Genomic DNA, 118,709 nt, shown 5'->3' with positions numbered 1-118,709 from the left:
TCATCTAATTTCACCTTTCTTTGGAAAATTAATACAAATCACAACCATTTTTATTGCCCAGTTGTTTATAAAGTTTTATTCAAAGAGCAAAGATTTGATGGTGCATAGAAGAGACAACTGTTTATGGGCCACTTGCTGGGCCAGCACCAAAGGATTGAGAACATGTTTTGACCACTAGAAGTTGTACTGGCTCTTGTCAAATTGCACCGCTCCATCAGAGGGTCAGACAGCTCAGCGTGGACTGACAGCGAGGTCAGCATTGTGAATGGCCATTCCCAGTTCCCTTTAATCTGCTGAGCATCCATGCAATGGGGAAGCAGTGCACCATGAGGCAAGACTAGAGGTTCAGTAGATCTTGCACTTCAAAGAATAATCTAGAAACCATCACAAATGACCAAGTTGATGCTACAGTCATTGAAGTTGAGATGTATGATGGGGTGAGGCTCAGTTATTCACAGAAAAATCCTGGCAAGGCTTAATTCCAATTCACGATTAGTATCATTACCCATATTTTGCTTAAACTTCAAAAAGCCCCTTGAGGTAGCTGTTATGCCCTCTGTAATCTTCTTCATGTCCTGGACCTAGGAAGTCAAAATATTTGATCCAAGTGTGCCAAGGTCTGCTATAGTCCATTCCTAGTAGTTTTGTTTTCTTTGGTTTTTTAAAATTGGCTTTCCTGGTTATTTTGAGCTTTGTTTTATTCCTCTACCTATTGAGGTTACATGTGTATTTTGGAATTATATCATTTACATAGAAACACTTTTCAGGTGAAGGTGACCAGTGTCCTAGGAAAATGAAACCACTTTAAAAGTAGACCATGGAAATCACAAAGTCTGATATTCCACAATGCGGATTGCAGCCTTATGGACACTAGAAATACCATGGGTAGGTCATCAGTAACAATATTTCCCTATGGGCACTTTCTGATAACATTGGCTTGTTTTATCTTAATGTCACAATGAAACAGTATGAAATGTTAATGCAAGAATTTGTTTTAGCTATGTATGTAAATCATATTACAAGCAAGTTATTTGGTTGGCTTTTTAGTTCATTCCTTCAATCAGATGCTTCAAAAGAAATGTGTTTCAAATGTCCACTTTATGATCAGTTTAAGGATCAGTTTAGAAAGAAAAATACTTGGTAAACCATTCCTGGTGGGCTGAGCTCTGCTTCTGCTGGACTTCTTTGGGCTGGGCTGTTTCATCATCTTGTGTCCTAAAAACAAACAAAACGTTTTCTTAGATGGTTTTGAAAATTATTCAATAAACAACTTAATACGCTACTATCTTTTTAGGGAAAGATAACTGCTTCTTTACTCTTAAAAAGATACTAGGGCTTCCCTGGTGGCGCAGTGGTTGAGAGTCCGCCTGCCGATGCAGGGGACACGGGTTCGTGCCCCGGTCTGGGAGGATCCCACATGCCACATATTTTGCAACATGTACTATTTATTTCAGGCACAAATTAAACAACCCCCTCCAAAAACAGGTAAAAGAAGAAATGGTTAATCAATACAGTATTACACTTTATGGCTTCTTCAAAAGTTATCTGATGTGCTCTGGCATTTCAGTGAGGTTGTGAAATTAGCCTAATAAATTGAAAAGGGGAGACGGTAAGTAAGAAAGTACAGTGTATATCTGTCTGAACGTCTCTAACTGCATTTGTGAAGCTTCTTATAAAACAGTGGGGGGACTTTCCCCGTGGTCCAGTGATAAACTGCCTTACAATGCGGGGGACGCAGGTTTGATCCCTGGTCAAGGAACTAAGATCCCCATATGCCGCGGGGCAACTAATCCTGCGTGCCACAACTACTGAGCTCGGCGCCTCAACAAGAGCCCACATGCCGCAAACTACACAGCCCACGGGCCCTGGAGCCTGCGCACCAAAATAGAGAAAACCCGCGTGCCACAACTACAGAGAAGGCTGCCTCAACAAGGGTCCTGCGTGCCGCAACTAAGACCTAATGCAGCCAAAAAGAAATAAACAAACAGTGGGAACACAGCCTTAAACAGAGGTGTGTGATAATGAGATGAACTGTAGCCAGTCAGGCTGGCTCTGGCAGTTAATAGACCGTTAATAGACCGTGTGCTTGGGGCTCCAGGCCTCAGTGTCCTCAGCTGGACTCGTTCAATGACAGCAAGTCCTTCCAGCTCCACACTCATATTTGTCCAAATAGCCTTGGGGAGGCAGGGCCTTTGGAAAAGGAACATTTCAGAAGGGGCCCTTTCAGAAATGCAAACTTCAAAGCCCAGAATTAAAGATATTGCTCTGAATGGAAGGCTGGACAGGAAGGAATCAATAAACAAAAGGGGAAATCACACATTTCCAGAAGCTGCAAGGGCTTCTGGAAAAATAAGGCAGTATCAGAGATCATGATGCATGATCAACCAAACCCACAGATTAAGAGGCCTTAAAGTTACAAGATTATACAATGAATCTTGAGAAATAACCTTAATAATAGTGGTGGAAAATTACTGAATGCTTCTGTGCCAGGTCTTGTGCTAAGCATGTCCTATGGATTAACTCCTTCAGTCTCACATGAGTCTAATGAGGTAGGTGGTATATTATCTTCATTTTAGAGGTGAGGAAACAGACTCAGAGAAGTCAAGCGAGCTGCCCAAAGCCAAGCAAGCTAACAACGAGGATGAGAATTGGGATCCAGACTCAAGGCCAGATGATGAGTCCATCTTCTGTGTGACCCACTCTGAAGTGGTCAGCTAAGTGATTCAATGTCCCCTGCCTAATCATCCATGGCGGGGGGAAAAAAAAAAAAAGGTTTTCTGGAATTTGGTGTCAGGAATAGTGCCTCTTCTAAAGAATGACCTATTTCCCTTCTCTTACATATCTTCCTTTTTGGCTGGGTTGTAATTTGTCCAAGGCAGGGCTTGTTTCGTTACCCTTTGTATTGGCCCAAATGCTGGGTATTTAACAGGTACCAGAAAGGAATACTAATTTCCCTCCTGACTATGGGAAAATGGAATCATAGCTTTGGCCCCCTACCTTGTGGCAGTTTTTACATCTAGAGATGGGGTGGGTTTGTAAGGCTGGCCACAGCTGGGGCCTGGGTCCAAGCTGGGTGACTTAGTTATCGGAGGAGTGTTGATCCTGGAGCTCAGGTCGCCACTCAGAAAGTTCTTAGCATAGGAAGCGAGGTTTGGCACACTGACCACTCGGCTGGGCACTTCCTCCATCTTCTTTTTCTGTTGGTATTAAAAGGAAAGGCCTGTTAGTACCACCCAAAGAGGCATTGTTGTAAAAGTAGATAAGGCCTGCCCAACCGAAATTATATGAGCAAGGAGGCAATAACTTACATGTTTGTTTTTAAAGCATTTTTTCTTCCAATCCACTTTGTGCTTTAAAAAAACACAGGCTCACAATCTCTTATCCAAAACTTCTGGTGACAGATGTGATTTTTAATTTAAAATCTTGTTTTAGATTTTAAAAGGCTATATAACACCCCCAGCAGAAGCTGGGCCCACCTTGTCCTCAAACACATTAATATTTCTGGAGTGAAACTTACATTTTGTCACACCAAGAGCAATATATAAAAGTTATAAATGCGCTTACATGAATTCAGCTTGGGTTAGGTTTACTGTCCTATGAGTTACAAAAAAAATACAAATTTTTAAGCACTTTAGGATTTTGTGATAGCAGATGAGAGATTTGGACGTGAATATTCTCACTAATAAATTCCAAAAATTTTTGTAAAAGGAAAAAAAGTTACAGTGAAGGATTCCTGCTCTTTTCTCTCTCTTTCCTATCACTCAGATATAGCCATTATTAATAGTGACACATTTATATATAAAAAGTTTGGAAAATCAAAAAATCTCATAAAAAACACACAATCTGCCTAGCCAGATATAAATACTGTTTATTAATAATTTGGACTATTTCCTGGGGGTCTTATTTTCAATGAATATTCCTCTAAAATGAATGCTGGACAATTGATAAATAAGCTGCCATTACCTTTGGGAAAAAGAAAGCCTGCAGAATTATGTAATGCATTGAAACCAGCAGGACCAATTTACCTTCATGGAAGGGGTCAAATACCCTGGGCGAGGATTGAAAGAGAAGGACCGATTCCGATGGGACACGGCGCTGGGGAATGCTGCGTAGTGAAATCTTCTCTCCTCCTGGAAAAACAATACAACTGAGTCTAAATGAGCCTAACTACCCAGCACACTGAGTTTAATTTGAAGGAAGATGGCTGTGTGAGAGCAGACTACAGAGAGGATGAAAGACCAGGGAAGGGAGGGGAAGTCGGTGGGAATCGAGCTGCCACCCACTGAAGCTTTGAGGAAGCACCTTTATTTCTGGGGCCTTTGTGTCCCCAGCACCCTTTGTGAAGGAAAGGGCGAGCCTTTTTGGAATGCCTTAGGGAAGTCAGAGATCCAGGTACTCTCAGGATCTGAGCAGAATCTACTGCAGAAAGTTATTAAGACAAAGAAACACCCAGGTACAATCACTATATGGCCAATCTTCTTTACCTGTGTCATTCTCCACTTTTTTCTTTCCTGCTGTACTGTTTCTAAGGCAAGTTTCAGTTGTTGTATAATTTCATCTGTAAAAACATTGAGGGCTTCCCTGGTGGCGCAGTGGTTAAGAATCCGCCTGCCAATGCAGGGGACATGGGTGCGAGCCCTGGTCCGGGAAGATCCCACATGCTGCAGAGCAACTAAGCCCATGCGCGACAACTACTGAACCTGCGCTCTAGAGCCCGCAAGCCACAACTACTGAGCCCACATGCGACAACTACTGAAGCCTGCGGGCCTAGAGCCCATGCTGTGCAACAAGAGAAGCCACTGCAGTGAGAAGCCCGCACACCGCAACGAAGAGTAGCCCCCTCTTGCCGCAACTAGAGAAAGCTCACGCGCAGCAACAGAGACCCAATGCAGCCAAAAAAACCCAAAAAACAAAAAAATACTGGTAAGTGTTTCTAAGAGATAAGGACTCTTTTAAAAAAGATAACCACTATACCTTTGTCACACTTAGCAAACAAGCAGTTCCTTATTAGTATCTAATTTTCAGTTGGTGGTTAAGTTTTCGTCTTCACCTTGACATGAAGCAACGTGACTGGGGAGCAGGAGGGTGCAAGGATGGGCGTGAGATACAAGTGTGAATGTGTATTGTGGGAGGATGTGTGGCTGTGTGAACCACCATAAGACCATGGATTTTACTCTCAGGACAGGGAGCCACTGGAGGTACTGAACAGAGCCATGTTGTGGTCCGAATTACATTTTTATAAGAGTACTCTGGTCGCTGTGAGGTCAACAGAGTGGGGTGAGGCTGGAGTGAGTGGGGAGACCAGTGGACTCTCCATCATGCATGAGAGGCAGCAGGGCCTGGACCAAGGTGGTGAAAGTAGAGATGGCGGGAAGAGGCTGGACTTCTGATGTGGCTAATTAGCTGACCCGCATGGACCACGCTGACAGGAGCAAGTGTATCACCCAAAGTCCCCAGAGCTGAATGTAAGCCACTGGGAACTGGCTTACAGAGAACTTTCAGCCAAAGCATGGAGCACAGGAAGGCTGGGCAAAAGCCTAAAGCAATGGTTAAAGTGTGAGGAGACATGAGTGTGAGGTGCAAACCATTCTAGATTTTCCCAAATGCTGTAGGTTAAAAAAAACCAAACCAATACCAACATCAGGCAGATGGTGTGGGACTTGAGAGTGATTTTTTTTTTTTGCCTTCTACTTTCCTGTGTTAATTTTTTTTTAGTGAGCATGTATTTTTTTATATAATAGGGGAAAAATAACCAAGGGCCTTTTGTAAGGTGGTTTTAGGGTTATCAGGATTACAGTTTTAGGCACCCGTGGAAGTGCTAGGCTAAAGCGAATACCCTGGAGAGCCTCACCGTGAGCTGCTTGATGATCTCCTCCCTCTCCTTCAAGCGGGTCTGCAGACGGCCTATAAGCTGAACGTCCTCCGGCCTCGACTCCCCCTTCCCTGGCTTCTCTCCGGAATCTTTCAGTCTGTTTGGAGCAGGCATGCAGTTAGCCACCATGCTGCAATGACTCAACCGCAAGGAGGGAGAAGAGGTGGACGTGATGGGGACGCTGCTATGTTGCTTGGCCTGACTGGCCACTCTCTGTTCACCAAACGGGAAACTGAGGCCCAGAGAGCCTGCCCAGGGCCACCCAGTGAGTTGGCTGCAGAGCTCAAGGTGGAGCCCAGGACTGCAATTCCCATTCTGACACTTGTCAGTTCCCCCAGGTTCTGTAGGGCCCAGGAACCAAAGGCCTGTGTGTGCACACTGACGCCACATTCAGCGGAGCTTCAAGAACCAGCGAAGTTTGGGAGAAGAGGCCTCAGCCAGAAACCGTCCCCACCCACACCAAGGCCAGCAGGTTATGCCAGTACAGATGTGGCTCCCGCCCCACCTGCAGGCAGCCAGAGAGCATGGCATGAGCTAGTTCTACAAAGCAGCAGGGCAGCTGGTACCACCGCCCTTTCAGTGTGAAGCTGGAGAGAAATAACCTCCAGATGGTGGGCGAGAGAGGGTGAGGGCTGCCGGTGATCTACTGACTGTAGTTGATAAGAGGCCAGGGCTTTGGGGTGAGATGACTTGGGCTCTTATCCCAGCTCTGCTTTTTTCTAGCTATGTAATCTTGGGCATTTTGTCCGTGAGACTCAGTTCCTTCTTTAACATGGGTGTGAAACTGGGTGGTTGTGAGGATTCAGTGAGATCATGCATGCCCAGCATGTGCTAAGAACCCATTAGATGGTAGCTGGTAAAACCTTCCACTCCAGATTCTGGATGATTTGCTTTGTATTGGAGCCAGTGGAGGACAGTTTTTAAGAGCACAAGTTAAGGGTCAGACAGGCGACGTTTAAATTTACTTAGTGCTGCTTGACCTGATCTCCCTGTCACTAACCCCGATCTCCCAGTCTCTTCTCCTCTCAGCAGTCAGAAGTGACCCTGTTAAAAGATATCTCAGACCATGTCAGTCATGCTCAAAGCCTTACAAGGGCTTCCCAGTGCACTCCATCCGAATACACCCAAACCCCTTCCTGCTCAGTGCAGCATCTCCTCCACCCCTCCCAGCTACCTTGCCAACCTCAGTTCCTATCATCACTCTCTCACTCATTCCACTTAAGCCTTCTGGCTGTTTGGTCTTGGGAGGCGGGCCCCAGGGCCTTTGCACTTGCTGTTCGGGCTGCTTGGAATGCTCTTCGTCCAGGTGGCTCTCTCATTTCCTCTCCTCTTTATGCTTAAATGCCACCTCCTTGCCCACCCTTGGCACTCTAGACACTGATCCTGTTTTCCTTCTAGTACCTTCAGGTACTTTCATTACCTGATATGAAGTTAAATATTTGTTTGCTTATTTCTTTGTCAGAATCCCCATCTAGAATTTGTGAGCGCTATGAGAGCACAGTCTTTGTTTTATTCCCACTGTAACTCCAGAGCCTAAAACAGTGCAAGGCACACAGTAGGCCCTTAACAAATATTTGCTGAATGAATAAATGAATGCTTGCACGAGGGGCCCTTGCTTTCTTAATCAATCCGTGGGAATAGTGGTTTCCACCCTGAAGAACTGCTGTGAAGATTAAATAAGATGATGCACATTAGAAGGCGGAAATGCTCATAAAAAAGTAGCCCTGATCATCTTCTGTGTGTGAGGGTCAAACCATGCTCATTCCTCACAGATTCCCAGTACCCTGCACAAGACGGGAATGCAGTCTCATAAAAAGACGGGTGGCCAACCATCCCAGTTTGCCTGGAACTGAGGCACTCCTGAAACTCAGGACTTCTAGTTTTAAAACTAGGAGAGGGCTTCCCTGGTGGTGCGGTGGTTGAGAGTCCGCCTGCCGATGCAGGGGACATGGGTTCGTGCCCCTGTCCGGGAAGATCCCGCATGCCGCGGAGCGGCTGGGCCCGTGAGCCATGGCCGCTGAGCCTGCGCGTCCGGAGCCTGTGCTCCGCAGCGGGAGAGGCCACAACAGTGAGAGGCCCGTGTGCCGCAAAAAAAAACAAAAAAAACCTAGGAGAGTCCTGGGGGCACTAGGATGAGGTCCCCCTAATAAAACGGTACATCTACTAGTCCCTCCCAACCTGGGGCCAAGTCCTCACTTACTCGGTTTCCAGGGCAGCCAGCCGGGCCTGGAGCTGTGCTTGAGCGCTGCTGAAATCGGCCACCATGGCCTGCATCTCCTTCCGGTGTTCCTGGTGTAGCATCTCCACCTCCCGGGCCCGCTGGGCTTGCTGATCCTCCTCCAGCAGCCTGTGGGGTGGGGTGGAAGCACAGCTGGGCTTGTCCAGGCTCTAGGGACTGAACCTCTAGGGCACTGGAGTTTCTCTCCACTCTGCTGGGTGGCCTGCAGAATCTAAGGTCAGGACACAGTGGGAAGGAGATCCGGGGTCTCTGAGTTGTGGGGTCCAGCTCGTGGAACTTCTTCTCAGTACCTTCCACCCCAGCATTCCACGAAGGAGAAACCTGAGCACAAAGGGCAGCCTTCTGCGAGAAGGGGTGGAGGACAGCTCAGGAGAGGAGTCCCAGAAAACACTCCTTTCACTTGGGGGAGGTGGGTAGGCCTGGAGGCTGAGATTCTGTATCGGAATTACCAAACGTTGTGGACTCTGAGAGCTGGGAGACCAGCGGTCCAGGGTGGGGAGGCAAGATGGGAGAGGGATTAGGAGAACACCATTTAGAGCCAGGCTGCCTGCGTCCCTCCGCGGCCTCCCCCATCACTTCCTAGCTGCGTGACTTTGGGCGAGCTACGCTCTGCTCAGTTTCTCCATCTGACAACAGTGGCTACCTTATAGGGTTACTGAAAGGATGAACCACGTTAATCCATGTCCAGAACAGCCCGTGGCACAAAGCGTATGTTCGACCATCAGCTATCACTTTTCTTAACCTTGGGGTGGGGCACTAAGGGATCCTCAGACCAGCCTCAGGGGGCCTGACACCTTCTGAAAGTACATGCATATTTTTGTGTGATGATATCCTTCTCCAGGAGAGGGACATCGTTTTCCTCACCTGGAGGGGGCTATAATCGGAAATGGTTAGGAGCCCCTACTCTGGTCCAGTCTCCTTATTCCAGTGTCACACGGTGAGTCTCTAACTGAATTTCAGGTGCTCCACCTTGGCCAGGTGGATTCATGGCTGTTTCTCAGATGAGCCTCAGGCCTACTTTCACTTGAACTTTACTCCGGGGACTGGAACATTCAAACTCTGGGATGAAATGGACAAATGCCTTCAAAGATACAAACTACCAAAGCTCAGTCAGGAAGAAACAGACATCTTGAAAAGTCCTATATCTATTAATGAAATTAAAGTTGTAGTTATAAACTTTCCAGCCAGGGAAAAAAAGGCCATGAATTCAGGACTTGATAAAGGGCTATCCAGCCTGGACAAGGAAATCAGAGTTGCCACCACAATTTACCGAGTACCAGGGTCAGTGCTAAGCATCTTCCTATACATTTCACTGCATTCTACAACAGCCCTGAGAGGGGGTGGTGTTTTCTACTTTTTACAGGTAAGGGCAGGGTCTTGGAGAGATTCGCAGACTCGCCCAAGGTCACACAGCTAGTTAAGAGCAAACAGAACTGTCTTAACTATTCCACTGCACTGACTCCCTAAGGCTAGTTTTGAGGATACTTTTGGCATCGTTAAGTTTGATTCCACAGATTCTCTGATCTGTAAGGAAACAGGGTACCCCTCCCCCCATTTCAGGGCTAACCCTAGGCGTTTTGAGATCTAGAATTCCTAGACCACTGATACTTTCCGTGGGTCAAAGGAGTAACATCAGTGAAGTGCTGGCGTACTAGGGAGACCTTTCTTTGGGAAGATGCCAAGGGTGCAACGCAATCTTAGATCCCAGAGGCTCGCCAAGGGGCAAAGGAGAGAAGCCCCGACCCGCAGACCTACCTGCGCTGGTCGTGGAGCTGCAGCGCCTCCTGCCGCTGCTGTTCCACCTCGGCCCGCAGCCGCCGCACTGTTTCCTGGAGCTGCGAGTTCTCCTCCCAGAGGCCGCATCCCTCGCTGGGCTCCTGCTCGGCGGCGCCCTTGCTCGTCGGGGAGCACGCCTGGCCCGGACCACCCCCCTCCTAGGGAGAAAGCAGCCAGAAGAGCCGTCTGCAGGAGGCGCAATGGCAGACAAGGGCCAGAGATGTGCCGCGGCAAAGACTGAGCCCGGAACCCAAGTCGGGCTCCTGATTCAGGAGCTCACGTCTAGTCTCTTAAAGTTTCCTGCTTTGAGAGTTGGCCAAATGTGGGCCTCAAAAAGTCTAATAATGCTGGTGAGCCAAGAATGTGGCTTAAATTAAAACAAGCCCAACACTGCACCTGTGTGGAGTGGGGGGGGAGGGGGTAGGATGGCTCTGAGCTGCTTCTTGTTAGGACACTAATTCACTAATTACCCCCCAAAGGTCTCATTCCTAAATTCCATCATATTGGTGGTTAGGGCTTCAACATGTGAATTTGGGGCGAAACCACACAGGGCAGAGGAAGGGGAGAGTGAATGTTTGCTGAACAATAACAGTCTGTCACATCACCTCACAGGATTCTGATACAGCGGGTCTGGGTACATCCCAGCCCTGTGTCTTTTGAAAAAGCTTCCCAGGTGACTCTAAGGCCACCACAGCTGTAATCCACTGCCCCGCACTTGCCCTTGCCCGTCTCTTTACCTAGGGTGCCTTCCACACCCAACCATTCCTGCCTTGGTGATGCCTTCTCGACCCCTCAGGGGAGAGGCGACAAGCTTTCTCTTCTCTGAGAGCTAGATCCTCTCCGTGCGGAGGTTATAATGAAGCGCACTGATTGGTTGAAATACTGGTTTCCTCCACCAGACCAGCAGCTGTTCCAGGAAGGAGCCATCTCCTCTTCATCTTCCCAATCCTATAGCACCTAGCACAGTGGCTCGGATTCAGCAGGTGCCAAATGAATGCTTGCTGCGAAATGATGCTTGAATGTCAATGGTTCAGACAGAAATACAAAGACTGATATCCACCATTAAATGGGGTCAGGGTTAATCCCCGATTAGTGAATGTAGCAGTTTTCAAGTCCATGCAAACATGCCTGAAGGTTTGTGCATCTGTTCCTTCCAAAGACTGAACAGCATTGCACAGGGAACATGTGTGGCCCAGGCCCTGTACCTCTTGCTTCCAGCCCTGGGGTTTGCATAGTGTGGGACGCCCATGGGCACCACTCGGCACTCACACCTGCACGACCTGAAGAGCCTGGTTAAAGTCCTGTGGGGCCACCCTTGACTAGTGGGAGAGAGAAGATGCTGGATAAGTGCATCCCCCTCTGTACTTGGCTGTGACAGATTTGAGAATTATTTCATGGGGCTCCTCAGAAGATCCCAGTGGATGCAACACCACTTACCTGCAGTGGTGGCCACGCTGGAAATGCATCCTGACATTGCACCCCCCTTTCACTCCTGCTGCCTGGGGCTGTTCCTTCTTGTGGATATACTTCTTCTCTGTGTGGGATATCACCCAGGGCCTTGCTGTTCCTCCCGGAGGGTTCAGGGCTTCCCTCCAGTGAGGTGTAGGTGAGGATCGGATGTGGATGACCAGGTACTGTCTCATCTACCCAGCCTGGGTCTCTATCCATAGCCCTCAGGCAAGCCTGTCATTCATTGCAGAGCGCCCAATATTGGGCCCTCCAGCCACCAGCTGTCACCATCTCACACTTCCCCTATCTCCTTCCACAGGTCCAGGTGGCCCCCACCAACCTAGAACATTTAATGGATCATATTCTGTTTTCCCTCTGCTAGACTCTGCCAACTGAGCTGAACTCATCGTGATACATCATTTGTTAGTAACTCTCATTAAACACAGAAATTGTCTTCAGGTTCTCAGTACGAGCAAAATCTGGAATGAACCATCCCCATGTTCCTGCGATCTTCAGCAGGGCTGGGACACCAACTAATTGTGGCCGTCTGCACACCCTGGTGGAGACTCTACTGTGTGCAGAGCTGTGTGCCAAGCACTGGGGGTGGGGCTGGAGGATGAGATGAAGCAGACATGGCTTGTTCTCAAAGGATGCCTAGTCCAGGCGAGGAAACAAGGGCATCCATGAAGTGATGGGTCTCCAACAGGACAGGCAGGAGAGGTGGGTGCCAGCTGAGCTATAGCAAGAGGAAGTGCTCCAGGAGCCCAGAGGGTAGAGAGGTCACGGGTGTGGAGGGGAGGCCTGTAGCGTGGAGGGATCGACTGGGCACTGAAGGATCAGCTGGGCACTGGAGAGGGAGGAAGGGGTCCCAGGCAGGGGGCAGGGCATATGCAAAGGCAGTGAGGCAGGATGCAGAGCCTGCATTTAGAGCAGAGGGGGATATGCAGCCAGTGGGTAAAGGATTTTCAATGCCAGACTGACCACTGGGAGCTTATTCTCATAGCAGTAGGGAGCCACTGAAGGCTTTACACAGATGCACTTTAAATGAATACCCAAAGCCGTATGTGGTGGGCTAGGGAGAGATGACTGGGTTGTTAGGAGGCCCTGTGCTACCCAGCAAGGTAGGAATTATGGAGGGCAAGGAGGGGGATGATGGGCCGAGTCTGACCAGAAAGTTCAAGGAGAGTCAGCACTGACCTTTGGTGACAAGCTCACCTGTCCTCACAGGAACAGGGAGGTCTAGACAGGGAGTCTGTCTGGGGAGGTGTTCTGAGAAACTTTCTGCAGGTCTACAGGATGGACCCTGTCTGGCACCAACACCCTGAGATCCCACTGCATCTGCATTTAAAATAACACGCTGCATTTAAAACTTGTTTTTGCTTTCCAAAGATGGGAGCCTGCAGGCTCATCGTGTCCCCCAGGTCTGTGGAAAGAGAGGGTCTTCCTCGCTTCAGACAGGGGGTGACCGAGCACCCAGAACCTCTCCCTGACACTGCTCCAAGAAGGGTGTGGCACGGGCAGGGCAGGGGTGCTGACCTCTGCAGTGCCGGCACGGTCCTCGATGTCCCCTGGACACTGGCTGACGGCCTGTCGCCTGCCCACACTGCCCGGGGCCCTCAGCTCAGCCTGCAGCGCTTCCAAGTCCTTCTGATGCTCGGAGCAGGCAGCCCGCTGCTCAGCCAGCTCCTGCCTCAGGGCCTCTGCAAAAGGAAGAGCATTAGAAAGGCAGGAGCACGGTGAGGCCAAAGTCTCTTCTGCAGGGACCACAGTCTCTGGGGTGGGCTGCAGTGGGGAGCTGCTGCAGGCGCTGGTTCAAGTTCCCCAACTTACTTATGTATTTCAAGAGAACAGTAACAACAATACCATGTATAGAGCACTAAATGTGCTAAACCCTTGAAAACTGTTCTCAGTTAAGCCCTACTACCATCCTATCCAGTATTATCCCTCCCATTTTATGACGAGGGAACAGAGCCTCAGAGAAGCTGAGTAAGTAGCCCAGAGCCACCCTGCTAATAAGCGGTAGAGTCAGGATTCAGCACTTCCCACGGTTCTTCTTCCCTTGGGACCACCTGCTTTGCCATTGCTGGTTAGTTAGGATGGGTGGGACAGCCTGGGTCCAGAGCTGAACCCTGAGGCAACACCTATCCTCAGCACCAAGTCAGAAAACTAAGAAGAACAGGAAATTAGCAAATGACCCAGTGGCCTCTTCTGGGGGTGTGGGTCTCAAATCGGAAATGTTGACATTTGTGCCAATACTTAAAGAGACAAAACATTCACAGGTTCTACTTCTCATGGATGTAAGGTCCCAGCTGGATTGTGAAGGCGGGAGATGGCATGTCATCCCAATAGGGTCATGATTAAAACCAGAATCATTCAGGAGATATGTACATGCCCTCCTTAACTCAGGGACCAGTACAGCCAGAAACTCGAATTTCTCCTCTGAGGATGGCAGGTGATTTCTGATAGTATAACGCTTACCAGCATGATCAAAAGGCAAAGAAAACATTTCAAAAAGAATATTCTCTGATGGAGTAGACACTATTCAGTGAGCTATTAATTAATTAATTTTTTGGCTGCATTGGGTCTTTGTTGCTGTGCGTGGGCTTTCTCTGGTTGCGGCGAGTGGGGGCTACCCTTTGTTGCCGCATGCAGGCTTCTCATTGCGGTGGCTTCTCTCGTTGCGGAGCACGGGCTCTAGGCACGCGGGCTGCAGTAGTTGTGGCACACGGGCTCAGTAGTTGTGGCTCACGGGCCCTAGAGCGCAGGCTCAGTAGCTGTGGCACACGGGCTTAGGTGCTCCGCGGCATGTGGGATCTTCCCGGACCAGGGCTCGCACCCGTGTCCCCTGCATTGGCAGGCAGTTTCTTAACCACTGCGCCACCATGGAAGTCCAAGCGATTAATTTTTAAAGAGAAGATGATTTTCAAGTGCTAGTAAACTTGATACTTTATTTTCTATTATGGACTTCTGAGACCATATTTTAGTTATTGCAAATTACTTTTGAAACATTGTTCCAATAATCCTAGAGGCCATAAGATACCCAGTACAGGCCGTAGTACAAAGCAAGTGCTCAACATGTATTTGTAAAACAAAGAAATGATGTTTAGAGTGAAAATTAATGATATTGTGAAAGAGTATCAGTTGTAAAAGATTTCCCGTAAGTTTACTAAGGTTCTCTGAAAAGGATAGTATTTAAACACATATAAAAGTTTAATGTATTCTGATGCTATTATGTTGAAAACTTTACTTGATCATCTTCCTTCTCCTCTAGGATTTTATTATAGTGATTTCTACAGTTTAAACACAACCCAATTTCTGAAATCCTTTATCACAAAAATATGTGCAATAAAACCCTTTAGCAAAGCAGGAACTACAGGCAGTTCATTCACTACCTGCCCCTCTTCTCTCATACTAACCCACCATCCATCTATCCATCCACTCATCCATCCATCTATCCACCCAACCACCCAACCACCTGCCCATCCACCTATTCATCCAGCATGTCTGGGTCCCCACCCCAGTACGTCAGGTAATCTGGTGGACACTCAAACTCTTTGCCCCTCACACACTGACCTATACTGCAGGTCAGGTGTGTCTCTCCAGATGCTAGAATAGGAGTAATCAGGAATTTCTAATATCACCTGTGGTGGTCCGTGCTCCCACCCACCCAATGCCACCCACAAAGCCTACCATTTGCTATCATCATTACAGAGTCCACAAAGCCCCTTCTTCCTGGGACTTGGGCTGAGCATCCCCGTCTGTCCTCAGGGTCCCTCCTGAATCTTTCATCCAGGTAAGGACCGGGCTGCTGTGGGGTCAGAGGGGCCAGGGAAGGGGCAGCAGGGATGGCTGCTGTGAGGTGTTGAAATCACCAGGGGTGTCCAGCCTGATCTCAATCTGGGGAGTCTTGTTTCTGAGACAGGTGGTACAACCCAGGTTTTATCTTGTATAATGTGTCTCCTTATTATTTTATTTTAATTTTTATTTTTTTGCGGTACGTGGGACTCTCACTGTTGTGGCCTCTCCCGTTGCGGAGCACAGGCTCCAGACGCGCAGGCTCAGTGGCCATGGCTCACGGGCCCAGCCGCTCCGCGGCATGTGGGACCTTCCCGGACCAGGGCATGAACCCGTATCCCCTGCATCGGCAGGCGGACTCTCAACCACTGCACCACCAGTGAAGCCCGCGTCTCCTTTAGATTCTGCTAACTTTAGCATTTCCCATGTGGCCACCTCATTCCAGGGTAGCTGCTAACTAGGAAATCTGTGGGACTCTCTCTCTCTCTCCTTCATCTGGAAACGTGCAGAGCTGATGTGCTGACATGCAGTGAACAGGACATACTGTATAATGAAAACTCAACCAAGCAGCAGGTAGAACTTATTCACTTATGGAGGTAAAGAAAATGCTCTTCCCAGAATTCTCTTAAGGAGAGCCCTGTCTGGGATTGAAGAAATATTTTAAAAGGTCAATATGGGACTTCCCTGGTGGCGCAGTGGTTGAGAGTCCGCCTGCCGATGCAGGGGACGTGGGTTCGTACCCCGGTCTGGGAGGATCCCACATGCCGCGGAGCGGTTGGGCCCGTGAGCCATGGCCGCTGAGCCTGCGCGTCCGAAGCTCCTCAACGGGAGAGGCCACAACAGTGAGAGGCCCGTGTACCGCAAAAAAAAAAAAAAAGAAAAGAAAAAAGGTCAATATGGTCTTGAATGCTAGGCATGAAATAAGGAGGGCATTGGTCTTGCTCTTAAGAGTGAAAAAGAAGATGAGAGTAAAACAGAAAATGAGGGAGAGAGATGACCTACAAAAATGGAGAGAGGCCCTTAGAGTCAGCCATGCAAAGTTGGAATATTCAACAATAATGACAGTGAACATTTACATAGCATTTACCATGTACCAGGCTCTATTCTTCCCATGTATATACTCACATAATTCTAATAACAGCCCAATGAGGCGGATACTATCATTATTCCCATTTTACAGATGAGCAACTGCATCACAGAGCAGTTAAGTAACTCGCCTGAGGTCACACAGCTAGTGAGCACTGGAGTCAGACTTCAAGCCCAGACAATTTAGCTCTGGAGATCTTTACTGCCTCTGGAAACTTCTAGAATGCTTTGTGTGACAGGTTTTTGCTGTAGAAACTGAAGAGGAGGTGAGTTTCATGCTGGGGATAATGCGGGGACAGGGAACAGCAAGGAGCCTGGGGGCCTAAGTCCCCAAATTTGCAGAAATCTTCAGAAATGAGCGTTTGAGGTTATCTCATGAAACTCTCACGAAGGCTCAGAGATCTGGCTTATGTTCAGTAATGATGATATTATCTGCACTCACTGGGCTCATGCTATATGCTAAGCATTTTATATTTAATACCTCATCAAATCCATACAATGCTTCTATGATGGAAGGACAAGTGTAACTCCACTTTATAGAAAAGGAAAATGAGGCTGAGGGCAACCTGTCCCACATCTCACATCTTGTTGGTGTCAGAGCCGGGAGAGTCACCCTGGCCCCTACCCCTGGGCCCCCTGCTGCCCCTGGTTTCCGCGTGTGAACCCTGCTGGGTGCACAGCCGGCTGCATACCTAGCAACAGCGCCTGCTGAGCCTGCATCCTCTCCAGCTCTCCCTGGAGCTCTTGCTGGGCCTTCTCCTCCAAGGCCTGTAGCTCTAGCCGGTGCACCTGGTGCTGGATCTGGAGGCTGCGGCTGGATTCCTTCTTCAAGCGCTCCTCTGTGGCCTGTGGGCAAAAGTGGGAGGAAGGAGGCATGGAAGTGGGCACAGAGGGGAGACCTGTCCCTTTTGCCTAGCTCCTCCTCTGTGCTGGGGCCCCCGCCCTGAGCACTCGCCACTCCCTGATGGAGGGCTTATCAGGCTACAGCGAATGCTCCCCTGCCCATCTGGAATGACAGTGATGGCCTGGCCATAGCAGCCATTTTGTGCTGTGTGAACCTAACCCCTGTTCACAGCTGACTGGACCAGAGTGGACACCTGTTCCAAGCTGGGCCAATCGTTGGGAATTTGGTGTTAGGAGGAAGAGAGCAGGAAAGAGACAGACAGACACTGGCTATAGGAAAAGCAAGAAAACACGTTCTCCCCATAGGGCCCTTAGAAGGGACACAGCCCTGCCAACACCTTGATTTTAGGATTTCTGACTTCCGGCTTCCAGAACTGTCAGATAATAAATTTGTGCTGTGTTCGGCCACCAAGTTTGTGGTAATTTTGCTACAGCAGCAGTAAGAAACTAATAGTTTCTCTTTTTTTGGCAACAGAGCGTTCCAGTATCACATACCACTTTTCAGGTGAGGAAACTGAGACTGGGAGGGATGAATTAGTTTTCCCAAGGTCACACAGAAAAGATGCAGGATTAGGAGGAAAGAAGCTCAGAAAGGTGACGTGCCATGACTGAAGACAGGTAATGGCAGGGGCAGCAGTGTGACCCATGGGCGGCGGTGTCCAGGGCCCAAGCCTACCTGCTCCCTCATGCAGCCCCTGGGAACAATGAGAAATAGGACTGTAGCAAATGCATGAGGCTCCCATTAGGGGTGAGCAGGCAAGGCAGCTACCTGAAGACCGCAGCGTCTTTGCTTTGCTGCTCCCCAGCCAATGGGGAAAAACGGTCTTACTCCTCTCGTGGGAAACTCAGTCATCCCCTGGTGAGTTTATTTACTAAGACAGGAAATTCTCGCACTTTTCAAACTCTCCGATACTCTCCTCCTCTTGCACTTGCTGCAAGGTTCAGAGAACTCCAACTGGTGACCTTTTTAATCCCTCGGGGAATGTGAATGGAGAGATTGAAGCAAAGGTTTGTAAAAGATGGAGCCAAACTCTCTCACTCTGACCCGGCGTCTTCAGATCAGCCCTGCCTGCCTTCCGGCTCAGAAGCCCTTGGCAGTGAAGACCATGCAGGGTTTAGCCGCCGGATTTTATATCAAGTCAGACACTCATCCCTGGCAAATTGCTCTAGCCTATTGTTTGCCTTGCTCTTGTTGTGGCTGGTCTGGAGCCTCCTAAGCGGCCTGACTTCACCCCCAACTCTCCATGTTCCATCCTATATAAAGTCTCCGTCCCCTGTGCTCCCCAAATACCATGCGCAGCCATTTCATGGCTCCAATTTACTGAATTCCAGCAACCTGTTTGAGTGGCTGCCTTTCCCCCTAGAGGGGAGCTCTTTATGGGCAGACTGTGTTAATCATCTTCATATATCCTGAGCTCAGCACGACGGTAGCTCAAGGTAAATGCTCAATAGAGCATGAGTAAGAAGAGTGGATCTTCTTAAAATTGAGCTCTTCTATGGACTGAATGTTTGTGTCCCCCCACCCCCAAAATTCATATGTTGAAACCTATCCCCCAATGTGATGGAATTAGGAGGTGGGGCCTCTGGGAGGTGCTTAGGTCGTGATGGTGGAGCCCTCGTGAATGGGATTAGTGCCCTTATACAAGAGACCTCAGAGAGAGCTCCCTTCCTCTTCTGCCATGTAAGGTTATAGTGAGAAGATGGCCATCTATGAGCCAGGAAGCAGGCTCTCAACACACCCCATATCTGTCCGAGTCTGAGATTTGGACTTCCAGCCTCCAGAACTGTGGGAAGTAAATTTCTGTTGTTTATAAGCCACTCAGCCTATGTTATTCTGTTAGAGCAGCCTGAACAGACTAAGACAAGCTCTTAGTCAGTCATGTACTGTTCTAAGCACTTTATGTGGATTATCTCTTTTGACGCTCTCAGTGGTCCTATGTGGTACATACTATTAGCCATCATTTTATGAAAGGAACCTGAGGCACAAGGAAGACTAAGCTCCCTTTCCTCTTAAGTGGCAGACCCAGGATTTGAACCCCGGCATCCCACTCTTAGTCACTATCCTGTGTTAGGAATGACCAGATGTCTGCCATCTCCAACGAGAACCGCAACCTGTCTCTTTTGTCTCATTCTGGAACCATCCCATGCAGACTGGAGCCAGCAATAAAGACCCCATGAATCTGGTTCCAGGGTGACCAGGGACTGGGGCTTAGAACCGCAGGGTCCCCCCAATGGGCAGAGCACCCTTCCCCTCTCCCACCACCAGATCTTCCTTCCTCCAATCAGTCGGAGGCCCTGGGACACCTCCCTTGCAGGTGGGCCAGCCCTCTGTGCTTCCTCTGCCTCCTGCAGGAGATTGAGGCCTAAAGCCTGGAGGGGTAAAGCTCAGGCCAACCCAAAGGCCGGCATGACCCAGCAGCAAATAACCTGGGAATCTCGGCAGCCTGAGCCCTTACAGATTGCAAGCCAACCTGGAAAAAGATTTAAGAGAATAAAGGAAGAAAAGGAACTCACAAATTGTATAAATTTATTTATTTATTTATTTTGGCTGCATTGGGTCTCCATTGCTGCGCGTGGGCTTTCTCTAGTTGTGGCGAGCAGGGGCTACTCTTCATTACCGTGTGCGGACTTCTCATTGCAGTGGCTTCTCTTGTTGCGGAGCATGGGCTCTAGGCCCACAGGCTTCAGTAGTTGTCGCACGTGGGCTCAGTAGTTGTGGCTTGCGGGCTCTAGAGCGCAGGCTCAGTAGTTGTGGCGCATGGATCAGGGCTTGAACCCGTGTCCCCTGCATTGGCAGGCAGATTCTTAACCCCTGTGCTACCAGGGAAGTCCCAGAACTCACAAATTTTGAACACCTACTAAGTGCCAAGCAGTCCACATTGCATGATCTCATTTCTTTTTTCTTTTCTGTTTTTAAAAAGCCTATTTTACATTTTTATTGGGGCAATACATGCACATAGTATAAAGAGTCAAATAATATTTTCAAAAAAGGAAAACCAGCACCTCTTAGCTCTCTTTCTTCCTCCTTCTGCAACCTGCCCACTGGAGGCAGCCACTGGCAACTCTTTTAGTTCTTTCTTCTGATATTTACTGCCATTAACAAGATATTACCTTCCTTCTGCTCTTTTTCTTTTTTGCGGTATGCGGGCTTCTCACTGTTGTGGCCTCTCCCGTTGCGGAGCACAGGCTCTGGATGAGCAGGCTCAGCGGCCATGGCTTATGGGCTCAGCTGCTCCGCGGCATGTGGGATCCTCCCGGACCGGAGCACGAACCCGCGTCCCCTGCATCGGCAGGCGGACTCTCAACCACTGCGCCACCAGGGAAGCCCCGCTCTATCTTGATTATTTTAGAAATTATGAATTGTCTTCCCATTATGGCGGATGAGGATTTTGGTCTCATACATTCTTCCCCTTCCATTCCTTATATACAGTTATCTTGCTTTTTTAAATACAGTGAAATATATTTAGTATTTATCCTTCTTGTGAGTACCATTTACTGCTGAGCTAAATGAACTATAATTATTAAAATCTACCTTATACATAGTTTTGTTTTTCCTTGCATTAATAACTACTGCATTTTTAATTTGCTTAGTTTTCTTTGGATATTTGGCTAAGTCTTCCTACAACCTCTAAAAGCTTTGTAAAATACTTTCACTACAATCTTTCACATGGCCAAATCGGTCAGAGAAACCACCAGGTCTATTTTTCCTCGGAGGCATCTCTTCAAGAGCCCTCAGTCATCATGCTCCAGTCTAGACTGAGTTGTTCCCTCAGCCAGTGGCATAGCTGGGCTCCTAAAACCTTCCTTCTCCTGTGTTGGATTCTCTGTAGCCTAGATCCCTTTTCTTTCCTCTTTCTTGACTTGCTCCCTTGGTGGGATATTCTTCAAGGAACTTTCTAAGGAAAAGTGTATGGAAGATGTATGGGTCCAACAGGAGACAGAAACCACACAGTAATTTAAACAAGGGAAACTGAATCTAAAGAACTATTAAGCTCTGATAGGAGAGTAACTGTAAAGATGCAAAGAGAACTCTGAAGGGTATCCTGAGGCTGAGGGAGAGCATTCAAGAAAGGGAAAGCTTGGAAGGGGGAGCCCTTCCCCAGCCTGGGATCCAGACCTTGTTGGAGAAGGTGTGGTGGCAGCTCACTGATGGAGATCACCAGGTTGCCCAGGCCAGAGTCAAGCAGGAGTAACCCTCCACAGCACTGGTGAGCCACAGATGGGCAGGTGCCCAGAGGGAACGGGGGCACCAATGCAGGCATGAGGGCCAGAGGGAACAGTGTTTGCCTTGGGAGCGTTGCAAGAAAAAACTTCTGGGGTGCAGGCAACAGCAGCCAACAGGCAGGAGCCCAGAAAGAGTCAGGGTGTGCAGGTGTGAGGATGGAGTCTGTGGTGTCCACAGCGGGAGGCCACAGGACGGTAGTCACTGGGCCTGGACCAGGGCTACGAGATCACCGTGAAGTCACTGGGGGAGCATCACCCGATGTCCTCACACACCCAGAACTCTGTTCAACTGTGCAACAGAAGCCAGAAACAGAGCAAAAATGCAACTGCCGGAACCAGGAAGAGAAGCCTCTTCTTCCTGCAAGGTGCCTCCAGCGCCTTCTACTGACAAAGCTTAACACTGTGCTCTCTGTAAAGGAGGAGAAATGCTTAAAAGAATCCAGATCATTATCGCAAGCAGGCATCAAGAGCTGAGAGGCATAAATTGAGAGCTGAGAGGCATAAACTGATAACAGAAGGTAAATTTCCTAATATTTCATTTGTCTGATATATTTTTACTCAATTTTCACTCTTGCTAATGGTTTTAATTGAATTTCTCAAAATTGCTTCATGATCTTGCTTCCCTGTTGCTGCTGAGATGTCTGATGACATGAGGATTCAAGTACTTTGAGGCTGGTACCAATTTTCCTCGTTGGGAGCTTTTAGAATTTCTTCTGTTTCCTTGGTGTTCTGAAGTTTCAAGACAAGCCTGGGTCGGGTCTTTTTCATTTCCTTATAGGAATTTCATTCTGTTATTTCTTTGAAAATCTCCTCCCCTCCATGATCTCTTTCTGGAACTCCTATTTGCTAGATATCAGCCTCCTGGATTGTGTTTCTACACTTCTGGTTCCTTCTCTCCCATCATCCATTTCTTTTTCTTTCTACTTTGCTGTTTGGAAGGTTTCTTCATTTTCTATATTTCAACTCATTTACTGATTTTTAAGTTTTCTGCTATCCTGTTTTTTATTTTAAAAGAACTCTTTCTTGCTCTAATTGCCCCCTCCTTTGCAAATAACATGTTGTCCTTGTTTCATGGATGCAAATCTAATCTCTTAATTCTGAGGATATCAATCCTCATTGAATTTTTTTTTCTGTTCCCCGCATTAGCCATTTCCTCTGAGTTCATTCTTTTCCTCTTGATAATCTTGGATTCCCACTCTCCCATTAGAGACTTCCTCGAAAGTTTAGTAATCTTCTGCTGTCTCTTCATATTTAAGAGTGGGCACTGAAGGATAATCAGAAACTCCATCTGTACCTGGGGTGGTGCAGCAGGGGGGCATCTGTTGGATGGTGAGTTCCTCTGGGGATCTCGGTTCTAGCTGCTTGTTTTCTGGAGCTGAGCAGAGAAAGCATTGCTGGGGGTGTGACAGAGGTGACTGTAGTCCACCTAATGGTTCAGTACACAGATTTTCACCTAAACTTAGTCCCAGATGCAAGCCTCATCCCAGCCTCTATGACTGGTACTTCCTAATTCAGAGTCTCTCCGGCTTAGTTTACCCAGGGATCGCTGCCCCCCACCCCAATCTCTTGTGCTTAAATAAGACAGAGGTAATTGGCTGACTGTGCTGGGTACGCTGGGAATCTGGGCTTCTAGGTGAGTCATACTCTCCACCTCACTCTTGCCTTCTGTTTCAACTGGTGCCTCCAATTCCTGGCTTCTCTGAGTTCCACTGTCAGCTTGATTCTCGTTCTTCTCTGTCTTCAGGCACTTTGGTTTGAGCCTCTCTGCTCTGCAAGGTCATATACTATGTCTCCATTTGTTTCCTGTCCTCATATATTGTGGTTCAAGGGTACAGATGTCTCCCAGCTTCATCTGAACAGAATATGCTTCTGCTATGTGTCTTTATTGGTTTTTTAGAGCATTTCCAATAGGAAAGAATTCAGAAGTCTTTATTTTGCCACCTTAAAACCAGAACTCCCACGCTTTTTCATTTAATCATCTTGACATCTCAAAGAAGTGGGTCTCAATATCCCCAATTTATAGAAGGGGAAATTAAACTTGAGGCTTTAATTCAGTGAGACCCTTGAGTACCTAGCTACTATGAGCTAGGAGAGGATTCGGTAATGGACAGGTGGAGATGGTTCCTGGCTTCAAGGGGCTTCCAGTTTGGTGAATTTGATCATATAAAGAGGGAATTAGCGTGTGAAGCCAGCCCGCTGTGTGAAGCCCGTGGTGACAGTGTGCTATCTGTAACAGTAGGAGTAGGAGCCCATCTCCTGAGACAGCAGGGAGGGAAGGCCTTCTGAGAAAGCAGTAGGTAGAGGTGACAGGTGAAAGGTGCCTGAACCTCCCTGCTGATTACACATCGCCGAGGTCATCATTGCTTTCCAAGCCCTTCGGAAGGTCTATTTCTGCTGAGCTGGTCTTTCTCAACTCTGGGCTGCCCTCCTCTTTTTAGCTGCCAGGTTGAGCCTGACTCCTTAGCACACATCATGCATAACATTGCCCAAGTCATAAAAGAAAGTTGTTCTTACAATATCAAGATCATGGGCAGATGGGGAAAAGCAGTACCAGAAGCTCAAGGGACCTGAGTCTGAATCCTTGTCTTGCCACTTACTAGCTGTGTGACCCTGAGCAAGTTACTGAACCTCTCTGAGCTTCTTTCCTCATCCAGAAAAAGAGAATATGATAATAATGACCTCGTAAGATGATTGTGGGGACTGGAGATAATGTACATAAGGCACCTCATAAATCGCCGAGCAGGTGCTTGCACAGCAAGTGCTCGGTAGTAGTTAGTGGACGTCATCGTTAGCACCCTTACCTTGACTTCCTGGTTTTTGGCCTTCTCGAGCATGCGGAGCGCTCTCTGGTGGGCGGCCTCGAGCTGAGCTTTCGCCACCTGATTCTGCTGGACGCTCTCCTGGAGCTCGCGGTCGGAGAGCTGCTTGAGTGCCCGCAGGTCCTCCCTGTAGTTGCTGGTGCACTGCTCCAGAGCCTGCTGCATCTGCGAGACCTGCCCGCCAGAGCATCCGACCTCAGGCTGTGCCCCTCACCCTGCCTGGGATTTTCTTTAAATATAAAAGCTTTCTGAACGTCTCCGCAGCCCAGCTGAGCCTCCTCTATCCAAGGGAACTCTGAGGCCGGTAGAAGCTGCAAGCGTAAAGAATCTGGGGACAGTAAAGAATCTGAGGAGCTCCTGGGGGGCTCCTCAGCTACAGCCATGGATGCCAGGGAACAGGGAAGAAGGGCTGGAACGTATGCCACCCAAGAGAAATCAAGAGACCAGAAAACCCTCCAAAGGTCTACACAGCAGCCTCCCTTGCGTGCCCCCCGCCCCATGCCCAAATCTCACTTTCTTACAGAAGCTTTCCCTGACAACCCTATTTGGCATTATATGCACCCTCTCATCACCAGACAGCCTCCAAATCTCCTTCATCCTGCTCTGTTTTTTCTTTTTCCTGAAGCCCTTAACATGTTCTAATATACTATGTGCTTTGCTTATTTCCTATGTCTAGCATTTTTTGTCTGTATCCACCTCCTCTGCTAAAATACAAGCTCTGTAATGCAAGACTTTTGTCTGGTTTGTTCACTGATGATATCCAAGCACCTAGAAGAGTTCCTGGCTCCTAGCAGGCATGCATGAGCCATAGCAGGTGTTGAATGAATAAATAAACAGAACCAAGAATCCCACCTCACCCTGGACCTAGAATACCCTCCCCAGCTTGAATAAGAATCAGGCCCTGCATGCATTTCCAAGGTTGTCTGCAAGACTAAGGAAGAGGTAGGGTCTCACTCAGCATGAGGGTACATCCCCACCACGGCTGTCCTTCTACCTGGGCTTGCAATCTGGCCTTCTGGCTCTGCCACTCCTCTTGCAGACGCTGGATTTCCGGTGCCTTCTCCTTTGGCAAAGAGCCCAGCGGAGGCTGCAGGTCACCTCCCTCCTTGAGGGGCACTTCGATCCTTTGAAGATATGGAGGCCAAAATCACAAAAGATCCCAGGCTGGAAATGACATGGTCACCCTGATAGCATTTCAGCCACTCGGGCTGGGGGGAGGGAGCTCCGATGGCGGCTAGTCGAATGAGAGACATCTCACTTGGACTTTAAAAAGCCACTTGACTACAGATTCTCAGTGCTATTGCACTTGGGATACTGTCAAGATTCAGCTGGACTCACCCGGCATCTGTTTTAGTGGGTGCTTAATAAATGATGATTAATTGTCAGAATGACTGAGAGCTTAGAGTTACTTATATGGGGTCCCTGGGTCTCATTTCACAACTTTTCCTGCATATGGAAAACAAAACAAAACAAAACAAAACAATGATGCTTTACTTGAATACAGTACTTTACACTTTTCAAAGCACACTCAAAACTTTTACTGGCTGTTCCCAGCTATAGATAGGAGGATTATAAATAGACCTTTTTGTGTGTGTAGCAAGAACAAGAAAACGCTGGTTTAAAGCTCCAGGAGTTTCTGCATTCTAGAAGAGATGCTACAAATATTTTTGGAGGAGACTTCCCTGTACTCAGTCCTGGGCTTTTAAATCAGCTGAGAAATTCAAATGTGATTGGTTGAGATTGTAAAGTTAAGTATTTATCCTGTTTAACAGTGCAAAAGGATGCCACACGGTGGGCATCTCTGCCAAGATGGCTGGGACTCAATGACGTTTTGCTTCCTCTGGCAAAGACATCAGGCCAGAGGACCAGAGGTTAGGGAGTTAGGGCCCTGGACTGTGAAGAAAGGCCATGATAAGAAGGACTCTGGCTTGGCAGAGGTGAAAAGGCCCAGCAACATGGCCAGAGGGGACCCTTGAAAGGAAGGGCAGGATGCTAAGGGCAGCATAGCAAAGTGGTTAAGAGCATGGACACAAGAGCCAGATTGCCCAGGTTCAAATTCCAGCTCTACTACACTGGTTATGTGACCTTGGCTGAGCTCTTCAAATTGTCTGGGTTTCCTCTTCCTTAACACAGGGTTAATAATAGTACCTTTCACACAGATTGTTATAAAGCTTAATAGAGTGAATATCTTAAAAAATGCTTAACACTACGTCTGGCACATAGTTAATAATCACATAAAAAATTAATCAAACATTTAATAAATTGAGAAGTTTTCTTTCTCTGCATCCTAATTCTCGTAGGTTATCCTCAAACTTTTGGAAGCTATGCTAAACATAACCCTATTTAAGGAACAATAAAGGGGAGATACCTTGGTCTGAGCCCTGGTTAGGAGAAGCCAGAGGTGACAGACAGTGAAGCAGTCTAGAGCAAGAATGATAAGCGACACTACCAGGCTGGATGTGTGGAACAGGTAAACTTTCCCTGGGGAGGGGACCAGACTTTCTCCCAGGGCTCAGTTATTATTTTAAAAAATGTTTTATTGAGGTAAAGTTTACAGTATTGAAATTATGTGTACAATTCAATGAGTTTTGACAAATACACACAACCATAAGAGCAACACCCCAATCAAAATATAGAACATTTTCATTACCCAAAAATTTCCCTGCACCCTCTTCCAGTCAATCCACCATCCACAGGCAGCCAACGCTTTGATTTCCATCACCATAGAGTAGTTTTGCCTGATCTTAAGCATCATACAAACAGAATCACCTGGTACTACATAATGTCTCTGGAATTCAACCACATTGTTGCAAATGTCAGTAGTTCGTACTTTTGGCTGCTGAGTAGTATTTCATTACATGAATACACCATGATTTGTGTATCCATTTTCCTACTGATAAACAACATTTCAGCTGTTTTCACTTCTGGATTATTATGAATAAAGCTGTTAGAAACATCCCTGTACAAATATTTTTGTGGATATATGTTCCCATTTCTTTTGCTTAAATACCTAGAATTGGAATTGCTGATAGGTATATGCTTAATTTTTTAGGAAACTATCAAATGGTTTTCCAAAGTGGTTGTACCATTTTACACTCCCAGGAGCAATGCATGAGAGTTCCAATCACTCTACGTCATTGCCAACATTTTGTGCTGTCAGTCTTTTAATTTTAGCCATTCTGGTAGGTGGGAAATGGTATTTCCTTTTGGTTTTAAGTTGCACTTCACTGATGACTAATGATGTTGAGTACATATTCATGTGCTTATGGGCCATTCATATATCTTTTTTATGGAAGTGTCTGTTCAAACATTTTGTCCATTTAAAAAATATGCTTGTCTTTTTATTGTTGATTTATAGGTCTGTGGCTTGTCTACTCATTTTCTCACTGGCATTTTTTTAATGAGCATACATTTTAATTTTGATGAAGACCAATTTATCAATTGTTTTTGATGATTAGTATTTTCATGTCCTAAGAAATCATTTCCTACCCCAAATTTTCAAAGATATTTTCCTATTTATTATAGTTTTAACTTTATGTTTAGATCTATGGAACATCTCAAATTAATTTTTATGCATGGGGTGAGGTGAGGTTGAAGTTTATTTCTTCTCATATGTTTATCCAGTTCCAACACCATTCATTGAAAAACTTTTCCTCTCCCTATTAAATTGCCTCAGCACCTTTAAGAAAAATTAATCTAACATCTTTGTGCAGGTCTATTTCCAGAACCTTCATTGTTTTTCATTGATCTATTTGTCTGTCTATATACTGATACCATATAGTCTTTATTACTCTTCATAATGTCTTCATAATGTCTTAAAATCAGGAAAGCCTGAGTCCTCCAGCTATGTTCTTCAAGATTCTTCTTTTATCTAGGTCCTTTGCTTTTCCGTATCAATATTCAGAACAGCTTATTTATTCCTACAAATAGGGCTATTGGGATTTTATATGGGATTGAACTGAGTCTATAGCTCAATTCAGAGTAAATTAAGATCTTAACAACACTGAATGTTTCAATCATGATCATTCTGTCTGTAAATAAAGATAATTTTATTCTCCCTTTCTAATTTGTAGCTCTTTTTCTTGCTTTATAGGACTGGCTAGGACCTTCATGACAATGTTAAGTAGTGAAAGCAGAATTTTTGCCTTGTTTCAAATTTTAGGAGGAACGTGTTCAACATTTCACCATTATGCATGTTTACATAGTTTATCATAGATGATCTTTTTCAGGTTGAAGAAATTCTCTTCTATTCATGGACTGAAGAGTTTTTATCATGAAAGGATGTTAAATTTTGTTGAATGCTTTTGTACATCTATTGATATGATTCTTTTTTTTAATAATTTTTTAAAATTTATTTATTTATTTTTATTTTTGGCTGCCTTGGGTCTTTGTTGCTGTGCATGGGCTTCTCTCTAGTTGCAGTGAGCAGGGGCTACTCTTCATTGCGCTTCGTGGGCTTCTCATTGGGTGGCTTCTCTTGTTGCAGAGCACGGGCTCTAGGCACGTGGGCTTCAGTAGTTGTGGCACTCGGGCTCAGCAGTCGTGGCTCACGGGCTCTAGAGCACAGGCTCAGTAGTTGTGGCGCAAGGACTTAGTTGCTCCGTAGCATGTGGGATCTTCCTGGACCAGGGCTCGAACCTGTGTCCCCTGCACTGGGAGATGGATTCTTAAGCACTGCGCCACCAGGGAAGTCCTGATGTGACTCTTTTTTCCCTTTATTTTTTAATGTGATGAATTACATGATTACCATTCAAATGTTAGACCAACCACGCATTCCTGGGATAAATTCTACTTGGTCATGATGTATTATTCTTTTTATATATTGCTTGATTTTATTTTCAAACATTTTGTTGAGGATTTTGCATTCATGAAGAATATTAGTTTGTCTATATTGGTGAATGTTTTAGGTGCCTTGAAAAAAATTTATTCTGTAGTTGTTCAGCATATTGTCTATAGGTATCAATTAGATTAAATTAGTTAAAGTGTAGTTCAAATCTTCTATGTCCTTGCTGATATTAGTTTAATCATTCAATCAAATACTCAGAAAAGGGTGTCAAAATCTCCAAATGTGATTGAGAATTTCTCCCTTTAGTTCTCTCAGTATTTGCTTCATTATTTTTAAAGCTTTGTTATTAGGTAATACAGATTCAGAATTGTTATGTCCTCCAGATGAATTGACCTCTTTACCCTTATGAAATATCCCATTTTAATCCCTGGTAATACTCCCTGTTCTGAAGTCTACTGTGATATGAATATAGCCACATTAGCTTTCTTATGTTTCATATTTGCATGGTATGTTTATTCCTACCCTTTTACCTTCAAACCTATCTGTGCCTGTATTAGGGCTGCCATGCAAAATACCACAGGCTGGGTTGCTTAAAAAGCAGAAACTCATTTCCTCATACTTCTGAAGGCTTGAAGTCCACGATCAACGTGTCAGCAGGTTTGGTTTCGCTAAGCCTTCTTCTAAGGCTTCTATTCTTCTGAAGCTTGCAGATAGCTATCTTCCTTCACCTTGTGTCCCCATGTGATTGTCCCTCTGTTGGCATTACCAGTGTGCTAATCTCCTCTTCTTATAAGGACATATTGGGTGAGGGCCAATCTAATGACCCCATTTAACTCAATCATCTATTTAAAGCCCTATCTCTAAATACATTCACATTCTAACATACTGGGGGTTAGGGCCTCAACATATGAATTTGGGGGGCGGGGCACAATTCAGCCAATAACAGTGTCTTTATGCTTAAATATCTCTCTTGCAGACAGCATACAGTAATGTCTTATCTTTTTATCCTCTCTGGCAATCTCTTTCTTTTTACTGATGTCTTTGTTTCATTTACATAGTAATTATTGAAATGGTTGGGTTTAAATCTATATCTTCCTATTTGTTTTCTATTTGCCCAATCCTTTTTCTTATTGTTCCTCCATTCTTCTTTTTCTATCTTACCTGACAAATATTTTTTAGGATTCCATTTTAGTTCTTTTATTGGATTTTTTTTAGCTCTTCTTTGTATTCATGTTTAATGTTGCTCTATGGATTACAATTTCTATCCTTAACTTATCACAGCCTACTCAGAGTTACTATTTCACCTCTTCATATAAGTCCCTTATAACACAATAATTCCATTAATCCCTGTTCTTTGTGCTAGTGTGGTCATATATTATTCAACTACATGCATTATGAACTCCATAATACAATTTTTTAAAATTATTATTAAGCTGTTAGATGTCTTTTAAAGAAATTAAGAGAAGGAAAAACAGTAGTTTTTTATATTTACCTATACATTTACCCTTTCTGATGCTCTTCATTTTCTCCTGTAGATCCAAGTTTAAATTTGGTGTAATTTCCTTTCAGCTTTAATAAATTCCATTGTCATTTATCATACTGCAGCTTAGCTGGTGAAAAATTCTCTTAGATTTTATATACCTGAAAATGTTCTATTTCAGTCTCATTTTTGAATGATATTTTCACTGGATTTAAAATCTGGACTTGACAGGTTTTTATTTTTATTTTCCTTTTAGTACTTTAATGATATTGTTCCATAGTTTTCTGGCTTTCAGAAGAAAATAAGGCTGGAAGGCTGATGAGAAGTCAATTGTCATTAGTATTTATGAAAAGTCAACTGTTCCCTGTATGTAATTTGTCTTTTTAAAAAGCTGATTGCTTTAAGATTTTGGGGCGATTTTTTTTTTTTCCAGCAGATTTTCTGTGGTGTACCCAGGCATTGTTATCTTTGGATTTATTCTGTGGGGAGTTCACTGAGCTTCTTGAGTATGTAAATTGATGTCCCATGCCAGTTTGGGGGAATTTTCAGTCATTATTTTTCCAAATATTTTTTCCTCCTCCATTTTCTTTCCCTTTTTTCTCTTGGGCTCCAAATACATGCATATTAGACCATTTCATATTATCCCACAAGTCAGGAAGAATCTCTTCATTTTTAAAAAAATTTTTTTTCCCCTAATTCTCTGAACAAGACAGTTTCTACTGATCTGTCTTTAAGCCACTAACTTTTCTTTCATGGTTTTAATTTGCTGTTAAGCCCATCCAATGAGGTTTTCATTATGGATATTGTACTTTACAGTTTTAGAATTTCCGTTAGTTTCAAGGTTTTCATTTCTCTGCTGAAATTCCCTATTTGTTCACTCATTATAACAATCTTTTCCTTTATGTCCCTGAACATAGCTCATACAACTGCTTTCAAGTCCTTGTCTACTAATTCCAATATCTAGGTCATTTTAGGCTTTATTGGCTGACTTTTTTCTTGATTACAGGTTGCACTGTTCTGCTTCCTTCCACCTCTCATAATGTTTTCATCAAATGCTCAATATTGTGGATAATACAATGTAGGGAGTCTGTATTATGAATTGTTTTCAAAAGTGTTGAGTTTTGTTATGACAGCCAGTTAAATTACTGAAGGCTCTTTCTGATCCTTTTACGCTTGGATTTGTCTTTTGTTAGAGCAGGTATATTTCAACACTGTCCTTTGTTCTAGGGTGTGGCCCTTACCCTATAGGGTATGTTTCTTACTCCTAAAGTGTTACTTTTCTGAGGTCTCAACTAAATGCTCAGAGAGCTCAGAAAGGCCTTTTTATTCTGGCTGAGCTGAGACTCCAATGTCTGCTAGCATTGAATCTCTGGTATCTTCATCTTCCTCAGCACCATGGCAGCAGCACACTCCCAGGCCTCATGGAGTCTCAACTTGTACATGCTCACTCAAGCCCCTGGCAAGGACCTACGGAAAACTCTCATAAATTTCTGCCCTCCATCCCCCCAACATAGGATCCTCTCTTCTGGTACCCTACCTTACAAAGTCCAGCTGCTTTAGCAGCCCTGAGCCCTGACATCTGCCTGCTCAGCTCAGCTCGCCTCCAATTCTCTGCACTGTGGTTGGCACTGTCCCCAGGGAGAGAGGCAGGAGCAAATGTGGAGTGATTACGGGATTCAACTCATGTCTCCCTTCTGAAGGACATGGTCCTTCTCTGCATATTGTCCTACTACTCAAAAGAGCTGTCTCATATATTTTGCTCAGTTTATAGTTGTTTACAGAAAGAGGGCAAGTCTAGTATCAGTTACCCTGTCATGCCTGGAAGTAGAAGTTTCAGTCCTTATTATTGAGTATTAAAGGAGAGACTGACCTTGGAAAAGTAGAAAAACTGTGGAACTTCATGTGGCACATAAGAACAGCTGCCCTAAGTTGAGATGTAGTTAAAAGCATGAGTTTTGGAGCCAGAGAAACTATCATCTGGATCCTACCATCTACTGGCAGTGTAAGTAGATGGGCAAGTTACTTAACCTCTCTGTCCTTCAGTTTCCCTCATCTTTAAAATGAAGTACTTCAGGGACTTCCCGGGTAGTGCAGTGGGTAAGAATCCACCTGCCAATTCAGGGGACACGGGTTCAAGCCTTGGTCTGGGAAGATCCCACATGCCATGGAGCAACTAAGCCCATGTACCGCAACTACTGAGCCTGCGCTCTAGAGCCCGTAAGCCACAACTACTGAGCCCACGTTCCACAACTACATAAGCCTGTGAGCCTAGAGCCCATGCTCCGCAATGAGAAGCCACTGCAATGAGAAGCCCGCACATCGCAATGAAGAGTAGCCCCAGCTTGCCACAGCTAGAGAAAGCCGGCGTGTAGCAGCAAAGACCCAACGCAGGCATAAATAAATAAATATTTTAAAAAATAAAATAAAATGAAGTATTTCAATAATGGTGTCTACCTAATGAAGATGAAATGGGTTATCCAACATTCAGTAAATATTATTTTCATCATCATCATTATTCCCTGGAACACCACTAATGGGAATTCCCCTCTCTTACTCCATTTTATTGCCCCAAATTCCCTCATATCCTAAAAACCTGATCTTATCCTACCATCTCTCACAAAGCAAGCCATAGCTAACTCTCCTGACTCCCCATGCTCCCTTTGAAGTTGATTGTGACCTGCTACCCCCCACCTCAAATCAACAGCCACTGGAAAAGCCATCTCCCTCTTACAGCCACCATGCCAAAAGTTCCCTGACAAGCATCCTTCGAGGGGTTAACTACTGAATACGTAGCCTCACCCCTTAAAGGAGCCAATGCGTTTGTTCTGTCCTGCAGCCTCTAACCTTGGATCTTTCTATTCCTTTCTCATCACTGCTTAGCCCTTACACTCCCACTAAAACCACTGTGGAAAAAGCTTACAGACCCCACACCTCCTCATTTGGTTCTATAGTTGAGGAACCCCTTTATCAATATAGCTATGTGGGAGAAAAAGACAAGTCTGTTGTGACCACCACTGCTGTTGCTCTGCCCAGCATCTTCTCCTTGGGGAAGCCTTTCCTCTTTCCATGGTGGTCCTGTTTAGTCCACAGGGTTTGGGGGCAGCTAACTCTGCCCTCATCATTAGCTGGCCCCAGGGAAGGGCATGTGACACATACCTGGCCAATCAGAGCCAGGCATCTCCTTAGCCAGAAAGACTGGCTCAGAGATGCACATGTGTCCCAAGTTGGGCCCCTTAGAAACTTCTTTCAAATTCCTGCCAGTATTTTCACAGTAAAGATTATTTCTTTCCCTTTGGAATTGTGAGTTTTAAACAGGACAAGATTTGTGGCTGCCAGTGGTAAGTGACAGTACCAGGATTTAGTCTGGAGGCCTGACTCCAGAGTCTGTGCTCTTTAACTTCTATGGTTCTACACCTCATAGATCCTGAGACAGAATCTGGAGGGACCTGTGGAAGTATTATTAGCTGAAGAGTTCACTGGACTACAGGGTACCTGACACTGCCATTGATATGATTTAGGAGTATAGGCTCTGCTTCCTCAATGCTATAAGTGTTTCTGTCCCCTCAAAATTCATATTTTGAAGCCTATTGCCCAATATAATGGTATTAAGAAATGAGGCCTTTGGATTCTTTACAGATCTAGAACAAAAATCTTAAAATTTGTATGGAGACACAAAAGATCCCGAATAGCCAAAGCGGTCTTGAGGGAAAAGAACGGAGCTGGAGGAATCAGATTCCCTGACTTCAGACTATACTACAAAGCTACAGTAATCAAGACAATATGGTACTGGCACAAAAACAGAAATATAGATCAATGGAACAGGATAGAAAGCCCAGAGATAAACCCATGCACCTATGGTCAACTAATCTGTGACAAAGGAATAATGGAAATAAAAACAAAAATAAACAAATGGGACCTAATGAAACTTAAAAGCTTTTGCAAAACAAAGGAAACTACAAACAAGACGAAAAGACAATCCTGAGAATGGGAGAAAATATTTGCAAATGAATCAATGGACAAAGGATTAATCTCCAAAATATATAAACAGCTCATGCAGCTCAATATTAAAAAAACAAACAACAAACAACTCAATCCAAAAATGGGCAGAAGACCTAAAGAGACATTTCTCCAAAGAAGACATACAGATGGCCAAGAAGCACATGAAAAGCTGCTCAACATCACTAATTATTAGAGAAATGCAAATCAAAACTACAATGAGGTATCACCTCACACCAATCAGAATGGGCATCATCAGAAAATCTACAAACAATAAATGCTGGAGAGGGTGTGGAGAAAAGGGAACCCTCTTGCACTGTTGGTGGGAATGTAAATTGATACAGCCACTATGGAGAACAGTATGGAGGTTCCTTAAAAACTAAAAACAGAATTACCATATGACCCAGCAATCCCACTACTGGGCACACACCCAGAAAAAAACATAATTCAAAAAGACACATGCACCCCAATGTTCATTGCAGCACTATTTACAATAGCCAGGACATGGAAGCAACCTAAGTGTCCATCGACAGATGAGTGGATAAAGAAGATGTGGTACATATATACAATGGAATATTACTCAGCCATAAAAATGAACGAAATTGAGTCATTTGTAGAGACGTGGATGGATCTAGAGACTGTCATATAGAATGAAGTCAGAAAGAGAAAAACAAATATATTAATGCATATATGTGGAACCTAGAAAAATGGTACAATTTTTGCAGGGCAGAAACTGAGATACAGATGTACAGAACAAATGTATGGACACCAAGGCAGGAAAGTGGTGGTGGGGGGTGGTGGTGGGATGAATCGGGAGATTGGGATTGACATGTATACACTAATATGTATAAAATGGATAACTAATAAGAACCTGCTGTATAAAAAAATAAATAAAATTCAATAAATAAATAAATGTGAATACCCATTTAAAAGAAAGAAAAAAAAAGAAATGAGGGCTTTGGAAAGTGATTAGGTCATGAGGGTGAAACCCTCATGAATGGGATTAGTGCCTTTATAAAACAGACCCTAGACAACTCCCTTGCCCTTCCACCTTGTGAAGACACAGTGAAAAGATGCCTTCTATTAGGTAGAAAGTCAGCCCTCACCAGACACAGAACCTGCCATCACCTTGACCTTCAACTTTCCAGCCTCCAGAACCATAGAAATAAATTTCTGTTGCTCATAAGCCACTGCTAAGCAGTCTGAATGGACTATGGCAACCAACTACTTGAAGAGCTGCCAGATGGTAGCATGGCTTCCATGTCATCTGTCAGGACCCCACACAGCCGATGATTAGTGTGGGGCAATGGATTATAACTGTGGTGGCCTCAGAATCACCTGGGAAGCTTTCTCAAAAGACATAGGGCTGGGATGTACCCAGACCCACTGTATCAGAATCTTGTGAGGTGGTGTGACAGATCATTATTGTTCAGCAAATATTCACTCTCCCCTTCCTCTGCCTTGTGTGATGCTATGGATTGAATTGTGTCTCCCCAAATCTACATGGTGAAGCTTCAATCACCAATGGTGGTATTTGGAAATAAGGCCATGGGAGGTAACTAGGTCGGGCCAGTGGAGCCCTCATGGTGAGATTAGTGTCCTTATAAGAAGAGACACAAGAGAGACCTCCTCCCACACTGTCTGCCGCCTTTCTCTTCACCATGTGAGGACACAAGAAGAAGATAGCCATGTGCAAACCAGGAAGAGAGTTCTCACCAGGAACTGAATGGACCAGCACCTTGATCTTGGACTCCCCAGCCTCCAGAACTGTGAGAAATAAACTTCTATCGTATGGTATTTTGTTATAGCAGCCCAAGCTAACTAAGACATGTGGCAAGCATATTCTCCTCTGCCTAGGGATATTAGTTTTGGTCATGTGACTTGCTTTGGCCGATGGAATATGGGTAAAAATGAGAGAATGCAGTTCTGAGTGTAGGCTTTAAGAGGCACTGCATGTTTCCATCAGATTTTTTGAGTTTCTTCTCTTTACCACGACAACAACATGCCCTGGAGAGGCTAATCCATCAGTCTCAGTCCCAGCATGGGAAGCCATCTGAGCAGACTTAAACTCTACCCATGGTTTGGGGCAGAGCAATAACAGCTGACTCTCAGTCAGGAAACAAGCTCATATAAAAATAGCAGAGCTTAGCAGAGCAAAGAATAAAGATAGCTGACCTATGAGCTAAAACCACCGATATTTTGGGAATGTTGGTTACAACAGCAAAAGCTGACTAATATAGGTGATAAAGGTGGGAGATTTCCACTCAGTGACTAAGCTCCCTCATCTCCCTTACTTAGTTAAGAACACTTGGAAGAATAGGGAGCAGAGGTTTGGGGCCAGTCCAGGTCTGTCTGAATTTGGGGCAGTTTATTAACCCTTTTGAGTTTCAGGTTCTTAATATACAAAAGGGTCCCTCTGGGTTGTTGTGACAATTAAATAAGATAATTCAGGTAAAGTCCATAGCTGTGCTGGAGGCATACAAGACATGTCTGTTCCCTCCCTAAGCATCATGCAGGGGGTGGTGATAAACACGTGAGAACAGAATGAATGAATGAATGAATCCTTCCAAGTCTGAGTCCTCATTCACTGGAGACCTCAGAAGCCTGCCTGTCCTCCTGTACCTTTCCTCTTCGTCGCTGTTGGTTCCTTCTTCAGCTGCTAGCTTGTCTTGAAACTCTTCTCCTCTGGGCAGAGTCTGAGAAGGTTCATTCGGCCTCAAGTATGGATCCTAAGGCAAAAACAGGTGCAAGATGAGACGAAGTACAGTTCTCTGAGTCAACTTGTGGTTTATCAAACCAGAGGGTGGAGGAGAAAGAGCCCCCTGCAATCCAGTGGCAGTGCCCAGCTCGCAGGCCTGTGATGATTCAGTGCTGAGCCCCCTGCCTTGCTTAGGAGCAGTGTCAGCCCTTATCCCCGTGTCCTGTTTCCAGTCTACCAAGCATGTCACACAGCTGACGAAATTAAACCGCGGAGCGAGGTAGTAGCTTGTCCACGGTTCCCACCAGTGAGGAGTGGAAATGAAATGCCATCGGGGAATCTGACCCTGCTGTGGGGATCTGAGAACAGTGCCAGCAACAGCCACTGGTCTATAAGTGGGAGCAACTGGTATTATTATTATATGCATTTTACAGGTGGCAGTCTGCTACATCCTATCACACAGGATCAGAATACATGGAACTTGACCAGAAGCTTTGGGAAATGGGGTATGGTGGGAGGACAATATGGAAACCATGAGGTAATAATGAGGCTTCGGAATTTTCTATGAGGTTGAATTTGTCTGTTATCATTTCCCCTTTCTGCAGAGATAGAAAGGTGAAGACTTTCTTATTTTGATTCTTCTACTTGTTACAGTAACCACTGTCCATGGAAAACAGGGTAAGACAGGCTAGGACAGATTTCTTTGTTGAGAAATCTCATTAAATATTAGCAAATTGCAACCTGGGCTTCTTGCTAACTATGTGCCTGGCCTTGAGCCAGCCTTGTCTGTTTTTTCTGGACCTGAGCTTCATGAGCTGTAAAACAAAGGGGTTGGTTACATCTGTGGTTTTCAAACTGTGCTCCAGGGACCCTCGGGGGTGAGAGGGGCAAAGCTGAGGCTGGAAGATGTGGCCTTGGGCTCCCCTCCCCACTTGACACAGAATGAAACTGCTTTGGTTGCCTTCCGTGTACTCTAATATCTGAAAGGCCACCAGTGTCAAGGCCAATGATGACCTCCACGTTGCCAAATCCAATGGTCACTCCTCGGGCCTCAGCTAACAGGACCTCTCTGCAGAATTGGAAATATCTGATCACTCCCTCCTCCATGCAGCCCCCTCTCCTGGGTTTCCGCCTCTCTTGCACCTGCGCCTTTTCGGTCTCCTCTGCTAAAACTTCCTCCTCCCCTGCCCTAGACCTCAGTCCTTGGACTTCTCTTTTCTCTCTCACTCCCTAGTGTCTCATCTAATTCCATGGATACTGATGACAAACAAATTTATCTCTATTTCCAAGTTTCCCCCTAAAGTCTGGCCTTGTATATCCAACTGCCCTCCAGATATCTCTTGGATGCTTAATAAGCTTCTCAAAACCATCACACGTCCAGAACTGAATACTTGGTCTCACTTCCTCCAAACGACAAGCATGTACCTGCTACAGGGCCTTTGCACTGGCTGTTCCCGCTGCCTGCAATGCTCTACCCTGTGACATTTATGTGCTTCCTCACTTCAGTCACCACCACCAAGAATCCTTCCCTTGTTTAAAGCTTGGGCTCTGGCAGCCGACTGCCTATGTTTAAATCCCAGTTCTTCTTATTGATGATGTAACTTTGGGAAAATTACTTAGGTTGTCATGAGGATTAAATGCATGTAAATGTAAACGAATGTAACATCCTTGGAACAGTATTAGCTACACAGTAAGTACTCAAAGTAACATTCCCCAGGATTATTCTCTGACTACCCTTCTCTAAAATAACACCCCCTCCCACTTTCTTTTTCCCACCTTGCTGTACGACCTCACTGTTTGTTTTCCAGTGACGTTAATTGTCTACTTTTTAATTCTGGTTCCCTCGCTGGAAGGTAAGCCCCATGAGGGCAGGGACTCTGCTCTGTTTCACCATTGTTTTCCTGGTTCCGAGGACAGCGTGTGGCACGTGGTTACGCTTGGTAAACATGACATAAATAAACCCAAATAACTCACGGGCCACTCTAGGACAGCAGGAGGACCATTTTCTCCCACACTCACCCCGCGCTCCCATCATGTCCCCTGGGGGCAATAGCTGGGACTAACTGCACTTCTCGTGAGAAATCTGCAGGGCACGCGGCTGGAAGGTGTGGGTGTAGGGATGGCTGTGGCCCAAACTTTGCGCGTTTTCCAGCTCTGCTCAGGAGCCCTTAGTGCCTTCATAATTCTTAAGTTCCGAGAACTTTGTGGTGTCTCTAAGTGGGACAAAATCTTGATCCCATGTGATGTTGGACCCCTCCGAAGAATCAGGGTGGCGGGGCATTTGGGAAGTGACTGTCCACCCCTGCCCGGAGGACCTGTCCAGAGTGCCCAGCAGCACAGCCTGTTAGAGGCTAAGGGGCCATTCTGCCTCCACAGCCATTCTACCTAAGCCCTTGTCTTCCCTTTGTGGGTGATGTGTTCTGAGCCAACGTAGTTAAGTCAGAGCTACACTTCCCAGGATCCCCTTCCCTGCATATTCTGGGCCAGCTGACTTTGTGCAAGGTCTGGAAGATGAGCACAAAGCAGCAGGCTTTATCTTTCTAAGCCTCTGGATGCCTGATGCAGGGCTCCAGGGGTGGCTGGAGCTCATGCACACTGTCACCAATCTGCTGGCTCAGCTTGGTGGACTGGGCAGTTTGGGAGCTCTCAGCTCTTCTGCCTCCTGCTGGACCATCCCTAAGCTTCTCTGTGTCCTGGGCCAAGGGCACGTTTGGCTCTACGATGAAGGATGCCAGACTCTCCCACAGGTCGCACGTATCACCAAAGCTGGAGCTTCATCAGCCTCAGAAACTGACACCGTTCCAGCTCAGTTTCAGGGTTGCATTCGCCCTTGGTCTTCCCCATTCTACATCTGTCCTTCTTTCCTTCTGGCTGCCTGCCCTGCTTTAGGCCCACTTTAAGCCCCACACCAGATTCCGGAGCAACAGTTGAACATAAAGTATTTAGCTGGCTCCCACAATCATGTCAGGTTATTTCCCAAAAGGAATTCCATGTTCTATATCATTTCTAGTAATTTGTTCCTCTGGTCAAACCCTAACTGATGCACAGTCTTTAATCTCCAGACCCCACTTATCCTTCAAAGCTCTACTCAACTGTCACTTCCTCCATGAAGCCTTCACAATCTCTTTTGTTGCAATTATGCTCTTTCTTCTCAAAGTTCCCATAACAATTATTTTGGTACCATAATTTGTTCACAATATTTAGTGGTCATTTACTACATTCCAGGCACTGTTCTAGGACACAGCAATAAATGAAACAGACAAAAGGTTTTCTGCTTTGTATTAGTTATAGAAGTGTTCTCTCTCTCCCATCCTGGAAGATAAATGAGGGTAAAAGTAATCCCAGATATAGTTTTCAAATTGTTATAAGTCCTACAGCCAGTAACTAAGAACGTTCAGCATGGCCATTTTCCATTGCCTGAATCCTCTCTCTTCAGTGTTTGTAACTGGACACTGAAGTCTAACTGGTTGACATGTTCTAGGTGCAGGACCCAGTGAGTTTGCTTCATTGTTGTGCACTTTCAAAAATGATGTCACTGACCAGCTTACAATCTCCACGTGGACCTGAGGCTAAAAGGACCACCTTTGCCTTGTACTTTCAGGTATTTGGGGCATTGAATTATCTTGGAGCTCTCCAATTCTTATAAAGCCCAGAGCAAAGATCATAATCTAAGCAAAAGAGCTTTGTGAGACAACTGTTATAAACACATGTTCTGTATAATGTGGGGGAAAATTGCACAGTAAATATGGAACAACAAAAAAAAATCAGAATAGCGTAATACTGTACTATAAATACATACATGATGATCAAAGTTAATTAGTCCAGGTTTCAAAAGGAAAATGGAAGGTTACAAGGAAATTTTAGTAAATACAAAGCACAAAATAAGTGGCCAAAACAATCTAAATGGTACCAGTAATCACAATAAATAAGAAGTGGCTCAATTCAATATCAACATCTCTACCCTGGTAAAAGGAATCATTCACTAAAAAGCTCTAATAATGAAATTGTAGACACCTAACAACAGAGACTGAAAACATAAGGCAAAGTGTACAGAAATGTAGGGAGAACTAAGCAAATTTATAGTGGGAGATTTTAATGCATACCTCTCAGAGACTCATACATCAAGTACACAAAATGAGCTAGGATATGAAAGATTTGAACAAGATTAATAAGCTAAGCCTAATAGCTAAAAAAGAATAGTAATCACTGCTAACGTTTATATGACGCTTGGTGCGCACCAGGCCCTCAACTCTCTGAGGTGTGAATCATTCCATTCTAAAGGTGATGAAACTGAAGCAGGAGAGGATATGTACCTTGCCCTAGGTCATACAGTGAATATATCACAGAACTAGAATTCAAATATATAAACTTTAACAACCAAACTGAGACTACTTCTTTGCTCTCACATAGGAAACATTAAAAAAAACTGACCCCACAGCAGGCTACAAAGCAAATCTCAACATAGTTCAGAGTGTTGACATTCTAAAGACCATATTATCTAATGACAATGCAATAAAATTAGAAAACAATAAGAAATTAGGTTTAAAAATGAGACAAACTTCAAAACTCTGGGATACAGCTAAAGATATATACTTAGAGGGAAATTCGTAGCCTTAAAACGTATTTATTAGAGAACATTTAAGAAGTTAGAAAAAGGATAACATAATAAACCTGAAGTAAGTAGAAGGAAAGAGGTATGAAAGACAAAATTAATGACATAGAAAAAGATAGATCTGACCAACATATCTGAAAGCTGGCTTTTTGAAAAGACACATCAAACGTGTAGTAAGACTGATCAAGGAAAGAGGGAGAAGGAACTTAAAGCAACATGAATAATGGACAAATATCTCACAACAGTTATTATGGAGATGAAAAAGAAGTTCAAATGTACTCTGAGCCACTGTGAAGACCATGAAAGAGAATGTGCAGGATATAATTTCTGGGCTACCTTATCGACCACTGATATATCCTGGGCAGGAGTCCAGAAACAGGAGAGGATGGAAAATGCTTAAAAAGGCTGATGATGCACTCGGATGACTACACCAGCTCCCTACTACATAGCATTCATCCATTTCCATACATTAACTCATGGATGCCTGCAACTCAGTGAGGTGGGCAGGAAAGACACCCCCATCCTTGTGTTACAGAGGGGGATCTAAAATCAGAGAAGTCTAGCGACTTGTCTCAGGTCACACGGCCACTGGAGAACAGCACAGGACTGGACTCCTGGGTCGTTCCACTACCATTCATGTCATTCCATGTGACTGCACTGGCACTCGGCTATGCTGTTAGCATGATCGCCAGCTGCCAGTGTCAGGGCCTAACTGGGTGAGTTCAAACTGGGTGGTACAAAAGTGCTGCTCAGAAGTATCTAAAAAGAGACACTCAAAATCAACCTGAGAGATGAAGGCTGTGTGACCTGAGACAATCAACAGGGAGGTAAACTCGGTAATCTTTTCTGTTTCTGTTCAGTTGTTTCCAGCCCCCATGACACCAGAGACAAGAGCATCCTTCCTCCCAAAAGGGAGATGAATCCTCCCCCTCCCCGCAAGTAACTGAAGGACCCCAGTGTTCTTCTAAATCATCCTCTGGCCAAGGTTAATTTTTGAAGGTGTTCCTAATCTAACTCAGAATGGCACCCTCAGTCCCATTCATTCAGTTGTCATGTCATGGATCAGTTAATGTACAAGGAAGTGTAAACATCTGCCTCATTCAGGTATGTTAAGTGCTGGAAGGATAAAGATTAATGAGATACAGTTCTTGACTTCAACAAACTAATGGTTCAGCAGAGGGGACCAACAGACCGTATAAATGACAAAAACATTCCCTTCCTTCACCCACCCTCCTTCTGTACTTGGTGTTTTGGGTCAAAGTGCATCATTCAAAAGGAGCTGGGATGCCATCTGAGTATTTCTCAAACGGACTTGACCATGGAAATGAACAGTTGGCTGAAAGAGCACTTTCAAGCCCGCCAATACTCATTTCTCTGAATTCCAAATGGAGCGGACTCTCCAACCTCCCTTTTCTGTTTGTCTGCTTGTGATCCCAGCGAGTTCCTCCCAGGACCCACCCTGAGCCACTCTCGGTATATCCTGAGTTAACTGCCCCTAATTCACACTCTTGGGTTCCCCATCAGGCATTTCTCAGGTTCTGCCCAGGGCTCTCTCCATTGTTAAAGTGTGCACAGAAAAATAAATAACTCTGCTTCTCCTCCAACCATCCACTGCAAAAGCCTCCTCCCAACTCCCCCCATGCTGGTTATTTTAAACCCATGTTCACATTAGGTCTTCATCTTTCATCTTCTAGGCAATGAACCTCACCTAGATTGTTTCTATTTTAAAGGAATACCCATGCCCAGGAAATCTCCTGGAAGGAAATATTGAAAGTCATTCTCAAGTTCATTTGACAATCTTTCAAAGGTAGCATTACGTACATCTTAAAATAGAACACCTAATGCAATGGGGTTTTGCTGAAATGATTACAGGGGACTGTAATAGATACTACAAAGTCACCTTACATTTATAGACTCTATAACAGTTTTGAAAAGTGCCTTCATGTGCTTTCTTCTGTTCATTACAAGTCTCTGGAGGGGTGGAGGGCAGGGATTATCACTGCCACGTTACTAACGAGAAGTGGTATAGAATCATGGTTTGGGCCCTGGTGCTGCTCTTTGGGCCTCAGTCTCCCTATCTGTAAAGCAAGGATAATAATAACACTTGCCTTGGGACTTCCCTGGCGGACCAGTGGCTAAGACTCTGCACTCCCAATGCAGGGGGCCCGGGTTTGATCCCTAATCAGGGAACTAGATCCCACATGCCGCAACTAAGAGTTCGCGTGCCGCAACGAAGATCCTGCGTGCCGCAACTAAGACCCGGCACGGCCAAATTAAAAAATAAAAAAAAAAAAAAAAAAAAGAAATAACACTTGCCTCATAGGGTTGTTGTGGGACTGTGTACTGCACTACATTATTGGTACTTGATCTATGTTTGCCACTAGGAGTAGTGAGGAAACTGATCTCAGAGAGATAATTACATAATATTTACTTCCTGCATTTGAAATGGAGCTCTCCAAGGACCAGGACTGGGCCTCACTCACCCCGGCACCCAGCCCTGTGCCTTGCACAGTGATAGCACTCATACATACTTGTTGGGGCGAAATGACTTAGACTAATAATGACCACAAATGACTCTCCTTTTTCTTCTGGAGACGGTGCAGGCAGGGATCTATGAAAACTTTGCCCCTTCTCTGCCCCCGGTTCACTGTGACCCAGGCACCAGAAACTTCCAGAAAAAAAGTTTCCTTTAGAATTACCAAGACATGGCTTTCTGAAAACCAATGAAGAACACTGTGAACCTAAGAGAATCAAGGAGACTAGACATGAGAGAGCAGGACAAACGGCTCAGTGGAGTCTCAGCTGTCTATGATGGGGACAGAGCCATACCCAGGGTTGGCAACCCTCCCTCTTCATATTCTGGGGGTGGAGTGAAAAGTCTGCTCTCAGTTGGCCTTATTATTTATATCTCTCTTGACTCACTGAAATGTTCTGGCAGAAGAGCAAAGAACAACCTTTGTCGCGTCCCACGTGGGTGCAGGGTTCACCACACTGCAGTGTGCTGCTCACACACCATCCGCATGAGCCTGGACTTTGCACCTCCAGGGCCTCAGCAAAGGTTTGACTCGCTTGGTTGGTATAGAGTTGGCTTGCCAAAAATATCTGAATTAAATTATAAATTTTCTCTGATTGATCAAGTTCAGAAAGTTGTGTAACCTGCTGTGTTGGCAAGGTTGTGGGGAAACAGGCACTTGCACGTGCTGCCATGGGGGTACGCTGACCACCTTGATGGAAGGCAATGCAGCAAATCTATCAAAGTTAAAGCCACTCATACCGCTGGACCCAGCAAATTCTACGATGGTAAGAGTTAGTACCTACTGAGCTTTTACACGTGCTGGGTGCTGTTTTCATCGCTGCTTATATATTAATTCCTTTAGTCCTCACAAAAACCCCGGGAGGTAGGTACTATCATCAGACCCATCTTACAGGCGAAGAAGCTCAAGCAAAGAGACTTTAAATCAATTGTCCAAGATTCTTTAGCCAGTAAGAAACCAGGCGTCAGGTTCAGGGGACAGCTCGCTTAAGCACTATGCTACACGGTATCCCTCTACGGTGTTATCCATTTAAGTATTATCTATAGTGAAAAATTAGAAACAAACCAAAAAATTCATCATAAGGGAAAAGGTGCATGTATTATAGTTTTTCTGTTCAAGGGAACACTAGACAGTTGCTCTTTTTTTAAAAAAATGAAGTTGATATGGAAGTGTACTGCTGTGTTACAATCACCAAGCTATAAAAATTTAAGTTTAGAAAAAAGCAGAGTGAAGGAGAGAATTCTATCATTTTCAGAAGAAAATAATATATTCATAATGATGCCTGCATATGCACCATATGAAAGGAGATACAAGAAGGGGTAAAACAAAATAAGACAGGGAACTGGGGGAGGGGGCACGCTTTTCACTGTATACCTTTATGCACCTTATGAATTCTGTGCTTTGTAGGTAGGTTATCTTTTTGAAAAGAAAACTCAGTTTAAAAGAACAGACTAGGAGATTGGTCCAAGATGGTGGAGCAGAAGGACGTGTGCTCACTCCCTCTTGCAAGAGCACCAGAGTCACAACTAACTGCTGAACAATCATCAACAGTAAGACACTGGAACTCACCAAAAAAGATACCCCACATCCAAAGACAAAGGAGAAGCTGCAATGAGACAGTAGGAAGGGCGCCATCACAATAAAATCAAATCCCATAACTGCTGGGTGGGTGACTCACAAACTGGAGAACAATTATACCACAGAAGTCCACCCACTGGAGTGAAGGTTCTGAGCCCCATGTCAGGCTCCCTAACCTGGGGGTCTGGCAATGGGATGAGGAATTCCCGGAGAATCAGACTTTGAAGGCTAATAGGATTTGATTTCAGGACTTGGACAGGACTGGGGGAGAGACTCCACTCTTGGAGGGTACACACAAAGTAGTGTGTGCATCAGGACCCAGGGGGAAGGAGCAGTGACCCCATAGGAGACTGAACCAGACCTACCTGCTAGTGTTGGAGAGTCTCCTGCAGAGGCGGGGGGGTGGCTGTAGCTCACTGCAGGGACAAGGACACTGGCAGCAGAAGTTCTGGGAAGTACTGATTGGCGTGAGCCCTCCCAGAGTCCACCATTAGCCCCAACAAAGAGCCCGGGTAGGCTCCAGTGCTGGGTCCCCTCAGGCCAAACAACCAACAGGGAGGGAACTCAGCTCCACTTGTCAACAGACAAGCGGATTAAAGTTTTACTGAGCTCTACCCACCAGAGCAATACCCAGTTCTACCCACCACCAGTCCCTCCCAGCAGGAAACTTGCACAAGCCTCTTAGATAACCTCATCCACCAGAGGGCAGACAGCAGAAGCAAGAAGAACTACAATCCAGCAGCCTGTGGAACGGAAACCACGTTCACAGAAAGATAGACAAAATGAAAAGGCAGAGGACTATGTACCAGATGAAGGAACAAGGTAAAACCCCAGAAAAACAATTAAATGAAGTGGAGATAGGCAACCTTCCAGAAAAAGAATTGAGAATAATGATAGTGAAGATGGTCCAGGACCTCGGAAAAAGAATGGAGGCAAAGATCGAGAAGATACAAGAAATGTTTAACAAAGACCTAGAAGAATTAAAGAACAAACACCTAGAAGAATTAAATAAACAGAGATGAACAATACAATAAATGCAATGAAAAATACACTAGAAGGAATCAATAGCAGAATAACTGAGGCAGAAGAACAGATAAGTGACCTGGAAGACAGAATGGTGGAATTCACTGTTGTGGAACAGAATAAAGAAAAAAGAATGAAAAGAAATGAAGACAGCCTAAGAGACCTCTGGGACAACATTAAACACAACAACATTCGCATTATAGGGGTACCAGAAGGAGAAGAGAGAGAGAAAGGACCAGAGAAAATATTTGAAGAGATTATAGTTGAAAACTTCCCTAACATGGGAAAGGAAATAGCCACCCAAGTCCAGGAAGCACAGAGAGTCCCAGGCAGGATAAACCCAAGGAGAGACACATAGTAATCTAACTGACAAGAATTAAAGACAAAGAAAAATTATTAAAAGCAACAATGGAAAGATGACAAATAACATACAATGGAACTCCCATAAGGTTAACAGCTGATTTCTTAGCAAAAACTCTACAAGCCAGAAGGGAGTGGCAAATATATTTAAAGTGATGAAAGGGAAGAAACTACAACCAAGATTACTCTAACCAGCAAGGATCTCATTCAGATTTGATGGAGAAATCAAAAGCTTTAGAGACAAGTAAAAGCTAAGAGAATTCAGCACCACCAAACCAGCTCTACAACAAATGCTAAAGGAACTTCTCTAGGCGGGAAACACAAGAGAAGCAAAGGACCTACAAAAACAAACTGAAAACAATTAAGAAAATGGTAATAGGAACATACATATCGATAATTACCTTAAATGTGAATGGATTAAATGCTCCAACCAAAAGACACAGGCTCGCTGAATGGATATAAAAACAAGACCCAAACATATGCTGTCTACAAGAGACCCACTTCAGACCTAGGGACACATACAGACTGAAAGTGAGGGGATGGAAAAAGATATTCCATGCAAATGGAAATCTAAAGAAAGCTGGAGTAGCAATACTCATATCAGATAAAATAGACTTTAAAATAAAGAATGTTACAAGAGACAAGCAAGGACACCACATAATGACCAAGGGATCAATCCAAGAAGAAGATGTAACAATTCTAAATATATATACACCCAACATAGGAGCATCTCAATATATAAGGCAAATGCCAACAGCTATAAAAGAGGAAATAGACAGTAACACAATAATAGTGGGGGACTTTAACACCTCACTTACACCAATGGACAGATCATCCAGACAGAAAATTAATAAGGAAACACAAACTTTAAATGACACAATAGACCAGATATATTTAACTGATATATATGGGACATTCCATCCAAAACCAGCAGATTACACTTCCTTCTCAAGTGCACACAGAACATTCTCCATGATAGATCATATCTTGGGTCAACAAATCAAGCCTTGGTAAATTTAAGAAAACTGAAATCATATCAAGCATCTTTTCCGAGCACAATGCTATGAGATTAGAAATCAATTACAGGGGGAAAAAAACATAAAAAAACCCCCACACACACTGAGGCTAAACAATACATTACTAAATAAACAAGAGATCACCAAAGAAATCAAAGAGGAAACCAGAAAATACCTAGAGACAAATGACAACAAAAACACGATGATCCAAAACCTATGGGATGCAGCAAAAGTAGTTTAAGAGGGAAATTTATAGCAATACAATCCTACCTCAAGAAACAAGAAAAACCTCAAATAAACAATCTAACCTTACACCTAAAGGAACTAGAGAAAGAAGAAAAAACAAAACCCAAAGTTAGTAGACGGAAAGAAATCATAAAGATCAGAGCAGAAATAAATGAAATAGAAACAAAGAAAATAATAGCAAAGATCAATAAAACTAAAAGCTGGTTCTTTGAGAAGATAAACAAAATTGATAAACCTTTAGCCAGACTCATCAAGCAAAAGAGGGAGAGGAATCAAATCAATAAAATTAGAAATGAAAAAGGAGAAGTTACAATGGACAGCACAGAAATACAAAGTATCATAAGAGACTACTACAAGCAACTCTATGCCAATAAAATGGACAACCTGGAAGAAATAGACAAATTCTTGGAAAGGTATAACCTTCCAAGATTGAACCAGGAAGAAACAGAAAATATGAACAGACCAATCACAAGTAATGAAATTGAAACTGTGATTAAAAATCTTACAACAAACAAAAGTCCAGGACCAGATGGCTTCACAGGTGAATTCTCTCAGACATTCAGAGAAAAGCTAACAGCCATCCTTCTCAAACTCTTCCAAAAAACTGCAAAGGAAGGAACACTTCCAAACTCATTCTATGAGGCCACCATCACCCTGATACCAAAACCGGAAAAAGATACTACAAAAAAAGAAAATTACAGACCAATATTACTGATTAATATAGATGCAAAAATCCTCAACAAAATACTAGCAAACAGAATCCAACAACACATTAAAAGGATCATACACCATGATCAAGTGGGATTTATCCCAAGGATGCAAGGATTCTTCAATATATGCAAATCAATCAATGTGATACACCATATTAACAAATAGAAGAATAAAAACCATATGATCATCTCAATAGTTGCAGAAAAAGCCTTTGACCAAATTCAACACTCATTTATCATAAAAACTCTCCAGAAAGTGGGTAGAGGGAACCTACCTCAACATAATAAAGGCCATATACGGCAAACCCATAGCAAACAGCATTCTCAATGGTGAAAAACTGAAACTGTTTCCTCTAAGATCAGGAACAAAACAAGGATGTCCACTCTCGCCACTATTATTCAACATAGTTTTGGAAGTCCTAGCCACAGCAATCACAGAAGAAAAAGAAATAAAAGGAATCAAAATTGGAAAAGAAGAAGTAAAACTGTCACTGTTTGCAGATGACATGATATTATATAAAGACAATCCTAAAGATGCCACCAGGAAACTACGAGAGCTTATCAATGAATTTGGTAAAGTTTCAGGATACGAAATTAATGCACAGAAAGCTCTTGCATTCCTATACACTAACAATGAAAGATCAGAAAGAGAAATTAAGGAAACAATCTCATTCACCACTGCAACAAAAAGAATAAAATACTTAGGAATAAACCTACTTAAGGAGGTAAAAAACATGTACTCAGAAAAGTATAAGACACTGATGAAAGAAACCAAAGATGACACAAACAGATGGAGAGATATACGATGTTCTTGGACTGGAAGAATCAATATTGTGAAAATGACTATACTACCCAAAGCAATCTAAAGATTCAATGCAATCACTATCAAATTACCAATGGCAGTTTTTACAGAACCAGAACAAAAAATCTTAAAATTTGTATGGAGACACAAAAGACCCTGAATAGCCAATGCAATCTTGAGGGGAAAAAAATGGAGCTGGAGGAATCAGACTCCCTGACTTCAGAGTACACTACAAAGCTACAGTAAACCAGACAATATGGTACTGGCACGAAAACAGAAATATAGATCAATGAAACAAGATAGAAAGCCCAGAGATAAACCCACACACCTATGGTCAACTAATCTATGACAAAGGAAGCAAGGATATTCAAGGAGAAAAGAAAGTCTCTTCAATAAATGGTGCTGGGAAAACTGGACAGCTACATGTAAAAGAATGAAATTAGAACACTCCCTAACACCATACACAAAAATAAACTTAAAATAGATCAAAGACCTAAATATAAGACCAGACACTATAAAACTCTTAGAGAAAGACATAGGAAGAACACTCTGTGACATAAATCACAGCAAGATCTTTTTTGACCCACCTCCCACAGTAATGGAAATAAAAACAAAAATAAACAAATGGGACCTAATGAAACTTAAAAGCTTTTGCACAGCAAAGGAAACCATAAACAAGACGAAAAGATAACCCTCAGAATGGGAGAAAATATTTGCAAACAAATCAATGGACAAAGGGTTGATCTCCAAAATATATAAACAGCTCATGCAGCTCAATATTAAAGAAACAAACAACCCAATCCAAAAATGGGCAGAAGACCTAAATAGACATTTCTCCAAAGAAGACATACAGATGGCCAAGAGGCACATGAAAAGCTGCTCATCATCACTAATTATTAAAGAAATGTAAATCAAAACTACCATGAGGTTATCACCTCACACCAGTTAGAATGGGCATCATCAGAAAATCTGCAAACAACAAATGCTGGAGAGGGTGTGGAGAAAAGGGAACCCTCTTGCACTGTTGGTGGGAATGTAAATTGATACAGACACTATGGAGAACAGTATGGAGGTTCCTTAAAAAACTAAAAATAGAATTACCATATGACCCAGCAATCCCACTACTGGGCATATACCCTGAGAAAACCATAATTCAAAAAGACACATGCACCCCAATATTCACTGTAGCTCTATTTACGATAGCCAGGTCATGGAAGCAACCTAAATGCCCATCAACAGAGGAATGGATAAAGAAGTAGTACATATATACAGTGGAATATTAGCCATAAAAAGGAACGAAACTGGGTCATTTGTAGAGATGTGGATGGACCTAGAGACTGTCATAAAGAGTGAAGTAAGTCAGAAAGAGAAAAACAAATATTGTATATTAACGCATATATGTGGAACCTAGAAAAATGGTACAGGTGAACCGGTTTGCAGGGCAGAAATAGAGACACAGATGTAGAGAACAAATGTATGGACACCAAGGGGGGAAAGTGGTGGGGCGGGGGTGATGGTGGTGGGATGAATCAGGAAATTGGGATTGACAACATATATACACCAATATGTGTAAAATAAAAAACTAATAAGAACCTGCTGTATAAAATAAATTAATTAATTAACTTAAACTATACCTGTAAAGTACATAACAGTTGCCTAATAGAAAACACAGCACCAGATGTTTAATTCTATTACTAAACGTCCACATTGTGTTAAAGCTATTTGTGTATATATATATTTCTCCCATGTAGCATGTAGCCCAGAGGCTGGCACTTGTTATGTATTTCACAGATGACAGCAGAATGAAAGAATAACGTGCATGTTGAGTTGAATCAAGCGGAATTGATACTCATCAAGGTTCCTCCTGCAACTCTATGTAGGAGGGGTCTGTACTTCTCTCTACAACTAAGCTCATGGAGGGATTACGGTCTAGACCCAGGAGGGTCGGATGAGAGCTGAGTTTCATGGTGAAACAACCCAAGCTTCTCAACATGCACTCGAGGGGGAGTTATGATTACTGTTATGCTTCTTGCTGGGCAGAACCAAAGACCCCACTCTAGTCCAGTGCCCCTTGATCTGCCAGCCAGGCTGCAATCAGAGAGGGAGAGAAGAGTCATCTGACAAGCCCTGTTCTTTTTCAAACCATGTGGATAATTACTCAGAACTCTATTTTCGTCGTGGTTTTTGCAAATTGATTTTATAATGATTTTTTATTTCAGGCATTTTGGCAGCTCTAAGGGGGGAAATAAAAGAGCCCATTAATGCCAGCATGTGTCACTGGGGACATTGAAGTGCTGAAAAGAAGAAGAAAAATATCCTTAATTAAAGCAGAAAAAGCTAGAGGTTACCTGGGTCTCTAAAATGTTGCCTTGCTGGCAGTCCAATTCTTGGGGCCGTTCATTGCCTCTCGGGGGATGTACATTATTCTGCTGGATAAATTCTTCCAGCCTTAAAACCTAAAACAGAAGAATAAAAACATTCAGCAATGAAACAAAGTCCTATCACCCGGCTGTGGTCATTAATCTGGGACCCATTCCCTTGGGTCAATCAGTTCTGGGGACTGTGCCCCACTAGACAAATCCCAGACACGCTTCTAGAGAGGCCATTTCTAATTAGCTAGTTGCTTCGTCTCTCCAGAAGAAGATGAGCCTGGCAGGTTTACAATATTCCACACTTCTCTTTAAATTATTCACATCTACATAACTATACCAGAGCTGTAGCATGGTTTCCATTAGTTTTCATACCATTCCTGGAAGGCCACCCTATTTCGTTTTTACAAAGTTAGTTGGTAAAGAAGAGGAACAATATTTAAGAATTATACAGATAATATGAGAGAAGAGTGGCTAAAAGCTGTTATTAAATTATAAAGCCTTAATTATGATTATTATTAACCAACTAATTGTAGAGTGTCAATTAAATGGTCTGGTTTCCCTGCTCTAGACTTTGAGAAGAACAAGGTCAATAACCATAAAGGAACCTCAGATGTTGCTAAAACTAATGCTCCTCAGGCAGCTCCTCAGGTGTAAAGTGGGGAGGAGAAGGGACAGACTGAGAGCAAGATTGTAAGATCATAAAATATCGTCCCTGCCTTCAAGGAGCTGTCATCTTATGGAGCAGACAGATGCATGTTTACAATCACAACAGCATTCGGTAGACACATGTACAATATATAAGAGCATCATTAATGGTGTGTTTGCTCTGTGCCAGGCACAGACCTAAGCATTTTACAGTATTAACTCTTTTAATTCTCCTAACAATTACTATGAGGTAGGTACTACTGCAGAGAACTTACAGCAATAAACTCTGTCCAGGGAATTCTAGCATAGTGTTAAGGGCACTGAAGGATGAATAGGAGTCCATCAGCAGCAAGTTCTTCTCCCTAGTAACACTGTCCACAGCGCCTTTAAACTTTGAACTTGGTCCCTGGGTGGTTTGGACAAGTGGGCCCAAGAAGAAAACTCCACTGTTCAGCTGGTTTACATCCATTCCTTACCCTGCTCTCCTTGCCTGCCTCCACCAAGGAGGCCTGACGGCTAAATCCTTGCTTTCCCAGGCTGGCCACGTGGCACAGATGTTACCAATGGGAGTAGGAGTCAGCTGGGGGCTTCCGCATATGCTTTTGTTTTCCCGATGAAGTGTGCAGGCCTGGTCATCCCTGCCCCTCCTTCTTTCCTGCTTTAACTTGGGGCATGACAACTGGAACAGTGACAGTCGTTCTCACAGCCAAGGGGAATCTGAGCCAACTTCTCCTACGTGCAGTGCTAAGAACCTATGATGCATTTAGGAGCCATGAACATATTTTCATTTCTTTCAGAATCAGAAGAAAAAACTGCAGCCTGGCCATATTCACCTTTATGACAGTGCAGTTACAAATTATAATTTTAAATTCTTTTTGATAAAGAAAAGAGCCCAGGAAGGCAGAAGTATCTAATGCCCAGGACACTGATAACACAGCTGGGGCTGGGGAGAGGGCAGAACCAAGATGTTTGCAGATTTTCCAGGCCTGATATCATTTAGCCACAGAATCAACACCAGCAGCCTCCTGCCTCCCTCTTTTATGTGTGACATTAAGTGGCTCTTTGTTAAGCCTCTATAATCAGGCTCTCTGTTATCTGCAGCTGAATTTATGCCCCTGAGACAGCCTTCCTGTCAGGATGAAGTCTTTTTCTTCCTTCCAAGGATGCTAAATGTAAGGAGGTCAGGGAAGCTTCCCAAGATTCCTAGCATCTCAGTTCATCAAAAACTCCTGGAGCCCAGAACCATCATTCCAAGAACAGCTTTTATTCGGGACTTACCTCAAGCAGTGAATTCTGGAGCTTCACACTTAGGGCCTCTTTCTCTTCTTGCAGATGCTTTATTTCATTTTCTGATTTCTTCTTCACTTCCTCCAACTGTGCTTCTACTTCCTAAATGATGAATGGAAGAGTTAACCACACAAGCCACGAAAACATGGACAGGACACACCCTGCCTTATTCCCAAAGGGGTTCAAAGAAACTCACAAGAGTCATAAACTACTATAAGAAAACATAAATTAGGGCTTCCCTGGTGGCGCAGTGGTTGAGAGTCCACCTGCCGACGCAGGGGACGCGGGTTTGTGCCCCGGTCCGGGAAGATCCCACATGCCGTGGAGCGGCTGGGCCCGTGAGCCATGGCCGCTGAGCCTGTGCATCCGGAGCCTGTGCTCCGCAACGGTAGAGGCCACAAGAGTGGGAGGCCCGCGTACCGCAAAAAAAAAAAAAAAGAAAACATAAATTAGAAATACATGAGAAAGTCCAAAGAAAACAGGTACTAAATTCACACCACAAAGTCGAATATATACTGGGGGTGGGGGTGGAGTGGTGGGGGGTGGGGGCAGAGTAAACTCCTGGCTTTAAGTTTTGTAGTGTCAAATAAGAAAACAGAATGGTCATTACTGACAAAGTTCTCATGGTTCTATAAATCAAAAAGCCAACTACATCCTCAGTTGCAGGGAAATATCAAAAGCAGAATGAAATTTCTTCTTTGGCCTTCTCAACAGCATCCTTACTTTAGTCAAAATGATGGGATTCATAGGGCTGCTTCCTCCATGGTCCCTCCCCACAGCCTCATAGTCTCAGCACAAAGCAGATCCAGATAAAAGAACATTCTGGAGCCCATGTGAGTGGTGCAGCTGCATTTTAGCTGTGTGTTCTTGGGCAGATTTCCTAACCTCTCTGTGATTCAATGCATTACTTACATGCTTAGCACAGTTCTAGGTACATAGTAAGGGATCGATAAATGCTAAGTAGTACTATTCTTACAGATGCTTATGCTTTCTGATCTAGCTTAATATCTGGGGAAATTTTTCAAGTGTCTAGAGCAGTGGATGAAATATTCTGTTCCTCGTAGCTGAATTTTAGGTAGATATTAAGTCATTTATTTGTTCAACAAATATTTATTGAGACCTACCATGTGCTTGGCACTGTTCTTGAAGCTGGGGATAAAAACAGACAATATGCTTACTCACCAGGAGCTCACATTTGCGTGAAAGAGATAGGTAGCAAAGTCAACAGCTATAACGCAGTAGATACCATGTTGGATGGTGATAATTGATTACACACCTTTATGGTCTAACTGGAAGTAGATAGACATATTAGCAGTTGACATTTACTGAGTGTGTACCATTTTCTGGGCGCTTTTCACAGATCATCTCGTTGATCCTTATGAAAACCCTATGAGCTAGGTAGTATTGTTAAAGCTCATTATACAGATGAAGAAATGAAGCTTGAAGAGGTTAAATAACTTGCCCAAGGTCATGCAGCCCGTAAGCAGAAGAGTCAAGATCCAAACTCAGGAAAGGATGACTCCTTGGCTGTGCTTCTTCCCTGCCTGCATGGGTCCAGTTATACGTGGACATTTTTCAACAGTAAATACTACAGTACTACATAGTCTGTGGTTGGCTGAACCTTTGGGTGTGGAGGAACTGCAGATACGAAGGGCCTACTATAAGTTATACTTGGATTAACTCCCACATTGTTCAAGGGTCAACTGCAGAATGAATGGACTTTATGGCTGATCGAATGTGAGGGATGACAGAGAAATTATGGATTTCTGGATTTCTGACTCCTGGATTTCTAACCTGATCATCTAAAGAGATGCTACTGATCATCTGGATGACACCTTTACACTCTCTATGGGGCCAGCCCCAGGCCAGGCCAGTGGCCCTGGGGTGCCGCTTTGCATTGTCCCTGGGGTCAGTCATTTAAAAGAGAAGAAAAGAGGGCTGTGATTAGATTGTAAGGGTCGCATGATGTGGACACTTAGGCCAATGTACAGTGTCTTCAGTAAATCCACCATCTCCTTTTGCAGGGCTTGTTGCTTTGGAGAGTTCATTTTCTGAAGATGATAGATAAACTTTTTGTTTAAAACAAGTTGAGATAACTTAAGCAACATCAGAAATAAGGCCGTCCCCTCAGCAAAGATTCTGATTTTTTTTACTTCATTATTTAGTCCCTCATTCACAGAATCTTTTATTGAACAGAAGTTTTGTTTAACACGCTTATTGGTGCAGACACTCGCTAACTCTGCCAAGGCATGTTCACTGTAACAGCACAGTGGAAACCCCCTGTGAGAAAGATGCTTAGCATAAAGCAGTGGCTATTTCTAATCTTGCACAGCCTAATGTCCTAGGGTATATGTAATCAATCACAGCTTCAGCTGTTGCCTTGACAAATGGACCTAAAGGGAAAAATTTTCCCCCCAAATTTCCTCAAGTGACCTTGAGGATTTCAACAGGAAGCGTTAACATTCTCTTCCTAACTCGTGGAAAGAGAAAAAACAACTACAAAGACAAGAACGTGAGGAAAAAGAAGGAGATGAATGCTTTCAGGTATATAAATTGCTGCATCCCACCCCTGGAAGAAGGCTCCATGGGTTATGAATTTACAGGATTCACAGAGTATTTTCATAAGCTCTGTTCTCATTTAACTCTCATAATACTTATGGAAAAAGGCTTTATTGCATCCATTTCACATGAAGCAAATCCAATGGCTGGTAAGAGGCAAAAGCAGGACTCCCACCCTTTTTCTGCTTTCTTGTCTAGATTGTCCACAATTACTGGCAGTTTAAGAAAAGACACATAAGGGAGCCACTGTTGACGGGAACAACAAATAAGCAGCCACAGGAAATCACCAAGCAGAGATTTCAGTTGGCATTTTAAAGGAAAACACGTTAACTTTTTTCAAGAAGAAAAATCACTCCTTGGTATGTATTTATAGTAAAGTTCCTGCTGTAGCTGAAAGAGTAAACCGGTACAAAGCCTGAAATGTCACTCAGAAGGGGAAGGCAGAAGAGATAATGATCTTAAAATTTCCATACTGTATAAAAACTATAACCCACAGCAAAACATTGCAAATAAACTACACTTCAATTTAAAAATTTGAATACAGAAAAAAAACTATAACCTACAGACCCAAGACGTCCAAACAGAACCCCAAACAGAAAAACACAAAGAATATCACACCATGACATATCATAATCAAATTGTGATATGATAAAGAAAAAAGTCTTAAAAGCAATCAGAAAACAAAAAGATACACTATGCACAGGGGAGAACAGATGAGAGTGGCTACCAACTTTTCATCTGAGGAAAATACAAACCAAAAATTTTTAAAAGTTGAACAGCATCTTTAAAGTGCTGAAAGAAAAAAAACTGTTAACCTAGAATTCTATATCCAGCAAAATAACCTTCAAAAATGAAGGCAAAATAAAGACATTTTCAGACATATAAACACTGAGAGAATTTGCTGTGAGCAGACTGACACTACAAGAAACATTAAAGGAAGTTCTTCAGGCCAAAAGAAAATGATACCAGATGGGGCACTTGAATATGCCAAGGGAATGAAGAGGGTAGCAACGGTAAATCAGAAAATATAAAAGACTTTAGTTTTCTCATTTAAAAATTCTAAGAGATAACTGACTAAGGAAATAGAAAAGCGATGTAGACTTTATAACATATGTAAAGTAAAACATATGACAACAACTTCACAAAGGTTAGGAAAGGCTAAATAAAAATAGTGTGTTGCTGTAAGGTTTGTACAGTGAAGTATATATGTATTGCTTCTCCATACAAACCTTACAGCAACACAATATGTATGAAGTAACATCATATTATTCGATGGCAATGATAAAGTTGCATGTTATAAATCCTACAGCAACCATGGCACACCATCCCCTCCCCAAAAGAAGGATATCTAACAAGTCACTAGTGGAGATAAAAAAGGGAATACCAGGGCTTCCCTGGTGGTGCAGTGGTTGAGGGTCTGCCTGCCGATGCAGAGGACACGGGTTCGTGCCCCAGTCTGGGAGGATCCCACGTGCCGCGGAGCAGCTGGGCCCGTGAGCCATGGTCACTGAGCCTGCGCGTCCAGAGCCTGTGCTCCGCAACGGGAGAGGCCACAACAGTGAGAGGCCGGCATACCGCAAAAAAAAAAAAAAAAAAAGGGAATACCAAAAGCTACATATTCAAGTAATCAAAAATAAACAGGAAAACAGGCAAAAAGAAAAAAAGATGTGACAAAAAGAAAAAAAAAAACTCAACAGTATGGTAGACTTAATGATAATTACATTGAATGTAAATGGTCTAAATGACCCTCAAAAATCAGACTGCCAAGCTGAATAAAACAGAAAATCCAGCTATCCTATTTGGGTTGGCCAAAAAGATCGTTCAGGTTTTGTAACAGCTTACGGATCCCGAACGAACTTTTTGGCCAACCCAATACAAAAGCACTTTGACTAGAAAGACACAGGTAGGTTAAAAGTAAAGGAATGGATTAAGATAGACTGTAACACTAACCACAAAAATGATAGAATGTCCGTATTTTTATCAAAGTAGACTTCAGGACAAGGAATATTCCATAATGAGTAAGGGGCCAATTCACTGAGAAGACATAATAAGCCTAAATGTGTATGTACCTCATAAATAAGTTTGAATTTATCTAAGGCAAAAACTGACAGGACTAAAAGGGAAAATATAAAAACTGACTTAAATTTGATATTTCAATACTCCTCTCTCAATAATCAACAGAACAAATAGAGAAAAAATTAGTAAGGAAACAAGGTACTTGAACAACACTATCAACCAACTTAACCTAATTATCATTTATGAAACACTCCCCTCAAGAGCAGCAGATCCATATTCTTTTCAAGGGCACCTGGACCATTCACCAAGATAGACCACCCCTGGGCCATACAATAATATGAGCTAATTGAAAAGGAAAGAACAGAATCTGTCCTTTGATCACAAGAGAACTAAATTAGAAATCAATAACAAAGAGATATCTGGAAAGGTTCCAAATATTTGGAAATTAAGCAACCTATTTCTCAATAATGAAGAGTATTTTTGGAGTTGATAGAAATAAAAAGTTGAAAAGAATTAGACAAAATTATTCACATTCATATTATTACTGAAATTAGAAAGCAGAGGCCTAGAATGGTTTGGGGTGACTTATTTAAGGTGACAACGTGGCTGCTTCCCCAGCACAGCACTTCTTACACCCAGACTTGACAGATGGTTTCAGTGCATGTCTTGTTCCTCCTTCCAGACTGTGAGCTCCCTGTAGGCATGGCTGATTCCTGTATCCTTGCATTGCTCAAAACACCAAGTACGCATTCAATGAATGATAAATAAACCATAAATGGATATTGGCAGGGTGAAGACCTGAAGGCTGCTCTCCAAGGCCCAGGGCAATGTTTATTCTGTTCTGCTACATAGACAGAGGGCAATAGTTAGTGGTTTTGGAGTCAAGGCAGCCCTGACTCACACCCAATTCATGTGATACTCAAGTGACTTCATTTCCCAGGTTCCTCATCTGTGAAATGGGAAAACAAGCCCTGCCTACAGGGCTGAGGTAAGAATTAAATCATGGAGTGGAGAGCTGTTGTTCCTTTTGGCTGCCCGGCCTCTGATCCTTCTCTGAATGTTAGGGAAATTCTCTATCTGACACATCAGAGCCATCCTTCCACCACAGAACCAGAAAATGTCAGACTTACCTTCCCAGACTCCCTTGTGATGAAGGCATGGGCATGTGATCGAGGCATGTGACCAATCAGACACACCCACCCCGGATTTTGAATTGGAAGCCATCGATACGTACAAGCTGGAGTCATAAAGGATCTGGCAACTGAACTTCCCAGGGGCAGCAGGGGCAGCCATTCTACAGCAGCTCTGACTGATGGAACTTTCCGTGATGATAGAAATGTTCTAAAATGTAATGTAGCTAATGTATAGAAATCCCTCAACACTGTGCTATCCAATCTGGGAGCCACTAGCCACATATGGCAATTGAGCTCTTGAAATGTGGCTAGTTCCACTGAGGAACTGAATTTAAAATATTATTTAACTGTAATTGATTTAAATGTAAATAACCACATGTGTCAAGAGGCTACCATATTGGACAGTGCAGTTCTGCAGGCAACATCCAGGGCCCAGTGTTGGTGGTGTCAGCTGTGTAAACAGAAGGTCTGGGCTCAGACATGGCAGCAAGGGTGTCTTCATCACTGAGCAGTTTGCCAAGCCCAGTTCCCTGGTTTTCCAGAAAGCTTTTCATTACCCTTTACTAAATTCCTTTCTTACCTAAACCGCCCAGGGTGGGTTTGTGATGCTTGCCACCCAGAATCCTAAGTGATACAAATGAGGTGTAGAACGCAGCAGTGTCTAGAACAGCTCAGTAAGGACTCAATAGATCTTTCCACACTCTCCTAGGAATCAACGTGGGCGAGTGCTAACTACAGGACACATACTCTGCTCTGTCTGTGAAGATTAAGTCGTAACATCATCTAATCCTACAGACAGGAAAGGCAGATAAACTGTCTGGGTGAACTCCAGCCCACCTCTTGTGGTGTCTTTTTCAGGTTAAGGTAGCATTCAGGATACACAACATATTTATACTCAAGGGCCCAAAGGAACAGTGTGCTCTTAACTCTAGAGGGGAAACCGGTATCTATTTTTAGTCCATGAACACCAGATCTGGGACCTCTTCAAGTTTTTACCTTCCTGTAGTCTGCATGGCCTAATTTATATAACATATATCCTCAGTTTGTAGAAATGACTATAGTTTTTAGAAAGAAAATAAAAAACCAGGAGGAAATGCAATTTATTTCTACATGATTCATTTCCCAAATGGATCCATGCCCCTGATTAAAGCTGAAGTGGGATTTCTACACTCAGAGTCAGGCTTGGCTGACAGGTTACCAGGGCAACCTGTAGCTCTGGGAGAGCTACTGTCCCTCCCACTGATTGTGGCTCAAGATGGAAAGCGGGTTCAGCTTTCCTCCAATGAGGATTGGATTTGTGCAACCAGTCACTGCTCATGGGGAGGAAAGTGCTTTCAATACAGCTGCTTCCCTCTGTGTGCAGGGATGGGAAACCACGGCCTCTGGAGTCAGGCTGTCAGGTTTTAATGTAGCTGCACCACTCACTGTCTGTGTGAGTGGATACATAACATCTTTGAGCCTCAGTTTTCTCATCTCTGAAATGGGGATATGAACACTCATTTTGTAATCCTGTTGGGAGGATTATATGTGTTCATAAGAATAAAGTGCTTTATAAAGTATAGTGGACACTAAATAATATTATCACACATGATGTTATCTAATGCACATGGTAACTAATTACAGCCACCGTTTACCAAACTTTTGCTACATTTTGTACACTGAGATGAGTTTATATATAAAACCATATTTAGGGGCTTCCCTGGTGGCACAGTGGTTAAGAATCCGCCAGCCAATGCAGGGGACACAGGTTCGAGCCTTGGTCCAGGAAGATCCCACTTGCCACGGAGCAACTAAGCCTGTGCGCCACAATTTCTGAGCCTGCACTCTAGAGCCTGAGGGCCACGACTACTGAAGCCCGTATGCCTAGAGCCCATGCTCCGCAACAAGAGAAGCCACCGCAATGAGAGGCCCGTGCACCACAATGAAGAGTAGCCCCTGCTCACTGCAACTAGAGAAAGCCCGCGTGCAGCAATGAAGACCCAACGAAGCCCAAAGTAAATAAATAAATAAATACATAATTTTAAAAACCACCATATTTAATTCATATAACAAGCCCCCAAAGTATTTATCCTTATTTTCAAAATCAGGTTTCAGAAAGATTAAGTGACCTGTCCGTGGTAGTAAAGCCAGTGAAAGAGTCGGGACTTGGACCCAGGACTAGACTTTCTTAAGTTCATTTATTTATCCAACACATATTTATTGAGTATCTACTACTCTTCACCACCACACATTGTATTCCTCAGTGATATATGATTATCTTTCAGTGAAAAGTCATAGTGATAATGCAAGTTCTTAGATTAGAAAGAAGCCTTCTTATAATAATTAAAGCACCACCTATGCTCACAATAATACTGGTATACTTCACTCTTTACCTAAAGCATTCATATACATGTTATTTGCTTTCCTCAGCAAACACGAGGGATGATGCTTTGCATTCCCTCTCAGCAGAAAACGCCCCCTTTGGTGGGAAGTTGGAACAGTACTCAGAGGCTGAGAAACTTCTCTCCTACTGGTTAATTAATTACCTTCATCTACCTAGTGCCTCTTACGCCCCAGGCACTATGATGTGCTTCGTTTTTTCACACATGGATTACCTCATGCAATCCTCGCAGTTACTCTGTGAGGTGCTATTATCACCATCTGTTTTATAAATGAGTAACTTGGGGCCCCGCAGAGTTTCCCTGTGAGGAGTCCAGGTTAAATAACTTTCTGTGGTCACAGAGCTAGAGGGTGGCAGAGCTGGGATTTGAATCCAGGCAGGCTGCCAGGCCTGCGTGTTCACTTCATGTTATTTCTCTCTGTTTTTGCAGATTAGAGGATTTGAATTTCCCTAAGTTAAACACTCATATGACACAATTCCACCCCATGTCAACAACTCTAGGCCCTATTGTCTCACAGCCCTGGGGTGCCCTGTCTCCTCCTGAAGACTCTGAACTCCCTCTGATCAGAGAACCAGCTGAGATCTATATACAAGAGGAGCTCAGTAAATGTTTGAGGAAGGAAAGAAGAAACAAAAGAGGAAAGGAGGGAGGTAGAGGCAAGGAAAAACAAACGGAATGGTATCTCTGAAAGGGGATCTCACCTTCTGTAGCCTCTGCCTCTCAGCTTCCACTGATGAGCGAACTAATTGGATTTCCACCGTGTGCTTCTTCACCAAGTCTTCTAGGCGCTTCACCAGCTGGTCTTTGAGATGTTTCTTCTCCTCTTCTGTCTGATCTTTGATTTTACGAAGGTCTTCTTCATATTTTTGCTTCATATATTCTGTTTCAATACATGCCTCTTTCTTGGTCTATAAAAAGAAAAAGGGCTTGTAAAACTGCCAGGGTGGGGAGAGGAGGAGATCACCATTTCTCTTTTGTGTTAACTTCAACAATGTTGATTACTGATTTCAAAGCATGTATCACAAGGTACAATAAAGTTTAAAAAATCAAGTTTGATATCTGTAAGAGACTTCACTTTATCCACCATCGGAAAAGGGCTTTTTGGAGTAGTGTATCTATTGTCATAGGATCAGATATTCCAGCCCATACTATGGCGGTTTCTAAAAAATGCTTTGTTTGTTTTGACTGGGAACATATAGCAGGAATCTTAAGCAAGCTTCCAGTTTCCCAGGAACTAATGATAAGGAGTTGGGGGCATTCTGCTACATTCTCAGTCTCCTGGCTTCACGTGCAATGACATGCAGTTGGCAGGACGTTGGCTGGAACTTCACACCCATGCATGCACCCCTGAAACTATGGGACCTGTTGCTTCCAAGTGGACCTGTCATGGTTTGGGGCTGGCCTCCATCTGAAGCTCATTCCAGCAGAGTCCCCCTGTGATTGCTCCATCCCCAGGACTGGGTCAGACAGTACCTGTGTATCTGTGCCTCCTTTCGTGCATGGACACTCCTTGGGAAAGTTCTGATCCTGCTGAGGATGGAGACTGCAGGCTTCCAAATCATTCTCTTTCCCTAGGACTTTATTCTCTGAAACCCTCTCAGTCTTCATATCATCTGCAAGTACAGTGTCAACATCATTGGGAATGCCCTTGGCCTTGGCCTCATGCCTGAGGCCTCTGCAGTTGGGTTGCCATTCTGCTATTCAACTATTTTGCCCTTGACTCCCCTATGTAATCCCTGCTCCATGGCCTTCTGGCCTCAAGCAGGGTCCAAGTGGTGATTGTCACCTTTGCCCAAGTAGCATCTTGAGTTCAAACAGTTGTCCGGCTCTCCCTTCTTAAACCAGTCATCTTCAAATTTTTTGATTGTGCTTTCCATAGTTTAAAAAGAAATTGAGGACGTTCCTGGATATATGTACATTCAAAGGATTTAAATAAAGAGATCTCAAGTATAAGACAAAAAATAAATATAGTTACAATTGCTCAGTTTCTTCCCATATGCCCTACTTCTGAGACCACTGCTGTACACCCTCCATACCCTCTGGTTCCAACTTGTACTTTCCAGCCCGAGGTGATTTCTTCTTTCCCAGACACCTCACTGCTGCCTGGGCCGCACCCATGATAGCAAGGCATGCTGTGGGCTGTAAAGTAGCAGTCCCATAAACTCCCTAGAGGCAGAGCCTATGTTTTGCGCCTTTGTTATATCTCCCAGTGTCAAGCTGATGACACTGTACATACTCAAGCACTTTCTGATGAGGGAGCTCAGTGGAAAGCACTTTGGAGTCAGATAATCTGAGACTCAAACACCACCTCTATCACCAGGCAGCTGGCTGGCCTTGAGCTAGCCACGTTAACTTTCTCAGCCTCATGTCTTCATCTGTGACATGGGATACTGACGATACCTAACTCACAACATTATTGGGAACACCCAATAACATCACTGTGTGAATGATGTTAAGAGTATAAAGCATTGTCTAAGTCTGGGGAAAAGCCAGAGCTGAGAAGTTCAGGCACTACGGTGGATCTGGTGGAGAACTTTCTGGGGGGCCAGACATCCTTTTGCATCATGCCTTTTAAATACCTGACCTGCGGCAGCTCTGGATGTCGGCTCACTTGTGTCCTGCATGGATGGGACTTGCCCACCAGGCAGGTCAGATCAAATAGCCCTGCCCTCCACTCTGCTCCCTCAACAGTCTCAAGGCTGCAAGCAGCGTCAGGCCAACCTTTGCTGTGTAAGGAAATCGTTCCGGGCATCTCACCGCTTTTCTGTGTCACATGACACTCCTGCAACATTAGTCTGTCTTTGGCAACAGCCAGCTTCTCCCCAAGTTTTTCTGCGGTGCTTTTCAACTCTGAATTCTCCTGTCGAGCCTCCTTGAGTTGCACATCCAGGTCCTAAACAGACAGAAAGGGTCTCATTTCTCTTGTTACAGTTCTGGGTCGAGACATCCTATGTACATCAGATCTGAAAAGTGGGTAAGTGCACAGCATATGCCTTTAATCTCTGGAATTCAGTGGCTCGGGGTTCACCAAATCCCCACTCATCCTCTGATTGGCTGTGTAACTTCTGGCAAGTTATTTAACCTTTCTGTAGTGAGGATCAAATAAGATAGTGTCTGGGGCAGAAAAAAAAAATGCTCAGGGAGTATGAAGGATACTAGCTGCTGTTACTTTTAGAGATGGGGCTCTGTGAGTCTGTGGGCCTCATGTAACTGACTTGTCAATGGTCTGGCTTTCCACAAATACAAAGCCCCAAGGATATTAGGACAGCAAGTTGTTACGGAGTGAGTGGGGGCTTTAGAATCAGGCTGAATTGAGTTCAAACACTTTGTAGCTGTGTGACCAGCTAGGCCCATCCTTAAGCTTCTCAATTTCAGTTTTATCTTCTCATCTCTAAATTGTAAGTCTCTCAGCTCTCAGAGGACAGGGATCAAGGCCGGCTCACCGTGTGTCTCCTGCCCACAGCCCCGGCCTGGCACATGGTAGGTGTTCCACACATACTTGCTGAATGAATGTGGTTGAACTCCATGGAGGTAATAATGCTCGCTCTGGCAGAAGCCAAGGGCTTCACGCAGTGCGTGACACACGGTAGGTGTTCGACACTAGGGGCCATGCTTAGTCTCCCATTTGGAAGGTAGGAAGAGTCCCTGATTTACCTGAATGCGGTCCTTCAGCTTCTGGGCGTACTTCTTCAGGTCACTTATCTTGCGGCCTCTGTGCTCCAGATCCCCTTCTAGCTTCCGGACCTGGGCCTGCAGGGCCGCCTCCTGGGCCTGGAAGTTCTTCCGGAGGTCGGTCTCCTTCTCCTGCCACTGCCACAGGGCCTCGCTCACCGACTGCTGCATGGCCTGCTGGACGGCCTCGTTCTCCCGCTCGTACGTGGCCTGCAGCTCCTCGGCCTTCCGAGCATAGTCCTTGCTCAGCTGCTGGTTCTCCGCTCGCAGCCGCTCCACTTCCAGTAGGACCTCCCGCATTTCGGGGCCGCAGCCCAGCTCGGCCTGGGGCTCGGGACCCTCCTGGGTGAGCCCGCCCCACCGGGGCGCCTCGTGGCCGCTCATGTGCCGGAGCCTCTTCTCGTAGTCGGCCTTGAGCTCCAGCATCTCCTTGGAGAGGGTGAGCACCCGCTCGGCGTGCTCGGCCTCCACCCTCAGCTCCCTCTCCTGGGTCTCCAGCCTGCACGCGGCCGACCGGGCCAGCGCCTCCTGCGTCAGCCGCTTCTGCAGCTCCAGGGCGCTCTCCAGGGCCTGGACGCGCTGCCTCAGGGCCTCCTCGCCCGCGCGGCCCTGCGCCTGCAGGAGCCTGGCCTCCGTCTCGGCCACCGCCTTCCGCAGCTCCTCCTGGTGGGCCTCACGCAGCGCCTCCATGCCCGCCTCGGCCTCGTCCTGGCGGGTGTTGAGGGTATAGATCACCTGCGGGAGAATTCGCGGAGCCGGGTTAGTGGGAGGGGCATGGGAGTGATTGAGGGGCCACGTGACCGGAGAGGGCCACGTGACCGGAGAGGGCCGTGACGTAGGCTGATCCCCACGAGCTGCACCTGAGAAGAGGATTTGAGTGGAAGTGATTTATTAGAAACTGTCCTCAGGAGAAACCGGTAAGGAGTTCCATTGGGACCTCTGGGAAGCACCATGGGAATCCAGTGAAGGGTCTGAAACAATCTGGGACGCAAAAAGAGCCCCTCAAAACCAAACCAAAACAAAATACAACAAAACACTAGAAAATAGAATCCAGCAATGTAAAAACAGGATTCCACACCATGACCAAGTGGGATTTATCCCAAGAGTGCAAAGTTAACATCTTAGAATGGGATTGACATATATACACTACTATGTGCAAAATAGATAGCTAGTGGGAACCTGCCGTATAGCACAGGGAACTCAGCTCTGTGCTCTGTGACGACCTAGATGGGTGGGATGGGGGCGGGGGGGGGGCGGGCAGAGAAGGAGGGAGTTCAAGAGGGAGGGGATATAGGGATACATATAGCTGATTCACTTCACTGTACAGCAGAAACTAACAGAACATTGTAAAGCAACTATGCCTCAATTAAAAAAAAAGAGAATAAACAGAAAACCGAAAATAGTAAAGAAAAAAAAAATCAATGTGATACACCACGTGAATAACATAAAGGACAAAACCCACAAGATTGTTTCAACAGACACAGGAAAACCATTTGACAAAATCCAATACCTCTTCATAACAAAAACACTGACCAAACTAGAAAGAGAAGGGAACTCCCTCAACCCAATAAAGGGCATCTATGAAAAACCCACAGCTAACATCGTACTCCATGGTGAAAAACTGTTCTCCATAACTTCAGGGCTAGATGCTGAATACACATTCAGAATCTCACAAAATCCTCATGGCAGCCCTGCAAAGTTAGTGTTTTTCTCCCCATTCTAAGAATGAAACATTGAGGTTCAGAGAAATTAAGCAACTTTTTCAAGGTCACAAGGGATAAGAAGATTTGAATAACCTGTGCTCACAGCATGGTACTGCACTATCTCACCATCCCTCTTGAACATTCATTCATTTACGCATTTACTGAATATCTCAGATGTACCATGTTCTGTGCTGAGCACTAGGAATATGTGCTGATCAATAAGGCAACTGAGAGCTTCCCTGGTGGTGCAGTGGTTGAGAGTCCGCCTGCCGATGCAGGGGACACGGGTTCGTGCCCCGGTCCGGGAAGATCCCACATGCCGCGGAGTGGCTGGGCCCATGAGCCATGGCCGCTGAGCCTGCATGTCTGGAGCCTGTGCTCCACAACGGGAGAGGCCACAACAGTGAGAAGCCCACGTACCGCAAAAAAATAATAATAAAAAAAAAGGCAACTGACATTGCGACCTCAAAAATATTATAATTGGTCAGGAGAGTCTGCCAAGAATATGGTCAGTTTCAACGCACTAAGTGCTATGTGAGGGCTCAGCACCACTTACTAGGGAAACACAGAGGGAGGGTCTAGTAGAAAAGACGACTTCCCCGAAAAAGGGAGCCTTGTCTCCTCATCCTTGGGGGTGACCCGTTCCCTTTTGCATGTCAACCTTCATGTGGGTAAGAACAGTATGACTTCTTTGTGTTGTATCATAGCACTTGGTATGAAGTTGAGCACACGACAGGTTCATAATAAGTATCTATTATGGTACTATTGCTGGTCATCAAAGATTCATGCTTTCTTTCCACAGAGTTGCTGCAGAGGAACAGCCACCAAGCAGAGACCACATTTCCTAGTCCCCTTGCATCTAGATGGGACCATATGACTAGTGATTGCCAATGGAATGTGGCCAGAGGTGGATGTGCGTCATCTCAGGGCCAACGCTGGGGTTAGGGTTAAGGGGAGGGTTAAGAAGGAGGCGTGTTCTTTCCTGTCTCTTTTTCCAACTGCAAACTTATTATGGAGTGCAAGATGGAAGGTGCCTGGGTCCTCAGTGACTGAGTAGAAGGCCACCTGCCCACCAGGAGCACTGGCCTTGATCTCTACACGAACAAGAAATAAACTATTGTGTTGAGCCTCTGAAGTCTTGACATTTATTTGTTACAGCAGCTATGATCATCCTGGGAGAACTCACAGGACTCAGCATATAGTCATACTCATGGCTATGATTAATTATAGAGAAAGGATACAAAGCAAAATCAGCATGGAAAAACGAGCTTGGCAGTGGTGGAGGTCAGCGGGGAGTCTGGAGGAAACGAGGTGAAAGCTTGCAAGAATCCTCCGCGAGTGGAGTCACACAGGACTTGCTTAATTTCCCCAGCAAGGGGGTGTGACAACACATGTGAAATACTGCCTACCAAAGGAGCTCATTGAAGACTTAGCAAGGTTTTTATTGGGGGCCAGTCGGGTAGACAACTTCTTCTCGGCATTACCAAAATTCCAGACTCCCAGAAGGAAATTGCTCACATAAATCACATTGTTTGCACGAACAGTTAAGGCCTACTGAGATGTTCTTATTAGTGTGGGTGATGGGAACCCTCTGGAAATCCACGTTCCCAGATGCCAGCCAAGGGTCAATTTTGCAAGCAGACCATTCTAAGGATAAGCAGTCTCAGGTGTGCTATGTTAACTTTTCTGCAACCTGACACCCCAACTGATAAAAAAAGATTGACTTTTATTTTCAGTGGAGTCAAGCTGTGGTAGATCAAATCTTACCGTAAATGGGGTTTTCTCACGGTGAAGAACAAAACATCCTTGTAAGGTTTATTCCGTGAAATTTGGCATTGGTTATTCCATTGAGGATAAAATAAATGAGTGATGGTGGTGGTGATCTTGGGAACTGCGGTTCCTATATTCACTATACCTGTACAACAGAAAACTTCGATGGAGATCCAGTATATTCTGATGCCACTAAAGCACTTAATGAAGAAAGAACCCAAACATTGTACCCAGTTGAGTGAGAACCATGTCGCCTGGATCGGGGTCTAAAGGACTTCAGCTTTTTCCAGCATTCACTCATGTGAGTCTGCCCTGTCTGTGAAAATGCTCCCCGTGGGCACACCCTTGAATTAACACAAGATCAGATTTCAGGCTGGAGGTAGCAGAGAGGGTCTCACACTAGGCTCGAGCCTCAAGGCACTTTGGCATGTACACTTTTATTCGTGGTGTCTTGCAATTAAAGTCCCCAAACAATCCCCACCAAAGACCTGCCCAAACTGTTCTCTTAGGCTGAGATCTGGTTTCAGAACTTTTGGCTTTCTAGAGGTGCCAGACCCACCGTCTCCTGACCTTCCTTAGAAGGTTACTCCAAGGGTATGTAGGCATAACCTGGAAAGTATGATACATTATTATTCATATCATATTTTAGTCACCATCCTTTTTTATACACATATACATTCATATGCACCATGATTTTCTTTTATTTCATAGATATCTTGGAGATTATGCCATTTCTGTATATAAAGAGATTCCTCATTTCTATTTTTGGCTACTTCCTATGCCATATCATATGGATGTGCTATGAATTATTTCTCCATTACCTGCTGATAGACATTAAGTTGTTTCTCTGTGGAAGATCATCAATATGTTTACTTCGGTGTCATTAAGTAAAGTTTCCCTTACTCTTTTTTTCCATTCCTGCTGGTAATCTTGAGGTCCAATTTTTGCTTATGAATGCGACAAATGAAATTCCAGAGCTTGGTCTTAAAAAACTAATCTTCACAGTTAGTATAGAATCTTAGGAAAGAGATGAAAGCGGTGTCTCCTCTCCCAGTCGTAGGTGGGGAGAGATGCCATTTTCCATCATAAAACTGATATGAAGAATCTGTGTTAGAATTCTTCAGTTCAAAAGCATCAAACTCATTTCCCTGAACAACATGGAGACATTTGTGAATGTTCACAACTGTGCCCATGGCAAGGGCACTCCTGGCACTACTCTGTTGGGTCCTCTTGCCTATTCTCAAGTCAGTCTCATCTTTTTCCACTCTCTCCACTTCCTCATTCTCACAACCTTGATCTCTGAGCTTGCCCTCCTTCTTCCCCTAGCCCAATAGTCTGTTTTTACCTTAATTTCTCTCCTTTAAAGCCACAACCAATCATGTCAACTACCTTCTTATTGACATCTTCAAATCACCTGCCCACCTCATCTTTAGCCCCACATCCTTCATATTATGAACACCAGATCAACCCACCCACCTCAGCTCTTGTCAAATAATACTAACTGGTACTTAAGATTTCCAACCTCATCCGTGCGGATACCATTTAATTGAGTTGTCGTAGTAATTCCCTATTCTTTTTTTCCACAAGGGTTATTTCAATTTTCTACCATGTTTCTCAGGGCTACGACCCTAAATCCTGGCCCACTGCTACTCTCCTAGCATAGTTATCTCCTGTTTTTTTTGTTTCTTTTTTGCGGTACGCGGGCCTCTCACTGTTGTGGCCTCTCCCATTGAGGAGCACAGGCTCCGGACGCGCAGGCTCAGCGGCCATGGCTCACGGGCCCAGCCGCTCCGCGGCATGTGGGATCTTCCCGGACCGGGGCACGAACCCGTGTCCCCTGCATCGGCAGGCAGACTCTCAACCACTGCACCACCAGGGAAGCCCCTCTCCTGTTTTTTTTGAAGGAGTAATGATTAAGGGCTTGGACTCCAGAACCAGCCAAACTCAGCTGAAGTCCTAGCTTCACTGTCTCCTAGCTGGTGACCTGGGTCAGGTGATTCAACCTGTCTGGAGCTCAGTTTCCTAACGGCAAAATCGGATTAACAATAGCACCAACCTCCTAAGGCTACATTGAGGGCTACATGAGATATTGCATAGAGACATCAGATACCCAATAACTACATAATGAATATTACCTTCTGTCCAGAGAAAAGGACTTGGACTTTTAACTGCAGGCTGGGAAAAAGCCAGAGCATTTGGTCATTCTTGGTATAGTATTGGGGGCAGAAGCAGACTGGTGTGGTTAAAGAGAGAATGGAGGGTGGGGAAGGGGAGATTAAGAACGTGTGCCGTTCTTCCCCAAAACCACTGGTGAAGGGAATAGGGATAGAGTAGGCAGATGACTAGATGGGCAAACAGGATCAAAGTAACCTGGAGGGCACTAGAGAAAGGCAGATAAGAAGATTTAGTAGAAAGGAAAAGAAACAGAAGAAACGGTATAACTCAAGACAGATGAGTTTTACTTGGAACAATTGGGGGAAAGCATAAGGAATTTCACCTCCTATGTAAAGTGTCCTTTAGCTCCCTCCAGATACTAGAAACTTATCTCATTCATCTGTCCTCCAGTGCACTGTGAACCACTTGGTTGTTACGGCCCTTTCATATCATAGTATGGACATTCAGATGCTGGATGTCAAAGTAAAGTGTGAGCTTCATAAGCATAGGGACCTCAGCTGATATATTCTTTAGTTCCCCAAGCACTTAGCACAATGGCTGGCCTGATCCAGACTCTCAGTGTGTTTCCTGTTAGACTGAACGAGAACTTTGTAAGGGGTGGCAAGAGATTGAACGAATAGGATTCCAGAAGAGAGACCTGCAGCAGTAGAGGTCCTGAAGTGGGAACACACATGAAACAGACAAGCATAACAAGTAAAAGACTAGGCTTTGGATCTATACTGCCTGAGTGCAGATCCTCTTTGCCATCGTATGGATGCCATACAACATATGGATCCAGATGCTATCTGCTCTGTGTGACCTTGGGCATGCCATATAATCTCACTGGGCCTCAGTCTCCTCATCTGTACAATGGGGAGAATAAAGTTCCTGCTTTACGAGGTTACTGAAGGATTAAATGAGACAGTGCTATACGGCTCATCACATAATGCCTGGCTCACCGTAAGCACCTATGGGACCTGGCTGTTCCTATTATGGTTGTCCACAGGGCACTTTAAGCCTGATGGAGACTTCTGTGGCAATGGCACTCTTCTTAGGGAAGGCAGTATAGTAGAACTGGTGGAGTAGGGGTCCTCTGGAGTGAGAGAGACCTAGATTTAACTTCCTGGTAACAGAGATTGCTGGTGGACCCAAGATCTGTTTCTCTCCTTTGTCCTTAGAAAATAGAAGCTTAACTTGTCTGTGGGCACACTGCCACATTCCTCAGCCTCCCTTCTAACTTGGAGCAGCTAAGTGACCAAGTTTTGCCTAGTTGGATATAAGCAGATGTGTCATTATTCCTTCCGAGATGAATCTTCTATTTTCAAGCGTTCATCTTGAACCATGAAGGGGATGCCACAGGCTAAGGTTGGCAGGACAATAAGATAAGAGGAGCCGGGGTCTCTGACACAGTGGAAGACCGTGCCAGCCCTGCAGTGACTCCAACAGGATTGCACTGGGTTTTCTGTCATTCACAGACAAACTAGCTCTGTTTGATACATATACTTCTCAACTCTGATCTTTTAAAAATTGCTTAAGTTATTTCACTTCTTGAAGCCTCAGTTTCTTGCCTGTAAAAGAGAGATAACCCAGACCTGTATCCTTTGAGGATCAAACAGGATTACATCTTTTAGTTGTTGGCACATAGTAGGTACTTATTAAATGGTTTTTTCTTCTCTTTTCTCACACTGTGCCCTCAAAAAGGAACGTCCCTTGTTTTTTGGAGACACAATCTGCTCTTCCTCCCCACCCTACCCCACCCTCAGAGTCTGAAATTGTTGAGCAGATTTTGAGCATACCCACCCTTCTCCTGGGCCTGATGACTCGCAGGTCACTTGGCAACCTTTCCGCTGCCACCTGCTTGATTTCTTTCAGTCACCACCTACTCAACTGAAACTTCAAAGTGACTGACCCAAGCCTTATTTGTGAATCTTCTCCCTCAGGAGGAGGCCAACTTCAGAATCCATCAAGGGACATGAATAATTCAGGAGCCAAGAGAAATACTGAGCAAGTTGCAATGTCTTCCCAAGGGTTTTAGAAATTCACTGCTAATGGTGTGAGTTCAGAGAAAGTTTCTGCAGCGGGCCTGTTAAGGTCTTAGAGGTCAAGTATTGTAAGTTTAACAGAGCTATAATGAATGGTTTCTGAGCATCAGATCGTAAGGAAAGTTTCCATCGAGTCTGGCAGCAGGAGTCAGAAGTGAAATGGAAAAGGAAAACAGGAAATAACACTTACTGAGTGCCCAGAGTATAACCTTCTCTGGGCCAGGTGATATACATATTATTTGTCAATAAATCTAACAATTTTACAAAGTGGACATTCTTATGCTTCTTCCTGTTTGACATTGGGTGGGGTTAATTTAACATCTAGGAGGGATAGAGCATGGTGCTTAAAAGGATGCTTTGGATCCTGCTGGACCTGGGTTCACATTGTAGCTCCACCTCTCTCTAGCTTGAGGGAGTTATTGAACCTCTCTGATTCTGTAACACGGGGAGATCAATGTCTACCTCATAGATTTGTCTGGAGGTTAAAATGACATACAGAACCTAAAACCGTTAGCAGCATTCCTAGCACAGAGTAAACACTCGAGAAATTCTGACTGCTATTATTTTTACTATTATTGCCAAAAGACAATGTTAAAAATAAATAATAAAATAAATAAAATAATGTTAAAAAGTGCAGATGCTGGGATTGAAACCCAAATCCTTTTGGATCTAAAAATTAAAAGAAATAGAACAATTAGCTTGTTTAGAAAAAACCTGGTGATATTCTTTCATTCGATATTTTTATAGCATCTACTACACGCTCGGCATGGTGCTGGGCACTAGAAAAACAGAACAAATAAGATCATTCTGTTGAGGGGCTTATAGGTTAGCAGAACGTGGTAGATTGCCCTGTTTTTCCATTTTTTCCTTCCTTGCTATAGCCCTTCCAGTCTGTGGACAGCATTTACGTTTCCTTCCTTTTGGGCTTGCCTGTGACTTGCTTTGGCCAATGGAATGAGAGTGAACTTGTTGCAAACAGAGGCTTTAAGTGTGTTTATGTGTTTTGGCTTGCTCTGCTTCTAGAAGAGTTCATTTAGGGTAGCCATGGGTTCCAAAATGAGAGACACGTGGAACAGGCTGGACCCCAACCCAAAGGCTGGAGTTAGCTTGGCTCAGCCAAGCCCAGTAGAGAGCAGCTGTACAGCAGCCAACCTAAGCAGGAGATAAAGCACTGCTCTTGTAGGCTGCTGAGATTTTTAGGGTTGTTTGTTACGCAGCATTATCGCAAGAAAACCTGACTAACACGTGAAAAGAGAGAGAGACAAGTAAGCCAATTAGTACATTTAGTGGTATTTGAGGTGCTTTGCTAGAAATCTTCTAGAGAAAGGCACAAGGGTCACAGGGAAGGATCACATTGCTCCAGTAATTCTCTCCCTTCCTTCCTGCATCATCATTAATGGATCACTCCCATCAACATATAAGTGTATTATAACTTTTATCATTAACAAAAATCTTTCTTTTGATCCCACATCTCCCACTTTTCTGCATGTCTTTATAGCAAACTCCTCAAATACTTTGTTTATACCCATTGTCACTAATTCCTCACCTCCACTTCTCTCCTGAACCCTCTCCAGTCAGGCTTTCAACCTCACTAATCCACCAAAACAACAGTCACTGTTTCACTAATGACCTCCAAGTTGCTAAATCAACAGAAAATTCTCAATCTATCTGTTTAACTTTTCAGCAGCATTTGACATAAGAAATCACTTCCTTCTCCTCGAAACTTTGTCTTCACTTGGCTTCCCTCCTACTGACCACTCCTTCTCATCTGATTGGCTAGTTCTTCCTCACCTCTCATCCTTCAAATAGAAGGGCTTCAGAACTTGGGCCTCGGGCTTTCGCATCTCTACAAACACTTTCTTGGGATCTCATTCAATTTCATGATTTTATGTATGCTTTTTTTTTGCTAATGACTGTCCAACTTATGTGTCCAGGCTGGACCTGTCACCTGAATGTCAGATTCATGTCCTGTTGCTTACCAATATCTCCTCTATCTAACATGCACCTCAAATTTAATTCTGGGGATTTTTCCTTCAAAACCTGCTCTTCCCACATTATTCCCCATCTCGCTCCATAGCAACCCCCTTCTTCCAGCTGCTTACGTCAAATTTTGGAGGCTATCAATAAATACATGAAAAGATGCTGAACATCACTAATTATTTGGGAAATGCAAATCAAAACTGCAATGAGAATCACTTTGTTGTACACCTGAAACTAACACAACATTGCTAATCAACTATACTCCAATATAAAATTTAAAATTTTTAAAAATTAAAAAAAAGACTGCAATGAGGTACCACTTCATGCCCATTAGGATGACGATCATCAAAAAACAAAAAATAAGTGTTGATGAGGATGTGGAGAAATTGCAACCCTTGTGTACTGCTAGTGGGAATATAAAATGGTTCAGCTGCTATGGAAAATGGTATGGTGGCTCCTCAAAAAATTAAACATAGAATTACCATGTGATCCAGCAATTCCACTTCTGGAATTTCAATTCCAATAATCGAAAGCGGGAACTTGAATAGATATTTGTACAACCATGTTCACAGCATTATTTACACTAGCCAAAAGGTAGAAACAACCCAAGTGTCCATTGATAGATAAATGGATACACAAAATGTGGTATATACTTACAATGATATGTTACTCAACCTTAAAAAGAAAAAAATTCGGACACACGCAACAACATGGATGAACCTTGAAGATCTTAAGCTAAGTGAAATAAACCGGTCACAAATGGACAAATGTGGTGTATGATTCCACTTGTATGAGGTACCTAGAGTAGCAAAATTCACAGAGATAGAAAGCAGAATGGTGGTTGCCAGGGGCTGGGGGGAGGGGGTTCTGGGGAGTCAGCGTTTCACGAGTAGAGAGTTTCAGTTTGGGAAGATGAAAAAGTTCTAGAGACAGATGGTGGTGACAGTTGCACAACAGTTTGAATGTACTTAATGTCATTGAACTGTACACTTAAAATGGTAAATTTTATGTCATTTATATTTTATCACATTAAAAAAAGACAGTTAAAAAAAGTTTAGAGCCGTCTCTGCCTCAAATCTGTCTCTGACATCCTAAATCCACTCCATCAGCCAATCCTGAATCTCGCCCCTTCTCACCATCCCATCCTGCCCTTAATCTGAGTCATGAGCACCTCTCACTTGGACCATTACAATGGCCTCAACCCTTGTTTCTACCTTGCCATCTAAAGTCTGTTAAAAGTCAGTCAAAAAAAAAAAAAAAAAAAAGTCAGTCAAATCATGTCTCCCCACTGCTCAAAACCTTCTGATGACTAACCACGCAGAAAATGTCAGAGCCTACGGCAACCAGAAGGGGGTTACATATTCTGGCTCCCCAGGCCCTTTCTGAGCTCACCTCATCTTCTTCTCTTTCTCACTCCCTCCACTCCAACCACATGGACATCCTTGCCGTGCCTCAATCATGCCAAGTACACTCGCTCTCTCACTGCATCTCCGTGTATATTGTTGCCTCTTCTGGGAGGACCATTCTCCTTTGGGTTTCTCCTCATTTGCCACCTTATCAGTGAGACCTGCGCTGATTACCCCCCAAATCATTGCTCTCCTCATACTTTTTCCTGCTTTATTTTTCTCCATGTCACCTTTATCTGACATATCATATATTTTACGTGTTGTTTTTTTTTCGATTTGCTTATTGGTCTTCCTCTCTAGAGTATGAGTTATACGCAGGTAGGTTCTTTTGTCTGTTGCGTCCACTACTAGATCCCAGAGCAGTGCCTGACGTGTGAAAAGGACTCTGTAACTATTTGTTGAATGAATGAAAAATCTCTTTATCCAAGCAGAGAGGCATCAGAGTGCAGAAGATACTTGAGTTGGGTATGAAAAGATGAGCAAATGTCATCCAGGTGAAGAGAAAGGAGAAGAAAATACAGGTAGGGGCAGTGCCAGGAGCAAGAAGTAGCACAAAGGCATGAAATAGGGGGGACTGGGAGGGGACATGCAAGAGGAGTCCTCCTGGCCAGAGCCTGGTGAGGGGCACTGGCAAGACGGGGAGGACAGCATGACCCAGCACTGGACAGGTGGGCAGGGGTCAGACACTCAAGGGTCCAGCATCCATGTTAAGGAGTTTAGACTTTATCCTGTTTACATAGCACATGGTGATCATGCAGACTCCCATACCTTGCCCTGAGATCCTGATGTGGTACGGCTGGGGCATGGAGAGGCCAGGACCTACATTTTTAACACTTGGCTGCCCAGGGCTTCAGGCTCTAAAAGCATATGGGTGCATACTTTGAGGAACTGTGGCTTCTGTGCCACGCAGGAAGCTTTTCTTACAAGATTCTACCTCTCTGAAATTACAGGGAATAAAACTCTCCATAATGTTTAATTTTACATGGCAACTTGACTGGGCCACACGGGGCCCAGATATCTGGTTAATATTATTCTGGGTGTGTCTGTGTTTCTGGATGAGATTAACATTTGAATCTGTCAACTGAGTAAGGCAGATTGCCCTCCCCAGTGTGGGTGGGCCTCATCCAATATCCAGTGGAGGTCTGGATAGAACAAAAGCCTGGGTCAGGGAGAATTCACTCTCTGACAGCTTGAGATGGGATGTCAGTCTTCTCTTGCCCTCAGATTAGGATTTACACCATTGGTTCTCCTGGTTCTCAGGTCTTTAGACTCAGACTGGAATTTGCACCACCAGCTCCCATGGGTCTCCAACTTGCAGATGGTACACTGTGGGACCTTTCTGCTCCATAGTCACATGAGACACTTTCTCATAAGGAATCTCTTTCTACATATATATCCTATTGGCCCTGTCCCTCTGGAGAATCTTGATTAAGACATTCTCCATTTCATAAGTTTGGGGACCACTGCCCTGACTTCAGTGTGGAGTCCAGATGCGATGGGGCAGGGAGAAAACTGTGGGAGTCAGGGGGATGAGCTCGGGGTGAGCTGGAGTCAGAGCAGGGGAAATGGGAAGGGGTGTGGGTTCAAGAGTGGCCAATTAGCAAGAGTGGCAGGGCAGAGACTCACTAGGTGTGGGGTAGGGGAGACGGAAGAGTCCAGTGGATTCTCCAGCTGGCATGACTGAAGCAGGGTGGGGGGTGTCCATGCTACCCCACCTCAGAAGCATAGCATCCTGGGATACCAGAACATGGATAGGCCAAGGTCACTGCTTGACTCATGTCCCTGCACATGAAGCAGCTCCAACTCTCCTGGCACCAAGTCAGAACAGAGGACTAGCTAAACCTTAAGAAGGAAGTCCTGAATTTGGGTGCTGAAACTCCTGGGAAGAGCAGAGGTCTTGTGATTGCTGTTCCTTTCTTTATGGAAGTGGGTTAAAACAGGTCCCAAACAAGGCTGGGCTCCTGCAAGCAAATAGGCTTGGAATGAAGGCCAAGATACTCATTTTTTTAAAGAAAATCTCATCATTACCCATCAGACAGCCATTGCTAGACACATAGCTGCACATGGCACTGAGCTGTGAGGCATAAGGTTCTGAGTAATTGAAGCTCAACTGTCTCCCAAACTTGTTTAGACTGAGACTTAGCTGAAAGGTAAGGGCAGTCTCTTCAGAAGGCTCTTACTGAGAGCCCCTCCTCTCACTAGCGGAGGCCAACACTCACAGAAACAGGCCTGCCTGCCTTCCAGGGAGTATCACCCTCTGCATAAGATGAGTGGATATATGTATATGTATAACTGATTCACTTTGCTGTACACCTTAAACTAGCACAACATTGTAAATCAACTATACTCTAATAAAATTTTTTTTTTAAAAGCTTTAAAAAAACCCCCAAAACCGGGGCTTCCCTGGTGGCGCGGTGGTTGAGAGTCCGCCTGCCGATGCAGGGGACACAGGTTCGTGCCCCGGTCTGGGAAGATCCCACACGCCACGGAGCGGCTGGGCCCGTGAGCCATGGCCGCTGAGCCTGCGCGTCCAGAGCCTGTGCTCCGCAACGGGAGAGGCCACAACAGTGAGAGGCCACAACAGTGAGAGGCCTGCGTACCACAAAAAAAAAAACACAAAAAAACAACCCCCAAACCAAAAAACAAAAACAAACAAAAAAAGATGAGGGACCACATTTTGAAGCTCCAATGACTTGCTTACAGCTTCTTGGAACACAAAGACTAGGGCTAGCTCCCTTGGTTAGCCAATCTGGTCAATACTTATGCATATGTGTTGCAATACTTCCTTTGTGAACAAAATCAATACAAAAAATTATTTAAAAAATCAATACAAAGAAATCTTAATACCTCTCACAGGAAATACTTTAACGGAGAAGTACTCCAGGTAGGAGCATCAAAATCTATAACTACAGATACAAACAAAATCATGTGAACTTAATAGCAGAAAAAGTGGGGGAGGAGTTTAAGGTAGTCTTGCTGCTGCTGTGGGTGTAACGAGGTGTGCAAGGTGCTGCCTGAAGCTTCGATATGGGTGACAGGGAGCTGCAAGCCACAGGCCACGCTGGTTGCAGCCACTCTCTGCTTTCAGAAATAAGCTCTTGAACTCAACCTCGAATAAACTTCTCCTGGGAATGAACGTGTGACAACAGAAAGAGCATTTCGCTTTCATAGAGTTGAGGGCACGCCTGCTCTCTGTACTTCCTAAAAATTTCTGGAATCATTTCTTCCAAACCACTTTCCTTGTGATTACTCTACTTTAGGGCCCCTTCATCCCTTGCCTCACTACAGTGTGCCATTTACTGGGCCCAAGGTCATTGCTATGGTTGTTACTATTACCATCATAGAAGAGGTCCAGAGTGAGCAGCTTGTGCTTAGGTTGGGGATGAACTGGAAGACGTATATATCACTTCTGTCAGCACCCATAGGCCTACACTTAATCTCAGAGCCAAAAGGGAGTCAGGGAGATGCAGTCTCTGGCTGGGCTGCCTTGTGCTTAGCTAGAATATAGATGGTTCTATTACTAACAGGAAAAAAGAGAAACAGGCTGTTTCCCCTGTGCCAGTACCTTAGAAAGTTACAATCTTGCCTTTTACCGGATCTATACCAGCTATGTTATATACAAATGAGGATGCCAAGGCTCAGAGATTTTAAGCAATTTTGCCAATATCCTTCATCCCATTAGGGCAGAATGGAAACTAGAGCTTGCCCCCTGATTTTCAGTCCAATGTTCTTTTTCTCTAAATTGAGTCTTTGGTTTAAATTGAAAAGGTTACCATAGAATTTCTAAGCTGTGCCAGATAAATACAATGACCTTTAAAAATGATACCAGATTGTGACATTGCTCAAATGTTGAACAGAGATTCAAAAGGAGCCAGAAAAATGTCAAAAAGAAAGATGACTATATTCTTAGAATTTTAAGATTATAAGCAAGATACCACAAAGACCATCTTTTTCATTTCATAAATAAGGCAACTTTGGCCCCAGGAGTCTACTGATTTCTACACCATCACACAGCTTGTGTGGAAGAGCCACAATGGGGCCTTTATCTCTTGATTTTCAGTGTTCCTTTCACTGAATCTCAGAGTCCCTCATGAGAGAGATAATGGGTCTCAGAAGAGCCTAAAGTTGGAACCCATGAGACTCCCAGGAAGTCCCACTTCTCTCTCCTCGGGTGTTATCTACAGAATTTGTTACTCTCTTATCTGACTCATATTCACCTTCAATTCAACAGCTTCCATTTATAGAAGCCCTTCCCTTCATCCATCACCGCGCTGGGGTGGAGGGATGTGAAGATATAGAAGCCATGGTCCCTGCCCCAGGAAACTCACAATTTAGTAACAAATATGTAAAACAACCATGAAGTGATGCAAGATGACATGATGGCAGGATACAGGGTGGTGACTACTTTATTTTCCCAAAAAATGTAATATCCCACCCACCATCTGTGAGACTCTCACCCCTGGCCAAAGGGACGAGTAGGTATCCTTGGCTGGCTACTGATAGAACCCCATCCTTCTGATGGGGTTGTCATGGAGTTGTCATGGCTGGAGCTCTAGCAGTCATCTTGGACCATGAGGAGACATCAAGAATGAAGCTTTGCAGCTGGCAAGGCAGAGCAGAAAGATACAAAAGCCTGGCTCCCTACAGCATGAATCTTCCATCCTAACCTGTGATTGTGTACTTCTGGTCCTCTTTTATGTAAAGGAGTAATACACTTCTCATTTGTTTGGGTTTTTCTGTTATACGTAGCTGAACCTAATCCCAAGTAATTAAAAGCCCATTTATTTTGCTCACTTTTATATCTCCTGTACCTTGCATTGTATCTGGCACAAAATCTGTGCTCATGAAAAGTGTCTGATGAATCATAAACAAATGGGTTTGTATTAAATGGCCCACACCACCAACACAATAAAAATGAATATTACGCATACATACATAAAATATATGTAGCTATTTATAGTTCAGGGAATATTTTGGGAGTTGCTAGGGATTTTTCACTGTAGCTTTTAAGACCCAGTTGAGCTGTTGTTTACACCCCTCACTTCTTAAAATAACACACATAATCTTGCTTTTGGAAGAGTCCTGAGGTCAGGTTGGCAATATTTCTTTTTTATCACAGCAGTCTTTACTGTCAGCTCCATATGAAAAGCAAACTGCAAAACCATATGGTCCGCTGTCCTGGACTTTTGTAGCTAAAGGGAATAAATGGCCAGCTCACTAGCTTTCTTAAAAATATACCCACCACCAATTTCTTTCTTTTTTTTAAATTGAAGTATAGTTGATTTACAATACTGTGTTAGTTTCAGGTGTACAGCAAAGTGACTTGGTTATACATATGTGTACATCTATATTCTTTTAAAATTCTATTCCATTATAGTTTATTATAAGACATTGAATATAGTTCCCTGCTATACTGTAAATCCTTGTTGATTATTTTATATACAGCAGTATGTATCTGTTAATCCCATACTCCCAAGTTATCCCTCCCACACCTTCCCCTTCAGTAACTGTAAGTTTGTTTCCTACATCTGTGAGTCAGTTTTTGTTTTGTAAATAAGTTCATTTGTGTTATATTTTAGATTCCACATATAAGTGATATCATATGGTTTTTGTCTTTTTCTGTCTGACTTACTTCACTTAGTATGACAATCTCTAGGTCCATTCATGTTGCTGCAAATGGCATTATTTCATTCTTTTTTTATGACTGAGTAATATTCCATGGTTTATATACACCATATCTTCTTTATCCATTCATCTGTTGATGGACACTTAGGTTGATTCCATGTCTTGGCTATTGTAAATAGTGCTGCTATGAATATTGGGGTGCCTGTATCTTCTAGAATTAAAGTTTTCATCTTTTCTGGATATACATCCAGGAGTGGGATTGCTGGATCACATTACTCACCACCAATTTCTTTTAAGGGGAAAGAAATCACCCTTATGAAGTAAAATATATCTCTCCTTATGCACACATCCCCTTTTCGGTCAATCATTTAGCAAATATACCAGGCACGGTACTCAGTACAGGGGGTCCAGCATGCTCAAAACAGACTCAAATCCTTGTGTGCATGAAGCTGACATTTTAGTGAGAGAGTCAGACAACAAACATGTGAAATAAACAATCTTTTAGGATGTGATAAATGCTAAAAAAAAGAAAAGAATAAAGCAAGGAAGGAATATTTGGGGGGGGGATGGAGTTAAAATTTTACACAAGGCAGTGAAGGAAGGCTTCACTGAGAAAGTAACATTTGAGTGAAGAGCAGATGGACACGAAAGAGTGAAGAATGAAGGGTGTCAGGGAAGAGCCCTCCCAGCAGAGGTTTAAGAGCAGACTCCTAGAGGCACAAGAATGTGCGTTGGGCTATGGAGCAGCAAGGAGGCCAGCGTGGCTGGGGCAGAGTGAGCGGTGTGGGCAAGGAGCAGGTAGGAGAGGTGACAGGACCAGGTCGTGGAGGACCCGTGTCTCCTTGAAGAATTTTGGTTTTTACCCTGTGTGAAAGGGGAAGCCCTGGAGAGCTCAGAGTGTGATCTGATCCACATTTTATAAAGATCACTCTGGCTGCTGTTGAGAATGGTGGAAGCAGGGAGATTCATCAGGACACGTGTCTCTTCTGGGTCCCACCAGCCTTTTCCCCCCTCTTTTTTTTTTTTTTTTCTTCTGCCGTACGCGGGTCTCTCACTGTTGTGGCCTCTCCCGTTGCGGAGCACAGGCTCCGGACGCGCAGGCTCAGCGGCCATGGCTCACGGGTCCAGTCGCTCCGCGGCATGTGGGATCCTCCCGGACCGGGGCACGAACACGCGTCCCCTGCATCGGCAGGCGGACTCTCAACCACTGCGCCACCAGGGAAGCCCCCCCACCCCCACTTCATTCCTTCGGTGATCTTCCTCCCCAGCCCACTTCAGACCCAAGAGCCATTTCGTGCTCCCTCTGTCCCCATCAAAATGTATTTTTGCATTCTTCCGTCACACTATCAACAGCAGCTGCAGATTTATACCCAAGGAAAGCAGAGTGAAGAACAACAGTCTGTAGAGTCTCCACTGGCTGAAGGGGGTCCATGTTCTCCCCAGTGTTCAGTCGGGACTTCTTCAGGTGTGAGCAAAGCAAGTCCAAGTACGCTTATTTTCTACTGTTGATAAAGAAATTACCACAAACTGACCAGTATGGCGTGGCTAGGTTCTTGCTCAAGGGCTGAATGAAATTGAGGCGTTGCCTGCTGAGTTCTCATCTGGAGGATTTGGGGAGAAATGCGTCTCCCATCTAATTCAGGCTGTTGGCATAATTCAGTTCCTTGTGATCTTAAGACTGTCATCTGGGACTGCTCTCAGCTCCTAGATAGGTCACCTGCATTCCTTAGTACATGGCTCCCCCATCTCCATCACTGAATTTTTCTCACACTTCAAGTCTCTCTGATTTCTCCATCTGCAATCTCTGATTGGGCTTTCGGGGCTCATGTGATCATATTACTTGGAACCTTAATTACAACTGCAAAATCCCTTCCAGAGAAATCTAGATTGGTGTTTGATTGAATAACTAAAAGAAGGTGTATATATACCAGGGGCTGGGAATTTGGGGCTATGTTAGAATCTGCCTAGTGTACCAGGTAAAAGGGAGCACACTGACCCATGTGTCTGGGAAGGACCTCCGAGAATGGAGGGAAGAGGTATAGGAGCCAGGCAAGGCCTCAGAGCACGCATGACTCACACTCTCTCTACTCACCTCTCATCTCTGCTGACTTCTGCTTGTCTCAATTCGGCAGAGCTCCTCCCCCCATAGAACAAGAAAGACCACCACCATCAGTTGCCCTAGTTCCTGCAATCACAGTTTTGCTATTCCAGCAAAAAGAGAATTTCTCTCCCCTAATGACTGAATATCAATCCAAAGGATTCCCCCAGCCTAGGTCAAGTACTCCTGGCTGGGATGGGAAGTAGAGCACCAAGATTGAGAGCCCTCTGAGAACCATGTGGAAAGGGGGAAGAGTTCTCCAAAGGAGGGAAATGGAAAGCTTGCTGGATAGACAAATAGACCAACTATGACCGTACTCAGCTGTCTCACTCTTACCCACAAAGATCTTAAATCCCCTCTGCATCTCTCCCTTTCCTTTTCTTACTTGACAGTCTTGCCTTCTCTACCCCTCATGAAGTCTAGTTCTAGAATCCACAAGCTTAAGTTCAAACCTACAACAGTTGGGGGTGTGGGATGCATCAAGAAGTTAAAGGAATAATGCTCTGTAGAAAAATCCAGAAAGAATTCTGGATGAAAGTTTAGTCCTTGTTCTGTACTAACTGTGATATGGAGCATGTGGTGGGGTCGGCTGTTCAGGTCTCTTTTCCCGAGAACCTGAGGTGAGGAGTATAGCCAGTTGATACCCTGAGATTCACGATCACAGTCCTGCCAAGGCAATGATCCCCCCAAGCTGCCTCTAGCCAACAACCAAGCCCAGGGGGAGGAACAAGCCTGGGCTATTTCCATCCAACACAAGACTCCTCTAATGTTCCCTCTCTGCTCAGGAGCTCTTCATCGGCCTGCCCAAGACTCTTTTTTAGCGGGACTGTAGTCTGTAGGTTTTTCTACCCAGTCCTTCCCTCTTGCCTCTCACAGGTGTCAGACCTGAAGCATGGTCAGCAGGTGCTGCCTGTCTACTCCTGTTCCTTCTCCCATTACTCTTCAGACTCTTCTCCCCATAAATCTCTTGCACATCTAAATTTGTCTTGCTGTTCATTTTTTGGAAGATCCAAATGGACACACATGTCAAAACTCTATTTCTCATCTGTAACTTGGACTGGATTTCTGGGGTCCCTTCTAGCTCTAAAATTCCACCTATTTGGGAGATTCTACAAGGTTACACCTGTTTGATGAAAGAAGAGAAAGAGGGCTGACCATCTAGATCTCTAATCTACAACTATTCTGGGCCTATGATCATTGCTCTTTTTTATTTTTATCCCAGCCTTTTGGTAATATCTTAACAAACAAGGAAAATAATTCTGGGCAAAGTTTCAAATGGCTATAAACATTTCAGGGACTGGTTGAAAACTCTACACATGGCTTGAAGCATCGCTTTGCCTTAGCCAATCGTTCTTATACTTCAGTGTGCAGAAGAGGTCCCTGGGGGTACCTTATAAAAGGCAGATTCCTGGACCCAACCCCAAAACAGCTTCACTCAAGAGGAGGGTGGTAGCCCCTGGGAATCTGCCTTTTCATCACACTCCCTAGTGACTGATGCTGGTAGGTCATGGAGTAACTCTGAGAAATGAGAACCTACGATAAAGTAAATTTGTATTTTTCTTAAGTTTTACAATAATTATTTACTGAGAACCTATAGCATGCTGTGTGAAGCTATACAGAGTCATTAACTCTGCATGGTGGGGGGCAGGGTGGTCCAAGATGATTTCTCATAGGTGATGATTTCTTGAAGCAGGTCATAAAAAATAAGAAGGAATTTGTCCCCCAGCCAATAACATGGTGAAGGCACTCCCAGTATGTTTAGGTCACATTAGGCAGGGGAGCCGAGGAGTCCTGGATTTGGTCAGCAATGGAAGAGAAGACTACGGGAGGGAATATGGACCTTCTGCTTTAACTCAGTTACCACCTTGGACTTTATTTTCAACATCTGTGATATTGACAGAGAACATCACTTCAGAAGTTTAGGGAACAGCCCTCTTATCTAGATAAAACACAATGTCACAGAAAGTTAAGAAAGAGTCAGAAGTAGTAAATGCTATTTTTTTTTTTTTCCATGGCATAACACGTGCCAGAATTTAGAATGGCACTTGATCAGAGGCTCTCTGTGAAGCTGCAGGATCTCTGCTCTGGCTCCCTGAGGTGTGTGCTGTATTCTGGGGCATCTCACAGCCCCAGGAGCGAGCATCTAATTTGGAAACCCCCCCACTGTCTCTCAAGGTTAACCTGATGCAAAGGACTCAACTATCAGTGAGGGCATCTGATCCCCTTGATCCCTGTTCAGAAGTGAGGATCATTTGGTCCACTGATAGTCCCTAGAGCTGACCCATAGTTGTCCTTGGGTTTGACATATGGTTTTGTCCCTTACACTTCAATTCCCTGTATAATTTTTTAAAAATCATTTTATTTTTTGTTATCAAAATAGTACATGATCAAGGTAAAAATAAATCAAAAGAACAATTATTTAAAAATTACTCCTGGGGCTTCCCTGGTGGCACAGTGGTTGAGAATCTGCCTGCTAATGCAGGGGACACGGGTTCGAGCACTGGTCTGGGAGGATCCCACATGCCGCGGAGCAACTAGGCCTGTGAGCCACAACTACTGAGCCTGTGCTCCGCAACAATAGAGGCCGCGATAGTGAGAGGTCTGCGCACCGTGATGAAGAGTGGCCCCCGCTTGCCACAACTAGAGAAAGCCCTCGCACAGAAACGAAGACCCAACCCAGCAAAAATAAATAAATTAATAAACTCCCACCCCCAACATCTTAAAAAAAAATTACTCCCAATTAAAAGACCCTTTTTAAAAAAAAGATAAAAGGAGTACATATATCCTACAATTTCAGAGGTTTAAGGGTGCTCTGAAGTGCATCTTTAAGTCTCTTACTGTCAAGGTACCCCAGTTCAGGAGTCCTTGAGAGGAAAGGAAAAATGAAGACAGAAGGGATCAGAAAAAAAAGAACCCACAACAGAAACAGATCTAAATATTGAATTGTTAGTACAATCTATAGATTCAGCATTTGTTGCCTTGAACATAATAAGCTAAAATAAACATGGTTGCATTACCTTAAGGAAGTCAAAAGAAGAATAAAAATCTCCTGTATCCCCACTGGTACAAAGAAATAGTCTCACTAACATTCTGATGTGTTTCCTGCCAGGTTGCTTTTATATGTATATGTTTTAAGTTATTTATTTTCATAACTATGATCATGGTATGTAATCAATTTCATTTCTTCACTTTTGCATTTACTATTATGAGTGATTTTTTCTTCATAAACATCATGCTTAATGTGGACATAAAATTCCATCACGTACCTCTATATTTTATTGCTATATACACCTATTGCTGGAAATTTAAGTCATTTTCAATGTTTCTTATGAATTATGGTGCTTAGAATAAAGATTTGCATTAAAGCTTTTTTCATACTTTGGATTTTCCCCTTAGAATGAATTCTCAGAAGTGGAATTTGAGGATGAAAGAATAAGAACATTTTTAAGAGTTATCAACACATTGTCAAGCTGCTTTTGAGAACAGTGGGACCATTTCATACTGCCACCAGGCTAAACAAATGTCTGCATCACCACACCCTCACTACTGTTGTGTGTTTCCTCTTCTTTAACCTTTACAAGTTTGTTGGCAAAAATTGTTGACTTACTTCCCATGGTCCTCTTTTAATCCTTTGAACCTCAATTCCCAGAGATGCCACTAAGACATTACAAATAAGTATCACAGACGTGTAAAAAGTGGGCTAAATCATTTTAATTAACGTTCATAAATGCAGCTTTAGGGACTTCCCTGGTGGTGCAGTGGTTAAGAATCTGCCTGCCAATGCAGGGGACATAGGTTCGATCCCTGGTCCGGGAAGATCTCACATGCTGTGGAGCAACTAAGCCCCTAAGGCACAACTACTGAGCCTGCGAGCCACAATTACTGAAGCCCGTGCGCCTAGAGCCCGTGCTCCGCAACAAGAGAAGCCACCGCAATGAGAAGTCCGCGCACCGCAATGAAGAGTAGCCCCTGCTTGTCGCAACTAGAGAAAGCCCGCGTGCAGCAACGAGACCCAATGCTGCCAAAAATAAATAAATTAATTAAACAAAAACAAACGAACAAACAAAAATAAATGTAGCTTTATTCTTTCATCATGCTTCATCTTCTCATATTTTTAATGGAAGGTTTCTCAACCTCGGCACTTTTGACATCGCAGCACCCCTGGCCTTGACCCACTAGATGCCAGCAGCTCCCCTCTACTCCACTGTGACAACCAAAATTGGCTTCAGATGTTGCCTAATGTCCTCCAGGGGGTGAGGAATAGCCCCTAACTGAGAACCCAATGTCCCCTGGGAAGAAAATAGCCCCTGACTAATGAGAAACACAGAGCTCTGTTAGTCCAAGTTTCCGTTCCAGTGTTAAACTTTTGATCTTCAGTATCTCAGACCCGATAGTGCCTACCCAACACCCTTTCCTGCTTTCTTCCTTGTCAAGAAAGCCCCAATTTTGTTCAGCTGTCCCCTCCCATGGGCTCAGAGGGTGAATTATGCCTGGTCTAAACCAGGCCTTACAGTATTGTCTCCTTTATCAATGACTCATTTTGATTTGGGTGTGGAACTCAGTCCTGGCCAAGGGGACCCAAGGAGACATCTGAAGGACTTGTGGGAAAGATTTCCTTATAAATAAAAAGAAGCACAAAGGAGAAAATGCCCTTCCTCTTCAGGAGATGTTGTCTTGTCTTTGTGTGTTGCCTGGAACTGCGACAGCCACTGAGAAACTCTGAAGGAGGAAAGCGTTGATATGCGGAGGACGGAGGAGATGGCAAGCACGTGGCCTGTGGTGACATCCTTGAGACACTGAATTACCAGCGACAGAGAGGCTCTACCTCCTGACTTCTTGTTATGTGAGATAACATACCTCTAAACTTTTAAGACTGTTGTGTCTTCCACGATTGCATCCTAACTGGCTATCTGGGAGCCCCAAACATGGTACCTAAGAGATGTGGTGAAATCAGGGAGTCTGGAGAGCTGATTCTGACCCTACAGAACCAGGCAAGCAGGTCCAGAAAGGTAGAGGAATAGTGGGATGGAAGCTGTTCCTCAGAGGCCAGGAGCTCAGGGAAGTAGATGACTTCCAAGGCCACCATGGAAAGTAACAGAAGCTCTTGACACACAATGACTGGCTCTGTGTTCCCTAGCTCAGAGTGGGCAGAACTGAGCCTGGAGGTGTCCAATACCAGTAACTGGGGGAGCTAGAGGCTGATGGAACTAGTGCCACCGTACCTTTTTGGGAGGAGAGCATCGCAGTACAAGAGAAAGAACAAGGGTTTGGGAAGTGGAGTTTCAAGAGAGATTTCGAACCCATGTCTGACACGGATGGCTGGGTGAGTAAATGGATAGGAAAGTGGGGAGAAGGGCAGACAGATGGAGGAGGGGCTGGGCAGAAGCTGCATGGGTGAGAAAGTGATGAAAAATATGGATGGGAGGATGGGTGAGTGAGTGAACGGGACAGGGGAATGGAGGGGCAGTGGGTAACTAGATAGATGAACAAATGAATAACAACTCTTTGGGGTTTTGTTTTGCTTACAGAGAGCCACATTCTTAAAGTGGGAAGGAACCTCTGGAGATCTCAGCAGGCCACATTCACATTTTAAGTGTGGCTCCATTTCACAGACATCCCCAAAATTAGACCTCAAGAGGATGTCCAGGGTATCCCAACCGTCTACGACAGAAAACTTGTAAATTTTATAAAAATAAAAAGAAATAAAGACACTTTCTACAAGTCAGGCATGTAAATGAGAATTGCAGATGAATTCCCAAACTGATATAGGACTGCACTCATAAATCTAGTATCACTGTAAAAAAGCTTTGGCCTATACCGAATCCGAGATAGCTGCACTTGTTAAAATTAAAAGAATAGTTGAAAATTAAAGCAATGCACGTTTTTTCCCCTGGCAGGTAGTGTGACCGACTCCCGATTTCCTCTTGTAACCTCAGTGATTTGCCCTTGAAGGGAGCAGCTACGCCTAATTCGCTCACAGGGTTTTAATTTTCTTGCTCGTCCTTCAGTCAGCAAAACCAAATTGTCCTTTCAACTTTGGTAGCTGGGCTTTTGGTGCTGTTTCCTCTCACACCTGTTTGATCCCTACCCTGACGTTTCATCCTTCCCCACCCACTCCACTGGGGTCCCTCCTGTGGGTGCCTCTTCACCCCTCCGTTATGTCACACCCATCAGAATCTGTCTCCTAATCTATCAGGGGTCCCATCAGGTTATTCCTAACCCAGTTCCTAGCACAAAATGGAATTCAAAAATGTTTTAGGAATAAATAAGTCAGCTTGAATTTTTAGGATCAAGTTTTATTAAAACAGGATTTTAAAACTGCTCTGTATGTAGATTTTACTCAAATAAAAAGTTCACAAATGTATTTAAATGGAACACAGCATTATTTTAAAAATAAGGCAATTTTCCCACTTAGTAAAGCCCGCTCTCTTGCTGTCAATAATTTATACAATCATGTAATTCAGAGGAGGTTATTAAATGCTGGGATTGGCTGCCTAGAGAGCTTTTTGGCTGTCACTCCCTGGAGGCCTTTAAAAACTGACAAGCAGCTCATGCAGCTCAATATGAAAAAAACAAAACAACCCAATCCAAAAATGGGCAGAAGACCTAATATACACTTCTTCAAAGAAGACATACAGATTGCCAACAAACACATGAAAGGATGCTCAACATCACCAATCATTAGAGAAATACAAATCAAAACTACAATGAGATTGGCTTCCCTGGTGGCGCAGTGGTTGAGAGTCCGCCTGCCGATGCACGGGACACAGGTTCGTGCCCCGGTCCGGGAAGATCCCACATGCCGTGGAGCGGCTGGGCCCGTGAGCCATGGCCACTGAGCCTGCGTGTCCGGAGCCTGTGCTCCGCAACGGGAGAGGCCACAACAGTGAGAGGCCCGCGTACCACACACACAAAAAAGAGAAACCTAAAAGACATATCAAGCAGTTGAGCTGCAATATATAAATCCTTATTTGAATCCCGATTTGAAAAGAAAATTGTAAAAATTTTATCAGACAACACTATGAAACAATACAACTACTAGAAGAAAACATGGGTGAAATGTGAACACAGAACAGATATTTTGTGATACTGAGGATTTACTGTTAATTTTTTCAGTGTGATAATGGTATTAAGGATACGCTATAAAAAAAGAATACTTATCTTCCAAAGATAGACACTTAAATATTTATGGATGAAATACTTCTGAGATTACTTTAAAATTATACAGAAGTAGGGAGTAGATATGGGTCCAAAGGAAGAAAAGTTAGCATACGTTAGTCATTCTTGAAACTGGGCAAAAGGGAAACAGTACACTGAAATGTTGTATATGTCAATACTTGAAATTTTCATGGCAAAATTTATATAAAATGACAATAAATGTCTTGTTGGGGAGCACACGACTGGTATCACCAGAATCACATCAAGAAATCCAGCAGTAAGGAATTCTGAGAAATATAATTCTAAGCCTTCCAGCCTCTTCAGCACACGTCAGAATCAGGGTTGAAATATGTGTGAGTGAAATTTTCAACATTGTCCACCCTCAAATCTATAACTCAGACCCTGACCTCTCTCCTAAAGGACCATCAAAAATATCCAACTATTTCCTTGACACCTGACTGGGATGTCTCACAGGACCTCCAAACTCAACACACCAAAACCAAAACTAATGATCTCCCTCCAACTAACCCTCCCCTGCCACTAACCAGCTGTGTGACCTCGGAGAAGCCCCTTAGCTTCCCTAGTCTCTAGTGTGTGAACTGGGAGAATGACTAAATCATCTCCAGGTCATCGCTAGCTCCAGTGGTTAAGAATCCGCCTCTCAGTGCAGGGGACATGGGTTCGAGCCCTGGTCCGGGAAGATCCCACATGCCGCAGAGCAACTGAGCCCTTGCGCCACAACTACTGAGCCTGGAACCCGTGAGCCACAACTGCTGAAGCCTGTGCGTGCCTAGAGCCTGCGCTCCGCAACGAGAAGCCACCGTAATGAGAAGCCCGGGGACCGCAACGAAGAGTAGCCCGTGTTGTCCACAACTAGAGAAAGCCCGTGGGCAGCAATGAAGACCCAATGCAGCCAAAAATAAATAAATAAAGCAAAAATTAAAAAAATAAAAGAGGAAGTTCATGATACAAAAAAAAAGGGACTTAGGCTATATACTTTTAGAAGCAGCACTATCTCATGATGATCTTAGCGTCAGTTTAGCCGTTAGTGATCATTTATTCAGTATCGGCGACTGCAGTATATTTGACTGAAATTTCAAATAGCCCATAATTGGTTTCAGTATGGGCGCGTGCATCCTAAAACCAACAAGCCAGAAAGCTGCCTCTCTGTAGCCAAGGAGCTGTCTGTTGTGAAGATAATTTCGAAGGCTGGGTTTTTTTGTTTTTGTATCTGTTTCAGAAATGTGACAAGTACAATTTTTTCCAAGGCAAGAGGAAGAGACGGCTTTGACCTCTAGTGCCTGTTGAAAGCATCTGCAGAGGGTGACTTGTCATTTTTATTGCATAAGTGAGGGTACTCCCACAGTGAAGCGAAAGGGGTGATAAATAAGATTCTAGGGGGCCGTTAAATGGCATTTAGTGGGAGGAGGTGCCTGAGCAACAGCTGTGCACAGCTCAGGGATCACAAGGACACCCTCCTCCTTTCTGTGGCTCCCTACGCTGCATGCTGGTGGCGCTGCTGGACTTCATTTTCTCTCCGCTCAGATGGTTTACCTGATTTAACGGAGTAAAAAAGTCAAGTAAGCCTAATACAAAGGGAAATAAAAGGTAGTTGGAAAAAGGTGGAGAAAAAGTGGCTCAGCCTCTTTTGGCCAATTCAGAACTCCCCCAGGTGTAACAGTTTATCCTTTTTAAAAATGAAACTCTCAATATTAAGTAATAATACAAGTTCCAGAAGAACATACCATTTATATAAAAATCTTAAAAAAAGAGAAAACCCAAATATTGTTTACTAGTGTTTAGAGAAATGTAGCAAACCCTAAAGAGAAGCAAGAGAATTGACAAATACAAAATTTTGGTCAGTGGTTACCTCTGGGGAGGAGAAGAAATACAGTTAGGGAGGGACACACAGTAATTGATAATGTTGCTTTAGCTGAATAGTAAATACATGTGCTTATTTTATCATTATTTTTTGTACCTTCCATATAGGTATTATGCATTTTTATATGTGTGAAATATTTCATAAAACTGCCAAGGTTCCACACCAAGCTCTACCTTCAAAAACGTTGCCATGAAATTGGTCAATGCTGTTCTGTGTTATAGAGAGGAGATAGTTTTAGACACATCGGAAATATGGGAAGGAATGAATGGATTCAACTGAGTTCTAACACCTTCTGGGGTAAATATACTTGAAATGTGCAGATGACACAGATCTTCTGCAGCACTATGAACTGTTAAGTACCACAACCACCAAGGCACTGGAGGTGATTTACAGAGCAAACTTCTGAAGCTGTGACTAAACTCAGTCTATCTTTCCTCAGAGGCAATATAAGCCTCACATCAGCTTGGGCATCCTATCCTATCCTTTTTTTTTTTTTTTTTTTGCGGTACGCAGGCCTCTCACTGTTGTGGCCTCTCCCGTTGTGGAGCACAGGCTCCGGATGCATAGGCTCAGCGGCCATGGCTCATGGGTCCAGCTGCTCCACGGCATGTGGGATCTTCCCAGACCGGGGCACGAACCCGTGTCCCCTGCATCGGCAGGCGGACTCTCAACTACTTCGCCACCAAGGAAGCCCTATCCTATCCTTTTTTTATTGAAGTATAGTTGATTTACAATATTATATTAGTTCCGGGTGTATAAATAGTGTATTTTAATAGATTATACTCCATTTAAATTTATTATAAGATATTGGCTATATTCCCTGTGCTGTACAATCTATCCTTGTAGTTTATTTATTTTATATATAGTAGTTTGTGTCTTTTAATCCCCTACTGCTATCTTGCCCTTCCTCTCTTCCCTCTCCCCACTGATAATACTAGTTTGTTCTCTATATCTGTGAGTCTGCTTCTGTTTTGTTTTATTCATTTGTTTGTTTTATTTTTTAGAGTCCACAAATAAGTGATAACATAAAGTATTTGACTATCTCTGTCTGACTTATTTCACTAAGCATAATACCCTCTAGGTCCATCCATACTGTTGCAAATGGCAGAATTTCATCCTTTTTTTATGGCCGAGTAATATTCCCTGTGTGTGTGTGTGTGTGTGTGTGTGTGTGTACCACATATATATATCACATATATATATACCACACATATATACCACATCTTCTTTATCGAGTCATCTGTTGATGGACACAGGTTGCTTGCATCCTTTCCTGTCCTTGAGATTCAAAGGAAATGTGACTTGAACCTCCAGTAAACATACAGCACCATCAACCTTTTGGGTTTTCATGGGACTGGCTTTTGTTTCTCCCAGTCTCCTCTAGCTCCACATCCTTGCTTCCACTGGACTCATTCTCTTTAGGGATCAGCTCACTGCCCTGATGTGCTGTCCTGCCTCTGCAGACATTGCCAAGTGGTGGACACTGCCTGGACACCTTTACTTTCCCAAGGGCCATCTCTACAGGGGTAGGACTAGCCTGCATTGTTGGGAGGGGTGTCACACTGCACAGCCTCATAGCTCAGCAAGCAGCTCAAAGTTGGATACCAGGCATCTAGGTTCTTAAAGTTAAGTTATGAAAATTTTCATCCATTCGCTGGTGTGTTTTTCATCCATTTACTATGTCATTTAGTTGCCATCCCTACACACCAAGGTGGGCACTCCTTCCAATATTCGTCAGGTGAGGAATCTAAGGAATCTGTTAGATAACTTTCTAAGGCTCCAGGCAGTCTGTGGCAGGCCCGTGATGTGAATCCAGGCCTGGCTGACTGCATAGCTAGGGCTCTTTCCCCGCATCACATTGTGCCCTGTAAACATCTCAGAATTTAATGACATGCTCAGTTCAGAAAGAATTCATATACAAATTCTGAGGAGCCTCTCTTCCCAAGGAGGACAGATGGAGAAGGCAACCAGCAGCAGCAGCGAAGAGGCATGAAAAGCCAACACGAAAACAGATGCCCATCCAAGACCCAAAGGGAAAGGGAGGATAGGATTTGGTAGGGGTGGTTATCCAGGATCCCTTTTGCAACTAAGTAAACCTTGACTGTACCCCTGACTTGCCCCAGAGATACAAGGAATTTATTTCACTTTCTTCTTGCAGTAACCTTGAGGCAGGTAGGTAAGGTGGCTGCTGTGCCTTTTAGATCATGACAGGGAGTCCTGGGGAAAGTTCGAGGGGTGGCCTAGGCAGTGGTAAGGCTGGAAACAGAACCAAGTCTCCTGATGCTGTTATGGACTAAATTGTGTTCCCTCCCAAATTCCTGTGTTGAAGCCCTAACCCCCAATGTGACTGTATTTGGAGAGAGGGCAATTAAGGAGGTAGTTAAGGTTAAGTTAGGTCATAAGGGTGGTATCCTAACCTGATAGGACTGGTGTCTTGTAAAAAGAGGAAGAGACACCATAGATCTCTTTCTTTCCACATGTGCACAGAGGAAAGGCCATGTGGGGACAGAGTGAGAGGATGCTGTCTACAAGCCAGGAAGAGACCCCTCACCAAAAACCAACACTAACGGCACCTTGATCTTGAACTTCAAGCCTCCAGAGCTGTGAGAAGATAAATTTCTGATGTTTAAGTCATGGGGTCTTTGGCATTTTGTTATGTCAGCCCAAGCTGACTAATACAGAAGCCAACACATGGCTCTCAGCACCAGGCTCTCCCAACCCTGGCCCATCACTCTAAAGACACCCAGGCCACCAATGACTATTCATAATGACATTTTTTTAGGCCTCAACCCATCTTCCCTCTTTGCACCAACCACCAGTCAATGCTCCCTTCTGAAGGCTTCTTCTCCAGATGAAACACCACCTTCACCTGTGTCTCCTGGTACCTCTCAGAAGGCTCTTTCTCAGACTCTCTTTCATGGGCTAGCAATCCCCAAGGTTCTGTTTTCGACAGCATTTTCTTACTCGGCAAATTCTCCCTGGGAAAGATGCCAAGAGACCTATTTCCATGAGGATCTTGGACAATCTCCTCCATATGAATGAATAAGTACCCAGCCTAGAATCAGCTCATACCAAATATTTGCTGAGTGAATGAGTAAATAAACAAATAAATGGACTAACCCCTAGAAGTTGATAATTCCTAAAACTGCATCTCTAGTTGAGATATCTTTTCTGAGTTCTAGCCCTTCTGTCTTAGTCAGGGACTGCCCACAATAATGCTGCATAACGAACTACCCCCAAAACTCAATGACTTACAACAAGAAGCATTTATTCTCATGTAGTGTAACCCTGGTTGGGCTCAGCTGAGTGGATCTGCCCTGCGTTTCAAGTCTTGTATTGTCTGGGCTTGGCTTGAGGCTGTGAGCTGGATTCCGGTCTGCTTACTAGCAAGCACTAGGCTGTAGGGGCAGAGGCCAATCAGCACATGCTTTTCTCATGGTGATCACCAAACTGCACGAGCATATTTAAGGCCTCTGCCTGTGTTCGCACTCTCTAACATTCCACAGACCAAAGCAAATCTCAAAAAGCCCATCATGAATGGGATGAGGACAGACTCTCTGCTCTTTGGGTAGGGGAGGGCAATAAGAGTGAGTGAATATTTACTGAACAATAATGCAAAATCCAATCTAGCACAACTACACAACAAATGTCCTACAAGACATCTCCTCCTTGAATGTCTTACAAGTTCGTTAAATTTTCTGTGTTGTTTGCCAAGAACTTGCCACTCTGCCAATTCCCTCCTTCTGTAGAGTTGAGTCTTCATGTCCATAACCTACTAGCAGGGCACCCTGCTGAATTTGGGCAGAACATCCACTTCTGACTTGCAGCTCTTCTGAATTCTGAATCATCCACCTTCTGGACTCCTTCACTGTCCTGGCCCACACAGCTGACCAGCTCTCCCGCTGCAGATATGTGCCTGATTCACTTCTGTGTTTTCTGTGCTTTTTGGACACTGTGTCCCTGGCTACTCCCAACAGGATGCTTATTCCCCAGCTCCCACTTGTTCAGCTCTAGTTCTTCCTCTGCCTGTCGACCACAGCTACCAAGGGCCCACCACGCCCTGTGAATCAGCTTGCCTAAGTTAGCAGGAGGAGACTGGACACTGGACCGGCCTTTCAAGCATTTGCCTCCTATACTGGAAACAAGCTTCTTTTTTTCAGCTCTTCTCTGGGGACAGCACCACATGGACTTGGCTATGAGCCATCTCTCATGAAACTGACATGAGGACCTAGCAAAGGGGAAAGAGGTCAGCGAATAAGTTACTCATTAACTTTTGTTTTCTTGGTTTAGATTATATTCAGGGTGCGTGTGCTCACATGCGCGCGCGTGCACACACACACACACACACACACACACACACACACACACACACCTATACTCAGTTCTGATCTCCTTGCTCATGTTTATTTAGGCTGTCACCATACAATTCACTGGCTCCCTCAGGACAAATGGGCCCTGCTCCAGGGGCCTGAGGACAGGAACAGCAGGTCTGGACAGACACACTTTGGCAGTGTGAAGAGGAAAAGCTGTACAGGATGAATGTCACAGTATTTCTGGCTCTTGCTTGCTGAATTAATTTCTCCCTTAAAAGAAAGCTGACCCATTTTTCTAGCCCACAGCCCTAATGGACTCTTATTCAGAGGGCATCCTCCCACATAAAGAGCTGTATTGTACTTAATGATAAGCCTTTTAATGGAATTGGCTATTTCTGGGTCTCTCTCTGGGAAACGGCCATTAATGAGCTTGCAAGTGCAAGGAAAAGCAGATGTTTGAGGGGTATGCTTCTCAAGGGCAGAGCACCCTGGGCAGAGCACCCTGGGAAGAAAATAGATGAAAACCAGTGACAGCTTCTTTTTCACTTCCTTGAAATTAGTTTGGCTTAACCAAAACTATGATCTAAATAAACTTTGTCTTCAAAATATGAAGCTATCACTCCTCATGCAACCCATCCACCACATCCTATCTGCATGATCCTTACTCTACCCACAAATGCTTCTGTAATCCTAATCATGACAAAATCATCAGCGGACTGCAAAGCTAGACCAAGACACGTGGGTAAACTAGCAGGCTAACATCTATCATTCCTTCAAACCTGCAATTGGTCAATGCCTATTTAAGAGACGGAATGCAACATGAGGAAAAGGATGGAGCAGAACTGCTGAGGGGAGATTAATCTTTCTTTTACTGTCTGGAGCAATTCAGCTCTAGCCCCAAACCTGCATATTTACTCAGCAAAACTGAAGCCTTGAGGTTAATCAGTGGTGTCCTCCTTCACAAAGCATTTTATTGTATTCCTCATTATTTCACAAGTCACACCTAAACTGGAAACAGCCACTGAGGCGTGCACAATACCTCTCTTCCGGGTTTTTTTTTTTTGCCATTTTGGCATCCTTCTGCATTTCTTGTGATGTGATGGCACCCAGAGATGCATTAGCATCCCTTATAGATGGGAGATTTGCTGGTGCACCCACCGTTTAATATGTCTCCTACTGTCACCCCCTGTGTCCTGGCATTAATGGAGGTGCTAAAGATATATTTAAAAGGTATAAGGCAAGATCCTTGTCATCAAGGGTTTCACAGTTCTAAGTAATTCAGCCCCTATTATTAATATTATTGAGAGCAGGACACTATGCTAGAAGCTTCTGGAAGTTCAAATATGAGGAAGGCAAAAGAGAGAGCCCTGATGATCCTAAAGGCTTTCTCAAACTGTAGTCCACAACATCACCTGAGCTTGTTTAAAATGCAAATTCTCAGGCCTCACCCATGATCAAATGAATAAGAAATGTTGCAGGTGGGCCTAGCCATTTGTGTTTAATACTAACATTTGAATAGCACTGGCCTAAAGAGCTCCTAGAGAAGCAGAAGAAATAAGACAAACACACAGTCTCTCTGCTACCAGACAGAGCAAGTCCAGGGCCAGGCAACAGACCTGGACATATTATATAGACCAAAGGCCAAGGACCGGTTGCAGTGATTTTAGAGTCAGGCTAAAGTCACAGTCACCAGTGGAGCTTTTAAAACACATAACTGCCTGAGCCCCACCCAAAGGTTTTAATGCACTGGTCTCAATTTTTGTTAAAAATGCTCACTAGTTGATTCTGACAATTATCAGAGGCAAGAACCTCACTAGGGTCTAAAAGGAAGAAGTCTTTGGTAATGATGAAGAGGATATTGTGAAAGTTAGCCAATGGACCCAATTCCCATGGCTACTATAACAAGTCACTACAAACTTGTGGTTTAAACCAACAGAACTTTATCAATGGTGAAAAGCTTTCAGTTTTTCCTTTACGATCAGGGACAAGACAAGGATGCCCACTCTTGCCACTTTTATTCAACATAGCCATTAGCAATTAGGAAAGAAAAAGGAATAAGAGGCATCCAAATAAGAAAGGGAGGAAAAAAACTGTCATTATTTGCAGATGACACGATATTGCATATAGAAAACCCTAAAGACTCCATCAAAAAACTGTTAGAACTAATAAATGAATTCAGTATAGTCTCAGGATACAAAGTCAATATACAGAAATCTATAGCTTTTCTGTACACTAATAATGAACTAACAGAAACAGAAATTAAGAAAATGATCCCATTCACAATTGCATCAAAGAGAATAAAATACCTAGGGATAAATTTAACCACAGAGGTGAAAGACTTGTACACTGAAAACTATAAGACATTGACAAAAGAAATTGAAGACAAATAAATGGAAAGATATTCCATGTTCATGGATTGAAAGAATTAACATTGTTAAAATGTCCAGTCTATCCAAAGCAAACTACAGATTCAATGCAATCCCTGTCAAAATTCCAATGGCATATTGCACAGAACTACAACAAATAATTCTAAAATTTGTATGGAAGCACAAAAGATCCCAAATAGCAAAACAAACTTGAGAAAGAAGAACAAAGCTGGAGGTAACACACTCCCTGATTTCAAACTATACTACAAAGCTATAGTAATCAAAACATATGGTACTGTCACAAAAACAGACATACAGATCAATGGAACAGAATTGAGAGCCCATAAGTAAATGCATACATATATAGACAATTAATTTACAACAAAGGAGCAAAGAACACATAGTTGAGAAAGGACGGTCTCTTCAATAAATGGTGTTGGGGAAACTGGACAGCCACATGCAAAAGAATGAGACTAGATACTATCTTACACCATACACAAAAATTAAGTCAAAATAGATTAAAGCCTTGAATGTAAGACCTGAAACCATAAAATTCCTAGAAGAAAACATAGGCGATAACCTCATTAACATGGACCTTAGTGATGTTTTTGTGGATGTGACTCTAAAGGCAAGGGAAACAAAAGCAAAAATAAGCAAATGGAACTACATCAAACTAAAGAGCTTCTGCACAGCAAAGGAAACCAACATCGAAATGAAAAGGCAACCTACTGAATGGGAGAAGATAATTGCAAATCATATATCTGATACGGGATTAATATCCAAAATACATAAAGAACTCATACAACTCAACAACAAAAAAACAACCTGATTTTAAAAATGAGCAGAGGCTCTGAATAGACATTTTTCCAAAGAAGACATACAGGTAGGCAACAGGCACATGGAAAGATGTTCGACATCGCTAATTACTAGGGAAGTCAAAATCACAATGAGATATCATCTCACACCTGTTAGAATGGCTATTATTGAATAGACAAGAAATAAATATTGGTGAGGATGTGGAGAAAAGGGAACCCACTGTTGGTGGGACTGTAAACTGGTGCAGCCACTGTGGAAAACAGTATGAGATTCCTCAAAAAATTAAGAACAGAACTACCACATGACCCAGCTATTCCACTTCTGGGTATTTACCTGAAGAACATGAAAACATTAATCTGAAAAGATATATGCACCCCGATGTTCACTGCAGCATTGTTTACAATAGCCAAGATATAGAAACAACCTAAGTGTCCATAAATGAATGAATGGATAAAGAAGATGGATACACACACACACACACACACACACACACACACACAGTGGAATACTATTCAGCCACAATAAAGAATGAAATTCTGCCACTTGGGACAACATGGATGGACCTTGATGGTATTATGTTAAGTGAAATAAGTCAGATGGAGAAAAACAAATACTGTATGATTTCACTCGCATGTGGAATCTAAAAAAACAAAAACAAACAAAATAAAACAAAAGCAAACTCATAGGCACAGAGAACAGATTAGTGGTTACCAGGGGGAAGAGGGTTGGGGGCGGGTGAAAGGGTGAAGGGGGTCAACTGTATGGTGATGGATGGCAACTACACTTGTGGTGTGATCACTTGGTAGTGTACACAGATGTTGAATTATAATGCTGTACACCTGAAACCTATTTACTTTTTTTAAATAAATAGGTTTAGTGCCCCCTTTAATTCTCAGAAGTGTCTCAGTTTGGATGATTAATTAAAAGGTCACTCTAACTATAGCTGTAGTTTATACAAGACAAATAAGGTAAATGTCAATCAGCAGGCCGTCCCAAAGAATTGAAACTGAGCCTCACATGAAATGATTAGTGAATGAGTGTTCACCCACGTTTTTGGTTTTTTTTTTTAGCGGTACGCGGGCTTCTCACTGTTGTGGCCTCTCCCGTTGCGGAGCACAGGCTCCGGAGGCGCAGGCTCAGCGGTCAAGGTGCACGGGCCCAGCCGCTCCACGGCATGTGGGATCTTCCTGGACCGGGGCACGAACCCGTGTCCCCTGCATCGGCAGGCGGACTCTCAACCACTGTGCCACCAGGGAAGCCCCACCCACATGTTTTAATTAGAGATCCTCACACTTTTTTTTCTGTAAAGGGCCAGGCAGTAATTATTTTAGGCTTTAGTCAGTCTCTGTCACAATGTTTCAAATCTGCCATTTTAGCACAAAAGCTACCCGAGACAATCTCTAAGTGAACATGCGTGGCTGTGTCCCAATAAAACTTTATTTTGGACACTAAATTTGAATTTCATGTACTTTTCATGTGTCACCAAATATTGGTCTTATTTTGTATTTTTTTTCAAAATGTAAAAACCATCCTTGACTCACAAGCCATATAAAAATGGGCAGCGGACTGGTTTGGCCTGGGACATGGTTTGCTGACGCTTTTTTTTTTATTTTGGGTGAAGTAGAAAATAATAGTTTCATTGCTTTGCCAGGCAAAAGGGGCCACAGCAAGCTAATGCCCTCAGAACTGTGTGTCCCAACCTGAAGGGTACAGTGAGAAGTGTTATAGTAATGGTTCAAAGAAGGCATGATCAGCTGGTGGACATTCTTCTGATCGGTTGGTGGTGAGGTAAGTGGGAGTCAGTATCATCAACCTTCTGGCTCCAAAAGGTCTGGGGTCTACTTGCTTGTGGGCAGCACACAGTTAACTTCTCCCACCTTGTGGAGGTTTCAGTTTCCGCAAAACAGCTCAAAGATATTGTTGTGTGTATCCCTTGATGGGAACCAGGACCCTGCCCCAAGGCTGTACTATTGTTTCTCTTGACAGTTCCTCCCTTGTCTTGCATCCCCTCCCTTCCTTAATTAACAACTGTTCGTACCTGCCCACTGGAACTCAGTACTGACACCTGTTTTAAGTTAAAAAAGTTATGTCTGTTAGGTTTTTTTCTTTTATAGTTTTCATTTTCAATTATTCAAAATGCTCACATGACATTGAATAGGAGGGCTTCTATTGTATTTGAGAGCTCCTTTCTACTTCTCTCTGTAAGGTTCATGAGATAAGAGATTTTACCTGGCACATAAAAGGCACTCTGTAAGTGCGTCATAAATGAAAGAAGTTAAATTATGCAACATTTATGCAATGGACTATTGACACAACCTTTAAAAGTTGTGTTGAAGGGTTCTAGATTTACTGTGAAGGGGAAAAAACCCAGGTAACACAACAGTTATGTGTGATATAACTCTTTTTAAAAATCACATGTCTATATTTGTATGAGAAATCAGATAGTAGGCTCTGCAAAAAATGGTATTAGTTATTGTATCACTGTAGTTATTATGGGTTTGGGGATACTTTAAAATCTTTTTCTTTTTGCTTCTCTGTATTCTTGATTTTTCTAAAATGGTTGTGATTTCTGTGTATGATTGGTCACCGTTGTTTTTATTTTACCTCGTAATTCTAGTGTTCTGAAGGAATGTGGATCTGACCACATGGAGGCACCAAGTTTGGTCCAACCCTGTGTCTGTGGTCAGGTGCTGGGAGTGACTAAGTCAGATGTTGGCCTGGGAGGGCATGGGGGATGTCCACTTATTTGTCAGATATGCCAGTTCTCCATTGTGCTCAGAAAACTAGAAATTAGATGCTAGCACCTCCTGAGTTCTGGCCTTGAGAAAGGAGCCTTCCCACTCTCCCATAAGACGACTGTACCTAGGCTGTGTTTGAAATGTGCTATTTTATCCTAGGAGCCGCGGGAGGTCCAGGAAGGGTTTTGTTCATTTAGTCCATCAACGAACACTTGCTGGGCACCGATCACTAACCAGGCACTGTTCTAGGCACCAGGGGGTATAGGAGAGAACAGAGCAGACAGAAATTTCTGCCCTCAAGGAACTTCCTTAGTGGGGAAGAGAAGGCCATAAATAGATTAACAGATAGAGGGAAAAAATGGAAACAGCAGATGCAGCTGAGGAAATCTCATGGTCTAGGTGAGCAAGGAGGCCCTCCCTGAAGACATCTGAACCAAGCCAGGAGCAGGCCGAAGAAACCACGAGGACAAAGGCTCCAGGTGGCACAAGCCTGGCACATCTGAAAGCCTGGAAGAAGGCCAGTGTGGCCAAGGAGATGATGCTGAGAAGTAGACAGCAGCCACCTCAAGTGACCATATTAAAGAATTTACTTTAGGTGAACCAATTTTATTCCAAGTGAAATGAGAAGCCATTTGTGGGTTCTAAACAGAAGAATGGCATGCTCTGGTTTATACTGTATAAGGTAATTCTTGCCGCTGTGAGCGGGGGCAAGGGTAGACCATGAGGAGGCCACAGCAGGGGTTGGGGGCCAGAGGAGAAGGAGGCTTGGACTAGGGTGGAGGCAGAAATGCAGAAGGGAGGTGGACTGACTCATTGCGTTTATGGGGTAAAGTCATCAGGACTTGCTTCAGAACTGGATTCAAACAGGAGAAAATGCAGTTTGTCTTCGTTTCTTTTAATGTTAACAGCTTAACTGAGATATAATTCTTGAGACCATACAATTCACCCATTTAAACTGTACAATTCAATGGCTTTCAGTATATTCACAGAGTTGTGTAACTATCACTAGAGTCAACTGAAGAATATTCTCATGACTCAAAGAGAAACCTTGCATCCCTCAGTCACTACCCCCATTGTACTTTGTACCATATTTTATTTATCCAGTCTTCGGTTGATGGACATTTCATTTATTTCCAACTTTTTGGCTATTATGAATAATGTTGCTCTGAATACTGTGTCCAAGTTAATTTCTCTTGGGTTTATACCTAGGCATGGAATTTCTGGCTCATATGATAACTCTCTGTTAATTACTTGAGGAATCACCAGGCTGTTTTCCAAAGCAGCTGCAACATTCTACAGCAGTGTAGGAGGGCATGATTCAATTTTAGTATCACTCTGGCTGCTGTGTGGAGAAAGGATTGGAGCAAGGCCGGGGGGAAGTGCAGAGATCAGAATGGTTACGCAAAAGTAGAGGCATCTTAGTAGGGTTCAAGGACACCCAATTTAAGGTGTACTTCATCCTGTTTGATGGCAAAAAGATTTCTGTGAGATAGCTGTCTGTACACCCTATGCGTCACTTTGTTAAATTAAAAGATTCCAACAGAGAGGGCCTGTTAAAACAGATCTGCAGTTTTCAAATCTAGAATCCTAAAGCAAACTGGTATGGAACTGTTTAAACATCTGTCCCTACACAGGCTCCTGCAGGCAGGAGGGTATTTTCAGAGAAACTAAGGGAGTCAGTGGGTGCAATGAAACTTCCACAACTTCAAGCCATAAAAACACAGGGCTCAAGTGGCAGCCTGCTGCTGAGGACTCGTGTGGCAGTAAGCGTCACTCCTACTGCCTGGGACACTGCCCTGGCCTCTCAGTCCAGAGAAGGCCTGGCTTTGTTCCTAGTTGCCGGTTTTGACAACTGGGCAGTGGTCCTGTCCCTCTGCAATTCTTCTAGCTCAGCAAGGGAAGGGAAAGCAACATCTATCGGGCTTACAATAGTCCCTCCGCCGGGTGAGTTGCTCCACTTACATTCCTTAAGTTAGTGAACCCTCACAACAAATCACCAAGGAAGAAAGGACTATTTTTCTCAATTACAGATAAAGCAGGTTGGCCCCTTTGGATTGGAAAGTCAGAAAAGTCTCTCTGAAGAGATAGCATTTTAGCTGATATCAGCCATCCAGGGATCAGGAGTAAGAGTGTTCCAAGAGTAACCCACAAATTGTTAGCTCTCCAGGTGACCTCATTTTGATTCACATTTAATTTTCTTTTATATTTATTAGTATAAATAAGAGTAAGAAGCACCCCTCTAGAGATAAATCAAGTTTAAATTCATTTAAAAGATAACCTGGAGTAGAAATTATAATTATTTTCCTTAATATTTCTGATTTTATACTCAGGGTCTATTCTCCATAACAGCAGTCCCCCTACCCCATCCCTAAACAATCCACTATCTCCCCTCAACATCCAATATGACTGTCCCCGCTAATGTGTCTCCATAGACCTCAGTAAGGTTCTGGAACGTGGGGAGACACAGTTCGCTTGGTCTGGTTGTGCTACTGTGCTGGGAGTGGTGACTCTGACCTCCAGAACCTCCCACGGAAGGAAGGAAGGAAGGAAGGATCTACAAATAAGTGCTACACTGCAACTCAAAGGTCCCCTGCTCTCAGGTGAGGATGCTCTCCCAATGACAGAATCCGTTTTTACTATAACACTTTACCAAATTCCTCAAAATGGAATTCATCCTAAGATCTGTGTGGTGGGTCTTTAGGAAATCCCAATAAACAAAATCCTTCTTCTCCAACGAACTAATTGAAATACAAGACCAAGGCATGAGGCTGTTTTGAGACCAAAACAACACATTACCAATATAATATTAAAGAATGTGACATACCCACGGGCAGGCTGCATTCCTGATATTTACCCACCTAGTCACAATACTGGGCCAGGGCATTTCTTCCTCCCAGAACCGCAACTACCCCTGTAAAATCGACGGCACGGCTGACAGAGAAGAGAAGAATGTGTGCTTCTACGGGCAGATCACTCCATAAGAAACAAGGGAGAAAGAGGAAAGAGCTCTGCAGACCCAGCTCCGGCCCTCAGCCTCACTGCTTAGATCTACATTTCCCCTTGCCTGGGAAAGAGCACTAAAGATGATTAAGAGAGGTTACGGAAACACAAGGATGACCAGGGAAGAAGCATCACCCTCACACACACACCTAACACTGGGTTCTGGATGCCCTGGTTCTGTCACTACATCCTAATGTGATGTCAGGCAAGAATACTGGCCCTTTCTTGGGTCTCAGATATTAATTCTCTCAATTAGAGATGGTGCTCGTCTCCTTGCCATGCAGAACTGCTGTGCACACAGAGTATGAGTAAGTATGTCAAAAGCTGTGCAAAGAACACAAATACTAGGGAATCATAAGGCGTTACTAAGGTGCAGAAGTTGCAGGCACTTGATTCCACCGTAGCCCTTATAGGGTCTTCCGAGATCCTGGCAGACATCATTTAGGAAGGGTGACGGAGAGGGTCTGTCGGGGTTATCTTACTTCTTATACTTTCAGCTTGGCAGCTTCTGGCACTAAGAGGACTCTCATTGCCCCCTGGGTACTTTTCCTCAAACTGCTCCAGATGAGAGGTTGTCCCACGGGTATATGGAGTCATGCTTGTGGGCTGGGCTCCCAAGAGTCAGCCTTCAGTTCAAGGGAGGCTTTATGGAGAGGGAACACATGCTTTCCCACTCATTTTCATGTTCTAATATAAAAGGGTCTTGGCTAAACTTGTATTTGGGGAGCAAGACACGCCATCCCACCTTGAAAATGGGAATTGGGGAAATCTCTGGGTATGAGGGATGCTAACACTTCTGGATATGAGGATGTGGAGAGACCTACAAAAGGAAAAATCAGCTGGAGATTTCTGGGCAGGTGCAAAAGCAGGGACTGGCTGAACGGGCCCAGGGACAGGGCTGGGCAAACATGCCTGATGCTTTCAAGACCAAAGCATCTCACAGACTTTAAGGGGAAATGGATTTGGAACCTCCTGTTCTCCCAATTAACTCCTCTGTGCCCACTCTACTGTTTAAACCTTTAGTTGTTCTAAACTGGTGGTTCTCAACAATGTGTGGACATTAGAGATCTTAAGGGGCTTCAGAAAATAGCAGTGCCTGTCACCTCTCTCTCCTCTCCTTCTGAGATGGAGCCCGGGGCATTGTATTCCTTTTGTTTGTTTCTAACTTTTATTTAGAAATAATTTCAAACTTAGGAAAAAACTGCCAGAAGAAGAATAGTACAAAGAACATCACATACCATTTACCTAGATTCACCTATTCTTAACATTCTGTCCCATTTGTTTTATCATTTGCTCTCTATTTTTATTTTCTCTATTTTATTTATAAAATAAAATTCTTTGAGAGTAAGACATCACACTCACCTCCTTAAAAATAAGTTCAAGGTGCATTTTCTTAGAATAGGATATTTTTCTTGCACAGCCATGGTATACTTGTCAACGCCAGGAGCTTTAACATTGATACGAACACTTTAATTTTCTCTATCATCATATTCAATTTGTCAACTGACCCAATCATCTCCTTGTAGCATTTTTACCTCCAGGATACAACCCAGTCTAGGATCAGGCACTGCATTTTGTTATCGTCTCACTGGTGTGTTTTTAAAATCTCTCCAGGTGATTTTAATGTGCATCCTGGACTTTGGACCACCGAGTAAATGAATATTTATTTGCTACACTAACACATAATGCGGGCGCTCCTGGTGGCGCAGTGGTTGAGAATCTGCCTGCCAATGCAGGGGACACGGGCTCGAGCCCTAGTCTGGGAAGATCCCACATGGTGCAGAGCAACTAAACCTGTGCGCCACAGCTACTGAGCCTGCGCTCTAGAGGCCACAAGCCACAACTACTGAGTCCATGTGCCTAGAGCCCATGCTCTGCAACAAGAAAAGCCACAGCAATGAGAAGCCCGCGCACCACCACGAAGAGTAGTCCCCACTCACCGCAACTAGAGAAAGCCTGCTTGCAGCAATGAAGACCCAACACAGCCAAAAATAAATATAAAAAACAACCCCCCCAAAACCCCACATAATGAGTGTTTACCAGGTGCAAAGGATTGTGAATAAATTAAGGAGCTTATTATCTTAAGGGACATACTATATACAAATCAACTATAATATCAGATGGATAAGCATGATGAAAGAAATATTAACCAAATCCGTAGGCAGAAACTTTAAATTTAACAAGCTTACTGAGGGTCTACTATGTGGCAGACATTGTACAGACTTCTGGAAAAACAGATTAATAAGAAAGAAATAACGAGTATACAATTAGTGATTAATGAATACATGATTAATTACAAAAGTGAGATTTTTTTCAAAGATTTTTCTTGGGGAAAGTGAGACTTAAAAGATAAGTAGAATTCAACTTATAGAGATGAAGTCATTTCAGGAGAGGAAATATCAGAGGGAAGTGAGCGCACAGAGGAGGAAAGGGAGAAGTGTACTTCACTGTATTTGAGAACTGGGTGCCTGGGGTGGTACTTGATCCTCCTGGAAAAGTACGCTGGAAAATGTAAGATGGTACAGTCACTTCGGAAAGTCAGTTGGCAGTTTCTTGGAAAGTCAAACATAAATTTACCATACAACCCAACAATCCCATTCCCAAGAGTAAGTTTTGTTACCCAAGAGTAACAAAAATGTGTGCGCAGGAATGTAATGTTTGTAGCAGCGTGATTCATAACAGCCCCAGGGTGGGAACAATCCAAGTGCCTATTAACTGGCGAATGTGATCATCAGAAAATGGTGTATCCATACAATGGGATACTACTGAGTAATAAAAGGGAATGAATGAATGACATATGCTACAATTGATGACCCTCAAAAACATGATGCTGAGATTTAGCAACTAAGTGAAAAAAGCCAGATGGAAATATATGTTGTATCGTTTCACTGATATGAAATAAATGGAAAGGATAAATTTATGAAGACAGAAAGCAGATCAGTGGTTGCCTGGCATTGGGGTAGGAACAGGGACTGACTACAAATGGATACAAAGGATGGTGATAGAAATGTCCTAAAACTGGATTATGGTTATGGAGCAGCAGCTCTGTAAATTTACTAAAAGATGGTGAGTTGTATGTTTAGATGAATTTTATGGTATGTAAATTATACTTCAATAAAGCTATAAAAATTAAGTTATCAAAATCAGACGGAAAGGAAGCAAGAAGAGCAATCTTAGAAATGAAAAATGTAATTCTAAAACTTAATAGATGGGGCTTCCCTGGTGGCGCAGTGGTTAAGAATCTGCCTGCCAATGCAGGGGACAAAGGTTTGATCCCTGGTCCAGGAAGATCCCACATGCCTCAGAGCAACTAAGCCCGTGTGCCACAACTACTGAGCCTGCGCTCTAGAGCCCACGAGCCACAACTACTGAGCCTGCATGCCACAACCACTGAAGCCCATTCCCCTAGAGCCCATGCTCTGCAACAAGAGAAGCCACCACAATGAGAAGCTCGCACACCGCAACAGAGAGTAGCCCCAGTTCTCCAGAACTAGAGAAAGCCCGCGTGCAGCAACGAAGACCCAACGCAGACAAAAATAAATAAATAAATAAATTTTAAAAATAAATAAAACTTAATAGATGGGAAAAATTCTGGATTGGACATATTATTTAGAGGATTGGGAAATAGGAAGACAGCATTAAGGAATTCACCAGGATACAATAGAGACAAAAAGACTTTTAATAACATTTTAGGATATGGATGGAGAGGCTACCTTAACTCACCTAATGGCAGTTGCAGAAAACTGAATGGAGGCAATGACAGAGAAACAATATCTGAACACAAAATCATTGATAATTTTCCAGAATTAAAGAGAGCACCTGAGTCTTCAATAGAAAGTACATTCACTACCAACTAGAGAGTTCTAATGAAACTGCTAAACGTCAAAATACACACACCAGTGCTACCAATAGAAAAGGCAGATTATCTACAAAGGAATGAAAATTTGATTGGCAGTAGGATTTTTACCAGCAGCAATCAGTATCTGAAGACAATAGGACACTATCAACACTGTGCTATGGGAAAATAGCTGTTCACTAGAAATTTTTAAAAATTTATTTATTTAATTTATTTATTTTGGGATGTGTTGGCCCTTCGTTGCTGTGCGTGGGCTACTCTTCATTGGGGTGCATGTGCTTCTCATTGTGGTGGCTTCTCTTGCAGAGCACGGGCTGTAGGTGTGCGGGCTTCAGTAGTTGTGGCATGCACAGTCTCTAGAGCACAGGCTCAGTAGTTGAGACGCACGGGTTTAGTTGCTCCACAGCATGTGGGGGGATCTTCCCGGACCAGGGATCGACCCCATGTCCCCTGCATTGGCAGGCGGATTCTTAACCACTGCACCACCAGGGAAGGCCCATCACTAGAATTTTATACCCAAGTAAACAACCATCCAACAGTGAGGGCAAAATACAGACATTTTCAAATATACAAAGAATTTCTTACCCCACCAAGACCCCTATGGAAAAAACTATTAAATGATGAACTTCAGCTAGAAGAAAAGTGAACCGAAAGAGAAGGCTGTGGATTCAAGAAAAAAATAGGGAGTTGAAGAATTGGTGAAATGTCAGTAAATTTAATGAACTCAAGTATAAAAACGATTGTAAAAAAAAAAAACAAAAAAAAAAGATTGTAAATTTTAAAAGGTAAAAAACTCTAGACAACAATGACAAGATGGGAAAGGGGAGGGCTGTTAAATGGGTAAAGTATGCAAAGCTCTTTTGTAGGGAGAAAGAATTATGTGGTAACTTTGTTAGAAAAACTATAGTTAAATATGTATGTGGAGGGGCTTCCCTGGTGGCGCAGTGGTTGAGAATCCGCCTGCCGATGCAGGGGACACGGATTCGTGCCCCAGTCCGGGAAGATCCCACATGCTGCGGAGCGGCTGGGCCCGTGAGCCATGGCCGCTGAGCCAGCGCGTCCGGAGCCTGTGCTCCACAACGGGAGAGGCCACAGCAGTGAGAGGCCCGCGTACCGCAAAAAAAAAAAGAGATCACTGTTTGGATACAGGCTCATTTGCAAAAAATGTGGAGAAGTTAATGGGAGGGATAGGAGAAGGCAGCTGGTGTCCAATTCCAGGTCTCTGTGCTCTCTTCCTTCTGGCAAAATAGTCAGGGAGGAAAATGCCTGTGATCCCACAAAAAAGTGGGTGTGGGAAGTGGGAGGAAGATAGTTGGGGAAAAGAGTATGTCCCATACACAGAACCTGGACCGGATGTTCCACTAGCAGGCATGTTATCAGGAGTAATTATTATGAGGTCAAAAGGAAACCCCAAGGCAACTAGCTAAATTCAGGCACTCAGGACCTTGTATAAAAGACAGAGAGGGATGTTGTTTTCTGTCTACACAACAGGCCCAGGAGGGGAACCTACCATAAGGAGCTCCTAATTGGGAAGCTGCAGGGGGCTAACAAAGGACAGGGTGTCCATCTTCTTGCTGGTCTTCATAAGGAAGACATCACAGTTCCTTGGAGGGTCAATCAGGGCTCTGGGATGAGGTAGGGAGATGGAGGGGCTGACCTCCCGAGGTCCTTTGTAATCCAGTAATTAAATGGTGAATTGTTCACTTCCCCATTTATGCTCTGTACCCAGTTTGATAGTAAGTCCCCTGGGCTGCCTTCCAGGTTTACTACGGTGACACGCAAGCTGCTGGCGCTCAACAAATGAATCAAATGTTTAAAGAGCCCACATGACCTCCTCCCCGCCTGTAAAGTACGGCGATGAATGAAATCACAACATTCCAGGCACTATCACTTGAGCAGAGCCCGCAAGGAAACACACACACACACACACACACACACACACCACAGTACTGATTCAACTCGATTCACATTCCCACCCTAGGATCGCAGACCACCTGCTCAGCGTGGAGGTTGTAGGAGTTTCCTTGGCAAGGATCCTTTCTCTCAGCTGCTTTAGGATGGTGCCTCCAGAAGGTCACCAAGATTTAGGACCGCTTCCCTTCCGGGTTGGCCTCCGAGGCAAAGTTTCAGCTCGGATTCTGCCTGGGCCTCCCTCGGGCGCGTCCGCACTCCCTCCCCGGCCCCGGGCGCCCCGGACGCGCAGCTGGCCGGCCTGCAGCGCCTCACGTTACCTTGGTGAGCTGGGCGATCTTCTTGCACATTTTCACGTGCATCTCGGGATCACAGTCCATTCTCCAGTCGGCGCCACCTCCAGCATCGGCTTTGGAGCCCGGGCAAGTCCCGGGAGCGTGAATTTTGCTGTTGAGAGCAGAAGCCATCGCTGAAACGCGTCAGGCACTCAAAGCCTCTCGATGGCTCGGCTTCTCGATGCCCACGGTGTGCAGGTGCTTGCGCGCGCGGGCGTGTGAGTGTGTGGGTTTTCTCGGGAGAGGTGGCACTGCAGTCCCGCCGCCCGCGCCACCGCGTGGCTCCCGCGCGCCCACCCTTCCTCCTCCGGCCCTCGCTCGCTTGCTGGCTCTGCGGGCACCCGCACCCTGCGGCGAAGCGCCAAGAAACCGCACGTGCCGCTCGCGACCCGCGCGCAGCTCCCGGGCCCATGCGGGTTTCACCTGCAATCAGCTTCCGCGACGAGGAGCCAGTGGCCTTGGAGAGGTTTTGCGCCGGCCAGGCGCGGCGCTCTGGGACACGTGGGTGGCGCCGGGCTCCGGACTCAGTGGCGACGGACCCCGCCCGTGGTGGGCATCCCAGGCCAAGGAGAAAGAAGAGCCGGCCTCAGCCTTGGGCAGCTGGGGCGTTTGGTGTGGGGAAGGGACCCTGGCGACGTGCTGCTGGCGAATGGATGGCGAGAGACCGGGCACCTTCACGGGTGCACTCAGCCAGCGACTCCGGAGCCTCGGAGCTGGGCGCTGAGGGCTGGGGGGGGGGGGGGGGGGGGGGGCGGGGTGCCGAGAGAGGGGCGGGGAGGGGAAAGCGAGTCGCGGGGACGCTAGGAGGTGCGGGGACCCGGACATACGTTTTGGGCCCCTGCCTGGGCTGAGGGTGGGAGCCCCCCTTCCCCCATTTTAAGAAGGACCCCGGACGTTGCGGGAGAATTGCCGGAGATTACCAAAGGGAAGAAGCCAAAAGGGCTGCCGAGGAGCTGGTGACCGAAATCTGGGACGAGAAAGCGCAGAGTACGTAGTGAGGGAATGTGTAGTGTAAGAAAGCAGAGAAAAAAGTCAAAGACAGGGGTAGAAAGGATGGTGGCAGGTGTGGGAAAGGAGGAAGCAAAGAGGAATGAAGGAATAGGTAACAAATGGAGCTGAAAGTCTGAGCAAACCGATCCCAGGGAAAGTGAAGCGACTCAACCACACACTGGCCACCGGCCACCCGGAGCCAGAATCCTGTCAAGTCTTTGGATTACGAGCTTGTGTGTTTTTCGTTTGTTTGGTGAGTGGAGGGGTTAGCGGGTCAAATTTCTTTGTGACTTGATTTTTCTGGTTTCAAACAGTGGGCTTTGGGGAAAGTGACAACATCCTGATCAGAATTTCCTAAAGTGTGAATAACAGCATCAAAATAATAAGCAATTTGCATGGTTAATATATTTCATTTTACAAACTGCTTTATATCAGAAGTTTTAATAATCTTGAAAAAAAACCAAGCAAACCTCAAGGGGTCTCAGAAACCACGATCCCATCCCTCCACACCACCCATTTTTATAGATGAGGAAATACAGAAAACTTGTACCAAGCAAGGCAATTACAAGTAGCAGAGTTGTGTCTGAAACAGATATTCCTATTCTAAATTCCTTACTTTCACCCCAATACATTATACTTCATAGGCATAGCCAACCTGGGTTTTGGTTCCTAGTTTATCCTCTTAGGTTCCCTCTCCAGGACAACTACCCCCTCCCCCAATTCAATCAGAAAACAGAATGCCTGAATCAGAATCACTGCCAGGATGTTGATGTAGACTCTTGGTCCTATCTTAGATTCCATGAGTCAAAATCTCGGGAGGTGAGGATCCAGAATCCACATTTTAAACGAGCGTCCTACTTAATTCCAAATTTAGAGTATTTTCTGCAGGGTCTTAATATATAATACATTTTACAGGAATTCAACCACTTTGTAAACTAGAAGAAAATTAGCCTTTTTGATTCAGAACTTTATCAAAAGTTGTTCTCCTCTGTGGAAAATCACATCATCAGTGGCTTTGTGGCTCATATTTGGTTGCTGATACAACACACTTGTATTGTAACTGCCACGTTCATGGTGAGTCTGCCAATGTGTGCAAGCGTCTGAGTACTACATTATGTCATAAAGTTAATCAAGCCAGAGCATTTGCATACTGAAATGTTTTAATTATAATTACTTTCCTTTTATTTCTCCTTTCTATTACTGTCAAGAAATTACACTGATTTTTAAAATGTGTTTACTAATTTAAAAATTATCTATGAATTTCAAGATAATAACATGAACATTATAGAAAAGGTGATATTGGGTGTGAACAGGATTGAGAACCACTGCTCTTGATGATCTTATACACACTAAAGTTTAGTAATACTGCTTTCTAACTCCAAGTTTTAGTTATTTAATTATGATCTTATTAAGTCTGGGGGCCAAAACATTTTCCATTTGGATATATTATACTTGCAACTTTATAGTGGCAGACAGTGGGGAAAGCAGATTCCCTTATCAGGCTTTGCTGGACTGCAGTTACTATAATCAAGGTACCACAAGCTGGCCTGTCTTGCAAAGAGTCCTTTGCAGTTTGCTGGGGCTTTCTAGCACCGTGACTAGTAGGTCTTTTCAAACTATCAGGAATGAAATAGAGGGCAGAAGAGGACTATGTGCTTTGTCTAATACAGGGCATTTATTAGCCCACTAATGTGGTCTTGGAATTATGCCATGCTCTTTGCACATGTTCTCACCCCCACTAAGGCACTTATTATTCTCATTCTACAGACTAGAAAATTGAAGCTAAGGGAGGCTAAGCACCCAATTTTACACAGCTAATAAATGGATCTGAGTCTATCCAACTTCAAAGGCTGTTCTTCCCAGAGCACAGTGCTGGCAATCCAAAACTTTTTAAAACTACAATCAATTTGTTTTTTCTTTAGATTATAAACATATAAGCTTCTTTTAGTTACCCCTCTCCTCAATCTCACCTGTAATAATACAAAAAATGGGTATAAGAAGAAAGCAAAAATCACCCCAAGTCCCACACTCAAAGAAAATTGCTGTTAATATTTTGAAGATTCTTCTAGACATCTCTCTGAAAACACCTAGAAAATGTTAAGTACATATATGTATTTTAAAATAAATGAGATACTGTAATAATGTTTTTGAACCCTATTCACTCAACCTTATTTTCCTTTTGCCAATAACAATCTACATTCCCATTTTAAACAGCCAGTATTCCATTATATACAACATATTTACCCCACCCATTATTGAACAATTCTTTTATTTTTTTATATATATTTTTTTTTTTTTTTTTTTTTTTTTATGCGTTACGCGGGCCTCTCACTGCTGTGGCCTCTCCCGTTGCGGAGGACAGGCTCCGGACGCGCAGGCTCAGCGGCCATGGCCCACGGGCCCAGCCGCTCCGCGGCACGTGGGATCTTCCCAGACCGGGGCACGAACCCGTGTCCCCTGCATCGGCAGGCGGACTCTCAACCACTGCGCCACCAGGGAAGCCCTATTTTTTTTTTATATTTTAAGCAAAATGCTTCATATATGTTTATAATGTTTGCTGCATTATGAGAATATTCAATTCTGTTCTAAAGGACAGGAAAACCAAAAAGGATATATGAAACTTATGTTGGATAGAATTCTTCAAATGTGTTAAGTACAGAGTATACTGTAAGACAGGATAAAGACAGAATGGAATATATGTAAAAAGGAGGGAACGAACAAGAGTGTTACTAATAGGTGGAAAAAGATGGAAAGATCAAAGATGTAAGGTAAAGATAATGCCACCTTCAGGCTGACAGCTGTATCATCCCTAAAATGCCATTTGTTGTTGACACTCATTCTGGCCCCTCGAATGTCCTGCCCCAGAAACACAGATAAAAAACATGGCTCTCAGCAGGCCGTTATCCAGGCATACATGCCTTTGCACATTTCTAACAGAGCAAGCACGTATTGACTCTAGGCATCCTCCACCTGCGGAGCCCCTCTTTCAATTTCAGCTGTGGTTCTCAAAACTGAACGTTCAGAGCTTCCCTGGTGGCGCAGTGGTTGAGAGTCCGCCTGCCGATGCAGCGGACACGTTCGTGCCCCGGTCCGGGAGGATCCCACATGCCGCGGAGCCATGGCCGCTGAGCCTGCGCGTCCGGAGCCTGTGCTCCGCAACGGGAGAGGCCACAACAGTGAGAGGCCCGCGTACCGCAAAAAACAAAACAAAACAAAACAAAACCCTGCACGTTCAGAAGTCAAGGCTGCTGCAGCAGACAGGACAACAACACTGCATACCCCAGGATTCTGGTAATGTGGCCCTCCACCTCCCTGGCACCCTATCCTAAATGTCTTAACCTTCACTATACTTTCCAATTGACTTCTGTTTAAAAGTGATTCAGTAAACCATGGGATTTGAGCATCTTAATTTGGGCTGTAAGGATTTGCTGTCCATGACATCTGGGATAGTCTGTCTGGTAGGGTATTTGGAGATTACCATTGCATCAGGAAAACTTCCTACATGACATTATACACGGATCTTTGCACAGATGTGCAAGTATTTCCATAGGAGTAAATCCTAGAATAAACTGGTTTCAAAGAGTATGCAAATTTTAAATCTTTATATATTCTATACTGTTCTGGAATATTTATTCCAAATTATACTCATTAACAGTGCTCAAAAATGTGTGTTTTCCCATGCTTGTGATCTTGAAATATTTTCCAATTTAAAAGGGGAAGAGTGTCTCTCCTACACCATTTGTTTGATTACTAGTAGGGCTGTTAAAACACCTTTCCACAAATTGATCAGTCATTGGAATTAAACCTTTCATGCACTCTTTTTGTCTGGCTGTCTTCTATATGTTGAAGTAACTTTCTAGACCCAAGATAGGGCTGCTACTGTGTAGGGTGCCATGTCAGCAAGCCAACACCTAGATAATTTTTGTGTCCCTGTAATGCTCTGTGTGACCAGAAACACAGTATATCCAGTCAGCCAATCCCCAAACACCAAGCCAGCTCTGGGCTCTCTACTTAGTTTCTTCTTACTCGAAACAAGGTTGACTAGGTGACCCCAGCCAATCAGATATTTTCTATTTTTCTCTTCCTTGTTCTTTATTCTTTATCCTATAAAAGCTTCCTGCCTTCCACCCCATTTTATTCTACTTCATAAAGTGCTAAAGTTTGTATCACCAGAATTGTCTTTAATCATTTTTAAAAACTTATTACAAGATATTTCTTTGCAGGGGCTTTGAGCACTTTACTTATCATACATATTGCAAACATTTCCCCCAGTTAGCAATTTACGTTTCTTATGCTCTATGAATATCTTGAATTTTTACATAGGTAAATCTGTTTATCTTTTCTCATATTTTGGAATAAAATGTTTGGTGGCAAAATTTTAGCCAGATTATATTAAATATTGATATGATCACCATGAGTGCCACAAATTGTTTTGGAAGCAGCTAGTGGGCAATGAGTCTAGTAATGCGAGCATTGGTAGTCATTTTTCTCATCTTC

The 118,709-nt window shown here is 44.0% G+C and overlaps 1 protein-coding gene across 1 annotated transcript; it reads right to left on the bottom strand.

The window, feature by feature from the left end:
* Nucleotides 1–1,121: 1,121 nt before the first annotated feature.
* Nucleotides 1,122–113,354, bottom strand: FAM184B (family with sequence similarity 184 member B). Its single transcript, XM_065878291.1, has 18 exons — nt 113,208–113,354; nt 66,052–66,804; nt 65,155–65,290; nt 63,871–64,010; nt 63,099–63,305; nt 54,300–54,410; nt 52,353–52,460; nt 37,048–37,154; nt 25,158–25,287; nt 24,146–24,337; nt 16,910–17,063; nt 12,873–13,036; nt 9,867–10,045; nt 8,073–8,219; nt 5,852–5,969; nt 4,026–4,130; nt 2,998–3,197; nt 1,122–1,215 (listed from the first exon to the last, which is right to left on the bottom strand). The coding sequence occupies exons 1-18, from the start codon at nt 113,352–113,354 to the stop codon at nt 1,122–1,124; spliced, it is 3,192 nt and encodes a 1,063-aa protein (XP_065734363.1).
* Nucleotides 113,355–118,709: the final 5,355 nt, after the last annotated feature.

This window comes from Phocoena phocoena, chromosome 5 (assembly GCF_963924675.1).
Source record: "Phocoena phocoena chromosome 5, mPhoPho1.1, whole genome shotgun sequence".
Classification (NCBI taxonomy): domain Eukaryota; kingdom Metazoa; phylum Chordata; class Mammalia; order Artiodactyla; family Phocoenidae; genus Phocoena; species Phocoena phocoena.
This window is presented reverse-complemented; position numbering and strand designations above follow the sequence as displayed.

Coding starts and splice junctions, on each gene's coding strand:
- FAM184B (XM_065878291.1), bottom strand. CDS start 113,354: ATGGCTTCTGCTCTCAACAGCAAAATTCACGCTCCCGGGACTTGCCCG. Junction 66,805..113,207: donor AGATCGCCCAGCTCACCAAG/GTAACGTGAGGC, acceptor ATTCTCCCGCAG/GTGATCTATACCCTCAACAC. Junction 3,198..4,025: donor ATTTGACCCCTTCCATGAAG/GTAAATTGGTCC, acceptor TAATACCAACAG/AAAAAGAAGATGGAGGAAGT.